Raw genomic sequence first — 109,013 nt, 5'->3', positions numbered from 1 at the left:
ACTCTGAAGCGCAAGAACAGCTGAGTGAAGCTAACAACAAGATCAGTCAAGCATGCCTGGTCAGTTTCCTGTCTCTGACTCAGTATTACCTTATACTACAGGTACTTTTTAATTTTCTGATTGGAGATACAGTACATCTTTGAAATGGTCTTTAAATCTTCTCAGGATAAAGCCATCTTGTCTACTCAAGTGCTCAAGCTGGAGGATAATATAAAAGAACTGAAGGCCAAGCTGACAGGGGCTCTGTCTGACAAAGATCACTTGATCCAGGTATCTTATATATTCTTAAACTACAATATCTGCCGTAAAATCAAAATATAATGTATTGGCATTATCACTAGCTTATTTTTGCATGTGTAGGAGAAAGCAGATCTGCACAAGAGGGCCCAGGCCCTGGAGTTGCAGCTGCAGACAGCAAGTGCAGAGGGTCGTAACACTGAGCCTCACAACAACAAACAGGATCAGGAAACTGTTATGATGAAGGATGAAAATAAAGCTCTCAGAGAGGTTAAAAGCTTAAAGTGGATATATTTTTGTTAAATTCCACTTTTTCCGAATTCTTTATTAAATGATCCCTGTTGTGTCTTTACGCCAGGCAAATGAAAAGCTGACATGTGAGCTGGAAATGATTAAGCAGGAACTGAAAACATCACAGTCTCAGCTACAGGAGGTAACGGCAAAAAGGGTCATCAACTCCAAACAGATCGCAGCTGTGGAGGCAGAAAGATCGCAGCTGATCCGAGAAAAAGAAGAACTGTTGAGTAAAATGAATGAAGGTGGACGTGATGAGGTAACAAAGATGAGAGAAAAGTGCAGCTTGCTCAGGTGAGATGTTGATCAAGCACTATTCTTCAAAATTTGAAGAAAAACGTATTATAATAAATTATAATTACCTTGTCTTTACTGAAACTGAAAAATTATCCAGGGAATCTGTGGAAGTTTTGGAATTAGAAAAACAAAAACTGCAGGATCGGGGCTGGTGTTTGGAGTCTGAGGTCCTTGAGAAGAGAGAGAAGCTACACCTGCAAGAGGAAGAACATCGGAAACAAAATGCAGTGAGAATCCAGAGCGTTGAGGAACTGAAAGCTGTGGCCTCACACTGGGCAGAGAAATGGCAAAAGGTGGCTTTGACACTGCAGTTCACTCAGGAGGAGCTAGAGGAACTCAAAAGTAACAACTCCAGGAATGAAGTAAGATCCCTTGATCATCTTTCAACTTCATCTAATGCATTTAGATTCAGAAATAAATCTACATTCAGCTTCAAGCGGAAACAGTACGTCTTGAAAATGAGGTTGTTTGACAATATGTTCCCTAACAGAAGCAATCAGACTCACTCCTGAAGTTTGAGCTTGATGCATGCAAACGAGAGCTGGAGAGGAGCAGGAGTCCGGCTCTGCTTTACAGATATAAGGATAAAGGTAAATGCACTTCTTTCCTAACGCTCTATGGCATCTTCAAATATTCACAACAAGATTACTTTCTTAGCACAGCATATGTCTTTTTATTCTTTAACCAGAAGGGGGTGTTAAAGTGCTGTGACCTTGTATTTGCAGGCAATGACGCCTCAGTACAAACTGAGGACACAGAGCCACAGACAGTGTGAGTGGATTTTGATGATATTTTCATTTTCAAAAAGCACCATCAGCAAAATGCTCAAAATGAAATTCTGTGATCTTTCTCTTTATCGTGTACACTTCATCAGCTTATCACAATCCTCTTTGTTATTGGAGCCGCCGTCAGAATCCCACGGCAGCCAAAACAAAGCCCCAGGTAACAAGATGTTCCTCTCGCACTGAACTGAATTTGAACTCAATAATAGTGTGTATGGTTTAAATACAGAAATGTATTATTATGTAAACATGTAATTGGAGTAAATATTTTGTGTATGGAGTACTGCCAGTTAACTTTAATGGTTAACAGGTATGTATACCAAGCAGTGAGGTTCAAAGGCTGAAGCAAAAACAGTCAGAAAGAGAGAAGCATCTGAGGGGAAAGTAAGCCTTTTTTCTTTTTTAATTGATGAATGACTAGTTGTTTTAAAGACTAAGAGGTGAAAGTGGACAGGTTCTCATTGTTACTGTTATAGGGACGAAGCTTTGAAGCATCAAGAAAGGCTGAGAGAGACGGGGGAAAATGAGGCTCAACTGAGGATTTCTGCTCTCAAGGTGCAGTTGCTATACACCCAAAACATGCAATCTCATCAATATATGAATCAAATCCATCATAGATCTGTGCTTAACCCACTGTGACCCAGCATATGTATTGAATGTTGGATTAAGCAACACATCTCTTATTTCTTTATCATGTTTGTTTCCCATGAACGCTCATGAAAAAGGCCTCTGAAGATGATCAAGATGATGGAGGCCAAGCAAATGTCTCAACCACTGATTCACTGAGGGCCCAGCTGGAAGGTTTGACCCAGCTTTTTAATAAAAACAACTAAAGATAGTTCATTGATTTTACCCACTGGCTCAGCTCTGAAACTTCTTCCTCCACATGTTTTCAGAGAGCAGGAGGAGGACGAACCAGCTGCAGCAGGAGGAAACACTGTCAGTACAGAAGCTTCAAACACTGGGACAGCTTAACCCGGTTTGTAAAAACAACATCTTTAAAGATGGCCTCCATTACTGGTGACAGACATAATAAATGTCTCCTCGTCCACAGGTTAAAGACGAGAAACCATCTGTTGAAGGCAGGAAGGATAAAATTAATGTAGAGACGGACCAGCAGAGGAGGATGGTCACTGAGCAGGTACATACATGCTTGATACAAACATGATTTCAGGTTTTCTTTTAATACATCAGCTCTATGGATGGTAATGTAACCTGTTGCTCCATTACTTTCGTTCAGACTCAAATATCTCAATAACTAAAGGATGGTATCGTATAAGATATCATACGAACCGTTTAATGAGGATATGTTGATGACTTTGCTGAAATTCACGAGCTACCCAGAAAAAATTAAAGTAATTAAAATCATCTCCACCTTTAACAGCTGTACTCTTGTGATGCACACATTAATGCATCAATAATTATAAATAATATAATGTTAATTATTCTGACGTCCCATTCTGCATAATGGAAACTTTTACTTTTCATAGTTTAAAATATTTTGATGGTAATATTTTTGGTACTGCAACTTTAACTTAAGTAAAACATTTCCGTAACTCTTTTACCACAGCCATAAGCAAAAGGTTAGCATGCTAAGACGTTAAACTGAGAGGGTTAAAGAGGTAAACATTACATCCTCATATTGGAATTGTTATTGTGAGCATGTTCATAGCTGACATGACCATTTAGCTCATAGCACAGTTGTGCCTGAGTATAGTTCTGTAGGGCGTCTAGAGTTGTTTTATACCTGTTGTGAATGCTTCAAAAGAGGAATATACTGTATCTTACCATATTTGTAGTTAAAGAGTCTGTTTAAGGAGCGAGAAGGAAAGGAGGTTGGAAAGGTTGACAACAGATCAGCAGCAGGTCAGTCTGGATCCTCCTCATTACAAGACTGGTCCCAAACATCTAAAGTTGTAAGGGTAAGGACCTCTCAGTACCAGGCCACATACTGATAGAGATACAAATATTTTACTAATGTGAATATGTGCAGAAAGATCTTGTTTTTTCTGTCAAAAGAGCTCTGGTTTGATGCCAGTGTTTGAGGAAGACGAGGAGGACAGTGACTGGTCACCAGAGGAGGAGGGAAAGCAGGAAGAAGAGGATCATGCTGAGGAAAAAATCCACAACCAGAGCCAACAGGTTATAAAGGTTTTGTAAACAACGTATCAGCATCTGCGACTGATGCAAATTAATATCATTGATGACATAATCGCGGCACATAGATTATATCATAAAATTAACAGACCTTCCCGCACATTCCTTCATTACACACACACACACACACACACACACACACACACACACACACACACACATATGTGCACTAATCCCATCTTCTGCTTTAATCAAAGAGCCTACAGCACACTGGGAGGGGTGTCAGCCCGGCTGCATAACCACTTAAACTCTGTGAAATGTAGTTCTGCTATAATCTCACATATGACTCTTTCTACTTGGCAAATAATCGGATTTGAAGCCGAGAAGTGAATCGGTCAGCTGGAACATCTGACTCAATGATAAGAGGATAGGAAAGAGTTACAGTATGTCACTGTTTTGTACTGAAGGCCTCTGACTATATGAGAACAGACATGAGAAGCAGTCAGTAACATTCAGACACAACATGATGAACTCTGTATCAAAGTCATTCAAAAGCCTTAATGGTGTTTAGTGCTGATAAAAAAGAAATGGCAAATCTTCTAAAAATGACAGGCTGTGAGACAATTGATCAAGGTTTTAAATGTTAAACATTAAGTTGCACTTTACAATAAAATGATGTTGCCCTATTTTGCACTTCTTTTTAAGATGCTTTTTGAAAAGGAGATGTGAAAGAATTATAACAAAAATCTACTATAAAAGCATTAATTAAAAAAAATATACAGAATACATCTGTGAAAAAGGTCTTATCACAAAATGAAATGAGGGATTTGAAACTGTTCTCTCCTCTGCCAGATGTCAACTATGAGTGCAGAAATCTGCAATCTGAAGTCAAAAAATGAGAATCCGCTGAAAGGTGACGTTCAGTGTAATAATCCTTAGTGTAGACGTGTGCTGTGATCTGTGCCATGTTTATGTTTTGGAGCCTTTTGGGAAAATCATGGGAGTCATGTCTTTATCTCAGACAGGGGCATATCCACAAATACCTTGGTGGACTAAATAATATGGAGCACATTGTTTAATGAACTAACAAGCTACTTTATTTGTGAATAAGTCCCTGATCTTATTGTATTTCTCTTCTTCTTTCTATGGCCTTCTAACTTCTGAATGTGTAAAAATACAAAATTTATATGACATTTTGAAATATTAATATTTGTGTAATCCTCCCCCCCCCTTTTTCCTAAATTAGCCACACTAACGTGCGAGCAGCCAATCCATGAGTGCCCTCCTACTGCAAAGAAACTATCGAACGAGTCTCGTCACTGTTCAGATGAGATTGACCTGCAGCAGAAAAGGCCACCATCCCTCTATCCTGACGGGATATTCCTGGCTGAGCTTGTAGATATATGTAGCCCTGATGAAGATGAAGAGGAGGGAAAGGGCAAATGATGTGTTTTCTTAAGAATCGTGCATTGGGCAAAAGTTGCTATATGCTATAAATTGCAATAAAGTCATTACAGGGCGCTGCACCAGCCAACATTGTGCCTTATAACCTTTTACTCAAACGAAATGTAAGAACTTCACTTCAACAATTTAAACCTGGTGGATGCTTTTAACTCTAATAAAAATTACCAAGCTCCGTCAGGCAAAACTGTGTTTTATTTATGTGACATGATATAGTTTTATATCATTTGATATGGCATTCATTACAGATGCACTTAAGAGTATACGTATGTTATGGAAAAGGAGGTTACTCATTAACAATATGATACACTGTTGAATGCTAAACCCAAAACCCAATGAGCATGTTAAAAAAACGTGAAAGGTTAGCACATTCCAGATGTAAAAGTCAAGGTTGACAAAATACTAACATTTCACAATAGAAAAATGCACATTTCTATTGTAATGTCACTATCATGTGACGTTAAAATATGAAGTACATTTGTGTGTATTACATGTTCAAATGAATAACAAAGTGTGTTTAGAGACAAAGCCTAAATATAGGAGCGACTCTTCAGGATTCATGGATAAAGATAAATAGTCTTTTTCTTTGTTTGCTAGGACACCAAATGCTTACAAGATCACTAATTTCTCCAAAATTGTAGAAGACGCATTTAGAAAGTTTGTTTCACAAATACATTGTTCTGTTATATTCCTACAAATGATGAACTTACATTTAAAAAAGGTCACGTTGTGCACTTACAGAACCTTACTATAGGAGGATTCACAGGTTGAAAATGAAATAAGGCCATTGTCAAGAATTCCCACTTATCTGCCTATTGGAACTGTCAGTAAACACATCATTTGATACACAAAGTGAAACATTAAGTGTGTACACACTGTATATGTGTATTAGTACAAATATTTTTCACTGCACACCTGTCAGATCTCTATACAGCCTCTGGTTGTACAGTGTGCCAGCGTGCCTGCCCCACCTGCAGGCTGCACATGTCCCTCCAATGAGCGCGTCCTGCATCTGCACCCTCTGCTCCGATTAGGACTCGACCGAGAACTTTACCTTCTGAAAGGACCTGAATTTGAGCAGGAATGTGAAATTTGCAGGGTTAGTTTAACAATAAATGTAGTTATCAACATTAATGCTTTGATTGCAAGTTCCCAAAGCGATTTTTACCTGCACGATAATGAATTCGAGCATGAGGGGCAGCTGACTGATGTCTCCTGGAGGCAGGTCAAACAGGACAGAAGTATTCCACACAGTACAGGTCCCTCCTTCAGTTTTTCTGCTGCTGATCACAACTCCTTTATGAAGCAGATTGATCACCACCCGGTATTCTGTGCACAGGTATAAAAACATGATAAAATCTATTGTAGAATAAAATTAGACATGACTATTAAGATTCAAATGGAAGCTTGAAAGAGAATTTTCCTGCTGTGTTAATACTAGTAGACTAAATTTGAAACACTTAATGGCAGGACAAAACTATATTGTATAATCATAAGATCAATAGTGTCAAATTCATATGTGTCCTTATTTGAGACGACAAATCAAAAAGCCAAAAATACCATTTTGTTTGTTTTAGTCAAATATTTCTTTTCTTGCCGTTTTATAATCAAAAAACAAAAATTTCGCTGTCATCACACCACATTTTTTTTACTGTGAATACACAATAAAGTATGATCAAGTAAAACATGGAGTTAGAATGCATACCGTACATATATTTTCCCTGTCTTTATCCATGGAAATGCACTTTGCACAAACAAATACTTTCTGATTCTGATGTAAAAACAAAAGGACATTATCTAAATAACATTTATGTGACATAATGTACATGAAACAGATATCATAACATCTAATGGCTCTTAATACAGAATAAGCTTGTCTGCAATAAAATGAATGCCTTGACAGGCTAATGCAAACAAAGATTAGATCTGTCAGATCAGCGAACCAGAGGAGATTGGAACATTTTCCTGAGGATTGTGAATAGTGAGGGATTAAACAACAATGTCATTAAAAAAGGGATGATCTCCTGCTGCATTCGAGTTCTGTAAGACAACATTTAATCCCCTGAACATTAAAAGCAAACATAGGGAATTATTTTACCTCTGCCCCTGAAAGGCAAAATTTGGTTCTACCCATGCATGATTGCGTAATGCCTCTATGCATGATGTCCTTATGGGATCGCAAAATCAAATAGACATTTATTTTTTTATTCAAGCGACAGTAAACTTTGGTTTTACCTGCTGCTGCCAACGTGTGAACGAGGTCAGCTAAGTTATCTGCTCTGAGGATTGTGGCTTTGATGCGATGGGCCAGAGTCTGATACTGAAGCAAAATGAAGATTTGTGGATGATAGCTAAGCCCCTTACACATCGGTGCATCCTGTTGGATCAGACTCTGCAGTCAAAGAGGAGAGGGGGAAACCTCAATCAGCAGGAAATGCCGCATGAGGCTTGTAGTGTACACAAATCACATAAATCTCCAAAGGGGAAGAAAAAAAGTTTTAATTGTACTGACCACAGAGACCACATGTCCATGTGCAACACAGAAAAATAAAAATAAAAACAAAACAATATAGAATTAAATACTGATTTTTGATCCACTTGTTCCCCTTTCGCTTGTTTCAGCAGATATTTTCAACCGGATTACAAACAACCTGGTTCACACACTTGGTTCTTGAACTGAAGTTGACTAAAAGTGTTCAAAGAGGGATCAAAATAGGACCAGTAACAGATTTTTGCCTTGGGGCCTCCAAACAGGTTAATATGTCCAAACCTCCATGTATCTTAAAAATAAAGTCAACAACTGCTACCATATGTAAATTCAATACACAGATACCGTTTTTAGCTTCCACTTGTTTGTGTTAAGCTCTTTTGTGAAGTGAAATGGATGCTCTTCTCTCCAGTCTATTCCTCCACATTCAACCTCCAGTTCACCCAGCGTGGTGCCTCTCGCGCTCTGAGCTTCCCGCGTGTATACAGCTATTCTCAGTGCACACTTCTGGAGCTCCTTCACAGAGCTCACCTTCAAAAGCAGCGCCATGCTGTGTGTCTCAGGACTGATGCTGCTCTGGGCAGAGGCCTGTATGGGACAGGGGTACAGAGGCGGCAGACTGCCCAGCACAGACACGTCCTCCAGTCTGTGGGGAGTCCCAGTGAGGTTCAGGACAGTGACTGCCAGGGTTTGCTTCTCTGGGGAGAAGGCCATAGTGAAATGGAGGCAGGGTTTTGGTGATATTGGCATTTGGCAGCTGGCACTGGAGCCATAGCTCAGTGGAGCCAGTGGGATTGGTTCTTCAGGCATAGAAGGAGAGACAGCTCTGGGGCTGGTGAGCCTGCTGTGCTCATTAAAAGATATTTTATCTCCCGTCAACATGCAGCGCCTCTGAAGAGCCTTACATGTTTTGGACAACAGACCCAGTTTGGGAAATGTAGGCAGGGAAGCATGACTGTGATCCATGGGTTTGTAAAGGGGTGATGTTAGTGGTGGTGTGCTGAGGCGGCGGAGGGAAAAATAAGACTTTGGCAGCTCCCTCTGTTCAGATCCAGCTCTAGCTCGTTTAGAGAATGGCAAAGAGGCAAATTCACTCTCCGAAGGGGCTAGGCTGGTGAAAGTGGAGGGGTACTCCACTAAGTCTCCATCCAGATCCTCGTATTGCTGCCTGGACGCCGTCGTCGCTGCTGAGGGAGGAGGGTTGTGGGGAAAGGTCACAGGTTCAGCAGGAGTTGGCGATGATGTCACAGGATCTTTGTCTTTCACTGCACAAATCTGACTTTTCCACCAGCAGATAATACATCCCAGGAACAAACACAGAAAAAAGACTATCAGGCCGACCAGAAGAAGAATTTGGAGGTGAACTGTAGACATAAAAGAGAATAATTAAATCAATCAGATGACAACAATTTAAAAACTGTTTACCCTGGATTACATAAAACAGAACATGTAACATTTCATCCCATTTGCCTAGCAGCATAACCCCCATGTTTCTTATCAAAGTACTGTTAAAAGAACGGTTCAAACTTTTCAAGTCTGTCTAAAAACAATTATCACAAGCCAATGTGTACATTAAAAACAAACACCAATAATTATATTCATGTAAAAATTGTGCATGTGCATATTGTTTTACATGAATCTTTTTCGACCATACCTTCTAGTTGTTTGGTGAAAAGAACCTGCACCAGAAGCCAGAAGAAGAGTATGACCATGATGCCCTCAATCATCCCCTTACAGCAGAAGAGCATCACAGACTGCCACAGAGACTGACCTGGGTACTCCTCATCGTGGTAAGGCATTGTGCCAACAGTGTGTTGAATGCTTGTCAGAGCTTATTTCAAAACATCCACAAGTAGAAACCCAGAGGACCCAGTGAAGAGGATCATTAGTTTGACCTACTAAATCCCATGACGTTCAGTGGTGGAGATATATCCCCTCATGATTTCCTCAGTCAATCAAAGCCATTGTTTTGGAGTGCAAAAATCACAAAGGCACAAAAACAACTGTGTCCCAGTGAAACATCTTTGATATTTAGTATCACACTTTCCAGCTTTGAGTAACAAAATGAGTAACAAAACCTGCATACTACACGATTTTATAAAAAGGATTTCTCATATAGATAAAGTCAAGCAATGTTCAGCAGCTTCAGGTGTCTTTCCTGGTTCAAAGTTGAAAAAAATCATCCTGCTGTCCCTTCCTGCACGGAGTATATTCCAGTCTTTGTCCCAGTAAAGTGATCTCCTCATCTGTAGAGTGACTTGACCGGTATTATTCCTCCCTGGCGGGTGGGGGCTGTGGGCGGAGATATCATCTCATAATACCTCTAAATTGTGCCTGAAGCATCTTTCTTCTACAGTGTTCCAGATGCCAATCCAGCAGCGTCTCTTTAGAATAACTATCCCTGCAATAAATCCTGTAACACATCCCCCGCCCTCATCCTCTGACCCATGGGCTCTTATCTCCATTAGTATAACCTCTGTCATATATGTCTGCTGCAGAGTTCAGGAATTAACTCTCAATACAGACTCTTTCTGTGCTTCCTCTTCCACTCACACAATGTTGAGATGTTTTCCATTTTAAACCTAATCTGATGTGAAATATATATTGTGAAAACCACATTTGCTTTTGTCAACAATGTCACATTTAGGAACATTATTTAAATGATAATTAAAATGTAGGAGAGGAATTATTTAAGAGATAAATCTCTTAATTGTTCACCGGTTCTGGTTCTTGGTTAAATGTATTAAAGCAAGGAACTTTCATTTTGTGTTGATTTTGTCAGTCCCTGTGGACGAAAGTGTATCCAAGCACCAGAATCCCTAAAGAAGAACTCTTAGGCCTTGTTCACATTAACCCGTTTTCACTCGTTTTCAAATGAAAACGGGGTTTTAAGATCTCCGTCCACAAGTGCGTTTCAGCATCGTTTCCGAAATGATGTGCGTCCAGACTTGCTCCCCTGAAAACGAATATCACGTGACTATTCACCTACACTGGGCATGCCATGCCGGTGTAAACAGGAAGTACATTGGTTGCTTGGGTACAGATAATAGATTACACTACTCTTGATACTCGTAGTGCTTGATACTTAACAACTTCCTCTAAAATCTTCCTCCATGAACTCAAACAGACACATTTCGTGGAAGTTTTTAGAAGTTTTATTTTTCAAGCTTAGTTACAACACTGCAGGTCTAACTCTGTCTCTCCCACACAGACAGCACATGTACTTTAAATGAACAGTCATTAAACGAAGTTCACTAGATTATGGGTCCATACATTTGGTCAACACTACTACGTCATTAGGCCGTTCTGTAGGGCTGATGACGTCACTGGACACGCCCCTCTAATCTCTCCAATAAGAGGTGATTCCAGCTGAAGCCAAAGACCGCTAACCCCCTCCGGGTTGCCATGCATCACCTGTGCTCCCCTGGGTCCTAAGTCCCTACATGTTTGAACGTCTATGTTGAGTTAACCTGGTATTCGATCGGTATCAAGGCTGTTGTTGGTGGTAAGGGGGTGACGAATCAGGGAATGACACGTCACAACTGCTAAGAACCAATCAAATAGCGAACGCCGGTGCCTACGTCATCGTGTTCGGACTGCTCGGTGCAAAACGCAGAAAAAGATATGCGGATACATTTGAAAACGGGTCAGTGTGGACGTGGCCTGAATGTGCTGCAGCAGGGGACCTGCTCAGTTCTCCCATGCTTCCTTTCCCTCCAGTGGGCCCAGCAATACGACCAAGGCCCCCCAGCAGCATGGTGTCGGGTTTTAGCCTCCAGCTGGGACAGGAGGAGGAGCAGCAGCGAGGAGAAGCTCTGCCCCTGGCCGGCGGTGGAGACACAGCTGCTGTAGCTTACAAATGCAGGTCAAAGGTGGATCTGGGTCTGTCTGTGGTGGGCTGGAGGCTGCTGGAGGCCCTGCTGCAGTCAGAGCTGAAGGAAACCGACCCCATGGCACCGCTGACAAGCATTAAGAATAACTTCATAGATGGTCTTGTTTACTGATGTTGGTCATATAGTATTACATTTAGACTTTCATAGTTAAAAGTTCCTTTTATAGAGGAGGCTATGACCCCATCTGGCCTCTCACTTAAATATTTGATCTTTTTGCTATTTACTTTAGCAATGGAGACAGTATTTAGATCATTTACTGTTACTGCCATTAAAAAAACCTCCATTATTAGAAAAAGTCGTGCAAATGTCACAAAAGTGCATAGGTATTATAAGCAAAAAGTGAGTTCTATACTATTGATGTATTTGGTCAAGATGAAGCTAATTAAAAATGCATCATGTACATAAAAGGCTCATGTGTTTCTATGTTAAATAATATGTATGGAAACTGCAGCTGTCAAATAAATGCAGTAGAGTTAAGTATAAGTGAAACTGAATAAATGCACTAAGTTATATTCTACCACTGGCATTTTCATTTGTAACTGTAAAGCACTTTGTAACCTAGGTTTTGGAAACGTACAAATACATTTGAACATGGAAGTTAATTCTTGAAATGGGACCAGTATGTGTGACAAAATAATTTGAACTTTGAACTCATTGATGAAGAGGATGAAGCTGCAAGATGCAGTTGAAAGCTTAAAAGAACAGCCATTAGGTGAGCCTTGCACTGCAGTTAGAACAGCTAACTTTTTTATGGAACATTATGATCTTTCTACTTATCCTAAAGGCAAAAGCACTGAGGGGTTCAGAAAGGTAAGACTGACTGTGTGTAAAAAAAAAAAAAAAAAAAAAGGACAAGTCTTTCTACAGCACACAAGATTGTTTTATTCCTCATGACCATATGTCCAAGAAATACATTAATCAAAGACCAAAGAAAGAGTTTAACATAACCTTGATTTGTGAAATTCACAGTGACATTTGTTTGCATGATTGATATGTCTACTTGATTGTCCACATACAGTATATTTCAGCAGATGGCTTAACCAACACATGCTGCATTAAGTATTGCATATTTCTCTAGAAGAGTGAGGTAGCACTGTTTCAGTGTTCACTTGTCAAAATCTTGAGGTCATAAGTGATACATTCTCAGTTTTTATGCAAATACATCATGAGATACAGTTAAACAATGATGAGTCCTGAGGACATTCCTGAGTCCAGAATAAATTCCAGAGAAACTTACCAACATGGGAAGTCAGTTGAGGTAAATGTTGAATCACTTCCATTCTACATACAATTCACAGCAAAACCTTGTCTCAATTATTTTGCCCTTTTCAATTCCAAGCTGATATGAAATAAAGGGTTCTATAATTTTAGGGCTGAGCCAAATGATTAAATAAAAGAGTTAAATGAAACACAATACAAAACATAAAAAAAAAAAATCAAACCAACCCTCAGAAAATGTCTCTAATTCTTAAGGAAACTGATAGTAGACATAATCCCTGAAAGCATAAACTAGGAGCTTTCACTCTGGTTAAACCAAATGTTTACAAAGAGGGATACAAAATGGCTTGAGAAAAGTAGTTACAGACAGGAGCTATGACAATGAGCTAAGGCTTTTGGTCTTCATGAGCTGCACTTTTGGCAACCACACAATGGAAAAAGGCAGCTACAAAACTGTAAGATAATTAGCTATAAATGCAGTTGACACTCAACAAGGCTCTAAAGACACTTCTGAACAAACCTTGTCAAGTCCTTTAGACATGAATGCCACTACATTTTAAAACAGAAAAGCTTCTAACAGGCACAATGGTAACTATGATCTGGGGTAAAATGATGATATTTTACCTCAATGATCTTTGAGGTAAAATATCAATGTCCCCTTGACAGGACTCATTTATAGCACATTACGTTGTCAAAACGGAAAACCAAAGGGACTGCACAGGAGGTCAACTGGTACAACTAGAGGTGTACAAGTAAACAGCAGTATAGTTTAGACAGTTGTATGCATATTGCAAATGTATTATTAATTATTAAGCTAGGGACAGATTTAAAGACCAGTGAGGTTTAATGTGGTCCCTTGGAGGAGGTGGAGGATGAAGAGGAGGGACTGTGTGAGGAGGACATGGCACTGAAACCATTTGTTCCTGCCAGAGTTACGTTCTGTGACCCCACAGGAGCAGCTGACTTCTGGGCAAACAGCATTCCTGCAATACAGAGATCAGAGAGAAGAATAAAGTTAAATAGACTTTACAACGAATATGTATTAATGATTAACTGGTCATATTTGTAGAAATAACATATTCCAAGGTCAAGTTCGAGGGAGATTTTAAATTCATTAAGTACTTAATATTCAGAGGAATAAAGCCTTTCGTGCTGCAGTCTACACAATAGAGAAATAAGATTAAAAGATAAAAAACTGGTAAAACAGACAGTAAAATACATAAGTACATAAAATAATTCGGCATTTTGGAAAATACATTAAATCGCTTCTCGCTGAGAGTTAGATGGGCAAATTGAAAACACTCATGTCTGTGTACAACATATAAAGCTAAAACCAGCAGTCTAGCTTAGCTTAGCATACAGAATAGAAGTGGATGGAAACCGCTAGCCTAGCTCTGTTGAAAGGTAACAAATCCCACTAATTAACAAATGACATACTTGTTTAATATGTACCTAAACAGTGATTAGATAACAAATTGTGGAAAGAAGTCACGGCTCCAAGCCATGAAATAGTCTGGCACACAACCCCCTCAAAAACCACAAATTGTGTTTTTTACACTGCTTTTGTACAGAATAAAACAAACCAAATACAACATGTTGATCACTGCGGTTTACAGGATAATTTTTATCTTCTGACAGAGCTGGGCTAGCTGTTTTCTGTCTTTATACTCAAGGCCTGCTTGCAAAACATTTTTTTGTAAACAGAGAACTATGAGTGTTAACTGAGATTCTATTATTGAATAAAAGGCAACATATTGTTAAGTGCAGTCTCACATCTCACAAGAATGAGTGTTGGTTTCGCTATGCATCTTAAAATTGACTACAAAGACCACAGAAAATATATATAAAAATAAATTATAACAAATTTATTTTAAAAAAGAAATATATAAAAATAATACATTTCCTAGCTGCTTCTTTTCTTTTAATTTAAAACACACAGAAAGGTCAAACCCAGTTAAAGTGTAATATCTCACCTGAGTAAACTGTGCCATTGACCTCCACAGATACACTGATACTGGCTGCTCCATTAGTGGATAAACTCAGAGACAAATCCTGTTTGCTCTCTGTGGGAGAAAAAGAAAATATTCCAATTTGTAGACTTTCCCAAAATCATGTTAAGTGATGACCGGTCATATATCATCACAGCGAAGGGAACTCACCATGTCCATTGTTAAGTTTGAGATTCATGGGGTTGAAGTGAGACGCAAAGGCCAGGAGGTTTTGTTGGAGGGCTTGCTGCATGAGGCGTTGCTGCTCCTCCGCCATCCGCATCATCTTCTTCTCTGGACCATCGGGTGCAGCACCCACGGGTCCTCGCTCCAGCCTCTCTCTGAACTGCTCCAACGTGACAGCTTGTGCCAGCTGCTGCTGCTGCTGATGCCCCAGGGCCAGAGCCATGGGCAGCCGGCTGGGTAATACAGGGGTTGACATCTCATCTGATCAGTAAAAAACACACATTGAAAATTAGTTTAAACATGTTGTGAAATGAGAAGAACATCACAAAGAGAAAGCAAAGGAAGAAAGAGGTTCATACAATGCCTGAAACATAATCCTGTATATGAAACCTGCGACGTGCAGGAAGATTTAAACCAAGAGTATCGTAACCCCTCCTGATTCACCACAAAAAGTTATAATAGTGTAAATATGCTTTAATACTCAAGTAGGAGTCCTCTGATGGATTTATATAAAATAATAAGGAATCCAAGACATTTTTATAATGATGATCGAAGCACAAACAGGCCTTCTTTGAAACAAGAATAATTTACTAAATATAAAAATTCAGGGATACCAGTTTCCTTGCACAGCACATAATGTGTCATACCTGCGTTTCTCTTCAGATTTGGGCTGGCGGATGTGTTCAGGCAGTTAAGTCCGGTCGGGGTGGTTTGCATGCTGGGTGAGGAGAGGAGGGCATGTGATGTGGAGCTCGGAGACGGAGAGTAGCGGTACAAACTGTTGGTGTAGCTGGGACGTCGACCTTCTCTGCGATTACTGTCGATGGCTGCCTGCAGCTCTCCTGGAGAACTCAGACCCTTCTTCTCACACTCAAACGGGTAGAGGTACTTCATATACCTGCGAAAAAAATATTCAAGTTTGTTAAATGATCTGGTTCAAATAAGCACTATTTTAAAATAAAGATAACCTGGGTGTCAAAGATCAAACATGTAATGCATCAACGAAATAGCTTCCCTTTTTTCTAAAAAATAAAGAGACTTTCTAAGTCATATTAGTGTTAAGAAATGTTTGTGTTTTATTACTCAAGCTGTGTTAATGTTTAAGATAACAGAGATTCTTCAATTACTATTACATGTTAAGATACACACAGCATGAAAAAATATATAAACTAGTCTGAAAGAAAGATTACAAAGCTCATGGTTTTACTTTACAGAAATTATTTTAATTATTTTGCTGCACAAAATAGTAATTTTTCATTATTTATTAAATTAAATAGCTGCATACAAGATTAAAAAAGTTTTCCTCAAAATGTAGTTAATGTCTCTCAAATAAGGTTGAAAATAGATGGATGTTTATTAATGTGATAACACACTGAACACTGTAATGCACTCATTACTAAAAGCCTCATCCCATGCCGTACAAATACTGAAAAAAAGAATATATCTTATTTATTTGTCAATATTATAATAATTATTGTTCAATTAATTAAAAATGTTATACCCAATTTTAAATAATAACTGAAAGAGACTTTAAATTCACATATTGACAAAAGTATTTGTCTACTTCTTCATACAGGAGCGCATTAAATTATTTTTATTGTTCCTGTAGAGAACGTCTAGCAACGCAACAGCTTTTTGTCTTTTCTGATACAAATGAGAGAGACACCTACTGGGTGCGGAGGGTGAAGGCTGCGCTAGTGATGGATGTGGGGAGGTTGAGACCTTTGGTGATCTCCCTCCAGATCTTCTTGTTAATAACCTCCACCAGGCCTCCCTTCTCCGTCACAAGCTTATAAAGCCTGTACAGGTCCAGCACCTGCTTTGCCATGATGGGGATGCGGTTCACAGGAGTTCCTGAATGAGTGAGAGGAGGAGGAGACAGTCACTCTTTAAATCCAATTAAATGTTTTCATAGTCTTTGTAGTCTACTTCTGAGAAGTTGGCATGTAATGACACAGGGGCGGTTGTGGCGTAGTGGAGAGCAAGGTAGTTCGCCAATCAGAGGGTCGGTGGTTCGATACCCGGCTTTGGCAGTCGATGTGTCCTTGCGAAGGCTTGCCATCGGTGTGGACTGGATGTTGTATGAATGTTAGTTAGAGTCTGATGGTGGCCTGTCATCAGTGTGTGAATGGGTGAATGATATGCAATATACTACTGATTGTAAGTCGCTTTGGATAAAAGCGTCTGCTAAATGACTGTAATGTAATGTAATGTAATGTAAATCGCTTTGGATAAAAGCGTCTGCTAAATGACTGTAATGTAATGAGATAAGAGGATGAATGACAATGAAAATACTGTGATTAACCTGAGGTTAATATTAGGTAATATGGCTTAACATGTATAATCTGCGTGGATAGACTTCTCTAATGAAGCTTATTTCAGATGGGTGGGGGTGGGGACAATTCCACAGCAGCTCTGTTTCCTCATTGATTTGAGCGCAGGGGGGAGGGGCACTTTTAAAGCCAGCAGTGCCTGCCAATCACAGGGTTGACAGCTAACCCATGCAATCCTGACCTGGAGTAAAGCCAATTAAGCAAGGAGGCTAAATGCAATTGTAGAAAGAAGATTTCCTGTGTGCTTAACATAAACATATGTCAAAGACACACAAACATTTGCCTTGATCAAGATGGCAGACAGTGACCTGCTGCATCTATTTCTGTTTCACTGGGATTTGTTTTCATTAGACCAAATGTATCTGCACAACTGCTTTAACATCAGTTAAGACAGTGATGAAAATGTTTTGACAAATTAGTAATTAAATGCACCAGTTGTATATCTAATTTAAAATATATAACAAACAAAACGGGTAACTCGTTTTAAAAGGCTCTGCTCATTTAAAGCAGTTTATTAAAACTAGTGCGTGTTGTTGAATTCAATCTTACCTCGTTTCTGCATAAAGACAAAGAGGTCATCAAGGAACTCCTTCCGTTGTGGGTCATTATCAAGTTCATAAAGCTGTGAGTTCAAAAAAATAAAATAAAAAATAAAACACATGAGCAACAACTTAACCACCTTTGACTCTGCGATTATTTCAGTCATTTCCTCATTTACATGCATCTACTAAATCTTCTTACCTTTGCAAAGTCCCTGGATGGTTCTCCTCTTATTTTTCCTGCTTCATTTTCCTCGGGCCAGATGGCATTTCCTCTCTGTAAAAACACCCATACAGAGAAACATTAACCAACTGTTTGTCTTACAGATTGCCCTGCATGGACAATGGAGAGAGCTTGACACAAACACTGGCAAGTTAGGAAGTTAATTCCCAATTCCCTTATTTCAGACTTAAACAGATATGGATAATGGATGTTGCTCCTTTATGTATATACACTATATAAAACACTCGATAGCATTCCGATTTAAACTTATCTTTCTTTGTCACATTTTCCTCAAGGACTCTGGACTTTGTGCTTCTCACCTCGTGTGCCCAAGCCTGCATTTTTCCCCAGCACTGAAACCCTCGTTTACTGACAGACGGTAAACCGCTGGTGTTGTGTACAAATTAAGGCCTTCTATTAAGTATTACATTGTGTATTATATGCTATAATACTGAACTATACCATCTACACTGTATATATCATACTACATTTCAAGTTAAATCATATTGTATATACCATGCTATATTATACTTTTATATTAAAACAGACAAACACAAAATATCATTAATCAATCATATTATAAGTCATTCTGATGTTATAGCAGATGGTATCATATTACTCATACCGTTTCACACCAAAAGTAGCGTATAAATGCAGGGTTTTAAAAAACATGTCTGAATGGAGTCTGGTGGCTTTGAGGAGAGCATATTCATTGTATTTTAATTATATGTATGTATAAGTAGGAGTCCTCTGATGGATACTCATTGTATTTTAATTATATGCATGTATGTCAAAGACATTGCACAATAGAAATGGGGCAAAAACTAGCTTGTCCAACTGTATCTCATGTATCCATCACTGCTGATCGGAGCCGGAGCCGATAAATCCATGTGACTACTGCAGATTCATTTGTCCTGGGAATGAATGCCTTCCCACTAAAGACAAAAGCCAGATGTTAGTGGGTGTTAGTGGGTTTTTGTCTAGTGGGGAAAAGGGCTTTGCTTTGCTTTGCTGACTTTGCAGCTTCTAATCACAACACTGTGTCACTTCACTGGTAGTTTACAGTAAATACTGTATGTGAACTGCATGCCTTGTAATTTTGAGTTTGCTCTTGTATGGTTTCTCTTTTTATTTCTATTGTATTGTTTTATATACTTCTAATTATTTTTCTTTTGACTTTTTATTTACTTATATTTCTCAAAGGGAGAGTCCGTTTAAAGCTGGGCACTGTAAGAAAAGAAGATAAATGAAAGGTCCCATGCTCATTAGGTGGTTTAATGTGACATGTTATTCCCCCATCACCTCCCCCTTTACATGACAGCTAAAGGTTGAAAATGTGAGTGGAGCGCATGTGTGCAACTGTGTGGAAAAGCCTGCTGAGATGTTATTGTCCTGCTAATGCTCAACGAGAGCTGCATGATGCTCTTGTTTTACCTAAACATGTTTTATGTTAAAACAAGCAAGTGTAATACCCACAACTAAATATGTTTTTGTATGTGACAAGATCAAATGTTTAGACATAACAGAATATTGTCTTTCATTGTCTTCCCTCATAACAGTTTTCTTGAAACCTGCATTTAAATGTACCATTTTGTACTTAAAACACATTAGTACATTCTCTAAACGTTTGTTGTGGCGAGCTGATCTCACCTGGGGCTAACAACAATAATGCCCATTACATTTCACCCTGTGAGCTACAAAATACATGGGAACCAATAACTTGCTGGATTAAAGTCTGACTGTTACTCTCCTCGTGTTTACATTAAAAACACTATTCAAACTGCAAATGCTGACACACAAACAGCTATATAAGATTCTAACGCAGAGGTTCCCCCTTAGGACCATCAGAGATCATTTGAATTTATTTGAAACCATCACATTTCAACCATTTATCCATTCTGTTTAGCCAACTAGTTCAACCATTTATACACTACTTTAGCCAACTGTTTCAACCATTTATACATTACTTCCAGACAACCGTTTCAACCCCTTATACATTACTTCCAGACAACTGTTTCAACCACTTATACATTACTTCCAGACAACTTTTTCAACCTTTTACACACTACTTTTAGCCAACTGATTCGAAGATTCATTCACAACTTTCAGCCAACCATTTCAACCATGTATACAATACTTTTATCCAACTTCTTCTTTCACACAGTCTAAATCACAACACAGATTATACAGCTGACTGACGAAGATATACTGTATTTTTTTTTAATCACTACATTTTATTTCTACCAATAAATACAGAAAATGTGGTCCTTCGGCTGGGAACCACTGTTTTAATGGAACAGTGTAAACACCAACTTTTCCTCTGTACATGTTTTTTCTATTCCAGTTTTTAGTTGTTAAACTACATAAACAACATGTAACGGCATGTATCCATTTTACACATACAACTGCCTCTGTGGTGGCACAGCTGTTGACACATCTAATGGCTTCAGTTTAGAGATTTCAAATAAAGGACTTCTACTCCCCCAGCAGAGAGCTTATTGATGTGAAGGTAGATAAACATCCCAGTCTTTTCACCATGAAATGGAAATAAAACCCTTCCCCCTCTTATTGATGAGCAAGCTAGACCTACTGTGGCTCTATTAACAAAGAGCTTTCAGTTGATTGCTCACACATTTTCACACATCCAGCCCTGGGAATCCTGATAGTATTCAGCATGTAGGTCAGGAAAAGGTTTCTTTTGTTTTGTTGAAAAAAGGCTTGTTTTATTGGTCTTTAAGATGGTTTTATATATTCAAATTACAAATAATCAGGTTAATGCATATCACTAAAGACACAAAGTAGTTCTCTTGAAGTATGTCTGTTCAACCAGACTAGATTAAAAAAAATAAAAATAAAGTACGCTTCATTTGAAATGCCCCTAAGAAATACTCCAACATTAAACGGAAACCGCCCCCTTATAATGAGCTTCATTAAAATCATTCAGCTTCTCCAGCAGAGCAGCAGTGAAAACATATCCCTCTCCAAATGTCAATGTAGCCACAGGGGGAGCAAATGTTTAATCCAAATCAAATTATTGGGGCCTTTAGTCACCCGAACAAGTCAAGATAATTTATCCAGACCCTTGCTGTGCGGTGAACTGGGGCTGAGAGCAAAGAGGGGCCTTTTATCCTCGCCCATTAGACATTTAGGGGTATACAGTGGGACCGCACACAAGGAGTGAACAATGGCTGCCCAGCATGGGGAGGCTTGTACAGCAGGTCCACATCTTCAAAGATGTTTGATTAATGAAATGACCGAAAGAAAAAGCTAAAGAAGTTAAAGAGAGGGAGCCGGTTTTAGTATGAAAAGAGGGTAGCGAGTAAACCTTTACGATCATTAACTTTCAAGAAGACCACATTTTAAGCTAACAAATAGTGTCAGGTTATAAGCTGCATGCCATTTAACAAAAGCTTGCTAAGCTCAAAAATGTTTCCTATAAACTAGTGAGCAATGATAAAGAAACATATAATGCTTTTTAGCTTAACTGAGTTCAGTTGTTTTTACAACTCGTCTCTGTGCTTTCATTAAACCAGAACAAATGTTCTTCATTACGCTAGGTGCTGTGTGCTGGTTTGACAAAAGGAAATGCAATTCTCTGGCCATATAATGTATTGATTACTTGCAGTTGAATTAAGTGTTGCCAAGCGACGGCTAAATTATGCAAAGCAATCCACTGAGCTACGTCAGCAATGAGGTTTCTGAGCGAGCGAGTCGTTTTAAAAAGAGTTTACAGATTGTTTTTTAATTCATAAAGAGAACCAGTACCTTTTCACTCCACATGTAACTTGTATGTACGTACGTAAATATAAAATATCTCTACATAATGAACATGAGATGTGTAAAACTAATAAAATATACCAACAGCCCACCCTGCTCCACTGAAAGTACTGTAAGTAAACTTCATGGGTAGCTGTTTGCTGGTATGCTGTGAGGCACTAACCCAGCTGTCCTTCTGGCCACAGGCCTCATTAATCATAATGTATTGTATTGAAGTGGGGCCTATTTAACACACACACACACACACACACACACACACACACACACACACACACACACACACACACACACACACACACACACACACACACACACACACACACACACACACAGTTTTCCATGAAGAAAAAAACCTCTGAAGGGACCCTCTGTTTCCTATCAGTAGTCAAACATATCTGTTGGAAAGCACTCGTAAATACTGACTTTGGCTCTCGTTTAAAAGGAGAGCTGTCTGATACAATGAGAAAAGGGTTAACTACTGAAAGGCATTTGTGGGTTTAGGGGGCGGCCTTTACCCAGCAATGCCTTACAGTAGTTAACCCTTGAAGCCAACCTTGTCCATAAATACACACTTGGGGCCATTTCATTAATCCTCTGCTCTCATTTTGACTTCATCTCTGTCAGGCATCAACCAGCCACTTTGAACAGTCATGGTTGGACCACGGCCAAGACCAATTAGCTCGACCAGCGGCGAGGATGCTTTTTCAGGAGTTGTGACATGAGGTGTAGCATAGCAGAAGGAGAGATCGCTGGCCCGGCCAGTAATTAAACACTATCGAGTTCAGGCATCTTGCCAATAGGAAACGCTCCTTCACTCCACAAGTGAGAGAACAGCAGGCAGCGCAGTGGGCCTGACTCTCAGCAGGAAGAAGTCAACAGTTAATAATAAGGGTTAGAACACACACCAGCAAACAGGGAGGGATACAGATGTTCAGTTCTTGAATTAAGGCTCTGGTTAGTTAAAAATGGAGTTATGATCATAATAGTATATCCAAGAGTGGACAGAGATATTACAATGGGATGTGTTTATGGAATTTATGAGGGGAAGCGTTCAATATAAAAAACAATAGGGCTTTGATTTGGGCAGTTTTGGCAGTCACTTACTTGTTTCATTGGCTCGTCATAGCCCCAGTCAGCGAAGCCATTGGGCGATGTGAAGTTGTGTTGGCCTGCAGGAGACTGAAGCTCCTTCTCCTCATTCTCCTGTTTTATTGCTAAAGGCGGAGATTCGGACATTTGCTTCACAGCAGAGGAGTGAGGTGTTGAGTACTGAGGGCAAGGGAAGCCCGCAACCTGCTGGAGTCCAGGCTTCTTCACTTGCTGATGGGGCCCATCCTCCACCTCCTCTTCCTCCTCCTCATCGTCTTCCTCCACCTCGTCGTTATCTTCAGGCTCCACCATTCCCTGATCCTCCTCATCAGAGTCTTCATCATCCTCATCTGGATCCATTCTGCTGAGATGGCTACTCAAAGCTTGTTGAGCTGCTAGATAAGTCTGTCCATCTGCTTTGCCAAATAAAGCAGAGTTAAGTCTGGAGCCAGAGGCTCCTGCTGCAGCAGCAGCAGCTTGTTGAGCGAACAGGAGCTGGGCGTGAAGAAGATGTTTCTCTTGCAGGTTCAGCTCCAGCTTGGCACTGCGTTGTCTCTGCAGCTGCTCCATCACCGCCTCCAGCTTCACCCCAGTACTACTGGACTGTGGACACCCAGCTGAACTGCCCTCCTCGGATAAGTTTGACTAAAGACCACAAAGAAAATTTCAATCACCAACTTAAATCAGGAAATGTTAGATTTTGTGTTTTCATTTTAATATACTGCAGAAAAATGGCCAAAGTTATAAATAATGGAAACAGCATTCAACAAGTATAAGAAGGCTAATAGAGACAAATTAACCTAAATGTTTTGTTTAAATACTAAGTTTATTTTCTGAATAAAGTTGTTTTCGGAATACATAACAATATAATGTAAGTCATGTAAAGGGAAACTTTCAAAAGAGAAGCTGTCTCGACCTCACAAAGCACAGTAATGGTGGATTAAAGTGAAACAATGCTTAATGGCTTGAGACAATAATTACATTCATTTAGTTGAGAATAAATAAGTAGCAGGATAAAAAAAAAAAAAATCTGGATCATTTTTTAAAAAGCTACTATAATATGAAAGGATTAGGGTAAGGTTATTTCACAAACATTTTTTTACGTTTTTTAATGGAACATTAATTATTCCACAGTGCAGATTATGCGAAAACAAGGCCTACACCAATAATCATGAAACAACGATTAACCTTATTAGTAACTAAGGCGAAACTAAATCTATGAAGGTCAAATGTTCCTGAAAACAAGCAGATTATTCGCCATTTGCTTTGTTACTGTAAAAAAAAAAAAAAAAAAAAAAAAAAAAAAAAAAACACGAGAAGGAGGTTACCGAAGAGTCGTCGACACTCACCATTTGCGCCTTTGAGTAATCCATCATAGCCAACAGGTCTTTTCTAGTTTTTCCTTTTTCCCTCCGGCAGAAATAAATCGGATCGCATGATCTGTTTCTTTTTTAAAAAAAGAAGAAAACAGATTCCTCTGATCAAATGTGATTTTAAAGCCCCTGTTGTTCGGAGGCCGGAGTGATCGGAGGTAGAACTGGAGGAGGGGTAAAAACTGCTCTGCGCTTTACCTCCCTGGTCACTGCGCATGGAAACTCAAACATCTTTGATTGTCTTTGGCTGAGTGGCCTACACCCCCAACTCCCATGAATGAAAGGCCCGCCCCGTGCGTAAAGCTCGTAAAGTGGGTTTTCTTTCCTGCATATCCGTGGAACTACCCACCCACTGCTATAGTCCTCCGTGAATGGTTATTGAGATAAAACGATATCTATCTATTTTTTTATTTTTTTGCTCCACCTCTAAATAAGTAACATTTCACAGCAGAAACATTGCTTGGAAATTCAGTCTATAAAGTCATAGTTCAGTATTCATTGTCCTTTCCTAACTTTAGAGCAGGATTAAGAACATTTAACAAATGGTATGCAAAACAGGCCGGCAGAGGTCAACTGGTCAATATTTAGATTGTTTTCATCTCATATGGTTCTGGTGGTATGAACAAAAAGATGTATGTGTTGCAGTCAAATCAATTTTATCGCTCAAATGGTTTCAAGGAGCTCAAACAACAAATAAGGCTTCTGACGCTTGCTTGGCAACAAAAACAATTTTAACTGCAATTTGGCATCTTTTTATTTCAAACTGCTCTCAATACTGGACCCTTGCTTATAGTAATGGCTCTATATAAAACCCACGGTAGATGCTGTTGACATGACTGGAGTGATTAAAAGGTTAAGAACAAAATCATTTTTTTGTATAGAATTCAATTCATGAGAAATAAATCACATAATTTATAAACACAAGCTGTCATCTGGTGAATTCTTGGATTAGAAAAAGGCAAACATACTAATCTCATACTTCTCAAATAGTAAAAATTGGAAGTGGCCTAAAAGCAGATGCAGAATTGTGACTTGTTTAATTGACAGTTACTTCTATTTTTCCCGGTAAACTATAGATTTACATGCAGGTTTTATTTTTATTTTTTTTTTACTTGCCCTGAGGTCAGACAAGTGGGTCAGAAATCTACTTGCACTTAGAAATGTTTTAATTGCCCCTTAAGAAATATTTTAACTATTAGTGGTTATCAAATAACAAAGACCAACGTAATTTGTCATGTTAACTAAAGTTATCGGTCAGGAGTTTCACCCACATCCTCTGATGCCACCCAATAAAACTCCTCTTTCTAATGTAGATAAAGTGCTTTCCTGCACCTCAGCTCATAAACCTTTACCCACCGCCATTTTCTTGTGACTGCCTGATTGGAATTGCACATGTGCAACTCAACAGAAGAAGCAAGATGGCTCAATCATTAACTAATTTCATCATCAGATCTGGAAAAAAAAACAGTCAGTTTAAGTATTTTTTACCACTTGCCTGTTCGAGCAAGTGAGTTGCTATATTTACAAGCCTTACTTGGCGTTTTAGTTAAACACACAACTATTGTTGAGCCCTGAATGGTACGGATTCAAGTATTTATATGTTGAAATTGGTGAAACAAAGCTTTTTTATCAAGTGATAGTGTTCTATGGACACTAGAGCCTTCAGTCTTTAAACACATTTAAATACCTTTGAGTGGTTAATACCACTTTAACTGCACTTGCAAATGTTAGTGAAAAAACTTTAAAAAAAAATAAATATTTTTTAGGTTTTTTTTGTAATTTGTAAAAACAGCAGTTAGTGTCACACAAGCCAATTGGACATTTTACTGATACACCAGATGTATTTTTTGTTCATCCCAATAGGTAGAAGTTATGGTAATAATAAGCATAAATCCCAATACTCTTCATCTTTTAAATCCTGAAAAGTCTATGCATTTCCTACCAGCCCAATATTATAAAAAAAAACTAATATATTAAATCATATTCAGTATCTTTCTTGGCAATATTCCATTTATGTGTTGATAATAACATAACACCATTTGTCATTTGAACACGTTTATTTTACAAGCATGTAATTTTTCCCTGAAATGAAAACAGATGTAATGTCGATTGAATACAGTAGAATGATTTTTACATTCATGTGAAAACGCTGCTCCCTGGTGGCAAAATGTGACTCTCACAAGAATGTCCAGACATGTTCAACAAGACATGAACCATGAACAAGTTACGTCCTACTTCCCATTAAAGCAACTTATAATGAATAGAGTGTATTGCTTAGAGAAGTACTCAAACTATTTAAAATATCCCCAAATAGCTCAATAAGGATACACTTTCCTTTATTATGTTCATCAATATTTTACAAGCATAAGAACTTAATAAAGGCCAAATTAAATATCACACGAATCATATGAGGCAAACAGTTAAGTACAAGGTTTCTGGGGAGATCCACCGTCATTGATCTGTAACAAAACAAAATACATTTCTGTTTGATTGCCCTTATATGACAAACCTCATGTGGAGAAAAACACACATGACTGATCAGAGAACACTATTACCTTCTCATCTATACTTTGTCTATGCCAAGCTCTTCAGGTGTTGGGATGCCGAGCTCCTCTAATGTTGGCATCAGCTCTTGGATCACATACGGGTAGATGTCTTTATGAGGGCCGGCTTTATCCTGAGGAAATTACAAATATTAAAACCCATTAATCATTAACTTATGACTACAAGGAAAGAAAAGATGCTGATTATCAACACTCCCTGAAAAAAAATATAAGCAGGCTCAGGAGGTGCCCTTTTTCTCTCACCTTCATAGCTTCCAAAATTCGGATAGCGCTGGCCAAGTCGTCTAACCTCCGACAGGCTCTCAGTGCTGCCTCAAGAATCTTTGGCTCAGGTACCAGATCGTAACCAATCAATGTGTTCATCCCTGAGAGAAGATATTACATCATTCAAATTGGAGAACAGAGACAGAATTGAACACTTTTACTTCATTTCCTCTGTGGCTTAAAAAGGATAAAGCTGGAGATATTCTATATTTTTCTTATGAGAATAAATCCCATAAATAGACCAAAACCATTAATGAACAGATCCCACTAAAACATATATTCTGGAGTAAAAGTGTGACGGACTCCACTGTATCCTTCTCCACCATAGACTTCCATTATTTAGCCACACAGTTACTGGTTGACATTTTACTTCATTTACAACGAAAATGAGTTGAGTTGATCCCCACACACACACACACCACCCTGGTGTTAAAAAACACTCACAAATGTGTGTGTGTGTGTGTTAAATGTGTATTTATCTGGCTAAAATGGTTTAGAATAAAAGAATTCCCTAATAATTGCACCATTTACTTGAGTAATGTTTGCAAAAGCAACAGAAAAGTATTGAGCCTGTATAACTGAGACTATATTTGTGAAGTGTTTTCAGGGTGACATTGCAAACTAACCACACTTGCAAGACTACTTCCTGCTTATTTTTAGTTTAGCATTCAACCACCAGGACGGCCTACTGAACAATTTCTGTCAGTATCTGGTCTCGTCATTTCTCACCTGATAATGAGCTTTTCACTGTTTTGCTTTCTTTCCTGTAACTCAAAACATCTCTTCTGTTGTGCCCTTTCTCTTCAGACCAAATGTAGCCATGCATTGAATGAATGTGTGATGCTTCAGATACAACTGAGATGTCGAAATTCGATCCAGGAAGTCCAGGGTCAGAAACAGATTTATTCGTCTGAAATTTTATCAGACGCCAAACTAACTATTTATAATGCCTTGTAACAGGAATTGTTTTCTCTGGAAAGCTGTCATGGCATCAATCATCATTACATAGTGAGGTAACCAGTAGATATAGTGTTCATGTTACAAAATAATTACCAGAAGTGTGTGCTTGCACACATTTTTCACACAGTGCTGTTCTCTGCCTGAGTGCGACTTTATCCAATGAGAATGGTGCTCTGAATATTAAATAGAGAACCTTTAAATGACAAAACAAATTGGCACTGGTAAAAAAAAAAAAAAAAATAAACTTCCCAATAAAACCTGGCCCTAGTATTGAGTGTACATGGGGCTGTTCCCCCATTAAATTATACAGAGACAAGAGTTAACATGTCAACACTGATCACAGTTACCTACAGATCAGTTATGTCACTCATTAAAAATAGAGTGCACAATTCATGGAAATTAAATTAGCAGACTTTTTAAATAAAAGTGATTTAAAAGATAACATTGTTTGCATTTTAGTAATCTTACTATGACACAGTTTATTGTGTACTTTCTTAAAGTAATATCCTGTGTGTAAACCAAAAAATAAAAATCTAACAATTTCATTACAGTAATGCACTTTACATGTACTCCAACATTGTCAAAGCTGCCATCCTCATATCAGACCGTATCTTAACTATTCGTTGACTCATGGTAAATATTGTTTTATCACCAAATCTTAAATCTTAACTGGTCGAAACAACTTCCTCATGTTAACCCCTACGAGAACCGTTGGATATTACGCATTGAGTCTTAGGTGATTGAGTTTCACGGTCACCCTTTTAACATACCCTTTCTCAGCTCCCATGCGTCAATGTCTGACTTGTTGAAATAGGTGATCCAGCGGGCGTCAAACTCCTCATCTGTCTCCTGCTTCCCATGAGAGTAACACCTCGAGGCCAAAAGAGCTGCATGAGGAAAACAACCTTTAGTTGGACGACCGATACACCAATAACATGTAGCATTAAGAAAGGAGATGCACTTATGACTTCTGATGACTAGTAGTTCTCTTGAATACCTATGTTGAATACACTTATTGTAAGACTCTTTGGATAAAAGCGTCTGCTGAATGACTGTAATGTAATGTAATGTAATGCATTAACAATGGCACCTTAGTGGAAGGTAACGTAGAAGGGCAAACACAGTCAAGGGTGACTTATCTACAGTGGGTGAGGACAAATGCTGTCAAGTAATGTAATGCATCTGGATCATTGCCAACGTCCTGATATGACCTACCTACTGCACCAACCATGTTGAGTACACTCAGGACAAACAGGACCTTTCTATTAATGCCATAGTTATTGTCATATATTCAGGAGGATGTGGGAATCAGATGATGGACATTTAGTTTACTAAACTTTAACTATAATCACACATTCAACATTACAGCTGCTCTTCCCTGACAGATATTAAGATAATGTAGCTAATGTTAAGCCAATATATGGAGTTACTTGTTTCCTGTCCTGGACTATAAGTTGATGCAAAGAGCACAATGGCTACTAGCAGATATTTGGCTTAACTAACCTAGTTTGATTGTTAGCAACTAGCACCTGCAGCAGAAACACAGGCCCCAATTGGAGCCTCTGGACTGGGTCATGGCAAGGACACAGACACCCAGGAGCTCCACACAGACACGTTCAGAGCAGCACACACTCAGGTTGCATTAGTGTTAGTAGTACTGAACAAAAGTCATACACATATGCACGTTGTATAACAGCTAGGCGTGCTTTTATACAGGACAGACACACTGGCTACGCGGCTAAGCTAATGCTAGCTAACGTTAGCATGCAGACAAGCCGCACATGGAGCAACTAAAATGACAAAATAACACTCAAGAGGTGGATAAATACCTTGACACCCTGGCTGTGGTCGGGTTAAGCTCCGGACACCGGAGACAGAGAGTCGGACGGCGGCTCTGAACATGATGTTGGGCTGCCAGCGACACGAGAGGAACCGGTGAGTGGTTTTGAAGGAGGAAGCTGCGAGCTGCTGACTGGCCTGGACCGTCACGTACGAGAACCCGTTCTGCGCATGCGCAAGCTGCAGCGTGTTCTGATCTGATTTGGACCGTGATGTAATGTGCCTTGCTTTCTTAGAAGTGTTTGTTCTGACAATATTTTAAGAAGAGTTGCCCCAAAAGGAAACTGGGTCATGTTCTTACATACGTTTTTATTCTCACTGAAAAGTCCAGTAAGTTACCAAGGGATACTTTATATATATATATATATATATTATAGGGATATATATATATATATATATATATATATATACATGTATAGACCATTATGACTTTTGAATAAAATGTGCTGTAATTATCTTACCTATGACCCCATTAATTATTACCACACACACACTAGTACCTACATCAATATCAGATTTATGTATATCTTTATATTCTGTCATGAGGAAAATAAGATAATTGGAGTTAAATAGTCCAAAAGACTGTGTTGCATTTCACTATAACACAGAAAATAGGTTATGAAAGATGACATGTTTTGGAGGACAGATTGTAACCCCAAAACACAACAAACTTGGATAAAAAATTCAAAAATCAAAATTAACTGACTGCAAACAGATGGTAATGTGCGTAAAATAGGTTTGTATCTCTCCAAATTTCCAGATTGAGAAATTTAAACTGTTCATACCTTATGGGATTGTATTTACAAAAAAGATGCTTATACACTCTCTGACAGAGAACAAAACATGAAAGTTGAAAAGCTGTTCATTTATTTCAGTGATGTTGTATCCGTAGAAAAGGGATCATAGTATAATTATGAAAAGAAATCCTCAACCATAACCTTCTGGTCCTATAAATGACAATGCACAGGATTTCCCCTCCAAAAGTAGAAAACAGAATAATGATACAAACCTTAATGTTTATATTTACAATAACTGTGACTAACTTTGCACATGTATTGTCACAAATCATTCAAAGTATCCCCTTTATTCATTCTCAGTGTAGCCGTTTGCTGATGCAAAGTGTAGATTATGAACTGAGAGAATGTCTCCTGTTTTTGCCTTCAGAAAATTGTACATTAACATTAAACAATTTAAATTCTGAGGTGTTTCATATTTTAGGCAGACATAATGATGCAAAAAAGACGTGATAAAATAACCCTCTATAATATATTAGACATGTAGTATATGTTCATTTTATGATCCTTCACACGCTGTAGTCAGACTGTCATGGAGACGCTCATGGACAACATTCACTCCAGTCATCCAGACAGACTCTCTTAGCTGTGTGCTGTGAGGTGGGACTGTGAGCCGGCCTGATCAGACCACTACATCTCTCTGCTTCCTCTGTGGGAGCACTCAGGCTCTGGGGGGGTTGATATCCAGGCTCCTGGGGATCCAGAGGGTCTTTAGAGAGCAGGATACAGATAGCAGGGACTGTCCTCTGCATGGTTACACCTGCAGCTCCCTGTTGTGGACTCTCCCAGACCTCATTCACAGTCGTGTAGTAGAGCTTGGACACCTGGTGGAGTTCTCCCACTTTACGTTTCAGAATCTCCACACAGGTGATGGTCTTGGTGACTCCTCTTCCTGAGCCAGAGAAGACCACCTGTCTCAGTAATGTCCCACCGCTGTCTCTCCCCTCCCCTTGCATGCGAGCTGTTGCAAATCGCAGCAAATTGCGGATCTTGCTTCCTTCTTTCACTCGCATGTGCAGGAAGTCTGCTGCCAGGCCGGGCATTGGATAGGGACTGCTGTCCTCTGTGCGGCTGACTCTCCTGAAGTTGCTCTGGACAACTTTTGGAGAGAAAGATGAAGATGGGACATTGGGGTCAAATGAAGCAGACTGCAGCTCCATCACATCGCTGCTTGTAGCATTTGAACTCTTCGTCTGACCCCTGGGTTCAGTCATTGTTTAGAGAGCGGTGGGATATCAGCGCAGGATGTGGATTCTGAGCCTGCAGCCTCGGATTATTTGCATACCTCCCTTGGGATCAGAAACATGTTTCTTGTTTGTTAAAAAACTAAAAAACTGATCAGCTTTGTAATCCAAACTTGTGACTTATCCTGATCTTCTCTCTGTTCTCGGTCCATACTGTATTTCCATTTTGTCTTCTGAGCACGGAGATGACAGCCAGCAGTGTGAAGAGGGTATTTCTTCCTCTAATCCCATAGACGTGAAGGAAAGGATGTCCTTGCTCTATTCAGCACTGAGGACAGCTGATGCCAACAAACACATATGAGGCTCAGAGAGAGACATGTAGAGTGGGACAAAGTGCTCTTAAAGGCACATGCAGCATTTAATAATGTCTGTCACATTCTAGTTTGTTGGTTTAAAGGGGGTAGCTTTTGTTAAACCCTAAAGGGCTCAGAGATTTTATTTGTCCATGTGGATGCTTGAATTATATGGATGAATTAACATGAGTTAATAAGATTTAACAAGGCGTGCATTTGAAACAAACGCTTTGTTTCAACTGAATTGGTTTTGATTGTTTACATTCTTAATGTGCCTTTTTGCATATATTGCACCAAACTACAGTCTCGCTGGGTTGAACATATTTAGAAATATTATAATAGCAATCTCAACATATCATGGCTTTCGAGACAACTCTTCCTCTGCACTATCATCAGAGAGCCATATGGTCCTTAAAAAAAATGTCTTCCTTTGGGCTATCACCGCAACTTTACAGTTCTCCTCCCTTCAGTCCATCGCCTGCTGGGCTGACCCAGAAAATGCTTGCTACCTCATTTGTACCTCTTTTGTGTCAATGACATTCATGAGGACAATCATACCTTGGAGCTGCAGCTTTTAATTTTTTGCCAAACTTGCATAAAACCAGAACTTGTAAGAATAGATTCTGTATCCAGATGCAAACAGAGGTGTTTTCCTAGAGGCTTTCTTTAGAGAAGCAGAGTCAAGGGAGGAGGTCAGGAGGCAGCTGTGGGGCTCATATGGAACCAGTATACTGTTAAAATGGTGCATTTCTGCCTCACAGGATGGGATGCACACCATGATATTCACTGACTTGAACAATCAGCACAAAGATATGGTTCTCAGTGGTGTCAATATAGTTCAGAGCAAAATACAATCGGTTCTCAGGAGAATAAGCTACCTTTCATAAATGTCAATAAAATGCATGTGCCATTTTTTAAATTAAAGCACATAATTATATTTGTGTGTGACTCCCGTAACACATCTGGTGTGTTTGGCAGTTGTCTTGTGTTGTTTTTCCTAAAGTAAAATATAACACAGGCTCATATCAACATCCAAGTTTTGAATGTGATGGCAATGCTTTCTAATTCAAACATCTGTGGCAATCTCTACTTACAGACATTTATAATTATAATTATTATGGTCTTTTAGTGGCTCTGTTTTTAGCAATGAAAAAGCCCTCAGTAGTTGTTGTTGTTGGTAACACTTCCATCTTGTGGTACAAAACAGGTAATACACAAATAACAAAGTGGCCCTTCGAGCTGTTGAAGTAAAAAATGTGATCTGTTGCACAAAAATAGCAGATATTTAACATCTTTATTTGAAAAAAAATGCATGGTACAAAACGTACAAAATATATGTTTATAATACAGAGATTGGACACCAGACTGTAAATTAAGATATAAGGCAAATAAGCTTTTCCAGGTTCCTGCCACAACAAACAATGTTCATCAAATGCATATTATCACAGTTAAAAGAGGAAATGCCCTCTTCCTTTTTGCAATGGTATTTCCCCTTCTTATTCAAATTAACAAAAGCACATGACCGTAACATAGAGCATTGTTTTTATGTTTACTTGTCAAACTAGTATAAACCATGTTAAGCCACAAAGAAACAAATCTATTTTCAGTTTGCTTTTAATATTAAATCTGCACTAAACATGATCCTATCATGAACCATTTTTTGTTCTCTCAGAACTGTTTTGAAGCAATAACTTGTAAAATTTCCCTGTGGATCCTGTCTTCCTGAGTGTTGATGTGGACATCTCCTACCTGGCCATTCTCATATCTGAGAAAGACACGAGCAGAACATTGTAGAAATATGCAATAAAATCTGGCGATGTATCATTACACTGAGAGGCAGAAAGGTTTCTCAGGCATTGCTGTCTTTGCTGCTTCGTGTTGTACTCACACAAATAGGAAACGTGTGCACACATGGTCGGACATTGGACACATCCAAATGTTCCCGTGTTTTTGAAGGTCCTTTGAAGTTACAACTGTCAAAACATGCAGACAACTTTTATAAAACTCTGTCACAAAATCATTCCTAAGTTATCAATGCAAGGCTCTTTGTAACAGGTGTGTATTTGTATATCAAATGTACCTTCACAGAGAGCAATGCAGTTTAGATTCCTGTTTTGCAGAAATCTAGATTGCCCTTGCTCTTCCTAAGACAAGGAGAGCAAACAGCATGTGATACAACTAACAAGAAAAGACGTCCTTGTACAGAGTGCAACTAGACACATTTAGGACAATTTGAAAATGAATGATCTACCTTTTTGATTTTGATTATTTGGTTGTTATTCTTTATGAGTTCTTCTTTGGTGGGCATTTGGTGTCGCCCTTTACCCATCTCTGCACAAACAGGAAGGATCAGTTTGAAAACAAAAACAGGCTAGAAACAATAAGTAATGATAATTTTTGTATACATTTTGTGTTATGAAAATAATTATAGTGTGCATTCATACCAGAATATCCAAATGATATGCTTGAGATAGGACTCAGATAGATGCCTTTCCCATATGCAGCTCCATGGAGCTTAAAGAAGATACAATGTGAACACTAATGAATTATTAAATTTAAAATCCTAAATGTTTCATAGGTCTAACTGTACACCCAATTCAAGTCTAACAAGATAATCTCAAAAGTCTTTTAAAATCTCCACTGTGACATGACCTTCAATTTAAAGGCTAACTTTAAATTAGCTTAAGGAATACGAAACCCTTTTGTATTTTCATAATGTACCTGTAATTTTGTATAAGAGGCATTAATCAGCCCGTTTCTTAATATAGAGTGCCAGTTTTCGATGTGGGAACCGCTGAAAGAAGAGACAAAATATCATCTAAGCATATGAAGCAAGGATCATATTCCATATGTTGTATCCATATAAAGGTTTTATTTTAGTGGCACAGCTTTGATTTTACTCACTGGAAGGCAAAGGTGCTGCCATAAAGTTGCTTGGCAGTTTGAAAACAAGCTTCTTTGGATGGAGGGCTGCTGATCAACAGGAACTGATGGGGTGTGTGCATGAACTTAAGTTGCTAATGTAGAAAAAAGGTGATCAAAAGAGAGCACAAACAAAATAAAATTAACTATATAAAACCCAGTTTATGTTCTAATATTTGGCTGCTAATTTTAACTACTGTTGCTTTAAAACATGCAACTAGTGTGTTAAGACGTCATAATCTAACTGTGAACTGCTCTATCGTACCCCATTCAGTGGAAGCTTGACAATGTGTGATCTGTTGCTTGCTAAAATCCTGTGGTCAAACATACAAACACACACCTGGGTATAAATTTATGAAACATTCAGATTTGATAACATTTCAGAAAATATGTTTAGATTGAGACACTCACCATTGTAGTAAGGGATAAGCGAGAGGGTCGATTTTGTCCATCTGCTTCTTTATTTCAGAATAAGGACCCTGCATATGATAAAATACAGCTTCACCCTTCTGATATTATTGCAGCTGCAGAGGAAACGTTCACCAGCTTTCAGATAATTCTCAGATGAGAACAAGAGACACCTTTCTCAAACATTTTCTTTGACAAAGGTGTCATTAGTGAAGATTTTTTTGTTTTTGTTTTAAATCAGTCACCTGTGACATCCTCCTGATTAACAAAACACTGTCCAGCGCTTTTTGCAGCCTGTCATAGCTCTTTCTCTGCCAAAACCAAAACAAAACAAAACATTGTTCCTTCAGAATAAAATAAATATGACATATTGAATAGTTCATAACAAATCAAGTCATTAATAAGTTAGTTCAGCTGATACCTTTGGACTAAAGGCCAGGGTTTTGGGGTTGCACGGATCAACAACAGAGGGGAACGGTTCAAATATGATGCTCTTGCGTGAAGACTGAAGGGCAGCTCTACACATGGCCACCAGCAGGTCAACTACCTGTAGAACGGCCATTACTGCAACACATCAATCTTACATTATGATCACCAAGATAGTCTTTTAATAGTGTGTGTTACCAACCTCTGCACCGGTGCCAGCCTCCTCCGTAGCTCCAGGCATAACTCCAAACGTATAAAAGGAAAACACACAAAGCTCCCTGGTGCAAACTGCTGGCTACAAACACACACACACACAAGAAAATAGTGACAATATACTAACACCTTTTTTCTATGTTTGTTTTCACTCAATATATTTATTTGTAGGAGTGTACCTTTAACATAGGGCCATTCTGAAACACATGTCGCTCATCACAGACAACACAGTAATCGTTCAGCGTGGGGAGTCTCTGCTCAGCATACCTCATTATCTGTGAACACAATAAAAGACATGATTATAGACTTTGCTCGCAGTCCATCTAACGGCTTAATTAACACGAGTTAAACCTAAAATTAAAACTGTTGTGTTACACTGGATGTGGAAAAAGCAAATGATAACCACTAGTTATCCGCACAAGCTGGATTATGGGTGCAGTTACTCTTTCATTTCCCCCTCCGATAAAATGTCACAGTACATGTGGTCTTGTTCTTTACCTGCACCAAGAAGCCGTGGTGCAGAGTTGGGGTGGTCTTACAGTGTCTGATGGCCTGCGAGGACAAAAGCAGCTCCATCAGCTGTTTGGGACTAAGCTGTGCTGATGACTTGACTGCTGACACCACCACCCTCTGTGAAAGAAGAAGCAAAAACACCTTTTATTAAACACTTACAGACTGATTGCTGAACACACAGCAGCAACCATAAACTATTCAAGTGAACGTCACAAAGGGTGTGTTTTGAATTCACCTTCCCACTGGGTGTGTAGGTGAAGAGCTCTCCTGTGGGATTCTTGAAGGCGTAGGACATTGTATGATTTGTGAAACGGTTCATTGTTGGTGAAATGATCCTCGCTTTCAGTGTGGGTTCCTGTAGCTCACTGGACCTATAAGCAGTGAATAGAGGCTTCAGACTGAATCAGCAAAAAAAAACTGTTGGATTCATTAGATTGTCAAATACTTTGATGGTGGGAGCCAGATGCTAAGTCTTGCACGAAATTTCTTGATTGTTCCACTCGGCCTGAACCAGCTGTGTCTTCTCTTCTGTCGGACAACGGTGTTCTCATTGGTCAGCTGTTTCCACTCGTGAGATAAGAAGACTGTGAGAACACTGAGGGACAGAAATAAAGATGTTCGTCAGAACAAGGCTATGAATACCATAGATATGGCTTTAAATCTTCATCCATATTTGATCTAAAAAGTTTATAATCTAAAAAGGGACATCTGTAATAATGTGTAAGGGAGCATGAAAATTCCAGTATTAACTCACTTCTGTAATTGTTTCCTAAGGCTGAAACTATCGGTGTTGGATGGTTGAAAGACTTTGACTGAAGGTGCTGTGGAGAGAAACATCACTTAATCTGGTGTCACATTAATTTAGTGAATTTAAATGGTAAGTCTGGTTGGCAGCAGTGTTGTTGATGCTCACCAGGTCCGTCCAGATACTGAGACGGAGAAAAGTTCAGACGGATGACGAAGGGGTCTGATGGGTTAACCCCCCAGGCCTTTACCACTTCCTCCTGTAGACACCACACAGCGCAATCATTTTATTAAACACACAAAGATGCCACGGGGCAGCACACATATTATCATATTATCAATATATTTTACTTGAATTGAGTGTTTAGTAGAGCTGCCCCCTCTTAGTCGATCAGTCGTCTAATCAGTCGTTTTGTTCTTTGACAAATTAGATATTCTAATTCTATTAGTCATTCTTTATGCCTTTTTTCATGCTTAAGTACTTATTTCCAATAAACCAATTATTTCCAAGAAACCAACCACATCTCTGGTTCAACCTAATATTTAAAGTGTTGCTTTCACATTATTCTCAGTTTTACAAATCTGTTGACTAGCTCAACTAATCGAGTAGTAGACAAAATCGTATGTTAGATGACTATGATTTTCTTTTGTCAAGGACAGCCCTAGCGAGTTTTATTAAACTTACATCCAAAACGATGGCATTTATGTTTAAGTCAACATCCACTTCATCAACTGAGCCATACTCCCTAGAAAAAGAAAAGAGAGTGGACATTTAACAATGTATAAAAGCAGCTGAAATCCTGTTAAAACCATGAAAAAAGACAAGATGTTCTGACCTGATTGAGGCCGCAGAGTCCGAATACAAAGTCCGGACTGCCTCGATGTCCATCTGCAGCTGCGGGTGATGAGTCAGGTCAGTGGCACAGCTCTCCTGCTGAGACAAACACCAACACACTTGCCTTATGGTCCAAACAGCTCAGCACCACAGGGGGGCTGAGGGATCAAACCAGTCACATATTTTTACAACAATGGCTAAGAAGATGTCTTTTATTCTTCCTTAAGATATAAAACGTAGGTAACACTATATTTCCATCTACCTCTATTTTCTATTTAACATGTATACGCAGCATATAAACAATTTAAAATGCTTTATAACTGTATTACATTACATTACATTACATTACAGTCATTTAGCAGACGCTTTTATCCAAAGCGACTTACAGGAAGTGTATTCAACATAGGTATTCAAGAGAACTACTAGTCACCAGAAGTCATAAGTGCATCTCCTTTCTTAAACAAGCATCTCAAAGCATAAGCCAGAGCAAAAGTATAGTGCATCTTACTGTAACAAGCTATAGCAGATATAAGGAACATTTAAGTGTTTGTTATTGTTGTTTCAACTGTATTTGCATAGTACCTGCATAGCTTAATGCATTATTAAAATGCATATATGAAATATTTCATAAATGTTATATAACATACTGAGGATTTTTTGACTGTAATCATATATAATGAATATATTGTAATTTCCCCATTGTGGGACTAATAAAGGCTTGATTATTATTATTATTATTATTATTATTATTATTATTATTATTATTATAGTATTTAATTGATCATTTATTCCCTGTTGATATGTTTGTTATGTATAGTAGAAATTATAATTGTCGCTGAATGCATGATAAAAACTTAAATAAAAGGCCTTATAGCTGTAACCTACAATATTATAATGTTAAAAACAATTGATTAAATATATTCTGCTTCACGTGTCAAGTATCCACAACATGCAAACCAAAGGGACACATTGCCAATCCAGTATCCAGTGAGTGTATTGATCACTTTTAAATCAAAACATAATACGTAACCTTTTCTGTAGGTATCGTCACTCAAGTGTGAGATGATAGTTGGGATTGTGCTAAAATAACATTCAAACCACCTCAAAGTAACGCTTACAGGGATTCCACACAGGATCTCCTCTGAGTCACTATCCTCATCAGTTTGGCTCTCTGTCCACTGCTGGATCTCAGTCTCCTGTCAGGTTAATGGGAGAAGCTGTCAATCAAAATATCCTCTTATTTACACCACTAATTAATGCCTTCTGTACGGCCAAACAAAGTCAACTAACCATGCAGCCGAGACTGCCGCTGATGTCAACACATATGCAGGTGAAACAATTGATCCGTTATCAAAATTGTTGCTTATTAATTCTTCAAACAATTCAACAAACCATTTAATTGGCTGATGAAAAAATAAAAAAGAGCTGTATTGCCTGTCAATGTAAACAACTTACTACCCTCAAACGTATCCATGTTATTAAGAATGTGCTATGAATACTACATGATTAGGAGAAAGTTGGGGCTTATTGAACTCACCATGTGTTCAGTTCTCTGGCACTTCTTCTTCACCAATAAGCAATCTGCTTACTTCACTGTGACTGACACAATTAAACACTTTGCTGGAAAAAAAAACACATAAAAACACACACACACACATTACTGGCATTAGTTTATTCACCATTTAAACTATATTTTCATCAACAGGAATCTTCTTATTTGCCTCCCTTTATCTCAACATCTACATTATTGAAAATGCATTTAAAAATCACTCAAAATACGGATACATGTTTGGTAATAATGTGTCAATGATGTCAGTGGCACAAAGACATAAAAGCGCTTACCTTTCCTTCTCCAGAAAAACTTGGAGTTTAAACATATTCCAAGTTAACAAACAACGTAATGGTACATATAAAAAAATCAAAAATCAAAAATCCACAAAACAACCAATGAATATTCCCGTTTGATGGCTTTACTGGCTGTGTTTAGCCGTCCTCTCCCCCTCTGGTGTTGAACAGCAGGAAGTCCCACATGCTCAGTCTCGGTCTTCAGCTCCACATGATTGGCTGCAGATACTGACGGCCTGATCAGCTGAACCAGGTCCAGATACTGGAGAGGCAGAGGGGGAGACCGGCAGTCAAGTGTTTGCTTTTATGCACACTTCCGTTATCTCTGTCCTGTTTGTATGATATGTGTGCTATCCTCCCACAGCCTATATATTCCTTAGTAAACGAGGAGAAAAACAAAACACATCGGTGAATCATATCCAGACCAGGATTCATCAGGTTCATGCATCAGTTTTAAGACTGTGATTAGAACAAAGATCCCCGGTGGCACATCTGAAGGATAGTGGTATGTGTGATGTTTGGCATTTATTATTCTTCCTGTCTGTCTGCTGCGTTGCAGTCTGACCTTAATCGTCAGTTACCCTTGTTAGCAGTCGCCTGCTGCTCTGCTGTCTGCCCAGATTAGACACTTCTAGGACTGCATACATCGGTTCAAGACTTCTCTCAACAAGTGCTTTTCTCAGAGTAATCCACTTAGACACGAGTTGGTGTTATGTGGCGGGGTTTATTTATAGTGGTCGGGCACAATAGCATGAACTCCTGTATTTTACACTATAAACTTTTCTTAAAGGCTTTGCATGAACAGTAAGATGAAACACCTGAATACAAAGCTTCTGAAATTTCTGCAGAGGTGAGTCACGTCCCAGACACAGTGACAACAGACATTATGAGCTCTACAAAGGTAGTATTTTTAGCAGATATATTGATTTATGTTGTGTAGTTTTTATGTTGCATCCACCCCCTTCTCATTTGATTCACCCACTGTTATAACTTTATGGCCTCATCTGTCCGTCTTTACAAGGTTTACAATGAGTGATTCAGATTTCCACAGACAAAAGGTCCCAAGCTGGATTTGATCCGGAGACATTTTAGTTATATGGTCTCTGATATACCAGGACACACCTCTGTACATATGAAGCATAAACGCTTATAAAGCATAATGTTTTTAAAACATAAAATGGTGAGATGTTAATTGCAATTGTTTTGTAACTCATGACCTTTTGTAAAAACCAAAACCTTTTTAAATTTGTTTGAACCACAGAGGTTTAAAAATGTGATGCAGCTAAAGGAAAAAAAAGAAGGAAAAAAAGTGTTGTGACCTGATATTGCAATTACTGTAATGAGACAGTTTAATTAGAGCCGTATTTATGTACAATAACTTAATATTATTTTCAGAATTCAGCATATTTCATTTGTCCTGCAGGTTGACACAATCAACCTGACAACACTTCAACCACTCTTCCACAAGAGAGAGCTGTTGTTGAGAGGGAGAGAGATAAAGTACTGTACTATGTTTACAAATATCAAACAGAGCTTGTAGAATGTCCCTGAAAATTAACCTGCATAAATATCAAAAGGTTTTCCCACATATTTGATTCACTTAATTTGAGTTTTTATTGGGGCTGTTTTTACTGTTTTAACTAACACCTACAATAAGTTCTAATGATTTGGAACTGTGAGCAACGCCGCCTTTGAGCCATGCATTGTCAGAGAACATTTTCCTAACTAAACTAAAACACACATTTCTAAAATTCATACATTTTGTTGACAAATTAACACAATTACTTGTGTGGTAGTGCTGTGATGTAAATGTGTCAAAATGTGTCTTGAGCAGGACTTCCTGGAAGAAGATATATTGTATATTGATGGGACCTTCCTTATTTAATAAAGGATACATTGAAAAAATTAAAGATAAATTAATTTACTAAAACTCAACGGATGCACTTGAAGCGCAAGTGAACTGAGAACTGTGGCATTTATCTGCCTCTTGTAGCTCTACTAGCCTCAGTCCATCTTTTGGTTATACATTTGTCCTTACATGGAAGGCAGGACGGTGAAATGCAGTTTGGAGTGAGATTGCCGTCTCTTAAAGGATCACAGCATCCACCTGCTCCAAGAATATTTAGGAGTCATAAATAATACATAGGTCCATAAGACAGTATTTAGATGTTTAAAAAGTTTTCTTTCATGATTTATCACTTGTTTCTGGTCTGGTTGAGGATATTATTAAAAGTTTGTTGAAAGCATTTGTTATTTTAGGATAATTAGCTTTCTAGTCAGCAAATGAGGAATCCAGTCTCTCTTTTGTTAACAACTCTAGTAGAGTTCTTTCATTTTTTTCCCAACTATTAGAATCAAAATAGCTATGATAACTTGAGGAATGTAAGAAAAATGTGCATCTAATAAAGAATTACACACCTACACACAGGGAGAGAATAAATAAATGGAGTTCCTCCTATCATTACATAGACAAATGATTGGATTACCAAGCAGCGCTGAGACAGCACATTTTTTGATTGTATTGAATAACTTTGAGGTGAGGGCTGCACGGTGGTGTAGTGGTTAGCACTGTTGCCTCACAGCAAGAGGGGCCTGGGTTCAATTCCCGGGCCAGACAACCTTCTGTGTGGAGTTTGCATGTTCTCCCCGTGTCAGCGTGGGTTCTCTCCGGGTTCTCCGGCTTCCTCCCACAGTCCAAAGACATGCAGCTTAGGTTAATTGATGACTCTGAAATTGCCCGTAGGTGTGAATGTGAGCGTGAGTGGTAGTCTGTCTCTATATGTCAGCCCTGCTGGGTGTACCCTGCCTTCGCCCATTGACAGCTGGGATCGGCTCCAGCACCCCCGTGACCCTTAACTGGATAAGCGGTTACGGAAGATGGATGGATGGATGAACTTTGAGGTGAGCTTACATGCATATTGAACATTGCACTCCATGGATCTAGTTTTATGCTTTGGTACATTATGTTCCAAGTCTGTTCCTCAGGCTTGAGGCAACTATAAATACATTTGCCATAATGTACAGACACCATATTTGACAGACAAATATGTTTGGGTTGTAATTACAGTATATACACTGTACTCTTTAATAGATGTGTTTCGTGTGTTGCTATACCCGACGAAGTGTATCACATGCATTTTAGTGTGTACCTGTGTAATATGTGTGTAGGTTGATATTAGGCTTGCATCTCTGCAACATCTACTGTTGCTTTTTAATAATCAGCTGTTATACCATCTAATGCATGACATTTTCCGGTTGGATGCACATTATTTTCAAAACATTATCACAAGTAGCCCATATAATACAAATATTTAAACATATATTTATTGAGTTATCAAGATATAAGCGGAGAACAATAAAACTCCTAATAATGAAATATGCGAATGGCGTAACTCATTAGTCAGGGATTTTAAAGGAGTAAAACAGCATAAAAATGTATGTATTTAGAGTAAATATATTTTTAGGTTCCTCATGTTCGGTCATCGGTAAAGAGCTTTGGGATTGACCAGGTGAACAACACACGTATGCATTTTTGTGAACTATATAATATGTTGGTAGGTTGATATAAAATTTGCATCTCTGCAAGCATTTACTGTTGCTTTTGACTCATCAGCTGTTATACCATCCAATGCATGTCATTTTCAGCTTTGATAAACATTTTTTTAAATTTTGGAACATCATAACTGTATATCAAGCACTAAATGAATGCATTTGGACGCTCATATCATGGTGCAGGAATGCAGACAAAATCCCACCCCTACAGAGCTCATGAAACAACCTTAAAATGATGCAGCCCTGCCAATCCATCTATATGACATGAAGTAATACATATGAAAAGTAGATCAGATTTTTTCCACTTTAAAATGAAAGCGCAAACAAAAAAGAGGAGATATTATAATAAAATTTGAGTAAATCTTAAATAAAATAAATGTAATAAAAATGCATGCAATTATAAAAGCCTGGCATAGTTCCTGGTCAGGTGTGCTTCTGAAGCCACATGGGATCTTAAAAAATAAATTCTTCTAAATTCCTCAAAAGAACAGAAAACTGAGAAACACATTTCCAGTTCACTTATTTAAAGAGCTTTAACAGATTTACAGTCTGTGTTTAGAGTTCAAATTAAAATTGTGAAAATAGGTTAATAAAAGAATTGTGATTAAGCTTGGGTAGAGTAAAGTTTGGGGTCAGGACAGGAAATAAAGGCTGATCTTATAAGTAGCCCAAATAATACAAATATCTAAACAAATATTTATATTTAATATATTAAACATCGGGCTGCACGGTGGTGTAGTGGTTAGCATTGTCGCCTCACAGCAAGAGGGGCCTGGGTTCAATTCCCTGGCTGGACAACCTTCTGTGTGGAGTTTGCACGTTCTGCCCGTGTCAGCGTGGGTTCTCTCCGGGTTCTCCGGCTTCCTCCCACAGTCCAAAGACATGCAGCTTAGGTTAATTGATGACTCTGAAATTGCCCGTAGGTGTGAATGTGAGCGTGAGTGGTTGTCTGTCTATATATGTCTGCCCTGTGATAGGCTGGTGACCTGTCCAGGGTGAACCCTGCCTTCGCCCATTGACAGCTGGGATCGGCTCCAGCACCCCCGCAACCCTTAACTGGATAAGCGGTTATGGAAGATGGATGGATGGATATTAAACATCTAATATTGAAACATACGGTTGCTGCACGGTGGTGTAGTGGTTAGCACTGTCGCCTCACAGCAAGAGGGACAACCTTCTGTGTGGAGTTTGCATGTTCTCCCCGTGTCAGCGTGGGTTCTCTCCGGGTTCTCCGGCTTCCTCCCACAGTCCAAAGACATGCAGGTTAGGTTCATTGAAGACTCTAAATTGCCCGTAGGTGCGAATGTGAGCGTGAATGGTTGTCTGTCTATATATGTCTGCCCTGTGACAGACTGGCGACCTGTCCAGGGTGAACCCTGCCTTCGCCCATTGACAGCTGGGATCGGCTCCAGCACCCCCGCGACCCTTAACTGGATAAGCGGTAACGGAAGATGGATGGATATTGAAAATAAATGAATGGTGTAATTCACTGGTCAGCGATTTTAAAAGAAGAAAAACCAGCTTAAAATATCATCCCTATAATTTAGGGTGCCTCGGGTCAGTCGATGACGATCTCTGCAAGCATTTACTGTTGCTTTTGACTCATCAGCTGTTATACCATCCAATGCATGTCATTTTCAGCTTTGATAAACATTTTTTTAAATTCTGGAACATCATAACTGTATATCAAGCACTAAATGAATGCATTTGGACGCTCATATCATGGTGCAGGAATGCAGACAAAATCCCACCCCTACAGAGCTCATGAAACAACCTTAAAATGATGCAGCCCTGCCAATTCATCTATATGACATGAAGTAATACATATGAAAAGTAGATCAGATTTTTTTCCACTTTAAAATGAAAGCGCAAACAAAAAAGAGGAGATATTATAATAAAATTTGAGTAAATCTTAAATAAAATAAATGTAATAAAAATGCATGCAATTATAAAAGCCTGGCATAGTTCCTGGTCAGGTGTGCTTCTGAAGCCACATGGGATCTTAAAAAATAAATTCTTCTAAATTCCTCAAAAGAACAGAAAACTGAGAAACACATTTCCAGTTCACTTATTTAAAGAGCTTTAACAGATTTACAGTCTGTGTTTAGAGTTCAAATTAAAATTGTGAAAATAGGTTAATAAAAGAATTGTGATTAAGCTTGGGTAGAGTAAAGTTTGGGGTCAGAGGTCAGGACAGGAAATAAAGGCTGATCTTATAAGTAGCCCAAATAATACAAATATCTAAACAAATATTTATATTTAATATATTAAACACCTAATATTGAAACATGAATGGTGTAATTCACTGGTCAGCGATTCTAAAAGAAGAAAAAACAGCTTAAAATATCATACCTATAATTTAGGGTGCCTCGGGTCAGTCGATGACCCAGGCTCATGTTCTGTCATCAGCGGAGAGTTTTGGGATTGGCGAGGCGAACAACACACGCACCTTCGCTGTATCCTCCCTCAATATTTGATCTTTAGTGATTGGTTCTAGAAATTTGACATTGTGTTTTTTATTGAGTTATAAAAAAAACAACCTCCGTAAGAAAAATATGCGTTCAACTCGCTTTCAAAACGGTAAACGACACTATAACTCTCGCGCCCTATATCCTGAGTCACCGGGCGTTGTTCGCACAGGAAAGTAGTTCCGGTTAGTGGGGCGAATAAAACCCGTCGCTCAAACAGGACCAGTGGCGTCTTTTTCCCTGCAAAGTTCACCCAGTAGGTGAGTAAGCAAGCAACTGTGTGACAGAGTGGGGATCTGATTTTCAATTTGTTAGAAATCTAGTTTTAATTGAATGTCTAAATGAAATTGTAATTTCCTAACATGTTTAAAAAAATAAAATTAAACAAATAAAACTTATTTCAAACACTGATTAAACTTTTTCTTCGATAACTTCTACAACATTATTAACATATTTAAAGTGAATATGCATTATCATAATAAATAATAATCAAATATTAATAAATATGTAACGAAATGTAACTTTGATCTGGAATATAAGGGTGAGTGAACTGGTTTGCACTTACAGTTCCTTTATTCACATGGTACAAGGGTAAAATCTCATACAGCTCTCTTATTGTGATTTATTTGTTATGTGTGTGTATTTTATCTATTTATCAGTATCCATTTCTGTAACATCTCTGCTTGACTTCTTGTAAAGATAAAGACATTTGTTTGTACTCAAACTTTCTTAATGTAAAATGAATAGCAGCTTAAAGTATGACCGGTGACGCTGTAATTTATTACAAAACTATTTTTTGCAATTATCTGTTGAGTTACACAAAGCTTTTGTAGGAGACATTAGTCACAAATACCTCAAGGTGACTTTGGTCTTGTCTGGTGTATATTTACATAATAACACAGACCTTTTTTCATGTAATTATTAAATATGGTCATTTTCATGATGTGTTTTTATTCTGATATGTTTCTAAAGTCCATAAATGCTCTCAGCTGCCTGTGTTATTTTATGTTAATGCTGGGGGCAAGACGAGTTGTATCAACACAGACCATGTTGCCATGCACTGACATTTTTCATGCATGTTGCATTGCTCAATCATAGTCAACTGTAAACTGAATCCTGATATCATTGCTGCTTTTTTCACTTGTCCATTGTTTGGCTTCTCAACTAGCATTGCAATGTTATTCAGCTTCCTCCTAGAGTCCTTGAGTATCTTTTTGTGCGCGCAAATTACCTTTAGCCCTCTGTCAAGTGACCAGCTCCTCTTCTTCAGCTGCACATAAACTCCCGCTGGAATGTGGGATTGTGCAGCCAGGCAGGCACGTACTGTTGTTGTTACCCTTCACACAGGCTGGCCGGTCACTCTGGAGAGGTCCTATAAGCGTGCACATTCCAAATTAAGAAATTCAATAGGAACTTACTATAGTTTCTAATTTACCTTCCACACGTTTCTAATACAAGGTCTGGTTTTGAGGAGCATTTGTGTCACCGTTTAGATCAAAACTTAAAGTATTGATCATCACTTGTTTCTTCCTCTGTCTAGACAGGACGTTTCCTGCAGACACAGATCCAGTCATGTCGAAGTCAAAGGATATGAGTTCTTCCATCATTCACACGCAGCAGATGCATGCTGCCATGGCGGACACTTTCATCGAGCACATGTGCCTGCTGGACATCGACTCTGAACCCGCTGTGTCTCGCAACACTGGCATCATCTGCACAATCGGTCAGACTCATTAACAAACTCTGTTGATTCATCTTTTGTTATAACAAAGATTATCCCATTGTATCTTACAAGCATCATATTGAGCCTTGTATTCATTCACCTGTCTTGATGCAGGACCTGCTTCCCGATCTGTGGAAATGTCCAAGAAAATGATCAAGGCTGGGATGAACATTGCAAGAATGAACTTCTCCCATGGCACACATGAGGTGGGTCAAGGATGAGAAATATTCAGCAAATACAAAAAACTATTTACATCTCCAGAACTTCACCTTAGCTGTGTAGCCTGCTGCACTAGACAATCCCAAATAGTGACGTCACATTTGATTTAGTCAAAGCCAAAAACTCCTGCTCTGACATCACTGATTCAAGTGTGTGCAGAGTTTGAACCCAGACGGAGCAGTACAGTAGTAGCTTCTTTACCCTAGCAATTCAGAGTGGATTTGGCCTTTACAGTGTGGCAGTGTGACATTTGTCTTGGCCTGGTCGCTGTCTGTGGCTGTAATGTGATCTATGAGCTTGTGCTTTCCCCCTCAGTATCGTGTCTGTGTTGTATCTTGAGATTTGGAGAGCCAACTGTTCCACTGCCAACTGTTTGGCCGACCTTATACTACTGACCCTTCGCCTTTAAAAGTCACGCCTCCTTACTTTTTTTACTGTTACCTGAGTGGATTAGCCTTCAAATCTAGCCTCAGATATAGTATGAACACCTAAGGTTGATATTTGGATTATCAAAGGTTAAAAGCAGTGTTTATTTTTAGTTGTAGATCAACTCTCTGAGTTGCGTTTGAGTTATCTGTCCAGTCTGTCTTTTGGTCAGGTTATCATCAATAAAAAAGTTATATAATTAGAACTCCAGAAAATCACGACTAAGTCGATATATGATTTGGTATGAGAAGCACGAAATAGATCTGACCTCTGTCTCATTGCTGTGTCAGTTGTCAGTTCAGCTATAAATAGTTATTCTGTGAGAGTCGGCTCGCAGCAACAGTGCGAGTAGAAGGCATGTAGCGAAACCACAGAGAGGCATTCATTATTGACTGAGGACAGTGGTAATGTGTGCGGATCAGACATTTTACTTGTTGTTTTTGCATGTATTGTGCAATTATTGGATCCACAGCTGTAGGCAGACAGCGAAGCAGTTACATTACATTACATTACAGTCAGTTCTACACGTCCATCAAATGAAGTAGAAAATTAAAAGTATTGGGTTTTGATTTTGATTTGTAAAACGCCTCGCTATTGTGGAAACTATTCTTATAATCCCTGACAGCTATTTGTGTATAGTAAAACTGTCATGAGCTAAAAATGTGTTCCAGTTGTCATTCAAGATTAACTGCACATAGTAATATAACCGTGCTGTCCTTGTGACTGCGTGACAAAGTTTGTCCACCTGTTGTATCTGCATTTCTGGACCCTATTATAACAATGTGTTATGACAAAGTCCACTAATGTAAATTCTGTCCCTTTTTAATGTCAATCTAGATCTAGTGAGGTTTCCAATGTGATAACGTTTGTTTACCATCTCACGTCATGCAGTACCATGCTGAGACCATCAAGAATGTCCGTGAGGCAGCTGAGAGCTTCGGTCCTGGAACTGCTGACTACAGACCAGTGGCCATCGCTCTGGACACTAAGGGACCAGAAATCAGGACTGGACTTATCAAGGGCGTGAGTTCTCCAATGAGGCCATTATTGATTTATTTCACAAACAATTGTATGAAGATTGATGCAGAGGTTTTCATCCTTAGAACAAACACACTCTCTCTCTCTGGTCTTGTTTAGAGTGGCACTGCTGAGGTTGAGCTCAAGAAGGGTGAAACCATCAAGCTCACATTCGACGACAAGTTCATGGAGAACTGTGATGAGAAAGTTTTGTGGCTCGACTACAAGAACATCACCAAGGTCGTGCAGAAAGGAAGCCACGTCTACATTGACGACGGTCTGATTTCCCTCAAGGTTACAGAAATTGGTAAGCACACAAACGGTCGTCTGTTTGGTTCATCTTGTCTAGCTTCCAGACAGATTTTGCTTTCACCTTTCGGTGGAAATTAAGTTTCTCTTCCTTCCGTGTGTCCTAAGGCAACGACTTCTTGATGTGTAGCATTGAGAATGGCGGAATCCTGGGCAGCAAGAAGGGCGTCAATCTGCCTGGAGCTGCCGTTGACCTGCCTGCTGTGTCTGAGAAGGACATTCAGGACCTGCAGTTCGGCGTGGAGCAGGGTGTTGACATGGTCTTCGCCTCCTTCATCCGCAAGGCTGCTGACGTTCAGGCTGTCAGGAAAGTGCTGGGCGAGAAGGGCAAGGACATCAAGATCATCAGCAAGCTGGAGAACCACGAGGGTGTGCGCAGGTGGGGGCATTACCGACAGCCACGCTTGAATCTGCACGGATCTGAATCTTTGAAAAAATTGTTAAACTGATTTTTTCTGTCCAATAGATTCGATGAAATCCTTGAGGCTAGTGATGGCATCATGGTTGCCCGTGGAGACCTGGGCATTGAAATCCCAACAGAGAAGGTCTTCATCGCGCAGAAGATGATGACTGGCAGGTGCATGAGGATGGGCAAGCCCATCACCTGTGCCACACAGGTCCGTGAAATCAAGTGGACAACTGTTTTGTTGAAAGCATTTTAAAGAGAAAAGTGTATCAGATAGTCTTGTTGTTTCTCCTCAGATGCTGGAGAGTATGACCAAGAAACCCCGCCCTACTCGCGCCGAGGCCAGCGATGTCGCCAACGCCGTGCTGGACGGCAACGACTGCATCATGCTGAGTGGTGAGACCGCCAAGGGCGATTATCCCCTGGAGGCCGTGCGCACTCAGCACATGGTAAGAGCACCATTGTCTGGTCCCATTCCTTAATTCCAAAAAGCCCATACCAGTGTTTTTGCATGGTTTGATCAGTTTTCTTTAATTATTAATTGACATTTAAATTGTGCCACCACCTGTGTATCTCATCTGTTCATGTGTTTGAGGGTATGAGAAAGCCTGCGTTATCAGTATTAAAGCCCTCTAACACTTGTTGTGGCATGTGGGGCAGTCATGTGCCCAAGGGAAACTCTAACATCTATGTCTTGAGAGTTGAGATGTTTTAAATGACAAAAGATACCAAATTCACACGATCAAGCAACATATTGTTGCTGGTCATTTAATGGCTTTGCCCTCTTTGGCTTTATATACATACGCATATGTTTACATTCGCATATGTTTTGTGCAGACCTGAAGCAAAAAAAACATATAGCTCTTGTACTGGTCACATAAGTCTCATTTTGGTGTGTAATTCATGTGATGACCAATTTCAGAAAAGTTTCCATATGGGTGAACGATCAACATCATGGATAATAAACAACTCCCCAACACATTTTTAAAATATGTTTAACTAAAATGTAATACTCTCGACAGTAAATATAAACAGTAAGTTGTTTAAATCATGTAGAATGAAGAGAAAGGTAGCATTTACATCATTGGTACCAGCTTGGGTTTCACTGACAGCTTGTTTGGTGTTTGTTTAATAGCTTTGTGTGTCCCTGATGCACCACCCCTCCCTCTCTCCATCTGCTGTCGTCTCGCATTGTGCTTCAACTGTGTGTTCAATTTACTCAATTAGCATGTGTCTGAAGATCTGCCGTGCACAGCAACAGTCCCTGGACATCACGGCCGCCGCTGTTGTTTAGCTTCATGTCTCAGTGTGCTTTCAGGTATGAAGACCTCTGCACTGACGCTAACAGCCCCTTTGTTTTGTCCTTTAAAATACAAACTAACTCCTGCAGTTGTAACTGGCTGTGTGACTGCATCCTGAAATGACTGTAATCTGTTCTTTTTTTATTTTATTTTCTCATGTTCAGATTGCCCGTGAAGCCGAGGCAGCCATGTACCACAGGCAGCTGTTCGAGGAGCTGCGTCGCACCACTCATCTGACCCGTGACCCCACAGAGTCCATCGCCATCGGTGCCGTTGAGACTTCCTTCAAGTGCTGCGCCAGCGCCATCATCGTGCTCACCAAGTCTGGCAGGTGAGACTTAAATAAAGAGAAGTCCATCCTGTAAGTCGTCTCTGTTTCATAATATCCTACATGCTGCCCACTCTGAGCAAAGAAACTGGTGCATTATAACATCTCTCTTTCTCTCTCCGCCTTCACTCCCTCCCTAACACAAGCCCTCGGCTCGTAAGAAGCATGCCAACTTTTACAATCTGCGCTCCACTTGTGACCTTTTGAGATCTGAACCCTGACATTTTACAAGTTAATTTTAACTCCCTGTTCATTCCTCTCTACTTGAGAGTTCATCCACACAACACATGATACAGAAGGCGTATTACTGTCAGCTGGGTGGATTTCCTTATGATAATAGCATAATTAAAGAAGCTATAATTAACATTTCCATATTCACAATGGATCACATGACTACTTATATGTGAAGGGCATGGCCCAGAGAATTATCTCCCATCTCTGTTGTCCACCTCAACAATAAGGAGCATTATAGCGTCTTTCAGCTTAATGTTTAGCTTAATGTTAAACCCACTATACACTTCTGCTCAGCACTAAACAGCAGACAGACACATTTAGAGACGAGTGGACCATTTAGCAGATAAAGAGATTATAAAGATTTTTCCTCAGGAGTTATTGAAGACAAAGATAGAGCTAAAAGATTGAATATTGGACAGTTGGACACAGATACAACTACAAATTAATTATAATGTTGACATGTAGCTTTTGAATGTAGAAACAAGCAACTGTTTACTATAAAGTGCGACTTATCAACTTAAAAGATATGTCAATGTTGTGTGTTTTACGACTTTCTTCCACTGCCCTTAAGTTTTAGAATTGGGGTTAAAATTGCTTTATATTATCAGTTCTACATCTTTGTAATAACTTGTACCTCCTACCTGCAGGTCTGCTCACATGCTGTCAAGGTACAAGCCCCGTGCTCCCATCATTGCTGTGACCCGCTGTGGTCAGGCCGCTCGCCAGGCCCACCTGTACCGCGGTATCTACCCTGTGCTCTACACCAAGCCTGCCAACGATGTCTGGGCCGAGGACGTTGACCTGCGTGTGAACTTTGCCCTGGAAGTTGGTGAGTGTTTTTTGTTAAAATTTGTCTTAAAATAGAGGATTGTAAAACTGTTCTGGGGTAAGATATATGGGCTAAATGTGTTAATTGACAAGACTTTATATCTAATTAACTGAAGCATTATTTTTTCCATTAATGCCTCTCTTTCCTCTTTCTGTAGGCAAGCATCAGAAATTCTTCAAGTCTGGAGATGTTGCCCTTGTTGTGACCGGCTGGCGCCCCGGTACCGGTTACACCAACACCATGAGAGTTGTGCTGGTGCCTTGAACTTCATCAAAGGACATTAGTAACCGTTCCCCCTCCCCTCTCCTGTAACCTGCCTCCCCGTTTTGGACTTTTCTTTTCTCCCAGTCTTCATCACAAACAGAAAATCAAAACCAGGCCACTCCTTCAAAGGTCATTCACAGACAGTAACTCCATGCTTCCTGTATCCATAAATGAAATGTATTGTCTTAATCCTGCTGAGAACTCAAACCCTTTTAATGGTGCATGGTGAACAGAGTGGAAATCAGTGTTTCTGTGCATTCACTGTAAAGTACATGTTTTGTCATTTCGGTAATTGAATTATCCAGGGATAAACATAAATATGCACTTTATCCATTAAAAGGAATTCTGGGGTCAACTGTGTTTGTTATCCTCTCGTAATCACCGTCACACTAAACTAAGAAAGAATTTTTTTCATTCATTATTTTCAAGTATTACAGCGAGTCACATTTTATTACCTCATGCCATGAGCTAGCGTTAGTGGGCAGATGACAGGAAACAATGGACAGATGCTTCATTGGAAAAACTACATCAGACTACAGCCGTTGAAGAAATACTTCAGAAAAAGTAGCATTACCAAGATACTCTGTTACAAGTAAAAGTACAAAAGGATTTGCATCAAAATCGACCTAAAGTACAAAACATAATATGCAGAATGTCAGATTCACAAACAATGTATATCATTGAGTTAGAATTACTGAGTTAGTACTTTATACTTCTATTATATAGAAGTATAAAGTACCTGAAAATGGAAATACTCAAGTAAAGTATGAGTACCTCAGAACTGCTCAGTGCTTGAGTAGATGTACACGTTTTGTCTGCTTTGGATCGACCTTAAAATCTTAATCAATTTAATTTTAATCAAACCTTGAAGTAGCACTGAATACTCATTAATCCAGCAACCCCATGAACATAGCAGATAATTTCTGTACTGATGAGCAGAATATCTGGCAGATTACAATCTTGGCTATTTTGAATGTCGGCACCATGCAGTTCTCAATTTATAATCCGGCTTAAAGTCTGAAACTTCCCCCGTGTTTTATCAGATGTCCCTTACATGCCACGCTCTGCTCTTCAAAAGAAATCAACAGCTAAGACGAGCATCATTGACCATGTCATTTTATTGCACTGAATTCAGTAGCTAAAATAAAATATGCCTAACATACACAGGTGGTGGATTCCTCAGATGTGTTGGTTAAAAAGGCAGCAAAATGAGAAATAAATATATAAATAAAATAATGACCGACGCCTCCTCTCGCCTCCACAAACTGAAAGCACTCAAACTGACCTGATACTCAACCCGAGCTGAGGCCTCTGGCAGGTGGTTTGGTGGTGCGGCGTTGGAGGAGAATAGTGATGAGGGATTGATCCAGCCCATCGGCAGTTACTGGCTACTGACTGATAGTATCTCTCTTCCCTCGGGGGGTCAGAGTCACAGCAGACCTTTAGGTTCAATAACCAGGACAGCTAAAGCCACTGGACATGATCCTCCGATTGGTTTGACCTGCTCACAGTTCCTCACCAGCCACAGGTCCACACAGAGGGATAAAAGGTATCATCTAAAACACATGAACTTATTAACAAGAAGAAGGGATTTAAGAGTCTGTTTTTTAAAAAAGCAGTCTGTGATACACGTCTTATTGATTCAGCATAGCATCACAAAGCAGCAATTGTTCAACAACAGATGTCAAAAATTACAATCAAATAATGTGAAATGAAAGAGGTAAATATGCAGCAATATGTGACCCATCTGGGCTTCTTGTTAACCACGTGTCCAAGTAACCGCTTGTAGCCCTTTGACTGGTGCAAGAAACATTCAGATCAGTCTTAGTGCATTGCTGGTTTCAGGATGTTTGATTATCCACAATTGCTTTTATTCCATTGAATTCCCTCGTTTTAATCTGTTCTTACTAAAAACAGAATCTCACTCATTGACTCAAGTGCTCCTATTCACAGTACCTTTGTATACCCATAAAAAAACACAGATTATTGCATACTATGCTGATGGCACACAAACAAATGTTCTGTACCGAAGTTATTGTCAGACTGAAATGAGTTGGCATCAGCGGTGCGTTTCAGAGCGGCTGTGTAAATGTGTGTTGTCTCTTAAAATGGTTGCACCTTCCAGTTCTCTACAGAAAACTGTAGACATCCTCGAGTTCAACACATTCAAAAAGGAATCCTGCTTCTTCCACTCAGACAGACAAACATTACATTACATTCATAACTTCTTTTTTTTGAGTGTGATCTGATTTGTGTGACCCATTTGGGCGTGCAATATTGCTGAAAAGCTATCTTGGAAGACATGGCGTCATCAAACCATTACGTTAGGGGATCTCTGAAACAAGCAAAGTGCACCGTCTCTCTATCCTCTAATCTCTCAGTAACCTTGCATTCACACGAAACAGTGGGAAAGGACATAAATAAGGACAATCATTTTTGGTTTTCAATAAAAACTGGATACAGTTGTGGACAAAATTTCCAACTAAACAGGTGAAGCTAAAAGGTAACACAAAGTGGGCTAAACAATGGGGTTCAAACAAATAATATAATAATAGAGTGTGGTTATAATATAATACACAGAACAATTTATATTTTCATGAGGTGCTATATATACCTATCAATAGGTTTTTGGATTTTATTACTATATTCAAAGATGCAATATCTTGTAAAAAAATATCCATCATTGTCCATGATTTTCCCAATCCATTCAGTCTGATTAAAAATGAAACCACCGAGCTCCAGTCTGATTAGAATAACACACCCTCCTACTTTAAGATTTGTCAAAGGAGTGGTTAAAACAATGCCGATAAGGAGGTAACCTCCTTTTTGTTCAGGCATTAGAGGAGGGTGTGTCTGAACCTCACAAGTTAGATGGAAGTTTGGACTGCTTGTGTTCGGTTCCCAAGATCTTAGCGGGGGATCTAGCCTGGGAAGAGTGAACACCAGCGGACTGGTTCTGAGGTTCAGGTCCTGAATTTGTCCGACTGACAGGAGCAACTTGACCGAGGATTGGGCTGTAGGGTTTGCTGACAGCCAACGGGGAGGAGAAGGGGCTGGGTCCCGGTGCAAAACCTTCTGAGGAGCCGCTCATGGCCAAAGGCCTTTCCTGGTGTAAAGAGCTGTGAGAGCCTGAGATAGTCTTTATTTCCTGGGTAAAGAGATCCACCGAGGACTCGGCCCTCTCTTTGAAGGTACAGGCCACCCTGGCTGGGCATGAGGTCTGAGGGATCAGAGGGCTGCGAGAGCCCACAGCGCTGGGGAGCTCACTGTGGTACACTGTCCTTCCCCTCGCAGGGCTCTGTATGCTGGGACTGTGGACTGGAGGCGTGTAGCAGGGTGAAGCCTCGGCGGAGCCATACTGGGCCAGGGAGGCGAGGGCCGAGTGCTCGGAGAGAACCTGGGGGAGGAAAACAGACTGGAGACCTGCGAGGCTTTGCTGCGCCAGGGAGGCTGCGGCCCCAGCCACAACGGCAGACCCTGGCTGAATAAATCCAGTGGAGGAGTGAGTGCTGGTGATGAAGGGCAAATGTGGGAGGTTCAGCCCGCTGGATGTCCTGCCTGCTCTGTCATGAATGTACCCCATCTGCTGCATGGTGGCGTGAGACGGCTGCTGCAGCTGGCTTAGTAAGGGGCCGACCGAGCTAGAGATGAGAGGGCTTATGGTGGAGGCGGAGGGGGCTGGGAATCTCCCTAGTAGCCTCCCCGACGCCCCCTGCTGGAGTAAACCTATCGGGTGTGGTGGGGTGGTCATGGCACCGTAGAAGGGCTGAGGGTGGAGCTGAGCAGAGCAGGTGTAGGAGACAGTGGTCTGGCTGATGGGGAAGACTGAGGCCATGCCCGAGTGGGGAGGGTGGTGTGAGAGCTGGTGAGAGGGCAGAGGGCCCAGAGGCTGCAGGCTGCTGGTGAAGATGGGCTGGGACGTCATGGTGGGTGACACGGGCCCAGCGGCGAGATGCTGTGCCCTGAGGGACGCCAAAGTGGGAGTCTCAATCCCGGATCTGATTATGTTGGAAATGACAGGAGAACCAGGCCCTGAACCACAGCCGCTGGACGTGTTCGCTCCAACATGGACTTTCCTTGGAAGGCCGGCGGGGTCCATCAGGGAGCCTGGTGCCAGAGGATGGTGGAAGAGGATGGGGGGCAGATGGGCGTGGTGGGCTAAGGCCAGAGCCATCGGGGTGGTGGCAGCAGCGGCCTGGAGCGGGGCCTGAATCAGCGGGGCCCAGATGACCGGGGTGGGTGACGGGGGAGCAGGGGGAGGGTGGAGGCTCTGTGGGCTGCTCTGGATCAGCTGCGTGCAGTGGGCCATGTCGCGGTCATGTTGCACTATTCTTTGGATGATCTCAGTCTCTTGGAAGTTTAAAGTGCCAGCACTTTGGTGATGCTGGACTTTATTCTGCAGAACAGAGTTCCTCTTTCCTGTTGAGAAAACACAAATAAAGTCATGCTATTATTTTTTCTTTAATGAGAACATATACTGCATATTATGAAGACTACTCCCCAGCACCATTGTCTTGCCTTTTTTAACTAAAGAGTTTAATTGTGATAGAATAGCTTAACATAAAACTTAAATATATCAGCAACCAATTTACATGGATGAACAGTTCTTATGTGAGGCGTTACAGTACAATGCGGCTGAAACAGCAAAGACAGAGTGGAAACCAAAACTTAGTACTGAGTACAAACTATGAAATGTTTCTTATTCTACACACATAGCTCAGACAACTCCTCTTCTAGATGAAAGAAAAACGTTTTTTTATAATACATTGTCCCTCGTAAAGAATGAACTTAATAAAAACACTTCCAATGGAAAATAGAGACGTTTGTCTATATACTCCAAAGTACCCAACATGTTTCACAAAACAGTTGCAGCTCAACTCTCTGCCTGCAGGCACCTTAAAGTGCTTGTTAGGTGTAGTAAAATTGCCTATTAGCCTCCAATGGGCATGATTGTATTTCTTTTAAATCACCACAAAACATTTTTGACAAAACATAGGTGCGTTAAAATAAGAATTTATTATCTTATTTAATTTGTCTAATTTGTCATGGATTCGTATGTATGATTATTTAATTTCATTGTTTGGTATTGCATTCACATTAGGTTCCTGTGTGAAGAAGATCCTTAATGCAAAGATTATGGATGCATTAATTGTGTGAGAATAATGATAATCTGATTTACTTTAATCCATTTCGAGTGGTATGATTGGTAATTTTTTCTTTGTAATATTACATTTTCATGTACTGAAAATAAAAATCATCAATTCATCAAATCAATAAATCCTTTACTGGTATTAATAATTTGTTATCACCTTGTTTTTAATTGTAATAAATTAAGAATAAGCAAGAATAGCAATATCAAACTTAAATAAGTCATAATATTTAACTGTAAAACATGTTTGTAGCTCCTATGTGCAGGGAAAAAGACTCACCGATGCGGTCCAGGCGATCCAGAGCCACGGTCTCAAAGGCCCTCCTCATCATGGGATACTCCTCCAGCACCTCGTTGAAGTTGTCCACCGACAGAGAGTACAGCCGACAGTAGTTATCTGCTCGCACGCTGGCTGTCCTCCTGCCTCGGGTGAGCAGGCAGATCTCTGCAGGGAGGAGAGGGGACGAAGTTTAATTATGTTTTCCATTTCTTTAAACCACGTCCTGCTGAGTGCAAGTCAGACACATCAAGGATTTAAATAAAATGGGTAATTAATGTGATGCATTGCATGATGATTTTCCACTTCTCTTCTACATGTTGTGTGATACATTACAGCCACGTTTCTATTTTTTTTAATCCATTCATCAAAGGAAAGGCAAAATTTGTATTATTAGCGTGAGACGTTAAAACATGAAAAGGCCGGTGCCTTTGAACCCCACAGATGGAGCACTTTATGCAATTTCTGCAGCTTACAGTTTGTCCTGACCTCATCTGTCGTGCCAGATCAGGAAAATAAAATAATGCTCCATTTAAAAAAAAATAAAAGTGGACATATTTTTCAGGACAGACATATTGAGGATATAGACACAAACACACACACACAAACTCACACGCTCTCTCTTTTAACCACATTTTCTGGCCCCATTTAGCATTTTCACATCTGTGTGTGTGTGCGTGCGTGTTCAGCTGTGTTTAGTAGCTTTAAGCCAAAAAATGTAATGTTTATATAATTGCTTCAGTTGTCAGATACACCGCCTTAAAAGTAAATTATACCTTTATATTTCCTGCTAGATATTAGATGATGACATTTCCCTTTTTCTACACAGCCGGTCACAAACAATGAGATGATGTAACAAGGGCGACAACAAATTGAAAGTTCTGGATTTCAGCTTTAAATATGGCGTTAACAACGGGGAAAACCCCACAAATGGAATCAAAGATCACAAAGCTTTGCCCCTCTTAGTCCCGAGCCCTTTTAAGAAGATGATGTGGACAATTTTTTCCCGTCTGTAATAGTCAGGGCAGTTAATCTGCTGAGTGCCGGTGCAAAATAAATCTAAACAAATCATACTATCAGCACTCCTTCACGTACATCCATACTGACTCGGTGCCAGCTGCAGGATATATTAGCATGCAGTCCACACAGCAGGTTGTGTGCAGAAATTACCTCCAAAGTAAGAGCCGTCAGACAGCTTGGTGTCATTGCTGTTCTTGGTGATGACGCTGACGACACCGTGCTGGATGAAGTACATCTTCTTGCCGATGGTTCCCTCTCTGATGATGTAGTCGCTTGGCTGGAAGACCTCGAAGTGCAGTTTTGTCAGCATGGAGGTGACAAAGTTGGGATCAGCGTTGGCGAATAGAGGCATGGAGGCCACCAGTTTGCGACAGTTAAAGTTGATGATCTCCTGCAGAAAACAGAAAACGGTGTTCGAGATTTTAAGACGAGGCCTTCGCATCACAAATGGAACTACCTCATTGGGATCCCTGGCAAGAGCATCCAGAGGCTCCAATACATTCAAAACAGTGCTGCCAGGGTCCTGATGAGGGTGCGCAAGCATGACCACATCACCCCCATCCTGAAATTACTGCACTGGCTCCCTGTCCCACTCAGAATTGAGTACAAGGTCTCCCTCCTCACCCACCAGTGCCTTCACGGACTTGCCCCCCTCTACCTTCAGGAACTCCTCACCCCCCGAAAACCTCACGTACACTCCGTTCAGGATCCACTCACACCCTCCAAACCCGACATACGAAGCTGTGCACCATGGGTGATCGGGCCTTTTCTGCTGCTGCCCCTAGACTATGGAACGCCCTCCCTGACCACCTGAGGGCTCCACAGACTACAGCTCTTTTTAAACGGAACCTCAAAACCCATCTCTTTAAAAGAGCATTTAGCTAAACTTTCTTTGAGGTTCCCCCTTTTAATAGTTTTTTGTTATTTTTTTCTCTGTAGCACTTTGAGATTCTTGAATATAAAGTGCATTATAAATAAAATTTATTATTATTATTATTATTATAACTATAACCTCTTGTGTACATTTCAATCATTATAAAAGCAGGGCGGTTAATGGCTTAGTGCTCCGTTAATGAGGTTCTCTGTCCTCAATAAGTCTCCGGCCATTACTAATCAGATTACATGACTATTAACATTATCGTGCCACGTAAGAGAGGCATATTAGATTGCATAAGCAAGTAACTGTAAACCATTTAGAACAAGCACACTCACTTCATCAGCTCTGACAAACCAAAATTCTATTTAGCATTTATAATGCTATAAAAATACTGTATGTACACATGTAATACATGTTTAAAGTGGATATAACGGACATTAATGCACAGTGTTTCTTAGTCATAAAAATGATTGTATAAATAATAACTGTTTTATGATATTATCATTCATTCTCTGTATATACAGCAGCCTCCATTTAATGGTGCCAACAGGAGGAGTTATAGTTGTTATCTAATATATTAATTAACACTTATATCTGCTGACATCTACATCACATTGTGTTATAAAACCTTTCATTTATTTTTATACTGCTTATAAATTCTAAATAGAAAAATTTAAGTAAGTAAATAAAGTGTTACCAATCTTCCCTTAAGTCGTGATACATGTTGAAGCCATCATTAAGATGACTCAGCAGTGTTATCATCATCAAGACAACAACAACAACAACAACAACAACAACAACAACAACAACAACAAGGTAGATGGCTTCTGACCTCTCGCAGTGGCTCATTCAGCTCCTCCAAAATGCTTTCCTCGTCAAACATCTTGCCCTGATAACGGTGTTCATAGTAGTCGTGGATTCTCTGCCGCATGTCGGCAGGGAGCTTATGGAAGGACATGTACTGCTCCACCTGCTTATACTGCACCAACAAAACAATTATTATCTTTATAAAATAATAATAACAACAATAATAACAACAATTATAATTATGATTAGCATATTACTTAAATAAGTATTTAAATGAACAACGGCAAGAGAAAATGCAAAGTCATGTCAGAATGAATATATTAAAGTGATTGATGTGTTGGCTCAGAGGTGGACTATAATGTGTCTCATTATGTTAACAGTCAACTCTCGGCCATCTGTGAAACCTGCTCACAGAGCGATGTTGTGCCTCTGTCCCATCTGACAAATACAGTGGCGCTCTGCAGGCTGCAGCTAATAACATTAACTACTGTGTCCTTCAGCCGTGTACTCTACCAGCCAAGAACCACCAATGCTCCGTGTACCCAATCTGTGTAAGTTATGTCCTGATGTAAGTTGGTGTATAGCTTTTATCAACCAGATCTTTAATTCTCCACAATGTCTCTCTGTTTTTGCGTTAAAAATCTCCAACAGCAGCTCAAAAATCTTTCAGTGATCACTCTTATATGTCGCTCTTTCACTTCTTATCTATTTATAGTCACCCTCTGTGGGGCTTTTTCTCACTTCAATGCCTAAAGATTTATGACAGGTGGGTTAAGGATTCACACAAAAACTTTGTCTCTCACAATGTCACTTTTCAAGGAATTTCCTAAAAGATGTATAGACTGATACAAAAAGAATCCTTCTCAATAATCATTTATGACCCACTTGAAGTGTGTGGCAGTGTCTGTATCTGCAGAGCAACTGCCCTCTGCCTGTATTTTCTCGTTTTTTCTTATGTTGACGTTTTTAGGGACATTTCTGGGCGTTAGCAAGAGCATTTGGACACCAAGTGGGGTTGTAACTGATATATTATTATGTATTTTATTATTGGATTATTAATAATGTGTAAGCAGAATTTGACTGTTGTAGTTTGGCAGAGAGAAGCTCATTTTAAATAATTCATACTGTTGGGTAGTTTAATTTATAAAAATGCATTAGATCGTATAAATGATCATATGTTTTGTATATAAAAATGTCATTTGAAAAGTAATTAAAGCTCTTAAATAAATGTAGTGGAATAGAAGTATAAAGTAGCATATAATGGAAATACTCCAGTGACGTACAAGTACATCAAAATAGTTGAGTAAATGTATTTCCACCACCGATTTCTCTTGGACCTAAAGTAAATTGAATTTCTTTGAAAGATATCAGCCGAGCAGAGAGCAAACACCGACCTTTTCTTGGTACTGCCTCCTGGAGGAGTCCAGAGACTGAATGAGTGCAGTTGCATGACCCACAAACATGGCAAAGCAGGTAGCGCCCACGATCATGCTGAGGATGGTGAGCCACACGTCAGCCATGCCGATGGGGGGGTACAGGCCGTACCCGATGCACAGCATGTGACTCATGGCCTTGAACAGGGCGTAGGAGTACTGCTGACCCCAAGTGTCATTCTGTATGAGACGAAAAGGAGGAAGGAGAAAGTTTATCAATACAACTTTAATGCTATGTTTGTTGGCTTTGAAGCGCTCTGCAACACTATATAAAATGCATGCTGAGTTATGCACTGACATTACTGTCCTGATGTATTCTTTGGTGCAAGTCTAGTTCAGCTACCAGTATACCTGTTAATATATTCTGTAATTAATAAAACATATCTCTAAATAATTTTATATAAGGGTTGAAATATGATTATTTTTATTAATGATTAACATGCAGATTATTTTACCAATTAAGTATTCAAGTTGTGAAAATGCATGTTATAATTTCCCACAGTCCAAAGAGATGCACTTTAATATTTTGTTTTATTGGACCAACAGCCCAAAATACAAAGATATTCGGTTTACTGTAATATATAACAAAGAAAAGATTCACACCCTCACATTTGAGAGGCTGAAATGAAGGTTCAAACAAGTCGATAAATTGAATGATTGCATCTCCACACACAATCCAACACCCCTGCATTATGTGAGGTTGCCTTGAACACGATCTCCTTAGGGTTTTTCTTATAAGGATGTTTTATTTAACCAACAAAAAAAATATGTAAGTATTTCTAAAAAAGATTAAATATCTTCAACTAAATAAGTTAGAAAAAATATATAAATATAATTTATTGAGAGTTTACCATCCAAAACTCTGTCTTTGGACTGTGATTTAATTGAACAACAGCAAACAAAAAGATCCACAATTACATCAGATTATTTTGATTATGTTGCAAACTCCTGATTCATGGAAGCATGAGACATCCTCTTTTTCCATCTGACACCCACCTACTTCAAACCAGCAAAACCAGCACAACCAGCACAGAAAAAAAACTAAAAAGTTTGTGTTCTTGCAGGACCCCATTGAATACTTAGACCACTTACCACCATCTTGTTTCTAGTGACCCAGCAGTCCTGAGGGAAGTCCTGTAGCATGGGAACCAGGAACTGCAGGCAGCCATCCCAGTGACATAGCAGCAGCATCATACCAATCAGGTTCATGATGCGTACCATGGCGCTGGCCAGGTCATAGGTCATATGGAAAACCTGTCACACAGATTACCAGCATTAATAAAACTAAAACCACAAAATTCACTTCTCTCTCATGCAATCAAAGGATTTGGAAATATACAATAGGTGCTTTGTAGGCCGTAGGACACAGTGGTCCTATATGAGACCACATTGTTCTTAATCTTCTATAGACCACCAAAGGCTGTTTCCGTGTTGCGTAACGATCTGCAAGCAACATTAATGGCCTATGGGTGCAGCCTCGGCTGGATTTATAAAAATAAGATAATGCAGGAAAATATATAATATGTTATTAAGTCAGTTGGTTGTGCGTGAGCCTCAGAGAGGAAAAAAAATAAGTACATTAGTTAATACAATGCGCAGTATCATGTTTTTTCCTTGTAATATAAAATTATTTTAGTAATCCAGACCAGATTACAAATTTCAAAAAATCTACTAATGCAAGGCAAATCTCACTATGTAAAGCACTTCACTGGCCAAAAAATATTTTTAATCAGAATTGAATTGTGAATTTGACTAAATGACTAAAATGATTAACACAATTGCTGATGATTCATTTCAAAAGCTGTTGCAGCTCTATTAGCTGCTGTAAAGTTGTGTATATGAAGATCCAGAGGGCCTTTCCATGCAGGATCTACCTCTTCCCACTGGTGGATGTAGCGGATGAGTCTGGAGAGGCGCAGCAGCCGTAGCAGACTGAGGATCTTGGTGAACCGGACAATCCTCAGGGCTCGGGCTGTCTTGTAAAAGTCTGAGTCGATGCGTGTCTCCACGATGAGAAAGATGTAGTCCACGGGTATGGACGAGATGAAATCCACCACAAACCAGGTCTTCAGGTATTTGACCTTAATCTGATGCGGGTCGAGGATGATCTCGGTGTTGTCCTCCCTGACGATGCCCGTGCGGAAGTTGAGGACCAGGTCCATGAGGAAGAAGGTGTCCGAGACCACGTTGAAGACGATCCAGGGCGGCGTGTGCTCGTCCTTGAAAAAGGTGATGCCCACGGGGATGATGATGAGGTTCCCCACCATCAGCAGCAACATGGTCAGATCCCAGTAGAACCTGCAACACACGGCCACACACATAAATCACGTTGTAGATAACAGCGGGCTAAGGTTGTTCAGGTCTTCAGATCAGATACTTCACTCCTACATTTGGCAGAATAACTGTGTTGTATGTTTTATGTTTTATGTGTGGATGAATAAGGGATTCTTTTGTGGGTGTTTTTGGCATTTGTTTGCCTTTAACAGAGATAAGAGCAAAAATAAAAACATAAAAACAACCTCATACGAGTTTAAATGCTTTTCTTTGTCTTTTGGTCTAAAACATTTTAGACAATAACAATGGGCGTTTTTCACAATTGTTTTAGATGTTACTGACAAAATGATCAATAATAAGCCGCAGATTAAAATGTTTCGTCATGTAAAGAGTAAATGGTGGAAAGATCCTGTAGGATACAGTAACAGATTATAAACAGACAACGATTTAATCTATGGTTGCTTCGGTTCACACAAGAGATTTTTAAAGCCAGAGTCTGAATGTGTGTGTGTGTCTTCGTGCATACTAAATATGTGCTGCATATTCAAAGCAATCCTGGACATGTAGGAACTTCAAATAGAAATAAATCTCTGTGCAATTTATGGTTTAACACTGGAACTCAAAATCCAGTAGATTTAAGTAGATTTATATTGTTCAAATGAGCAGAAACAATGCAGACAAACAGCTTGAGCATACACATTAACAAAGCAAGAAAGGGCTGATTCTACAAAACAATCTCACTAAGTTCCATACAAGGTTTCTGGACGCAGGGATGGAGAGGAAAATGGGTTTTTGGTATTCATCTGCTCATGAGGAAATATTGATTTTCACAACTAACTTAATCCTCAAGTACAAGCAACAGAGTGTTCACTTTAATCTGGAATTGCTTGGCTGTGTTTAGTTGTTCACAGTAAAGTCACCAAATTACATTTCAAAGCATTGCAAAAGAATTTCATTAAAATTCATAGCTTCATTAACGAACCTGGCAAATATTTGCCAACAGCTTAATATCTAGATGTTTCAATTACTCTGTTTGCTATCGTAATACTTTGTATCGTCAGTTGTCGGATGTCTTTATCAGTATCATTTTGCAGACTGCTTTAAAATTCTCATTGCAGTAGCTGATGTATAACAGAGGACGATATCAGAGCACTTCACAGGAAGCATACAGCAATGAGCGGCAAGGCCAAACAAACGAGAGCCAAGATACGCAGAGCGCTTGGTTAACCGATCACAATCTTTAGTGTGTATATATGTATGTGAGACGAGAAAAGCATGCATGCATGTGATTGCATGTCCGATCCATTTCAGAGACCTTATTAACCACTGATCGATCCAGCAGGAGCCTGACACACCTACAGGGCAAGCACAAACTGTGTCGGGGGGGGTCAGACCTGCAAGGGCGCATGCATTATACCCATTAAAAGCACTAAGGCAGCATACAGTAACCACACTGTATGAACTAGAGCGACAGTCAATTTGTTGTCAACCATTAAATTAATTGCCAATCGATTAATCAGTTTGAGTATTTTTTATAAAGTAAAAGTTTCCAGTTTCTTAATTGTGAATATTTTCCTCTGTGGCGGTAAACTGATTATCTTTTAGATCTTTAAGTGGACAAAACAAGACATTTGAGGATGCCATCTTGGGCTTTGGGAAACACTGATAGATATTTTTAACCACATTTTATAGACAACAACACTAATCATCAAATAATCGCGAAAATTATCAACAGATTATCAACACTGAAATAATATTTAGTTGCAGCCCTAAACTTAACGTTAAAGAGTAGGGAGTGCAACGTTTTCAAAAGTAAGTTTTCACCATGTTGTCAACAGGTATAATTCAAAACTTCAGTTTATGATTGACTGAGAGAAAAGCATTTGACTAAAAGTGAGTCATTTTTAGTAATAAATATGTCTATGGATGCTGCAGTTAAGAGCCACAGGCATCTTATCTGTGTTCCTGTCAATTTGGTCAATGTGACATTTTCTGGGCTCAAATGAGATTTCAGGAAGGAGGCCACCAACAGTAGATATTGTGATCAACAAGGTGTTACCCATTCTAGTTAATCACACCGAAGCTTCACAGGAGAGCATCACCAGAAAAGAGAGAGCCGGTGAGAACATTGTGGCCATTTGTTCTTATCAGCTTTCTGTTGTTCTCTGCCAAACAAAGCATTTGCGTTCCTCTCTTCATCTGCATCTGTCTCTGCGGTGAAACACTGGTCCTAATTGCACTTCCCCCCTCTCACTAAATCCACAGTTATCTCCTGGGAATCCATGTCATGTCCAGAAGTCAGCTCCCATCAGCCAGATGTTGAGTAGTTAGCATTACCGCTCTGCACACGTCACCGTGCTGCAGAATCATGGAACAGCTGGACCAAACAAAATAAAAAAAAAAGGTCTGCAGGGAACAGTACATTACTGCCCCTGCAGACCATTTCAGTTTGCTGACTGCTATCAGCTGACCGTGCACGCAGCATTCAGGCCACAAAGATCAGACAACTTGCTGGTGTAATCTGGTGTTACCATCAAAATAAAGCTGACAGTTATGGGATCTCAGGACCTCTACTGGTCCAGAAAGGAATCTTGCACAATTTGGGTCAGAGTGCAACTATGTTAAAGAGCATGAGAGCACAAAGAGAGGGGAGTGACAAGCAAAGTGAACACAAAAAGGCTTAAAATGGTGAAAGGAGCTTAGATCAATCAGGACAGCTGAAAAAGGGATCACATTTGTACTAGAGATACTTATCTCTTGATGCCAGAGCGCAGCTGAAGCACAACAGCCTGCATGCAGCTCAGTGGCTTAACACACACCTGTACTGTGGCTCAGGCCCACCAGCAATCATATTAACCATATTTACACAGCGTGCCAGTTCAGAATGTCTACTGCTGTATCTGGGGACAGCTTTACTAAAAGACAGCAGTTGCCTATGCTATGAACAACACAGACTGTTTTATAAAAGATACAAGGAGAAGGTACACTGGTTTGCTGAGAGAATGCACAGTGGTCATGGAAACAGTGAGTGAAGACGACCTGTTTTTAGGATTAGATTCAACAGTGTCTCAGAAGCCAAAAAAGACCTAAATAACCTTTAAGGTTACCGGTAACTTAAAAATGGAAACTACATGATGAAGTGTCCTCCTTAAGAGGCACAGAACCTCGCTCCTGCTTAAAGTGTGACCCAAACTGAGCTTGAAGTAACAACACCTCATACAGAGCTAACAGCTGGATGCCCTGATTCCTTTCAACATCATTTTCATTTCAACCCTCTCCATCTCACGCTGTGTATTCAGTGTTTTGTGGTGTGTCCCCTCCCCGTCCACACCATCTCTGCTCCATTAGACTAATTGTACTGTAATAATCTCCACTGATGTGTGCTTCTAATATCTCGAATGGTCATGTTACCCTATTTTGATTACCCCATTTCCAAGCCCCCGCTGCACTCTCTGTAATCCATTGCCCTCGCTAAATGATAAAAAAAAAAAAATTCAAGTAATTCAGATGAGTGGAAAAAAAAAACTGCAGTGACACACATCGGCATACAACTGGCCAGTGAAAATATGATGACAGTGAGCCTCAAGGTTAAATGTCATGAAAATCCCTTGATGGCGGTGATGAACAGAACGCTGGTTTGCATGCAGCGTTTAATGAAATGTAGAACATGCATGTATGCATGGAACAGAACCGTGTGTCTGTTAAATTGGAGAGAATACAGGTTGGAGTATTTGTTGCACAAATCTAATTTATAGACCGAGAAGATTGATTTGTTAGATTATCATAAAGCCTATACTTGTGTGCATAAAACCATGCACAAAAACACTCCTATAGGCCAAACAAAAGACCGACTTATACCCAACATCTGTATGATATAATTTAGCTGTCATTGTGTTAATAAGTAATAATAATAATTTTGCATGCCAGTCAACTCATCATATCAAATCATATATCAAATGTTTCCCTGTAAGAATGGCCTGTACAGGACAAGTGTTTAAGTTTTTAGAAAATGATAATTTTCAGAAATGAAGCCATTAATCTATTCAAGGTGTTTAAAGATTAGCTGACAGAGACACATTCAGCTTATTATACATCTATTCTGCACAGGCTCACACACCTGATTATCATGTTATCATAACATCATCACAGTGATGAAAGAAAAAACACTCCTGTGTAAAGGGGATTAGAGTGAGTCAATGATATTAAGTTAATAACGGACCTTATCATATTTGATGGCATTTTATGTCTCATCAAGATTTGTCTGTTCTAAAATGATATGTTTTTTCTACATTTATATGTCAAACAAGCCTAAAATTACAGGATCACTGCTGCACTTTTTTTGGTTTTCTAAAACACTACCGTTTGTAAAGAAAGATTTTTTTTTTCTGCACATAAAATTACCTAAAATCACTGTATGGATGGATTATCCAGAAGCCAGCAGACTTTACTCTCTCCCTCTCGTGCTCCACGGCCCTCTCGCTCCCCAACATCCGCAGGGAGAACTTGTTGACTCCCGGTTGGAGCATCGCCCCGAACTGCCGGTGCATGAAGCCGGCTTGGTACAGCCGCTCGTCCTCGGGTATCATCTGCTCGGTGCCTTCCAACTTAATAAAACTTGACTGGTCAAACACGGTCCCCTGCCCGGCTGCGCCACTCAGAGCCCCCGCTGCCCGCTGCTGGGCCGCGGGGCTCTGCTCTGCGGGGTAACTCTCTCTGACACCCGCCTCGGGGATGAGGCGCTGCTGCTCCGCCGGGTCGGACCCTGGAGGATGCCGCCCGGTGATGGAGGAGATGCTGCCCCTAAACAAGCGACAGTCCCCGTTCAAGTTGGTCTTGACAGTCACGTTCCTCTCCAAGTCTTCGCTCCTGGCCTCCTCGATACTCTTGCAACTGCTTGCAGGAGACAGAGAGGACAAATGTTTTAGCCGAATACTTTTCCTCTTAGTGTCCTTGTCGCCGTTGTCTCCCTCATCAATCGCGAAGGCTTTCTGCCCAATGTTTTGCGGCAAGCTGTACAGCCTTTTGCGCATGGAAGACTGAAATCTTTCCATTTTGAAGGAAGAGGAGGAGAGGAGCTCTAAGGGTAGCCTGCAAACACAGAGGGATGAATCATTGGATCTCGTAAGGGTGCCACCGGAGGCAAACAGTGACGGCGCATCCGCAGGACAGGTTGTATCTTATCTGACACTTGGGACGTGCCTCTCTCTCCCCCGGTGCAAACATTGAGATGCGTCAATGATGCGTGGCTGCTTAAATCCGAAGGTCATGTGAAAGCTGCACGCTGGGAATGCGTGTGAATCCAGGTAAACCCGACGAGAGCGCATCAGGATGCAGCATGCTGAGCGTCGGGACGTGCCGGAGTGGGAGCACACTGGTGCTGATGCTGATGCTGATGCTGAGCTCCTCAATGACAAAGCATGATCTCCACCTCCCCAAAATATCTGAGCTCTCTGTCAGTGCAAGGTGATGACACGCATGCACGCAGCCGGCACCAGGCGTTCAAAGAGCGCTGACATCACTGATCCATCAAGTCTCCCGCTTTTCTAATTGCGTGAATGTATAGATGGCGTTAATCTATCGGGTTGCCATAAGAGCCAGGACGGTATAAGCTCTCACCCCCGCCCAGTCGGGACAGCTGGATGATTCAAGGGATGCGATCCAGCCTTTGGTATAGTTGATGTAGTTCACTATAGTTGAGAGAAAGCGACGGGATGCCAGAAGATAAAGTCAGATCTTTATGCATCATACAACAAATGTTGGTCGAAGGGCCTTGTGACATAATCTGCCTGACAAATTATGTTTGTATATATATTTGTTTATTTGTAGCCTTATGAACTTTATAGTCTACTTGTTTAATGTATAAGAGCAATGAGTTATAATGGGTTATATACAGCGGGTAAAATAAGTATTGAACACGTCACCATTTTTCTCAGTAAATATATATTTCTAAAGGTGCTATTGACATGAAATTTTCACCAGATGTCGGTAACAACCCAAGTAATCCATACATACAAATAAAACAAAACAAATAAGTTCAGAAATTAAGTTATGTGTAATAAAATGGAATGACACAGGGAAAAAGTATTGAACACATGATGAAAGGGAGGTGCAAAAAGGCATGGAAAGCCAAGACACCAGCTGAAATCTATCAGTAAATAGAAAGCAATCCTGCCCCTTGTCAGTACAAATTAATATCAGCTGGTTCAGTCCCAACTGATGGCCTATAAAAAGGTGTCTCATTACCAAGGTGTCACACAAGATACATCTCATGATGGGAAAAAGCAAAGAGCTCTCTTATTGTTGCAAAACATACTGATGGCATTGGTTACAGAAGGATTTCTAAACTTCTGAATGTTCCAGTGAGCAGTGTTGGGGCCATAATCCGGAAGTGTAAAGAACATCATTTCACCATAAACCGGCCATGACCAGGTGCTCCTCGCAAGATTTCTGACAGAGGAGTGAAAATAATTATCAGAAGAGTTGTCCAAGAGCCAAGGACCACTTGTGGAGAGCTTCAGAAAGACCTGGAATTAGCAGGTACAATTGTTTCAAAGAAAACAATAAGTAATGCACTCAACCGCCGTGGCCTGTATGCACGCTCACCATGCAAGACTCCATTGCTGAAGAAAAAGCATGTTGAAGCTCGTTTAAAGTTTGCTGCACAACATTTAAACAAGCCTGTGAAATACTGGGAGAATATAGTCTGGTCAGATGAGACCAAAATTGAACTCTTTGGATGCCATAATACACACCATTTTTGGAGGTCAAATGGCACTGCACATCACCCCATAAACACCATACCAACAGTGAAGTTCGGAGGTGGGAACATCATGGTGTGGGGCTGTTTTTCAGCATACGGCACTGGCAAACTTCATATAATTGAAGGAAGGATAAAAATCTGCTGCCATCTACCAGGATGATTAAGATGAAACGAAGGTGGACATTTCAGCAAGACAATGATCCCAAACACACAGCCAAGGAAACTCTCAATTGGTTTCAGAGAAAGAAAATAAAGCTGCTAGAATGGCCCAGCCAATCACCTGACTTGAATCCAATAGAAAATCTATGGAAAGAACTAAAGGTCAGAGTTCATAGAAGAGGCCCACGGAACCTTCAAGATTTGAAGACTGTTTGTGTGGAAGAATGGGCCAAAATCACACCTGAGCAATGCATGCGACTAGTTTCTCCATACAGGAGGCGTCTTGAAGCTGTCATTACAAACAAAGCCTTTTGTACCAAGTATTAAATAAATTTAATTAAGCGTGTTCAATACTTTTTCCCTGTGTCATTCCATTTTATTACACATAACTTAATTTCTGAACTTATTTGTTTGGTTTTCTTTGTATGTATGGATTACTTGGGTTGTTACCGACATCTGGTGAAAATGTCATGTCAATAGCACCTTTAGAAATATATATTTACTGAGAAAAATGGTGACGTGTTCAATACTTATTTTACCCGCTGTATATTGTTTTAAGATTTAAAGAAACATTGTGATACAATAACACCAGTCAGCCTACAAATGTGATCATAATAATAAACAATCTTTCCAGAAACACGACATTAATAAAAACTCACCAGGTCTTGTGAAAGCTCAATTTATTGTAAGTGTGCATTAACAGTATGTAGGACTTCATTAGGGGTATGGGTTTAGAGAAAAGTGAAGGCTACTTGTTATGAAGCTCATGAATAAATGAAAAGAAGGGTATAAATTCAAACAAACTGGTTAATACACCAGTTCAACCAATTAATCTGCAAGATGATTTCTAAAAAAAAAAAAAATTAAAAAAAACGGGGAAAAATCTCAGCTATAATGCCAACCATCATGGTCTGTTGGTCTATAAGGGTATGATTCATGCTGAGGATTTGAGAAGTCCTGTGTTCAAATCCCAGACGAGCCTGGAACTCTTTAGTTTGACTATATCGGATATTTATCAAGTGTCAAGACCTGTGCTGACAGATACCCACACAGTGTTCTCTGTAGCGCCTTTGGAAAACCAGGGATTAACACTACTTACATTGTTTAAATCAAAGTCATGTACTCTTTTAAAAAAAATTTGGGGGGAGTTTTTCTTTTTGTCAATCAAGGCCCTTAGAACAGAGGGTTCCCTATACTGTACAGAATATAAAGCCTCTTGAGGAAAATTTGTCTAGACCTGCCAATACATGTTTTTTTCATTTGTATGGTGGCCAACATGGGGTGAAACATCACAAATACACTAAATAATTGATTGTGTCCGAATTTACATCCCCACATCTTCTCATCAATTTTTGAGCCGACAGCTTGAGGGGAGAAGTCAATGTGAATAATGTCCAATACTTTCCTTCTTAATGGTGGATTTGTTTCAACCTTCATTACTTACTGTGATATTACATCGAGGTACAACCCGTTTGGCCAACTACTCCCCTTATTATGGAAGCTGAATTAATACCCTCATTGTCTGCAGTGTTTCATTTTTATTCCCTGAAGAAGACATTTGCAGTCGTGTAGAAAAGAGATGAAATAATTCCCGGCAAAGACAAATACAGCAACTGAATTTGATGAAAGGTTGTTGACAGCTTGTTGCATTACTGTTGTATGATTCAATACAAACCACACAGCAATTTTATATGGCCTAATGCCATAAGAAAGACAAAAGTGAACAGTTGGTTTCTGCTGTAATAATTATTTACGATACGGTGATAAGCTAATATAAATGTTAATCTATCGCAGGTCAAGAGTCTTCTACTGTATGCAACGGATATTATTTTTCTTTCAACTATTTTATTTATTTTTATCAGTGGTCACATTACATGGGGTTGTAACATGACATGAATTGAATAGAATATAATAGAAGTAAGAAAAAAGTATGTCACCATCTCTCCTCTCCTCGGAGATGTTCCTACAGAGCTCCAAACAATCTGTGTCTTGGCGTCGGCACTTCAAGCTGTCAGTCTCCTGATCATGAAGTACACAGATCAGGAGTTCGCACTCGGTGCCTTGTTTAGTACACTCCAGTCATCACTCTCCATTGTGTTTGCAGGCTCGATTATCACCAAGTGTAGGACGCCATCTCAAAACCAATACAGTCAAACACATAACCATGTTGATGAGGGGTTGAGTCAGCTTCAAGGTAATTGTGTAGTTGGTGGTGCTGGTGAATTGTGTTGCACCATAGTGTAATGTATTTTGTCCACCCCTTTCTCAATGAGGGTAGACTAAATATATATCTTTTTTTTAAATATCTATTCACAAAATATCAAAATGGAAACACACACTGTACAGTAGTAAATCTCAATGCCCAGGTGGTGAACTTGTAAAAGTCCCCACAATGTTGGGTACATCTGACAAGAACTGATTATCAAGTTATATTGTAGATGTTTGGTTATGTTGTAAAACATGACCGGATAGAATCTTTTAAAGTAGACTCTGTAGGCTTGTCACAGAGGATGCAAGTATTAGAACAAGTCCAAAATGAGGGCTACTGTGAATTAATTACAAATAAAACTATACATATTTCCAATAAAGTTAAAAAAAATACACACTCAATTTGTTCTTAAATACAATCCACTGGCCGATTTATTCAAACTTCACCTGACATCTCATCACCTGAATTAGAGATAAATCCAGACAGACAGAACTACAAATCATTTTTATCAAAAGATGTGTTCCAGTTTTTTTTTTTACGGGTTCAAAATGTCACAGATGTCTCTTTGCTCTAGAAATTGACTGTACTTATCACTGTTTGATCCCACTGACATATTAATCGAGGTCACTATTACATCGAGTGAATCAGGTCCAGACAAATAAAAAACCTGTTAAAAAAGGTATGAAAAACACTTTACAATATTTCATTACTCTCCAGCTGGTAATAGTCAGAAATGTTGAGCAAAGCCCAACAATAAGACCTGGCCGCTTGTGTTTCCAGACAGCAGCCACAGTAAAATAGTGCCCCCTTTTGCTTTGCTGCTGCAATTTCCTACACAATGTGTTGACTGTGCTGCCCACTACTGTTTGAGAGTAACATAGGAGAAACATACACTCAGTTGCCAGAACATTAGGGACACCTGGCAAAAAATATAGCCAGATGCAAGCAATATGATGTCCAACCCATTTATAATATATTTTATGTACGAGATTACTAAAATTATAAACACCTCACAGTATAAACAATTCACCAGCATCACAAACTACAGCCTCCAAACTAAACATCAAGCGGAATCAACACCTTCATAAAAGTATGATTCATAACAAGACTGTTTTGTTTTTATTAGTCTTAGCTAGGTGGACCTGATAAACTGACTTATAGTGTTGCTGTCTTTGTCATTAATTAAACATTAAACTCTTCAGAATTAGTAAGTAACAATACTGCTACTGCCGGTACAAGTGTTTAAACATATTCTTAATTGTAAATAGAAATGTATCAGTTGCCAGTCAAATTGGGATCATATTCACATTATACCTGGACTAATAATCACACATAGCTACTGGTAGTGTTGATAATTTGTAGGTTTGTCCAAAACTTTAGGCCAAAAGTAATAATCCTAACCAGAATGACAACTTCATCCCTGGATATTAACTCTGTGTGCATGTGTACTGTCACATTTAGCACCTTTTCACATCTTATCCATAGTTTATACATTATTTAAAAAAAAAAAAAAATGTTTTAAATCAATGCTCATTGATCAGAAGAAAGAAACTAATGTAAATGAGCCCCAGTTTGCTTCAAAGTCTGTTTTCATCTTTTATCCTGGGCTAGATGTTAAAAAGGACTTTTGTGATTTTCCTTTATTATACATATTTAATGAGCATTGTTGGAGGCAGCCTGGGATACAAGATTTGTATTGCCAATGAACTGTAGTTGTTATACATTTCATAAGAACGTCTCCTTGTTCCCCTTATGTAAAATCCATCATCATATTTAACTCAGAACCTCACTAGATGGCGCTGTTCTCAACATGCTCATATATTCCTGCATCCTGATGGGACGGCCTGTGTGCATCACTGATGGTACAACTGAATGTCTACTGTGCTCTACAAGGAAACCAACTCAACAGACACACTTCCTTTTTTGAGATATTTATTCTTAAAAATGAGTTGGGGATCTTTGAATTGCTTCAGATATATCCGTCCTGACGTGGGCTTTCGTTCACCACCTCCCACGTCAGCTAAAGAGAATTCATGCAGCTGTGTAGTACTCCATCAGCGCTCTAGGGTGATCCTACTAGATTAAAGCTTTGTCACAGAGAAATCAAAAGCTGCGATGGTTTTCAATATATTGATATGGATAATAATTGCATAGGATAAAAGCCATGCTGTACAATACACATGATTATAAAACAATATGTTAGAATGATTAGTACATATTTCCTAAAGTCGGTTTATACAGTTGTTCATTATCCTCAACATTTAAGTGCATCATATCATATGAATAGTCTTTATATTAAATGGTGATCTGATACATAGTTATAGTGATTTAATACATACAGTAAAATAAATCTTAATCAAGTTTAGAGGGACGTTGCAAAGCCCTTAAAATGCAATAGATATTTTCTGATAACATGGTATGCAGTGGAATGATAAAACTGTACACAACTGTCATACCAGATTATGGCGGCATTTTCTTTGACATTGCCAAGTTTTGTTTTTCCTCTAAAACACGCAGTACAGATTATCTAAATGAAGCCACTCTCAGAGAAAAGAGCAAAAAGAAAAGCCGTTTCTGTAACAAACAGAAGGTCAACATCTTGCATGCATTATTTTTAGAAGTAGTAAAAATGTTAAATTAGTGGATAAGAGGGGAAGAAAAAAAATCTTAAACGTCAACAACTGCATGCAGCAACAATGGTTATAATGTTAGCATTTTCATATTCCATATTCGCACCCTCACACAATTAAATCATAAGACATGCCTCATTGAACTGCTCCACAAGCATACTTGTAGTGGTAGATACATCCTCTTATCGACTGGTATGGATTCCCTTCTTGTTTACCTTCATATGGTCAATACATGTGTAATGAAATCTGCAAATAAAGAGAACATTCAACCCATTAGCCCGGACTGACAGCGGTCTTGTTTTTGGTTGAGCGTTAAGTGATAAGATCATATGGTGGATCATATTGTAACTTGTGGCCACAGGCGTGTTATACATATTTATCATCAGGCTTCCTCTCAATAATGTAATACTTACTCAGTAGGCAGGCTGCTCAGTTTGTATTCCTCTGGCGGAGATTCTTGTCTTTGTGGTTGTTGGTTGAATTAGTTTTCCTTTAGCAGGAAGCAAACAACACTATCAGTTCAAACAGCAAATGAAAAAATTGCAGAAAATAATTTGATCCCAATTCTAATAACTGTTAAATCATTGTAGTCATTTATCAACTAAAAATATAAAAGATTTGCTTTTCTGTTTCCTGCATTAAGTCATGCCATCTCATGATGAACTTTTAGCCTAATTTCTGTAATTTTACAGCATACATATTAATTAATTTAGAAGGAAAAAAAAAACGTAGATTAAAGGGGCACTTCACTGATTTTACAAATCGTTATTCAACCAGAGACTAAAACAGCTGTAAGTCTTCTGTGGCTAAGGAGCTTTATAAAGTCTGAAAAAGGTATCATTGGAATGCCCCTTTAATCAATAATGAACAAAAATACCTAGTTCAGCTCTAGTGTACACTGAATGAACACAAATGACACTTGTCACTCTGGGGGAGTATACAAGACTTTCTGTCCAGTTCCATATGTATTAAAGAAATCTCACATTATTTGTATCCTTTAATAGTAACCCTTGACTTCAAGTACCTTGTTTATGAGAAGTATATAAACCTTTAATAAATGGTTTATAACACACTATAATGTAGTTGTAAGCAGCTATAAGAACATTTCTAAATGATTATCAATGTAGGTATTTGTTAACAATTATAACTTCTCCTCTGAGATATATTTTATAATCACTACAACTGTGATTTTCTACATTTTTATTTATTTTCTTTTTAAACACCAGCCTCCTTAAGGATGACAAATGTGAGGAGTTATAGTTATTCACAAATATATTAACACTTATTTCTGCTTACAACTGCTTTATTGTGTTCTAAGTAAATTATTAAATGTTAACATACTGCTTTTAAAAGATTTTATGGTAAGCTAAAGAAGTATTAAATACTTTTTTAAGTCTTAGAGTATCATGGGCAGGGCTTTACTCATCGGGACAATTCAAATGGTAATTTATCATTGAGGGTTAAACATGTCTGTGCTTGACTTGATTTTTATATGAATGCAGCAAAGCAGAATCGCATGATGCTCCCGGTTATTTGTGACCCAGATTTGGGGTGAACTGTACACTGTGCTCTAAAGACAGTCAGGACTGGATGCATCATGATAAGCTAAAACAAAACACACATTAACAAGTTAAACACAGATATGTTATTGAAGGTAAAAAAAAATTATACTTACACTGGACCTGAATGGTCGTCATCTGAGGCAACAAGGGAAAATATGGAGAAATGAAGACCAAAAAATAAAATAATCGCAAGGAAGTTGCGAGTCTTTTTTTTACAGAAAGCACAAAGCATTTAGAACAGTAAGTTGTGACTGACACATGGTGAACTTCAGGTTTACAATACTTTTTACTTTTCAACTGTACTTCATGTGCAGATCGTGCTATGGGATGAAAACATAGCACAGATGAAGTAACAAAATAGTAAACAGGCTGTCATGCTGCAGGAAAAAACGCCTCATGAAGTCACAAAACACAGAGGGAAGTTAAATCCAGCACAACACCACAGACAAACAAGAACATACAAAAAATTTAAAAAAAATACTGTTGTCATGCACAGACAGGCAGCGCTCACGAAGAACAGCTGTTCACTCAGAGAGATTAGTGAGGAGCAGCTCCATTAATATCAGCTTTCTACTGAGGGTAATAAAGTCATTGAAGCAGTGTCAAGCAGTGACATCAGAAATGACCGACTTGCATGCCATCTCACTGCTGCAGTTTGATGCAAAAACATGAAGCTACCGTTTGTAAATAAAATCTAGAAAACTGAAGATTTTGGAGGGCGTTTCACACTTATGTTGAGGCTGAACAGAACTGTGTCCTGTGCTGTGAACTGGAAGAAGATGAGGCTGAATGCTTATTAAAATTCATTAAGCATGCAAAGTCTCACACTTACCACAAACATGGTTTAGGTTTTGCAATTTGGGGAGAAGGGGGAACAATCTGTTAAAATATTCAACAGCCTAAGCTCACCTATGTAAAATATAAAGTATTAACATTTCATGTTGGAATTTGCTGAATGATTCACGCAATCTGCATCCATTTTGTAAGACTGTGCGGATTCTCAAGGTGACTTAAATACCATGTAATGGACCATAATGACAACATATTTCTGCTCGGCGCCTTAAACTGACTGAATGTCACAGCTCTGAGCTGTCAGTCATTCGCTGCACATTGCATCTGATCAGCATGTGACAACATCAAAATTCAGTTTGAGAGGAAAAGGTCACCCAAATACCATTGATGCATAATTTATGATATAGCTTGACTCTTGACAATGAAGCACTCAGTAGTATTGGAAAATCCCAGGCTGACATACACAGGATTGTATAGCTAAATGACGTGTCTCGTGGTTAAGCTTGCGGCAGCTCGGGGACGGCACAAGGTCCCTGGAAAGCCGTTAATAATTGAAAGTGTCCACGGCTGCGAAACTGCAGTATCATATTTCTCATGAATATTAAATGCATGAAATTGTCCTGACAAGGTGCGACCTCCTGCAACAGTGTCTGCCTGTTGGGTCAACCTCGCCAGACTGAATTATTGAATGCAGGCACGGCACAGTGTCAGGTGACTCTGTTAGTGTCTCCGCCTAAGGAATGACTTAAGCGGACAGCGGGAAACAAAGTGTGCCTCCTTTCACGGTCGCCTCATTGCCCAACGGCACACCGACAGGGGTTTGGGATAAAAAAAGACTTAACAGGAGAGATCCATGTCTACTGGGGGCAATACAACCAGATTCTCCTCAGATATATTATAAAACAGAGGAATAATAACAGTGGAATAATAATAATGACTCACCGTCCTGTAGATCCTCTGGCTTCTTACGCTTCTCATAAACCACGATGATGACGATCAGGATGATGATCTCGGCCAAAACCCCCAGAAGAGGCCATAAGGGGGCCAAGTGGCTGCGAACCCTCAGGACAATCTTCTCGTCACGGGTGCCGAGGATGTTGGTGGCGTTGCAGTGGTACTCGCCTGGATCCAAGTTGATGTCCAGGTTGATAATGTTGAGCTCGGTGTAGTTGTCTCTGCTGCTGATGAAGAAACGTCCGCTGGAGTTGTCAATTTCCTGTTGAGGGAGAAGAAATAAAATGTACTTCATAATGTTTAGGATCAACGGTGGTTAAGTTTAGATGCTTTTATATTCTAGTTAAGGTCATGAGGTTTTAATACTTTACACAGTATTTCATGCTATATACAGGACCATGTAAGGATTTAATGGACTGGTTCCTAAATCTAATTTATATCAGGGGGTGTATATTCATATCACATACCCTGGGAATGCCGTTGTCGACCTTACGCCAGGTCCAGACAGGGTGAGGATAGCCAACAGACTTACAGTAGAGCACAGCAAGCTGGCCCTCGTTCTTATTCTCACTGCGCTTGTGGCCTCTAATGTCAGGAGCACCTAAAACAAAATAACAAAAGATCAGATGATTAACAAAAATAAAGTGGTACAGGTCTACTGTGGATTCACTGATTCATAAATGTAAGTATAGCCATGAGAGTAAATGGGTTACAAATATGTGCTTTTCATTATTTAAGATGAACAAACTATTGTTTACATATTAGTTAAGTTAGCAATGCTTACAGAAATCAGCAAAGCTTTTCAGGCAGTGAAAAGCTGCTTGACTGTGTTCAAATCATGAAAATAATTCATATTTACTCGCTGAGTACTTTTCAAGCAAAATGCAAAAAGCACTGCGCCGATTTAGAAAGATGACAGAAAATAAAATTGGTATTAAAAAATCTGCAGGAGGTTAAATAATGCAGCAAACAAGATTGTAACAAGTAGAGAAACAAAAAAGAAAACACCCAGTAAAATAATAAAATATAGATACAATGTTGTTGTTAAACTAATCCAGAAAATAAAAGGTAATTCCATTGAAGTATCTTTTAGCCTTGATCAAAACAGGGAAGACCGACTGACTTCTGAGTAAAAAGAGGTGAAATTTAAATATATTACATTCACAACATTTCATCAATCAGGAACATGTGATCCAATTTAACATCAAGCTGCCTGTATTATTCTGTGTTTTCTGTATTATTAATCTGCATGGCATGTTAATCTTTTTTTTCTTCTGGGATGAAAAGAAATGCCCCCTGAAATAAAAGCAAACAGAAATCCAATTTGCGTCCGTAGCCATGCTTGTGACAGCAGAAAAGGGCGACCAGATTTTAACGTTGAGACATAATCCCTTGCCATCAGACAAACAAGACACCATCTGCTGCCACTGAGCCGGGCATTGGTTAGATGGAGGTGTCAAGGGCGCCGGCTGCCCCCTGAGCAGCTAGCAGGGCCGTTTGAAATCACAGGTCCTCACATGACAGCTCTGGTAGTGCTCAAGGCCATTTGGGGCCATTTTTAAATCAGGGTCATCGCTAATGTGGCCTTGAAACTGACAGAAACGCCTGCAGCTCACAAATAAACACCTACATTTAACTTCTATGCTGGCGTTTGCTGGAGGAGCCATCTCGAAGGTGTAGACACACGTGTACACTCCGGCGTCGTCTCCTCTCGGTTTCTTCAGCCTGCAGAGCAGAAACACACCTCACGTGAACCCACAACAGGCTGCTAAACTCTGTTTCACACACACACACAAGTACACAGAAGTTGCATTAAGTTTTGCCGTGACGCCTACTTGTACTCGGTGTTCCTATTTGGGCTGCGTGTCTCCGGGATCTCCTCCTCGTTCTTCATCCAGAAGCTCTCCTGGTGGACACTGTGGGTGGTGGTCAGGTTGCACCACAGCGTGAGAGAGTCGCCTTCCACAGGAAGTGTGGTGTGTTCGGAAGCGGAAATGGACGGCTCTGTAAGAGAGACACAGATCAGCTCCAACAGAAGTGATGTTTGCTGGGACTCGTGGGTGGAGGATGTAAACGCACAAATGACAGACTTTATACAATGTAGCACAGGAATAGAGTTGTGAAGTGGGAGGAATTATTTCGGGCACTCAGGGTTCTTTAAGTAGAAATCATTTTCTGTGATGTTGACTGGGAAGTGGGAGCACTTCCAAGGTTCGGATGAAACTCCTTCGGTTGAATCATCGGTACAAAAGATATCCAACTGTATTAGAAAATATCTGGTTCTTTAATAAAACGTTAAGCTACTAGGCTGTTTGCCTACGTTTTTGATACTCTGAGCTACAGAAACCGTTCAGTCAGTACCAAACAAGTGTTGAGATTAAACACCCAAGTATAGCTACCACAATTTACATCTAGATTTGTGCATTTACATTCTGGAACAGGATAGTTTGTGGTGAAAGATGCATCTGTATTCAAATAATTATACATTATAGAATAGCATGACACTGATTGTTTGCTGCTGGTGAGCAAACAACAAACAAGTGTTATCATTCATAAGATTCAGAAATAACAAGGTCGCCAAATATTGGAAAACTTTGTGAGTGGAAGTATAGTCAGTGTGCAAAATTTTACATTTTACAAACACAGAAATAATGCAGATAAGAAAATCGAAACAAAGTTAAATGAAATGAAATATAATATTATACAGTTCACAGAAATGAGAGGATGAGAATTAAAGGGAGAGAAAAAATCAAGTAGAGAGGAAATCCAGACGGGAAGGAGACTGAAGATTGAAGGTTGCACTGAACCAAGGGATGAGCACAAAATACTACTCGACTAACTGCTGGTTAAAGCACATAACGACTAGTTGGTGGTATTTTTCTTCATTTTCTAAATCTGTAGTGGAGGACAGCCCCTATGGAGGAAGCTAGAGACCCTCTGGAGAGGTTTGAGGGAGGCTGGATCACTAAAGGAGTTGCTAAGTTTGGTTGCTAACGGAAGGGGAGGAGGGTGTTTTCCTCTACGGTGACCACTCACTCTGCAGCACCGTTATAGTGGCCTGGGCGCGGATCCAGGTGGTGGTTGGATTTTGGTGCAGGTCGTTACGTCGTGGGTCATTGCTGGCTCTGCACTCATAGGTCCCAGCATCGTCCAGCGTGAGATGGGAGACACCCAACACACTCGCGCCGTTGGAGCCGTAGGCCGTGCTGATGGACACTCGCCGCTTACGGGCGCCGTCCCACAGCTGCCTGAAGGAATCGGCTCGGTTGATCTCAGAGTACCACCACTGGATTTCTGGGGTGGGGTTTCCCACCACGTCACAGTACAGCTCAAAGGTGTCGCCCGTGAGTTTAGTCTCGGAAAACGGGGATTTCACGAAGCCCGCTAGTGGAGGCGTTGGAGGTTTAGGGGAGATAAGCCCCCCCCAAAAAAGGAAAACAGGTGGAGGATGGAAAAGGCAAGAAAATAACAGGGAAAATTGATTGGGAAGAAGAAAAGGAAAGACAAACAGAAAAAAAGATAATGTGAAATAATAACAAAGAAAACACTGACAGACAAATTACTTCAAGGTGAAACAAAGGTTGATTGAAGTAAAATGAAAAGGAAAAAAAAAAAAAAAAGAGTAGAAAATATAAAAAAATCTCAAACCCCAAAGCCCCAAACTCAATGATATTCAATTAATTATCACAGAAGAGCTCAAAAAGACAAAAGAAAATTTGGCCATTTTTAAAAATGTAATTGTTGTTAATTGTTGCTGATTAATATTATTTTCAATCAACTAATAGTTTCAGCTCTAACATACAACATAAAACCGTAAAAAAACTGTGAAATCTGCATCAAAGTATCTGTCAGGAACGACCTCATAAACATTTTTGGTGAGAGAGAGAAAAGAGAGACAACCTCTGATCTGCCTGAGCCATTACTGCAGCTATTTCTAGGAAGCTTTCATTCAATTCTGCTGGGACGTCTCAGCGAGGCTGCTCTCACTTGATTTTGTCCAATTAATGACATCATATAAATTTGTACCAGGCTCGCACAGCCCTCACATCTAAAAGTCCTCCAAGTGACCTTGTCATTTTCCGTACATCTCGCCTGTATAATGAAATGAACATTAGCGCTTGTTTATATAATTAATCAGTAATGAGACACAAACACCGGGCAAACTGTATACTGTTAATTTTACAGGATAGAAATATTCTCCCTCTCTGAACTGAAAGCAACACAATTGAAACAATTGATCACGGCTGCACAGATTGGATGAGGAGGAGGAGGAGGAAGAGGGGGAGGAGGAGGAGGGGTGGCTGTAATCATAAGCATGGTCTATAGGCACATTGAGAGGAGATTTACAGAAACCGCAGCTCTGGGTCTCAGGGGAGCGTGTGGGCGCATGGTGATAGACCCCCTCCGTTTCCATAGAAGCACTCTACGGCTAACAAAGTGGGAAGAGGAAGAGACGGCCAACCAGACCGTGCAGATCATCACAAGGCAGAAAGACACGTTGTTGTTTTTTTCTTGTCCAGCTGATATCATAACCCTGATGTTCAGCCCACCAGCACATTTACTGTAGGCACAAATACATTCCTTTACACACACAGTCAGTAGCCATTTTATTAGGTACCCCATATTAAAAACGAAGTCTAATACAACAGTCCTGCAATAAATTCTCCCATCATGAATGTGATATTGTTGATTTGTATTGCATTATACTGACGGGTGTTTATAATTTAGTATCATTGATTCTGTTGTATTAGACTGCATCAGTTTAAGCTAGGTGTATCTAATAAACTGGCAACTGAGTGTTTAGAAGTACCAGTAAACAACAGGACTGGGTCTGAAAACAAAAACCTCAGCTCTTAACACAGAACTGCTGAGAGACCGTTCCTGCCACCGTGAATAGTGTAGACGTGTCATGAGTGCTGAGCGAGTAGCACTACTGCACACACACACGCGCACGCACACGCACACACACACACACACACACACACACACACACACGTCTAAATGACATCACTCATGTCAAGATGATGTTAGTTTAGTTTGTGTGATCTTAGAACTATAAAGGCTGCATTGCACTAATCTTAAATCGTCAACGTATTCTTAAGCCTTGAATGTGCTGGGCTAAGTGATCAGTTTAATCCATCAATTATTTAAAAGCAAGCTTAAAAAACGGTTTATTTCTGCTGCCTTCTTATGCTGTTTATCACTTTTTACTTCTCATTTCTATGTTTTCTTTTTTGTCCATGTGTTACACTTCATTAATTCAATATTTTTGGTTCAAGATTGTTTCTTGACCTTAAAATATCGGTAAATCACATATCTTTTTATTCATGCTGTGTTTCTAGATCTATGTTTTAAGATGGATTTTGATTTTTTTGGTGAATGATTCATTAACTATCAAAATAATTGGCAATAACTTTTCTGCAAATCTACTAATCAGTTATTCGGCTAATTGTTTCAGCTCTGATCTGATATTTACAGAAAATAAAAGTGATTTTGTTAAAAAGGAGAATAAAGATTATTTCCAATAAATCAATTGATAGAAAAATAATCTGCAGCAATTTTTATAAACACTTTTTTTCCCCGAGGTTCTGACATTGTGTTGACCGAACAATGAATCAACAAATTGAAAAGTAATTAGTGGATTAATCAATAATTAAATATTTAATATTTGTAGCCCCACTGCAAATTACACAGATGAGAGCTTAGAATTTAAAGATCTTCAGGTATGGTGTGTATTATATACTTCACTTGATAAACTCTATGTTGATTAGTTGTTTAAAAAAAATGCAATGAATAACATATCCCTTTAACATTTAAATTGAAAATGTAAGTAACCACTTGTTTGTCAGGATAATTGCACGCTGACCTGGTACTTATGAGCACCTCTGCTTAAAAAATAATATGAAGACAAGACTGATCATTTCCAAACACTCAATAATTTAATTAAATTCATCTCTGGAGCAACTCACTTCTCAGTTTGCATTGTTCTGTTCATTAACTGAGACCTGCATTTATAGAAGTTTTTGTTGCTTGTGTGTGAAATTTCCAAATAAAATAGTTTTCATGATTTAAACAGCCGTGTCGGTAAAAGCCACTCTATTTCAGAAGAAACACAGATCCTTAGGGAACTTTGTCGGGAATAGCTTCACAAGTGAGCAGTCATTAACAGATACAAATGGCTTCTGTGATGAGGCTGGCTGCTGTGCGTGTTAATGGCAATTAATGGCAACTCACTAATGGTACATTATCAGTATGTAAAGTATACTGTTGCATTCTGTGGACTTGAAGAAGAAAATTTAAAAAAAAATTATCACACTTACTAGCCGTATGTCAGATAAAAAGGCATTTAATTATAAGCAGAAGTCTATCCGTTGGTGTGCTGATTGAAGAAGAGATGTAATGAGTGGGTGTGCAGAACATGAGATGTGTAATGCATTCCTACACATAAACAACTAAAGGGAAGGCCAGAGCTTAATAAATTCTCACCTGTCGTTACACAATGTTTGCAAATCTACACAGCACACTTACAGCATCCACCACCAAATACTCAGTTGAGACAGGTTTTTTGGGGGTTTTTTTACAGCCTGTTAACTGTTTGGTGGGGGGTTGAGATTTATGAGCAGAGGGGTCACTTGGACATGTAGAAACCGTGCTGAGAAATCAATGCCATTCTGCAGTGCAGTGCATCTCGGCGAAGAGTTAACAGATTCACTGTTGCAAGAGGACATTAAAGCCATGGTCTCAGTGCAGCATCACCGCTCTAAAAATAGAAGCATGCAGCAAAATGGACCGGTGCTATTTACAGCACTTCTCAGGTCCTACATCTAATTACATACATGTTATGCTCTGGGCCAAGGACCTGCACTGATTGGGGGGGGGCATTATCTCACCCTGTGGTAGTATCATCCACAGTGGTGAAACACTGCTGGATACTGAATTCCTGAGCCATATCCTGACATACCTGTGCAGACCAAAGCATGACAGCATGAGGATTGTGTGAGAGCCAATCTCCAGGGAGCAGCATGACAGATTTGAACTTCAGTGTGAGCAACATTTCCTACCTAATAACCTACCTAAAGACCAGAACTTGTCCTTTTGCTGCAAATCAGTGCATGCAGCTCCACACTTCAAAGGACATTTTAGGGGCACACAGGCCTCCTTTGTGGCCCACTTCAACCCAACGAATAAGCTAATAATATATTTACCCTTCACTTCAAAATGCACAGAAAAACCCCCCAAAAAACTGCGCTTTATTCGACTAATTGCAATTTTAAGGGATTATGCAATGACGCCTGGTTGCTTAATGTTAAGAAAAGACGCGTCTTGAGATGATTTATATTATAAAATGCCCCGCTGCAGAAATGCACGCAACATCCCTCCCTATAAAGCCATGCATTTCTCAGATTACTGCTATGTGGTTTCTTCTTATAACATCTCGTTTCCTACCGTTCTGCGAGGAGACGGTCTGCAGCATCAGGGCTCCAAATATCGCCACCGAGAAGGACATGACTGCGGCTCTTCGCTTGCCAGGTATCATCTCCGGAGACGGGGGGTGGAAGATGCCGGTGACCTGTGCGGGATCTGGTGATGCTCACCCTGCACACACCTGCAACCTTATCACGCAAAAGACAAGAAGTGTCGCTTGGTAGAGTTGCAGGAGTCCTTTTTTTTTTTTTTTGCTCAGCTACCTGTGCGGCTGTCTGCTGCCTGTCAGCCCGGTGCAGCAAGGAACCACCTTTTTTTTTTTTTTTTTTTTTTTTTTTTTTTTTTTTTTTTTTTTTTTTAACCACACTCGTTTAATCTTAAATCCCGCGAGATCTTGGGAAGGAGCGCCGAGACATCACACAACGTCCCGTCATAAAGTAGAGCAGAAATCAATTATATTAAAATAGACAAGATGGACGCTTTTATTTCTCAGCCAGGTTTTTATTATAAAGTCATTTATGTATATGTAATGTAACCCACTTTTTTTGGAAAATTGCTTTGAACCACATTAATTAATGGTTAAGATACTTCCGCTATCGTTGCCTTGGTTACCTGCAATTTAGCAGCGAAATGGAACGCTATTTGGAACGTTGGTTAAACTGTTGACCGGGACTTTTTGAATGGTTCTAACGGCTAACTGCCAACCAATCAGCGTCGAGTAATTCTCAGGTAGTGATAGAACTGTATGGAGACCAACCAGAGCTTAAGAAACCTCCACTGGGCCTGAAACTGCAGGTCAATCAGTTTCTCAGGCTGACATAAGCCCTGACCGTAACAGCGACTTGGGCTTTAAGTAGTAATCCTATTTCTTTTTCCACTAATATAGGGTACTGACAGCCTCACGCAGCTTGTTCCTAAACTAAATTGAGCCTGTTAAGTGGCCTAAACATACTTACTTACTTAATGTCATTGGAATAATTTACTCTGTGCATCTCATTGTTACGTTATACATCATATATAAAGTTACCAGAAGCAGAAGGCAAAATAAAGCAAAGTGAACAAACTGGAGAAGAGGTCACTGATCCATTCCCCTTAATTGATACACCAAGGTCCATAAGAAACACAAAACGCAAAAGAATGGAGGAGGCAGAAAAACTGCTTTTATTGCTATATGAAGAGAGATTAAGTGCTTTGCTTTTGCAATCAATTAACAAAATCATCTTCATTTTCAAAAATGATGCAGTATGTGTAATAATATATCAAGATCATAGCATGTACATTTTATATTGAATGTAAGATGCATTTTTAAAACAAAAGAAGCAATCTTGTGATCTGGCCCATTTCCTGATTCATGCAAGGCATTTAAATAAAAGGTTACGTTAAATGTTATAAACTGTTTGGCTACCTCTTTTGTTTGGTATTGTATTACATGGCTATATAATGTTAGCCAGGTTAAATTTTTTAGTACCGGCCACCTTTTTAGCATGCTTTTTTATTCATTGTAAATACAATCACTAATGGAAATTCCAGGATCACCTGTATAAATGATAGATTCAAATCTAGGACAATTCCAGGATATTTGTAATCAGGCACCACCTCTAGCTTTTCTCATCAGGTTGCCGACTCTCTATAGGTTTCCTTGTAGAGAACATACAGACAGTTTTGTTAATGTTCAAATGTAAACATGAGTTGTTAAACCAATCTGATACATGAGCCATGGTTAGTTTGTTTGCAGCTTGTTGTTTGTTTTGAGCATGAACATAAAGAACAGTGTCATCAGCATATATTTGAATGTTGACTGATGGGCAGACTAAAATAAGGTCATTAATGTCCAAGTTAAACAAAATAGGGCCCAGTATTGATCCCTGAGGAACACCAATGTTGTTTGAGTATTTCCAAAACGTATACTTTTCTTCCTGTTTGTTAGATATGATTTAATCCATTTAATGGCATCTGAGAATAAAGTAAAAGAGGGTAGTTTTGATAGGAATATCTAATGGTTCACTGTATCACATGTCATCTTAAAATCAAGAAAAAACTAAACTGTTCCAACACCTTCATCTAATTTTGATTTTACATTTCAACAGCCAACTGTTTCTGTTGAGTTGTTGGTGCGGAATCCCAAAAATTTGGGGTTAAGATTTTGTAATGTTTTAGATCTCTTGTTAACTGATCTTCATTTCTTCCAGGTAAATTATTAAGATTTTTTCCATTTCCTCTTGCATCATTAATTACTCTGATAAAAATATCAGCTTTAGCCTTCCTTATGTTTCTTACAACCTTTTTTCGAAGTAAGAATGTGCCAAACTTCATTGCTATTTCCTGATTTAAGTTCTCTTTTCAGCCCAGCATCTCGCTCTTTATTTGTCGCCAGAGGGCGTCATTGAGCCATGGTAAAGTTTTCTTTTGTCTAGTTTTGTATTGCACCTTCTTTGTAAAGGAGGGCATTACTTTGTTAATGGTAGTCAAAAAAGTATCGCAGCTGTTCCAAATGTATTCACTGGACAGAAGATTAAACCAATCAATCTGTTTAAGAGTAGTTTCAAAATTATTAATTTAGTTTTTTGGAATTCTCTGGCAGTATCGTTTTGTTTGAATAGTGTTTTCAAACTGTTTTCTGGTGAGTTTCTGTACCAAAACTGTGATATTATGGTCAGCTAACCAATTAGCAGATTATGAGATTTTGTCATTCTCTCAGGTCTGTTTTTAAACATCAGGTCAATTTGTGTCAGGGAGGAGTTGGTTATTCTTGTTAGTCCTTGCACCAGTTGCGTAAGATTGAACTGGTCTGTTATCTTCTTAAGTTTTTTCCCCATCAGATTTTTTATTTCAGTTTATGTTGAAATCACCCATAAGTATAAGTCATATTTTGCTATCAGATTCTTTCAGAATGCCATATTGATGTACATAAAACAAACTGTTAGAAGATGGTGGTCGATATAAACAAATAGCAATGAGAGGCATGTCTGGAGACAGTGAAACATTCAACCAAATACATTCCAGATCTGTTTCAGGTGTCCTTTAAATAAGAATGCATTTGATTGTCTCTTTAACATTGATAAACAATCCTACTCCTTTATCCTTGTTTCTGTCCCTCCTAAACACATTGTACCCAGAGATATTTAAAGCAGCAATGGGAGAAAATTGTTTAGCCATGTTTCTGTGACTCCGAGAATTAATTGTTCCAGTTGATTAATCTTTGAAACGATGACGCAGATATTTAAATGCCTGCCTAATAATTCCTTCGGTTTGGAACATAATTCCCAGATTATTTTGGCATGAGTGAGAGTTTTGAAAATGTTTATTCTGTGGAATTTCCTGATCTCTGGGTTTAGGACCCTTTTTTGGGGTGGAGGCTTGTAGTTGGATTAGTATTCCCCTGTGACAGTGGCACAGTCAAAATTTGGTACTCACCAATGCCAGGTGTCCATCAACACCAGTGTAAGTCCCCAAAAATATAACAAAAAGATGTAGAAAACAGACTGCACTCTAAATATATATCCAATCACTGCCAAACACTATTGTAAGTATTTATGTTGGGGGACAAAAATATTGATGAGTTGACATGGCATTTCAAATTTGACTGATTGCAACAGACAATTTTCACATTTAAAATGTTCACTGGCATACAGTATTTATACTAATGCTGTCAACTTTAGTAACATCACACACAGAGAACTGTTGGGTTTGTGTTGGGTAAATCTTTTTTTAATGAATTTTGCACACAAAACTATCATTTCATTTTCATGTCATTCATGTTTAACTTTTTTACCAACTGAAATAATTCTCCACAGTAACATTACAATTGATATGCAGGTGAATGCTACAAGCAAAAGAACTCCCAACAAAGCAGCGATGACATCAATGGAGTTGTAAACAAACCAGGACATTTTGTGTGACTGACTCTGCAGATGACGAGCTCCTTTATGTCTGATAACATATTCTATCCAAAACACTGCCTTGTCCAGTGGTTTTATGGGCTGATCTCTGTTCAGTCTTGAGAGCCTCTGCATGTTTTCCCTGTAAGATGAATTGTAAAGAGCCGTCTTAAGGGCATCTCCAAAGATGTGTCTGTCAAGCTCGGCAATATCAACAATCACAGCTCCTCCCTTTGCTTTGATTCTGGAGAGGTTATCAGGCTGATCAAAGAATAAGGGAAGCCCAACTACAGGAACTCCGTGGTAAATGGCCTCCTGAACTCCGTTAGTGCCGCCGTGGGTCACAAACACTCGCGTTTTGGGATGTCCTAAGAGGTCTTTCTGTGGCAACCAGTTGACTATTAATGTGTTATTGCCTAGGTTGGCTGGCCTTTGTCCCATATACCTCCATACAACCTTCTGAGGCAGCTGGGCAAAAGCTGCAGCAATCTCCTCAGCAATATCTTCAGGAAGCTTCCCAACCAATGTTCCTAAGGTCATCATTATGACCCCGTGATCTCCAGAGCTCTGGACAAACTCCTCCAAGTCTGACGGGAGTGGCTTTGGGGGCTTGCACTGAAATCCACCCATGTAGATTATATTTGGCATTGTTGGACGTGGAAATTCAAAGACAAAATCATTCCTCATAAGCCAGATATCTGCATCCAGGAAAAACGTTGAGTAATCCACATCGGGACCAAAGTACTTTTTAACTACTGGTTTATAATGAGGTTCTGTGATGTATGACATTGTGAACATCCCTAAATTATAGCTCAAAACATTCTTTATTCTTTGTGGGAAAGTCATCTTATCTGTCAACTCTGTTGCAGTGAAAGGAATGTATGACAAAGGTGATGGGGCAATAAGGAAATGAGCTTCACCTTGAATGGTCCATCTGACATTAAAAACGAGAGGAACTTGGAGCCGACGTGCCAACATTGTCCCTCCACCGACACCAGGGTCGGTCAAAACCAGGTCATATTTGGCTTCATGGAAAGACTGCATCAGGTTTTCATCTTCAAACATCTGAATGACCATTTCACTCATTCCCTTGTGGAGCTGGGAAAACTGCTGCACAACCAGCCGCTCCATCTGAATGTAAGTCCAGATTTTAGACCAATAAGATGCATGTCTACCCTTAAGCCTGATCTCCAGCTGTTGAGACAAAAAGCCTTCAAAGTATTTTTCATCAAATCCACCAGGGCTGGGAACAGTGACAGAAGTGTAGAGAGGTGACTTTTCACTGATGTACCAGCTATCGGACGCCCGAACCACAGTTATCTCGTGGCCTTTGGCATGCAGCTCCTCTATGATCACTTTCATATTTATCCAGTGGCTTCCGTCCAATGGGAACACCAGGATTTTGCCCCCAGATACAGTGGAGAGGGTAAATAAGAGTAGAGCAAAGGTGATCAGAGACGAGGGAGGCACCTTCATATTGACGTCCCTCAGTGACCTAAACAATTGCAAAATAAAATAGATCAAAATACACATTTTTGTCTTGACAATCATACTATAACATGAGATGCAGTGTAGGAAGTATGTTAACTCAAGTACTGTACTTGCAATTTTGATTTACTTGTTCTTCAAGATACATTTCCCCTCTAAACTTTTTAGATGGCATCATTTATATAACAGCTTGCGGCCAAAAGACACAACCCAACTAATAAAAAAAACATTTTAAAACATAAATTGATAGACAGTTAACAAATATTATCTTCTGTAAAAATGTATACAAACAGTACACGCAACTACCAAGACTTGCACAATCCATGTTTCAACAAAACACACATTCCATGGCTGTTTTACTTTATGTGTGCATAACAGAGCTTGTTATTAACACTTACCTTAATCCACAGGTACAGGAAAGACAATCCAACTTCAAAATATCGGTTCAACCACTGTATCAGTTATTTGATAAGGTGTGCGTAGTTGAAAAGAAAGAGTGGTGAATGATTCTCCTAATCTGTCCTTCAAAGTCATGACTGGCTGGCTTGTAGTAACATGTTATGTACTATGAACAGCTCTGTTGTATAAGAAGGAGTGTACTGCTGTAGATAATGTCCCTGTTGTATAATATGTGAACTGTACTGCAACAACAAGAGTTCATGTTTAGTTGTTAGCGCAACAGTGATCTGTTTGGCCATCTGTTGTCAAGTTAGTGTAATTATGTGAAATTGCTTTTGATTGTTTACCTGAAGAGAGCAGTAACATAAACCAGTCCATTTTGTCAAAGGTTCCTTCGGCCATCTAACCCCTTAAGACTAAGTTATATTATAGACCTCGTCACAGGTTGCATAAAGGGGGTGGCCAGGTCAAAAGCAGAGTTTTCCCTCCAAGAATGTTTTATCTGAATACTTTTCAGGGACTTTCAGAGGCTGAAAATGAAATGTGAAATATTTAAAAGTTAAAGAAAATTAAGATTTTTTTGAATAGCAAACCCAAAATACAAGTATGCACCTGGAAATAAGCATAATATTACTTACCAATATGGCGTTCTATCATCCAAATAATCTAACTTCCAATCATGACATGAAATCGCAAACTTGAGGGTCCTCCTTACCCCGGGAATATGCACCAACAGTAATGGACATAAACGGGACGCGCAACAGAAGTATTCCTGGTCTGTCATAAACCACAGAACAGCGCATCCTCCATTGAAAATAAATACAACAAATTACAATGGAGTAGTACACAAAATCACACTTCAAGATATTCTCTTATTAAGTATTTAAATTTGGGGTAAAAAAAATCTTTATTAAAAACATTGAATCCAAAAGTTGCGACTGATGTCGTCGGTTTCTCTTTAAAAAAATGAAAACACTCTCATCTTGATTTATTATGGTAAATTTGCTGTTCAGTTCCACATTTATTTTTGAATTACTTTGAGTTTGATGGTTAGTTCCGGATTTATATAAGTTAATTATTTAGTTATTAAGTAATTTAATTTTGATGGTGAGTGATCCAGATTCGTTTGTTTAGGTATTATTACTTTGACTTAGATGTTCAGTCCAACATTTCTGTCCAAAAATATATAATCTGCACAAGCGGGAAAACATTTGATTATCCTCTCTTTGATGAAAGTATTACCAGATCTGGAACTAATATCACTCAAGATTACTATACATTCAATCCTTTGAGCTGCTGCACATGTAAAAGCCTGGCCCTAGCATACCACACAGCCGAGCATTTCCCTCAATTTCTTCTAATTATGCATTAGCTAATTCAACTCAAGTTATACTAAAAGTTATTTGTTATTTTTTTAGTAACTTTCTTATCTTAAAAAACACAACTCAGCTTAATGACACAATTCTAACCCAAATAACCTTTTATGCTCTAACGGAATACATTGATTTAGCTGTGTTAGCTAAATTAGCTATGTAAGATAAATTAGCTATGTAATCTATGTAAGATAAATTAGCTATGTTAGCTAAAATAGCTTTGTTAGCTTTGTAATATACATGGGTGGATTTCAGTGCAAGCCCCCTAAGCCACTCCCGTCAGACTTGGAGTAGTTTGTCCAGAGCTCTGGCGATCACGGGGTCATAATGATGACCTTAGGAACTTTGGTTGGGAAGCTTCCTGGAGATATTGCTGAAGAGATTGCTACAGCTTTTGCCCAGCTGCCTCAGAAGGTTGTATGGAGGTATATGGGACAAAGGCCAGCCAACCTAGGCAACAACACATTAATAGTCAACTGGTTGCCACAGAAAGACCTCTTAGGACATAAAATGGTAAATAAGCCACAAACACTCACTGGAGAATGGAATAAACAATACATTACCTGGCATAACTTTGACCAGTTACATCTTGTAACCCATTTTGGGACGGATTTTGTTCAGAAAACCTTTAAACTAACTTTTATGTTGGCTGGTTCGTTTCTTTTCCACTTTTATCTTGATACCGTTCTGCGGTTTCATTCTACTCACTCAAACAGGGAAGCGCTGTTGTTTCTCTCTGCAGCACCACCACTGCTCTCTGCTGGACTCAAATAGCTACTTCAGATGGGGAAAGTGTAAATAAACGAAATAAACTCACCCTTATTAGAGGCTATCTTGAATGGGCTACATATTGCTGTGTGAATACATAGCAAACCGGTATATTATCAGTGCATTGCTTTTGTAATCAAAAAGTCAATCAAATTCATGATTTTCCATTTCAATTCCATGATGCAATTGCGTAATAATGAAAGGATCAAAACATGTTGTTTTTTAGTTTAATATATATAGACCATGGCATGTATTGTTTATATAATGTATATAAGACGCATTTAACAACAAAATAGACACTTAAACCAGTTCCCAATACATGCAAAGGTATTTAAGCAAAGATTAAGTCTTATTTGATACAGTCTCATTTAAATATAATATAGTAATATTATTATTATTATTATTATTATTATTATTATTGTTATTGTTATTATTATTATAATTTAATTCTTAAATATTTTATAAGCCAGTTGTATTAAGTATGAACCTGTTTAAAAGTAGTAATACATTTATATTTTAAAATGTTCCACTCTATTTTTAAAACTCTTCTCAGTCAAATTCATGTGAAAGAAGTACAACATGAATATATTTTGATCATTATAGTTTGTTCCTGAATTGTTTTTTATTTTTATTTAAATAGATGCAAATCTTATTTTTATATTCTGCCAAATGCCTAATCATGAAACAAGAATTGGTTTTCATTTCAATGTCAAGATCTTTACATGAACTATTTATGTACTTAGTTCCAAGAGCTATGAACAGTTGTAATGGTAATGCTTACTGTATTTGTCTCATTTAGTATACTAAATAATTCTAAACAAAAATAGTCAAAAGTGTATTTCCTTGTCATGTATGCATTAACTACATAACAATTAAATAAAAACATTTGTTGAATTACATTCATTTCGCTTTTTGTCTTTAGTAACCAAAGGAATCGTTTCTAATTAATACATAATTGTTATCTGAATCCAAACTTGGTTCTTTATTGACAAACCAGACAGCAAAACTGAAACAGCCAAAGCCAGCTAGCAGTGACATATATCTTACTATCCAAACACAGATGCTGAAGTGTTAATGTCTTTCATACTACAAAACATAGCCTACTTGCACTTACTGAATAGGTGATTTTATTCAATCAAGTCCCAAAAATTATTGAATGGCACAAATGAGGAAAACTTTTTTAGTGCAGCTGAAGTGCCTCTCAACACACAAACTGCGAAATAAGACGACCCAATCAGTTTTGTTTGCAGGCGGCTTGGATCAAAAGACATCTGATTCAACAAGGCATTCAGATTTGGCTCCTCTTCTTCTGTCCCATGCAGGCTCATTAGAATATACAGCCCCTCATCTGAGTATCTCAGCCCACAGCTTGAGAACTACCTTTGGAAAGGTGCACTATATTTTTCATGCAAGGCTAAAGCAAAGCATTTCAGACAGACAGTATGAGAAAAAGATTGTGTTCTTTAAACTTTAAGCATGTGAACATAGTCTACAAGTAGATCCTGAAATACAAGTATGAATGTGTTAATAGAGTGATATGTCCTCTTTGAATAAAAAAGATTGAAAAAAGTTTGAAAAAAGGCTGCACTCCAAATGTATTTTAAATCAATTCATTTTAGGAAACCATTAGATATTAAGGTGAAATCATATTTCATGAAGCAAGCAAATATCATTGGCATACAGTATTTATACTAATGCTGTCAACTTTAGCATCATCACACACAGGTGGGTTTGTGTTGGGTAAATCTTGAATTTAAATTTTTTCATGTCATTCATGTTTAAATTTTTTACCAACTGAAATAATTCTCCACAGTAACATTACAATTGATATGCAGGTGAATGTTACAAGCAAAATAACTCCCAACAAAGCAGCGATGACATCAATGGAGTTGTAAACAAACCAGGACATTTTGTGTGACTGACTCTGCAGATGACGAGCTCCTTTATATCTGATGACATATTCTATCCAAAACACTGCCTTGTCCAGTGGTTTCATGGGCTGATCTCTGTTCAGTCTTGAGAGCCTCTGCATATTTTCCCTGTAAGATGAATTGTAAAGAGCCGTCTTAAGGGCATCTCCAAAGATGTGTCTGTCAAGCTCGGCAATTTCCACAATCACAGCTCCTCCCTTTGCTTTGATTCTGGAGAGGTTATCAGGTTGATCAAAGAATAAGGGAAGTCCAACTACAGGAACTCCGTGGTAAATGGCCTCCTGAACCCCGTTAGTGCCTCTGTGGGTCACAAACACTGGCGTTTTGGGATGTCCTAAGAGGTCTTTCTGTGGCAACCAGTTGACTATTAATGTGTTATTGCCTAGGTTGGCTGGCCTTTGTCCCATATACCTCCATACAACCTTCTGAGGCAGCTGGGCAAAAGCTGCAGCTATCTCCTCAGTGACACCTCGAGGAAGCTTCCTGACCAAAGTTCCTAAGGTCATCATTATGACCCCGTGATCTCCAGAGCTCTGGACAAACTCCTCCAAGTCTGCAGGGAGTGGCTTTGGGGGCTTGCACTGAAATCCACCCATGTAGATTATATTTGGCATTGTTGGACGTGGAAATTCAAAGAAAAAATCATTCCTCATAAGCCAGATATCTGCATCCAGGAAAAACGTTGAGTAATCCACATCGGGACCAAAGCACTTCTTAACTACTGGTTTATAATAAGGTTCTGCGATGTATGACATTGTGAACATCCCTAAATTATAGCTCAAAACATTTTTTATTCTTTGTGGGAAAGTCATCTTATCTGTCAACTCTGTTGCAGTGAAAGGAATGTATGACAAAGGTGATGGGGCAATAAGGAAATGAGCTTCACCTTGAATGGTCCATCTGACATTAAAAACGAGAGGAACTTGGAGCCGACGTGCCAACATTGCCCCAACACCGGCAAAGGGGTCGGTCAAAACCAGGTCATATTTGGCTTCATGGAAAGACTGCATCAGGTTTTCATCTTCAAACATCTGAATGACAATTTGACTCCTTATTATATGGAGCTGAATAAACTGGTCCAAGGTCAACTTCTCTATCTGAATGTAAGTCCAGATTTTAGACCAAAAAGATGGATTTTTACCCTGAAGCCTGATATCCAGCTGTCGAGACAAAAAGCCTTCAATGTTTTCCTTAAATCCACCAGGGCTGGGAACAGTGACAGAAGTGTAGAGAGGAGACATTTCACTGATTAACAAGCTTTCGGACGGCCGAACCACTGTGACCTCGTGGCCTTTGACATGCAGCTCCTCTATGATCACTTTCATATTTATCCAGTGGCTTCCGTCCAATGGGAACACCAGGATTTTGCCCCCAGATGCACTGGAGAGGGTAAATAAGAGTAGAGCAAAGGTGATCAGAGACAAGGGAGGCACCTTCATATTGACGTCCCTCACAGGCCTTAAAAATGCACAAAAAGAGATCAAAATGCACATTTTTGTCTTGACAATCATACTATAACATGAAATGCAGTGTAGGAAAATAACTAAGAGCGTTAACTCAAGTACTGTAATTGAGTACAGTTTTGAGGTACTTGTACTTTGTAATTTGATGCTAGTTTATATTTCTTCCCCACCACATTTCAGAGGGAAATATTGCTGTTTTCACTCCCTACTTTATTTGAGGGCAGCAGTTACTTGCAAATGTTACAATAAAGACATCTATGTCTGAAAAATACACTAAAGTTAAATTGTGATTCCAGCTCCTTGTCACACTTTAGATGTCTAAGAGTTGTTGAGCATTCAACAACAAACAGTACACGCAACTACCAAGAATTGCACAAACCATGTTTCAATAAAGCACACATTCGTTGGCTGTTTGTATTTAATGTGTCTATAACAGAGGTTTTTATTAACACTTACCTAAATCCAGATACAGGAAAGACAATCCAACTTCAAAGTGTCAGTTCAACCACTGTATCAAATATTCGATACGGTGTTGTGCACAGTGGTGAATGAACCTCCGAGTCTATAAAAGTCACTGGCTGGCATTTAGTTATATATAATATAAGAGGTGTCCTGCTGTTTATAATTTATTTACCTGTTAATCACTTGTATAAAGTCCATGATATTGCAACTGGAGTTAATGTTGTAAGCAGAACACATTGATCTGTTGTGCCATCTAGTGTCAAGTCAGTGTATTTGATTCGAAATTGCTCATGATTGTTTAGCTGAAGGGAGCAGTAATGTAAACCAGTCCATTTTGCCAAAGCTGGTGCACCAATGTTGTGGAATACTAATTTTCCAAAAAGTACTGAGTCATAAAAACATACCTCTTAGATACAAAATTGGGTTTTAGACATAAAATTACACAAACAAATATGCATAGAGCCAAATACTTATTATACAAGGGTGGGATAAAAGAAACAGCTCTGAAAGGTTGTTGATTAATCAGCTTTCTCACAGTAAACTCAAAACATTTTGCATATTGCTGTCACATGATAACATTATCCATTGCGGTGTTTACATAGCTTCTTGTCAAAACTAAGTTACTTTTTAACCCTCGTCACAGGTTGCATTCAGGTGATGGCCAGGTCAAAGAGAGAGTTTTCACTCCCAGACTGTTTTACCTGAATACTTTTTCAGGGACTTGGAGATTTACAATCATACAGATGTTTGTTTAATACATCTTGAAATTCAAATGAAAACGCAAAAAAGCAAGGATTAAAAAACATGAACATAATTAAGTAGAAATACATTATCTTGTGCTTTAATATTATGTCATCAACTCATGACCAATGAGATTTATTTTGGGACTTTGTTGGGGGGGTCCTGATACTCAGGTTGAAAACCACTGCTCCAGTCTTTGCATAGTTGTAATGTCTCATCTTATAAATAAATCTGCAGGGTGGAGTAAAAGGGATTTGAAGCCATCTGCTAACGTTAGGATTTGGGTTGTCATAGAATCAGCATCTGAATGAAAAAAGTGTAAAGGTCAATTTAGTTCTTATTTATAATGTTCTCTTTAGGATAGGAAGATTGTTGATCTGGCACGCACATGCATTTTTGCTTATAGTGAAAAAGAGAATACTGAATCACACTAAACTACAAAAGAGAACAAGGATGACACAATAAAGTCAAAGAATGATTTAGTTTGTGGTCCTTGATGTGAAGATAACAAAGATGCAAAGGTTCAGGTAACGAAGCAACATTACCTGAGCCAGCACAATAAATACCTATCATTACCACTAAAATCTCTCAAAAACAAATAACCAAACAATTATATAGCTAGATTCCAGCCAGAAGCTAACTTAAGCCATGAAGTGTGACATACTTCTAGAGAGAGAAAGGACAGGGATGATGGGAAATTAACTTTCAGGTATAAGCTTTGGTCGATCCCTGTGGAGTTATCGAAATTATTGAGGGGGTAGTTTGGAGCATATTTTGTACCGCGTCATAGGTATTCTGCTCACACCTCTATGACACAGCTTTAAAAAATCTGAACGTTTTTGCTTTACAAAGGTAGTACAGGTTTGTGTTGGACAGCATTATACTGCAGGATTTATCATAGAGCTATAAGAGGAGCCTTAATTATATCAACCAAACATCTTGCCTGGTAATCAAGCCCTTTTCTTTTCAATGGTTTTTATCTTTTTATTTTTTTCTACATTGTAGATTAATATTGAAGACATCCAAACTATGAAGGAACACATATGGAATTATGTGGTAAACAAACAAATGCTCAACAAACCAGAATATGTTTTATATTTTAGATTCTTCAAAGAAGTTGAATGAGAAGGTGTGTCCAAACTTTTGACTGGTACTGTATGTAATGCAGTTAAAAATAATTGCAATTAATCAAATATCCCAACAAAAAAAACAACCAACACACAGTGGCCCTGTGGCTTTAGGGGCCCCTGGAGGCCAAAAAAACAAATGATGTTGTGTAATAATAACTAACACCTAAATAACACAAACATATACATATATATATATATATATATATATATATATATATATATATATATGTGTGTGTATATATATATATATATGTGTGTGTGTGTGTGTGTATATATATATATATATATATATATATATATTTGTTGCACTTATTGTATTCGTATAAGTTTGTTTCTGAACTGTACTTTTGCTCTGCTTTATGCTCTTAGATGCTTGTTTAAGAAATGAGATGCACTTATGACTTCTGGTGACTAGTAGTTCTCTTGAATCCCTATGTTGAATACACTTATTATAAGTCTCTTTGGATAAAAAGCGTCTTCTAAATAGACTGTAATGTAATGTAATATAATATATAGTTAATTCAAAAAGCTCATTTGTGCACTGTCAGTACTGTCAGACACCACTGACAGTGAGCAGCACAGCCCTAACCCTGCAGCCCTTTGTTGTTGTTCTCACGCTAATGTGCGAGATCCGTAGACCCGGCTCTGCTGCGCGGTCACATTCCGCCCCGACTTCCCCTCCGCCAGCGGCCTGGTGGTTTGAGATGAGTAGAAGATGTCGGTTTCGGGGCTGAAGGCCGAATTGAAGTTTTTGGAGTCGATTTTTGACCCGAATCACGAGCGATTCAGAATCATAGACTGGAAACCGGACGAGCTCAGCTGCCAATTCAACGTAACCGGAGAGAAGCTGCTGATCATTCACTGCAACATCACGGTGAGTCCGGGCCGGCTCCCTGCGCAGCACAGGCTCCCCGCGGTCACCGACTATCGACTGGAGCGGAATATCACTCCGCGGAAGCTTCCCCCCCCTCCTCCGTGTTTACGAGTTAAAACTACCACCCAAGTGGTCGCTGTTTAATGCCATATCGTGTTTAAAGCCGTCGAGATTTCACTGTTCGTCGTTTATTAGAGAAAACAACCCCGCTCTGGTGATAAATTCACTTTGGTGAAAGTGTAGCTGCAAGAAAACGCCGTGTTTTTTTTTAATGCGTTTCCAGGAAATAGACGGGTCCCAGTGGCGGACGTGTATTAGAGCTGTGACGCTACGTTTTCTTTATCAGGACACCAACATGTGTGGAAAGGGTCGATTAGAGCCAGTATACTCAGCCTAAACAACCAATAATGTGGGCTTGGCTGTGAAGAATTATGATAAAATATATATTTTATTCATGCATTTCAACATAAACTCTTTGAAGAGGTGTGTATTTATATTATTAGTATTGTAAATAATCTTAAAAACTGGTGCAAAACGCGTTTAGTAAGCCTATCTAACGACTCAGTCTTTGTCATGGCACCTGTATTTGTATGGTTCAGGTGGTGCAGATCACTCACACACCATCCAAACAGCCTGACCACATCCTACATCTCTCCCACACACACACACACACAAACACACGCAGTTACACTTGTGCTCGATTTTGAGACACACACAGACATGGCCTGTTAAAATGTTTTCATAGCCACGTCATGTTGGGACTCAAGCTGTGTCAGTAGTCCGCTTTGTCTTTTTTGATTCAGCTCAATCTTCAAAAAGATGCGAGAGTGCAATCAGTATTGCAATATGAATTTAGAAAATGAGAAGTGAATTACTAAATCAATCCAGTCCCGACGGTACCCAAAGCCCTGCACGTTCCCCACGTCTGATTATCTGGATCATGTTGGGCTGAACACACCTGATTTAGACAATCAGTTCTAAGGAGAGCAGGTAGAGATAGATAATACTCTAGATATAGTTCAGACCCACTGGTTATCTGTGTGGATACACTGGTTTCTTGACCAGGTTTCATGGGACATGATCCAAAAGTGAGTGTCTTCTTTGAATTTGGATTTATTATGGTTAATGCTAGATCCCCACTAAAGATACGGAGATAGCTGAAAGGTTGAATAGCGCTCACTTCGACATACAAGTCATTATTATTCGTACACTATTTCTGAACACTCTGATATATCTGGCTTGGCGCTTGACAACACATACGTAAGTGTCTGAAAACCAAACAATGATAACTAATGTCAGCCAGGATCTGTCATACAAGGTAATTAAGACCAAATTAAATGGTTATTGCACGGTACTTTAAACCCCCACGTGACTAACATCAAACTTGACAACTGCCTTTAGTTGTCAAATTACTTTTGTTGGCGTGTTGTAAATATGGGAGTCTTTCCCATCACTGGCAATCCTCCCATATATACAATGACACTGTTTTATACACTCCCAGAGTCATAACCATAAACCTCACCATTGCTGTGTAACTAAGTGCAGTATATTCTATTCTGGAAATCGGACATGGGATCCTTACCACTGAGAATAATTACCAGTACATTACTTGAGCTCATTTGATGGACTCCACAACAGTCCAACTATATATTTTGTAACCCACTTTACCATAATCTCCTGGAGATTATAATAAATCCTTTTATTCTTCATTCTGTTGCACCTTCAATCATAAACTGATGGTCACACATTATTTAAGAGCTATATTAAGGTCTCATTGAAGATACAGGACAGCACTCAGACACCTCAGCACTGGAGATACTTCCACCGCCCTAAAGCTGCCAAATCATTTTGTTCAGTGGGTGTCTATGTGGGCTAAGACTTTCAGTCTGAATTAATTTATTGCTTTGAAATACACTTTACCATTTTATATAGATTAGATATCCCTGGGCACCTTTTTGTTTCGGTGGTTCTCTGTTCAGTGTTAGTATACAATCTGTAGACAATAAAACAATTAACATAAAAGCAAGAGTGGCTAAATTTCTATGTCCACGCCTTTTGCAGGAATCTTATCCCTCAACACCCCCAATATGGTTTGTTGACTCCGATGATCCCAGTCTGGCCGAAGTGTTGGAGCGCTTAGAGGATGTCAGAAAAGGCAGCACATTGGTAAGTTGGCTGAAATTGATCCAGCTTCAGAGAGACTTGCTCAGAATTAGAATGTCACATAAGTTTATTGCTATGACAGTGGAAACTTGGTACTTGGCACTTTGTTTTTGATAGAATTGTTTAATCGCGGTGAGCTTTCAGTAATTTAAGTCTTATCTTGATGATTTCACCCACAGCTCCTTCAGCAGTTGAAGCGCCTCATTTGTGATCTCTGTCGGCTTTACAACCTGCCACAACATCCAGATGTAGAAATGCTCGACCAGCCTCTACCCGCTGGCCCGATTACCCAAGAGCGAAAGGTACTCACTTAAAAAAAAAAGAGTAAAACTAAATGTCTTTGTGTTCCATTTTAAAATGTTTGTCAACTCACAACACTTCTCATCACTGCAGCATGGGCCGTCAGATGAGGTGACCTCTGAGGAGGAAGAAGAGGAAGAAATGGGAGAGGTACCTATGTGTATTAATGACAGTTCACTGCATTCATGTTCTTCATAGCTTAAAGGTCCACTTTGTTTCACATCCTGTTTCTAAACATAATTGATTCACTGACAGCAGGACATTGACCTGGACCAGGACCTGGACCATTACGACATGAAAGAAGAGGAGCCCGTTGATGGGAAAAAGTCAGAAGATGACGGGATTGAAAAAGAAAATCTGGCCATCTTGGAGAAGATTCGTAAAAACCAGAGGCAGGATCACTTGAATGTAAGCACTCACTGTGGTTTTTTTTTTCTTTATTAAGTTTTGCAGACTGTAATGTAACACATTCTGTTCGCTGAGAAGCCTGAAACACTATACTCTCAAGTGTCAGCGCAAATAATGTTCACAAACTGGAACTACAACCTGAAAATGACATGAGTAGCATAAGATGGGAAATGCTGATCAAATTCCTGCTTCATAGATAAGTTGTTTTCTACACAACGAGGAGAGATAAAATGTTAAATAAATCCATGTTTAGCGTTCAGGTTTCGCAAATCTGGATATTTTGCCAATCAGGAACCATTTGGCTAAATGTTACAAATTATTGGACACCCAGTTTCATCAGGTTCAGATGAACAGTAACACAGCGACCAAAATGCAGACTCATCGTTCCATTAATTGCTGACACTGTGTGGCTGCTGCCGCAGAGCAGAAAGAAAAGCACGACTGTCCAGCTAAAAGTTTAGTTTGCATCAGGCAACGCAGAGGATAAAAGATGCCAACTGAAATCATGACTAAAACACTAGACTATATTTGGTTAAGTGATCCAAACATAACGGAAAAGAACTGACTCATATGGCTGAATTAATTCAGATTCTATAAAGGTCAACATCTTATAATAACTGCATTTAAACACGTCATGATCAAAGGTTTCTCTTATGCGCACAAAGAAGAAGAGTTTATTAACTTGTAACTTTTTTTCACCACTCTGGTGGTTGTTTCCAATGTTGAAAATGCTCAATTGATAGATTGTCGATTGACAGAAATGTACAGGACTTCCATCTCTGGGATGTCTGATTGCCCTGGTTTGGCCCAGCCCACCTTTATAGTAAACTTCATCTTCTTGTCTGTTTGTGATTTGAGATGCAGGGTGCAGTGTCTGGCTCTGTGCAAGCCTCAGACCGCCTAATGAAGGAACTCAGGGAGATCTACAGATCACAGAGTTACAAGACAGGTGACTGCGATGACACATCTCCACACAGTGATGACTTTGAATGTTTGACCATCTCATCAGCAGATTGAAGTAAAGCTCTGTGTGTTTGTGTCGTGTGTTTCACAGGTATTTATTCATGTGAACTAGTCAGTGACAGCCTTTATGAATGGCATGTCAAGTTAAGGATGTAAGTTCCCACATTAATTTGCTTTAAAATTTTCAAATATTGCGTTCTATATTGTTTTCTGCTAGATTTGACTTGTTGTTCTGTATTACAGGGTAGACCCAGATAGTCCTTTACATAGTGACTTGCAGGTCTTAAAAGAAAAAGAAGGAGTGGACTACATTCTGCTCAATTTCTCTTATAAAGTGAGTCCTGTAATAACATTTGTCAATTGTTTTATTCGGGATGAGAGTTTTCTCGAGACTTAATGTTTGTTTGTTTTTCCTCACCTTACAGGATAATTTCCCTTTTGACCCACCTTTTGTACGGGTTGTCTCACCTGTGCTCTCCGGAGGGTGAGTGTGTTGTGTTTAAATCACCTCTTTGTGAAAATCTCTACCACGACGCAAATAAAGATATTGTAAAACTCAATTTGAAGCACAACAAATTTGCATAAAGTCAAGTGAACACTTTCTTGATGAAATGAAAATACCTGCTTTCGTGTTTATCATCCCAACAATCAACCTTTATACTGAACTCTTCTTTTTCTTTTCAGTTACGTTCTAGGAGGAGGGGCCTTGTGCATGGAGCTTCTCACAAAACAGGTTTGTAAATGAGTTTGATACACGGTATGACAGAATTTTCCTCAACTAATAACAGTGGAGTTAATGGTGCTTTGTGTTTGTTTTCAGGGCTGGAGCAGTGCCTATTCCATAGAATCTGTCATTATGCAGATAAATGCAACTTTGGTTAAAGGAAAAGCCAGGGTGCAGTTTGGAGCCAATAAGGTAACTGATGTCATTAGTGCTCTGTGTGCTTTAAGGTTCTCTATCTGATATTCAGAGCATTAATATATCATCAAACAACTGTGTACTATTTAAAGATATAGTGGAGTAATCTTTACCTGAGCAGAGAATGAAGTCGCTCTCCCTCTGTATGTGTCGTTATCTGATCTTCTCCTTGCTTCTTTCACATAGCCGGGCTCGCCGCGCATGTGTTTTGTGCATGTGAGCGTGCCCCACTTATTAGCTCAAGGCCAGTCAGCAAAGCACATAGAAGCCTCGGACTACAACACCCACAAAGGAGAGCAACTTCATTCTCTGCTCACGTAGACATTAATACGCTATATCTTTACATTGTAAATAGTGGTTTGCTAATATATTAATGCTTTTTTAGAGAACTTTTCAAATGAACAAGGCTGCACAACATGATGTTTGGCCACCTCTAAAGACAAAAGTGTTAATAGCCGTTTCCAATGGCAACACAGCGAAAAGCCTGTTAGTGTTGGTGAGAGGCGATGAATATTATAAATTGTGATACTAAGACACACTTCAGGACAGTTTCTCATTTAAGGTTTTCTTGATGTTGCACACGGTTACGTATGAAAATCAGTTTTCTGAAAAATGGAGAAAAAAAGTGTGGAATGGGGTTTCAGGAGCTGTACCACGATTAAACCAGTAGTTAATTTGAAGCATACTAATGCCCTTAGACATCTTACTGTGTAGCGGTCGAGTTTCAGTTGAGAGATCAAGTGAAGGGAAAAGTGTCTCAAGTTAAATCATTGTTACACCCATCATTTGTATCTTGTATCCAGATGATTTAGCTGTAGAAGCAATTCCATCAAACCATAAGATGAAGAGAAAGAGTTATGAGAGAGAGAGAGAGAGAGAAAGTTCAGCCAGACACCAACCGGGAGAAATTACATTTTGTGTTTTTTCGTTGATTCTAGTTGTTTATAGAGTTCCTTCTGCATAGCGAACGATTTCTGTGCATCGAACACATTTTTTTGTTTTGTTTCTCAGAACCAGTACAATCTTGCCAGAGCACAACAGTCGTACAAATCCCTTGTGCAGATACATGAAAAGAATGGTGAGTAAATGTTACTAAATGATTTGGCCTCAGTTAAACACACAGTGATATGGATCCAATGGCAAAGGGATTTGTCTTTGTGTCTTTACAGGCTGGTACACACCACCTAAAGAGGATGGATAAGGAGCTACTACCACTATGCACTGGGAACATGTCTTTGGGTCAAAGTATCTTGTTTTCTTTGGAATATATCCCCCCTCACTGGGAATATATCATCTTTTCTGCCGGAAACAATCTGGTTGGCTCGTCTGACAAGTATTCCTTCGCCCCGGTCCAGTAAAGACTTTTTATTCTGGTGTCACTTTGCTTCTCCCCTCGTTGTTTTAGTGAGGAGGATGATGTGAGGATATCACTAGTCCTCTTTTCTAAATATGCTCATTTGTCTTTAAAAAAAACTTTTCTCCCTTCAATTGTGGGGAAATGCTTTTTCTTTAGCTGCTTTGACAAAGTGGGCTTTACAAACAGACAGTTACCCCTCTAAATGGGACTTTTAACAGAAGATTGACACGGAAGCTCTTGATGTGGCACCTCCTGCACCTGTTTTTATCTGCCACATTATCCCCCTTTTTTTTTTCTTTTGGAAACTAACTGGTACATAAATGCAAATATTATAAAAATTATTATTCAGCTATTGTTTTTATTATTTGAGCATCCTAGACAATAAAGAAATTTCATATTTTGGAAGCTTATCTTAAAATTGAGCTACCGCTCGGTATCTTTTAGCTCTTACTTTTTAGAATATGAGAAGAATATCGGGCCAAGCAGAATCAAAATGCTGGGATGTTGTTGAACTAAGATTGACTGTTGTCTGTGATCAAATCCACCAGTAGATGATAATAAAACAGCAGCAATGGACATTAAATATCTCAGAATCTCCATGTTACATATCTTGGGAGGAGGAAACGGAGATACATTTTCACCAGGTGATAAGATGACCGTTAAGGCATCATTTTAGAAGTTTTAACAGACCTAAAGAGCTTCTTTTTTTTGCCTCATTTCTGTTAATACAGCAGCCCCGCAAGCGCTCAGTTTGGCTATTTGTCTTTTTATTGATTAAAGACGCAGAGGTTGATGACTAAAATGAAGCCCTGTGTTTGTAAAGCTGTGTGTAAACAGCATCTTGCATAGGGGG

At 39.2% G+C, this 109,013-nt stretch overlaps 10 protein-coding genes across 12 annotated transcripts; 2 read left to right on the top strand and 8 right to left on the bottom strand.

The window, feature by feature from the left end:
- Positions 1 to 12,419: 12,419 nt before the first annotated feature.
- LOC129108389 (AT-rich interactive domain-containing protein 3A-like) lies at positions 12,420 to 24,535 on the bottom strand. Its single transcript, XM_054620181.1, has 9 exons — positions 24,252 to 24,535; positions 22,918 to 23,547; positions 18,016 to 18,090; positions 17,824 to 17,896; positions 16,612 to 16,795; positions 15,589 to 15,839; positions 14,927 to 15,202; positions 14,741 to 14,830; positions 12,420 to 13,750 (listed from the first exon to the last, which is right to left on the bottom strand). The coding sequence occupies exons 1-9, from the start codon at positions 24,276 to 24,278 to the stop codon at positions 13,611 to 13,613; spliced, it is 1,746 nt and encodes a 581-aa protein (XP_054476156.1). The 5' UTR covers positions 24,279 to 24,535; the 3' UTR covers positions 12,420 to 13,610.
- A 1,768-nt stretch (positions 24,536 to 26,303) lies between these two features.
- LOC129108405 (cytochrome c oxidase subunit 5A, mitochondrial-like) lies at positions 26,304 to 30,062 on the bottom strand. Its single transcript, XM_054620204.1, has 5 exons — positions 29,893 to 30,062; positions 28,834 to 28,950; positions 27,083 to 27,204; positions 26,831 to 26,952; positions 26,304 to 26,734 (listed from the first exon to the last, which is right to left on the bottom strand). The coding sequence occupies exons 1-4, from the start codon at positions 29,963 to 29,965 to the stop codon at positions 26,839 to 26,841; spliced, it is 426 nt and encodes a 141-aa protein (XP_054476179.1). The 5' UTR covers positions 29,966 to 30,062; the 3' UTR covers positions 26,304 to 26,734; positions 26,831 to 26,838.
- A 1,176-nt stretch (positions 30,063 to 31,238) lies between these two features.
- On the bottom strand, positions 31,239 to 31,910 carry LOC129107971 (ribonuclease P protein subunit p25-like protein). The gene has a single exon (XM_054619588.1). The coding sequence runs from the start codon at positions 31,908 to 31,910 to the stop codon at positions 31,239 to 31,241; it is 672 nt and encodes a 223-aa protein (XP_054475563.1).
- A 1,991-nt stretch (positions 31,911 to 33,901) lies between these two features.
- LOC129107969 (protein mono-ADP-ribosyltransferase PARP6-like) lies at positions 33,902 to 40,786 on the bottom strand. The gene is made up of 23 exons (XM_054619586.1): positions 40,721 to 40,786; positions 40,324 to 40,401; positions 39,413 to 39,490; positions 38,296 to 38,390; positions 38,145 to 38,205; positions 37,629 to 37,719; positions 37,470 to 37,536; positions 37,161 to 37,310; positions 36,951 to 37,086; positions 36,701 to 36,832; positions 36,382 to 36,477; positions 36,192 to 36,284; positions 35,985 to 36,110; positions 35,809 to 35,874; positions 35,567 to 35,634; positions 35,421 to 35,469; positions 35,138 to 35,250; positions 34,955 to 35,027; positions 34,678 to 34,747; positions 34,485 to 34,564; positions 34,314 to 34,377; positions 34,122 to 34,206; positions 33,902 to 33,998 (listed from the first exon to the last, which is right to left on the bottom strand). The coding sequence occupies exons 1-23, from the start codon at positions 40,784 to 40,786 to the stop codon at positions 33,902 to 33,904; spliced, it is 2,034 nt and encodes a 677-aa protein (XP_054475561.1).
- A 5,593-nt stretch (positions 40,787 to 46,379) lies between these two features.
- Positions 46,380 to 53,404, top strand: pkmb (pyruvate kinase M1/2b). Its single transcript, XM_054619900.1, has 11 exons — positions 46,380 to 46,419; positions 47,700 to 47,882; positions 47,997 to 48,088; positions 49,419 to 49,550; positions 49,665 to 49,851; positions 49,962 to 50,232; positions 50,320 to 50,470; positions 50,556 to 50,708; positions 51,725 to 51,891; positions 52,770 to 52,951; positions 53,109 to 53,404. Exons 2-11 carry the CDS (start codon positions 47,732 to 47,734, stop codon positions 53,213 to 53,215), a joined length of 1,593 nt encoding a protein of 530 aa, XP_054475875.1. The 5' UTR covers positions 46,380 to 46,419; positions 47,700 to 47,731; the 3' UTR covers positions 53,216 to 53,404.
- A 2,671-nt stretch (positions 53,405 to 56,075) lies between these two features.
- On the bottom strand, positions 56,076 to 70,103 carry LOC129108549 (potassium/sodium hyperpolarization-activated cyclic nucleotide-gated channel 3-like). The gene is made up of 8 exons (XM_054620405.1): positions 69,454 to 70,103; positions 64,653 to 65,076; positions 63,871 to 64,032; positions 62,740 to 62,958; positions 61,371 to 61,517; positions 59,812 to 60,052; positions 58,645 to 58,809; positions 56,076 to 57,634 (listed from the first exon to the last, which is right to left on the bottom strand). The coding sequence occupies exons 1-8, from the start codon at positions 70,101 to 70,103 to the stop codon at positions 56,076 to 56,078; spliced, it is 3,567 nt and encodes a 1,188-aa protein (XP_054476380.1).
- Positions 70,104 to 76,996: 6,893 nt separating this feature from the next.
- On the bottom strand, positions 76,997 to 87,764 carry nptna (neuroplastin a). Its single transcript, XM_054619211.1, has 8 exons — positions 87,565 to 87,764; positions 81,954 to 82,122; positions 81,749 to 81,843; positions 80,586 to 80,719; positions 80,107 to 80,380; positions 78,486 to 78,507; positions 77,224 to 77,300; positions 76,997 to 77,056 (listed from the first exon to the last, which is right to left on the bottom strand). The coding sequence occupies exons 1-7, from the start codon at positions 87,653 to 87,655 to the stop codon at positions 77,240 to 77,242; spliced, it is 846 nt and encodes a 281-aa protein (XP_054475186.1). The 5' UTR covers positions 87,656 to 87,764; the 3' UTR covers positions 76,997 to 77,056; positions 77,224 to 77,239.
- Positions 87,765 to 91,196: 3,432 nt separating this feature from the next.
- On the bottom strand, positions 91,197 to 93,746 carry LOC129107703 (UDP-glucuronosyltransferase 2A1-like). Of its 2 annotated transcripts, none has more exons than XM_054619202.1 (2): positions 93,308 to 93,746; positions 91,197 to 92,916 (listed from the first exon to the last, which is right to left on the bottom strand). In XM_054619202.1, the coding sequence occupies exon 2, from the start codon at positions 92,895 to 92,897 to the stop codon at positions 91,293 to 91,295; it is 1,605 nt and encodes a 534-aa protein (XP_054475177.1). In that variant the 5' UTR covers positions 92,898 to 92,916; positions 93,308 to 93,746; the 3' UTR covers positions 91,197 to 91,292. The 2 variants fall into 2 exon arrangements, with proteins under 2 accessions (XP_054475177.1, XP_054475178.1); XM_054619203.1 differs by having other exon boundaries at positions 93,656 to 93,743.
- Positions 93,747 to 97,215: 3,469 nt separating this feature from the next.
- LOC129107710 (UDP-glucuronosyltransferase 2A1-like) lies at positions 97,216 to 98,720 on the bottom strand. Its single transcript, XM_054619210.1, has one exon. The coding sequence runs from the start codon at positions 98,703 to 98,705 to the stop codon at positions 97,218 to 97,220; it is 1,488 nt and encodes a 495-aa protein (XP_054475185.1). The 5' UTR covers positions 98,706 to 98,720; the 3' UTR covers positions 97,216 to 97,217.
- Positions 98,721 to 101,508: 2,788 nt separating this feature from the next.
- On the top strand, positions 101,509 to 108,078 carry LOC129107707 (ubiquitin-conjugating enzyme E2 Q2-like). Of its 2 annotated transcripts, none has more exons than XM_054619207.1 (13): positions 101,509 to 102,050; positions 104,112 to 104,216; positions 104,393 to 104,515; positions 104,607 to 104,663; positions 104,769 to 104,921; positions 105,780 to 105,870; positions 105,976 to 106,036; positions 106,128 to 106,218; positions 106,310 to 106,368; positions 106,569 to 106,617; positions 106,705 to 106,800; positions 107,815 to 107,881; positions 107,973 to 108,078. In XM_054619207.1, the coding sequence occupies exons 1-13, from the start codon at positions 101,892 to 101,894 to the stop codon at positions 108,002 to 108,004; spliced, it is 1,143 nt and encodes a 380-aa protein (XP_054475182.1). In that variant the 5' UTR covers positions 101,509 to 101,891; the 3' UTR covers positions 108,005 to 108,078. The 2 variants fall into 2 exon arrangements, with proteins under 2 accessions (XP_054475182.1, XP_054475183.1); XM_054619208.1 differs by having other exon boundaries at positions 101,510 to 102,050; positions 105,786 to 105,870.
- The last annotated feature ends 935 nt before the right edge of the window (positions 108,079 to 109,013 follow it).

Source organism: Anoplopoma fimbria, chromosome 19, assembly GCF_027596085.1.
Source record: "Anoplopoma fimbria isolate UVic2021 breed Golden Eagle Sablefish chromosome 19, Afim_UVic_2022, whole genome shotgun sequence".
Lineage (NCBI taxonomy): Eukaryota > Metazoa > Chordata > Actinopteri > Perciformes > Anoplopomatidae > Anoplopoma > Anoplopoma fimbria.
Note: the sequence above shows the minus strand (reverse complement) of the source record. Positions and strands in the feature narration are given on the sequence as shown.

What these genes read in the sequence shown, in the direction of transcription:
- LOC129108389 (XM_054620181.1), bottom strand. Translation starts at nt 24,278, where the DNA reads ATGATGGATTACTCAAAGGCGCAAATG. An exon ending in ATGACGAGCCAATGAAACAA is followed by an intron (nt 18,091 to 22,917) that starts GTAAGTGACTGC and finishes GTGTTTTTACAG; the next exon opens with AGAGGAAATGCCATCTGGCC. An exon ending in TGTCTTTATGCAGAAACGAG is followed by an intron (nt 16,796 to 17,823) that starts GTAAGATTGAAT and finishes TCACTCATTCAG; the next exon opens with GAACTCCTGTGAACCGCATC.
- LOC129107969 (XM_054619586.1), bottom strand. Translation starts at nt 40,786, where the DNA reads ATGTATGCAGTCCTAGAAGTGTCTAATCTGGGCAGACAGCAGAGCAGC. An exon ending in TGAAGACCGAGACTGAGCAT is followed by an intron (nt 39,491 to 40,323) that starts GTGGGACTTCCT and finishes TTAACCTGACAG; the next exon opens with GAGACTGAGATCCAGCAGTG. An exon ending in AAATAATCAAAATCAAAAAG is followed by an intron (nt 34,378 to 34,484) that starts GTAGATCATTCA and finishes TCCTTGTCTTAG; the next exon opens with GAAGAGCAAGGGCAATCTAG.
- LOC129108405 (XM_054620204.1), bottom strand. Translation starts at nt 29,965, where the DNA reads ATGTTCAGAGCCGCCGTCCGACTCTCTGTCTCCGGTGTCCGGAGCTTA. An exon ending in ACCACAGCCAGGGTGTCAAG is followed by an intron (nt 28,951 to 29,892) that starts GTATTTATCCAC and finishes TTCCTCATGCAG; the next exon opens with CTCTTTTGGCCTCGAGGTGT. An exon ending in GAATTTTGGAAGCTATGAAG is followed by an intron (nt 26,953 to 27,082) that starts GTGAGAGAAAAA and finishes TAATTTCCTCAG; the next exon opens with GATAAAGCCGGCCCTCATAA.
- LOC129108549 (XM_054620405.1), bottom strand. Translation starts at nt 70,103, where the DNA reads ATGGAAAGATTTCAGTCTTCCATGCGCAAAAGGCTGTACAGCTTGCCG. An exon ending in TCACTAGAAACAAGATGGTG is followed by an intron (nt 62,959 to 63,870) that starts GTAAGTGGTCTA and finishes CGTCTCATACAG; the next exon opens with AATGACACTTGGGGTCAGCA. An exon ending in GGAGGCAGTACCAAGAAAAG is followed by an intron (nt 61,518 to 62,739) that starts GTCGGTGTTTGC and finishes TTGTTGGTGCAG; the next exon opens with TATAAGCAGGTGGAGCAGTA.
- LOC129107710 (XM_054619210.1), bottom strand. Translation starts at nt 98,705, where the DNA reads ATGAAAGTGATCATAGAGGAGCTGCATGTCAAAGGCCACGAGGTCACA.
- LOC129107703 (XM_054619202.1), bottom strand. Translation starts at nt 92,897, where the DNA reads ATGAAGGTGCCTCCCTCGTCTCTGATCACCTTTGCTCTACTCTTATTT.
- LOC129107971 (XM_054619588.1), bottom strand. Translation starts at nt 31,910, where the DNA reads ATGACTGAACCCAGGGGTCAGACGAAGAGTTCAAATGCTACAAGCAGC.
- pkmb (XM_054619900.1), top strand. Translation starts at nt 47,732, where the DNA reads ATGTCGAAGTCAAAGGATATGAGTTCTTCCATCATTCACACGCAGCAG. An exon ending in GGACTGGACTTATCAAGGGC is followed by an intron (nt 49,551 to 49,664) that starts GTGAGTTCTCCA and finishes GGTCTTGTTTAG; the next exon opens with AGTGGCACTGCTGAGGTTGA. An exon ending in CCATCACCTGTGCCACACAG is followed by an intron (nt 50,471 to 50,555) that starts GTCCGTGAAATC and finishes GTTTCTCCTCAG; the next exon opens with ATGCTGGAGAGTATGACCAA.
- LOC129107707 (XM_054619207.1), top strand. Translation starts at nt 101,892, where the DNA reads ATGTCGGTTTCGGGGCTGAAGGCCGAATTGAAGTTTTTGGAGTCGATT. An exon ending in TCATTCACTGCAACATCACG is followed by an intron (nt 102,051 to 104,111) that starts GTGAGTCCGGGC and finishes CGCCTTTTGCAG; the next exon opens with GAATCTTATCCCTCAACACC. An exon ending in TGCAGTTTGGAGCCAATAAG is followed by an intron (nt 106,801 to 107,814) that starts GTAACTGATGTC and finishes TTTGTTTCTCAG; the next exon opens with AACCAGTACAATCTTGCCAG.
- nptna (XM_054619211.1), bottom strand. Translation starts at nt 87,655, where the DNA reads ATGATACCTGGCAAGCGAAGAGCCGCAGTCATGTCCTTCTCGGTGGCG. An exon ending in TCGACAACGGCATTCCCAGG is followed by an intron (nt 80,381 to 80,585) that starts GTATGTGATATG and finishes CTCCCTCAACAG; the next exon opens with GAAATTGACAACTCCAGCGG. An exon ending in GACGACCATTCAGGTCCAGT is followed by an intron (nt 77,301 to 78,485) that starts GTAAGTATAATT and finishes TTCCTGCTAAAG; the next exon opens with GAAAACTAATTCAACCAACA.